At 40.7% G+C, this 144,179-nt stretch overlaps 1 protein-coding gene and 1 long non-coding RNA gene across 3 annotated transcripts in view; one reads left to right on the forward strand and one right to left on the reverse strand.

Moving 5' to 3' along the window:
• Nucleotides 1-7,171: 7,171 nt before the first annotated feature.
• LOC126356499 (uncharacterized) lies at nt 7,172-76,322 on the reverse strand. Its single transcript, XR_007565765.1, has 4 exons — nt 75,737-76,322; nt 71,350-71,388; nt 56,026-56,171; nt 7,172-8,171 (listed from the first exon to the last, which is right to left on the reverse strand). It is a non-coding gene; the product is annotated as an uncharacterized LOC126356499 (long non-coding RNA).
• A 21,960-nt stretch (nt 76,323-98,282) lies between these two features.
• The window catches only part of LOC126356473 (protein-L-isoaspartate O-methyltransferase domain-containing protein 1-like), a 61,076-nt gene continuing 15,179 nt past the window's right edge, over nt 98,283-144,179 (forward strand). The window contains exons 1-4 of one of the 2 annotated variants that reach the window (XM_050007376.1): nt 98,283-98,612; nt 98,785-99,138; nt 99,212-99,346; nt 135,215-135,318. In XM_050007376.1, the coding sequence (XP_049863333.1) occupies nt 98,832-99,138; nt 99,212-99,346; nt 135,215-135,318 (546 nt within the window). In that variant the 5' untranslated portion in view covers nt 98,283-98,612; nt 98,785-98,831. Of the gene's footprint in view, nt 98,646-98,784; nt 99,139-99,211; nt 99,347-135,214; nt 135,319-144,179 lie in introns of both variants that reach the window. The other variant, XM_050007375.1, reaches the window with a different exon arrangement.

The raw sequence follows: 144,179 nt of genomic DNA on the forward strand, positions 1-144,179 counted from the left end.
GAATTTCATTACGTAGATAGACAGTGTGCTCATAAGTGTTGAAATGTGGTTTGACAATGCAGGCATGACATGTAATTACAGAACATTTTTATTCATAATTCAGTGCATGAAGAATAACATAGAACTACTACCAATTCTATTGAAAATATTGCATAGCAACACCTATGGACACCAAAGATAGTGCATTGTAGTAAAATTTCAATCCCAACATGCTCCCTCAATGTTTGCAGACAGTTATAGATTGGTTCAAAATGGTTCAAATGGCTCTGAGCACTATGGGACTTAACATCTGTGGTCAACAGTCCCCTAGAACTTAGAACTACTTAAACCTAACTAACCTAAGGACATCACACACATCCATGCCCGAGGCAGGATTCAAACCTGCGACCGTAGCAGTCGCATGGTTCCGGACTGCGCGCCTAGAACCGCTAGACCACCGCGGCCGGCAGTTATAGATTAAGAACTGACTCTTCATATGTGGTCTTAAGATTAACCTTTCCTCAACCCAGCTCCTTTATGAATGTTGACAGTTGAATCGCTTCTTTTGCTGTTTTGGTGAGGCTCATGTACTCAGCTTCAGCTGATGAAAGAGCAGTGGCTCTCTGCTTGCGTGATCATCGTGAGACTGCTAATCTGGATAAAGTGAAGCTGTAGCCCATATATGACTTCCTATCAGCATTGGAACTTCACCAATCAGCACTGTGAAACAAAAGACTCCTTCCTTTTCCTTGATGTGGTTCCGTTTATTGTTTATGGTTTTTTTGAGGTACCTAAGTATTCAATTAGCTGCTTGCTAGTGAACAAAATTATGGCTGGCATTGTACTAGCTTAGCTTACTGACAGCATAGCATATGTTGGATTGAGTGCCAAAGGTAATAAATATATGGTAATGTTTGGAGCATTGACCTATATTCTCAACACTTATACGTCAATGGTCCAACCAGTTGTCTGAATGGATAATGAGTATTATGTTCTGTATCCATAGCTATTGCACTCAACTTGCTACAAATTGTCAATGGCAACCTCCCTAGCTTGTAGTCATCCATTCTGAACTGGTGTAAAACTTCTCTGATATAGCCACTTTGATATAAGGTAATTTTCTCAATCGATTGATTTACTTTGAAGTCCATATAACACCTTGTGGCATCAAGATCCTTGACAGCAAATCTGGCAGATAACTCATCCTTGATTTGTTTTGTCCTTTCTGGGTCCGCTGAATTATAATATCACCCACATAAACGTGTAGGAAGATTTGACATTCTTCTGAACTGTCTACAAAGGTGCATGAATCTGAATTTTTTGGTTGTATTTAGCTTGGTATATCATCATTGATCACCTTGGCTCAGCCCATAAATGGCTTCTCTAAGTTTACACTCTTTATCACTGTATTTCAATGGTTGGAGCATATCAATTGCCCTCTTGACTATATGTTTATCTTTCTCAACAGCTTTCATCATTTTTAAGAATTTGATCAGTGAATCTGGTTGTTCCATGAATATTTTTGTGTTAATTTCACTATTGAGAATTGGAGTGGTGATATCCAGTTGTGAGACATAAAAGTCAAATTTGACAAACAAAACCATGAGCAGTCTAAATGACTTGATTCTTGCAATTGGAGAGAATCTTCCCATTAAGTCAATTCCAGGCTGATAAATTCTTGTGCAACTATTTCTCCTTTTCTTCTCATTAAAGACCCATTACTTTTTGTATTTGTTCCTCACAACAGTCCTACAGTCAATGGCCCTTTCATTTGTTGGTCTGTCTACAATGTCTCAGGTATAATTATTGTACAAGTGACCTGATCTCATCATTTATGGCCTGAGACACTCTCAATGATCTGAACCACATAAAGCATAACTCGTCTTTACCTCTATTTCATTTGTAGTGATGTTAATAACACGAACTGAAACGTCTGTTGAGTCTACACTTGGCACAGACTGTTAAACAGATGTAACACTTGAAGAATTATTGGCTTCACCACATGACAAGTCATTGTTGGGGCTGAATTCTTGGCATGTATTGATTGGTAATTCATCTCCTTCAAACCCATAGAATGGTTCATCATCTGACAATGGCTCATCAATGTTCATATCACCATTTAAATCTCCTCCAGATGATGCATCTATTTGTTGATGCATCTATTTGTTGATAATTTGGTTCATATTCATATGTTGTTGTTATTGTGGTTTTCAGTTCAAAGAGTGGTTTAATGCAGCTGTCCATGCTACTCTATGTTTTGCTAGTCCCTTCATCTTCAAGTAACTACTGCAACCTAGATTCTCCCTTCCCCTCTAATACTAAACTGGTGATCCTTTGACATCTCAGAATGTGTCCTATCAACTGATCCCTTCTTCTAGTCAGATTGTAGCACAATTTTTTTTTTATCTCCATTTCTGTTCAGTGTCTCCTCATTAGCCACATGACCTACCCATCTTCTTCAGCATTCTACTATAGCACTACATTTCAAAAGCTCCTATTCTCTTTTTATCTTTACTGTTTATCAATCATATTTCACTTCCATACATGGCTACACTCCATACAAGTACTTTCAGAAAAGACTTCCTGACACTTAAATCTATACTTGATGTTAGCAAATTTCTCTTCTTCAGAAACACTTTTCTTACTATTGCCAGTCTGCACTTTATATCCTCCCTACTTCGGCCATCATCAGTTGTTTTACTGCCCAAGTAGCAAAACTCATTTACTGTATTACTTTAAATGTCTCATTTCCTATCTATTTTGCTGAACATCACCTCATTTAATTCAACTACATTCCATTATTCTTATTTTGCATTGTTGATGTTCATCTTATATGTTTCCTTCAAGACACTGTCCATTCCATTCAACTGCTCTTCCAATCCTTTGCTGTCTCTGATAGAATGACAGTGTCATCGACAAACCTCTTAGTTTTTTATTTATTCTCCCTGGACCTTAATTCCTACTCCAAACTTTTCCTTTGTTCCCTTTAATGCTTGTTCAATGAACAGATTGAATAACATCAGGGATAGACTACAACCCTGTCTTACTCTCTTCTCAATCTTTGCATACCTTTCATGTCCCTCATGTCAATGCTTATAATTGCCATCTCGTCTCTGTACAAGTTGTAAACAGCCTTTAACTCCTCATGTTTTACCTCTGCTACCCTCAGTGTTTCAAAGAGAGTATTCCAGTCTACATTGTCAAAACCTTTCTTTAAGTCTACAAATATTATAAACATACATTTGCCTTTCCTTAAACTATCTTCTATGAGAAGTCATAGTGTCAGTATTGCCTCATGTGTTCTTATATTTCTGCAGTTTGGTAATTTTCACATCCATCAGCACCTGCTTGCTTTCAGATTTGGATTATTATATTCTTCTTGAAGTCTGAGGGTATTTTGCCTGCCTGATACATCTTGCTCACAAGATGGAAGTATTTTGTTACAGCTGGCACACCCAAGACTGTTAACAGTTCTAACAGAATGTTGCCTACACCCAGGGCCTTGTTTTGATTTAGGTCTTTCAGTGCTCTATCAATTTCTTCATGCAGTATCTTATCTCCCATCCCATCTTCATCTATATCATCCTCCATTTCTATAATAATGTCCTCAGGTACATCTCCCTTGTGTATACCCTCTATACACTCCTTCTGCCTTTGAGCTTTCCATTCTTTGCCGAGGACTGATTTTCCACATGAACTCTTCATATTCATTCAGGTAGTTGTTTTTTCTCCAAAGGTCTCTTCAGTTTTCCTATATGTGGTGTCTATCTTTCCCCTGTATATGCTTCTAAGTCCTTATATTTGTCCTCTAGCCTTTACCACTTAGCCATTTTGCACTTCCTGTCAATCTCATTTTTTAGATTTTTGTATTCCCTTTCACCTGCTTCATTTACTGCATTTTTATATTTTCTCCTTTCATCAATTAAATTCAATATCTCTTGTGTTACCCATGGATTTCTGCTAGCCCACATCTTTTCACTTACTTGACCTTCTGCTGCCTTCACTATTTCCTCCCTCAAAGCTACCTTTATCTTCTACTGTATTCCTTTCCCATGTTCTTATCAATCATTCTCCAATACTCTTCCTGAAACTCTCAACAACCTCTGGCTTTTTCAGTTTATCCAAGTCTCATCTTCTTAAATTCTACCATTTTGCAATTTCTTTAGTTTAAATCTACATTTCATAACCAATAAATTGTGGTCAGAGCCCACATCTGCTCCTAGAAATACCTTACAATTTAAAATCAATTCCACAATTTCTGTCATACCATTACATAATCAATCTTAAAACTTCCAGTGCCTCCAGGTCTCTTCCAGGTATACAACCTGCTTTTATGATTCTTAAACCAAGTGTTAGTGCTGATTAAATCATGCTATGTGGAAAATTTTACCAGGAGGCTTCTGCTTTCATTCTTTTTGTCCAGTCTGTATTCACCTACTATTTTTCCTTATCTTCCTTTGCCTACTATTGAATTCCAGTCCCCATTACTATTGAATTTTCATCTCCATTAACTATCTGAATAATTTCTTTTATCTCATCACATATTTCTTCGATCTCTTCATGGTATGCAGAGTTACTTGGCACATAACCTTGTACTACAGTGATATATGTGGATTTCATGTCTACCTTGGCTACAATAATGCATTCACTAAGCTGTTCATAGTTGCTCATCCATGTTCCTGATTTCTTATTCATTATTAAACTTACTCCTCCATTACCCCCATTTCATTTTGTATTTATAACCCTTTATTCTTCTGACCAGAAGAGCTGTTAGTCCTGCCATCGAACTTCACAAATTTCTACCATATCTAACTTTAAATACCCATTTTCCTTTTAAAATTTTCTGATCTTTCTGCCTGACTAAGGGATCTGACAGTCCATAGTCTGATCTGTAGAACACCAGTTTTGTTTCTCTTGATAAAGACAACCTCCTGAGTAGTCCCCATCCAAACGTCCAAATGAGGGGCTACTTTACCTCCAGAATATTTTGCCCAAGAGGATACCATCATCATTTGACCATACAGTAAAGCTGCATGCCCTCAGGAAAAATTAAGGCTGTAGTTTCCCCTCGTTTTCAGCTGTTTGCAGTACCAGCACAGTAAGGCTGTTTTGATTGATGTTACAAGACCAGATCTGTCAATCGACCAGACTGTTGCCTGTGCAACTAGTAGAAAGGTTGCTGCCTCTCTTTAGGAACCACTCATTTGTCTGGTTTCTCAACAGATACTCCTCTGCTGCTGTTGCACCAATGGTGCAGCTACCTGTATCACTGAGGCACGTAAGCCTTCCCACCAACAGCTAGGTCCTTGGTTCATTCCGTGGGTGGGGATCTTCATATAAGTCCATAGTTTGTTTGGGCACAAAACTGTAGTGCTCAAGGAATTTCACATCTCTTGATATGAAACCTGTGATCACTTAATACTCACACATCATAGGCTTTTTAACAATCAGAATTACCTATAAAGATCCCTTGTTTGCCTTCAGGATCAAACTTTCCTTTGTTTAGCAATCTATACAAGATAACAGCTTTTTGACCAAATGTGTGAAGTTGATCTGGTTTTCTCTTCAACCACTTCTGATATGGAGTTCATCAAACATCCTTTAGATAAGCAACAATGTCAGATGTAGATAGCTGTATTGATGGCTTTGTCCTAAAATGATTATATTAGTCCTGACTTGAGCAGCATACAGTGAACCACATTGACCAACAAGTGGTTCTTTCATTCAGCAACACCATTCTGCTGTGGTGTGTATGAAACTGTTAGATGTTACTGTATTCTTCAGTTCTGCTGGTGGAGTCCCTTCTTTCAGTTCAGTTATACTTACCACGTCTGTGTGAAAAGACTTAATTTGATGACCAGTCTCATTTTCACTTAGGTTGTAGATTTCAACAGATTTGTCACGACTTCTTGTTTATGCTGAAGGAAAAAAGATTTGGTACTAACTGTTGTAGGTGTCTATAAAGGTCACAAAAAATCTCATAAGACCTTGAGATATTTCTCTCATTGGCACACAGACATCAGAGTGAATTGACTTCAGAAGTTCATTTGAGATCCCTTCTCATTTAATGAAGGTAGTGGATGTGATTTATACTGTGATTGTAGTGCATCTAGTCAGGTGAACATCACTGCATTTCAGACCTATCACATAGCGATTTCTGAGCATTTTGATCATATTTCATGATTTTAAGTGGCCTTATCAAGCATGCCAGATTTTCACATCACTTTTTATAACTTTCAGCTTGGCAATGAGAAATACCTTTGCACCATTTCCTTGTGAGTAAAACAAGTAACTGTATCTGTTTGCAGTCAGCTTAATTTTACCACTTGTATTTCATACAACTGCACAAGTTTTGTCAAATGTCACAATGTTGTTCTCAAACTTAGCCACTGAAATGAGAGGGGAAGTGTGCTAGGCCCATAACCTGGTGGAACTGATTTATGACATCAAGTCTGTGTTTGCTTTCTGTCTACTAGTGCATGCAGATTTTTCAACAGAGGGCACTTTACCTTCACTAGCCACTGTAGGTCTGTCTCAAAAAACATATCCTGAAGTGTTTTTTTTTAAAAAAAAAAATAAACAGTGCTATTAACTGTATTGACTGTGCGTCATAATTATAATATGACTGCATTTCCAGTCAAACTCTGTGTGCAGCAATCATATACACTATATTCATCATGTTAATGAATTTGGCATATTCTGCATTTTTAAGCTTATGAATTTAAGTTTTATATAATCAAAATATGTTGGATTTGACAATCGTGTAGACTGGGCCCATAACCTGATGGGACATGGTCTGGCAAAACAATCACAATTCCTAATTACAGAACAACTTTATTCATACTTCACTGCATGGAGAATAAACAGAACAACTAACAGTCAACTTTAAAACACATACCATGGTTTTGTAGACACCACAGATACTGCATGATGGTAGAACTTGAATCTCAACAATAATATTCAGTATAATTAACTGAGAAGTGATTACATGTCAAGATTTCAACACTTACTCCAGTCTGGATAGTTCTGATCAAAGGCACCTTGAGTTATTGATGTGGAGCTCTGCTTTGATCCCCACAGTAACTTTCCAAACAAGAACAGAAAGACAGTGCAACAGTAATAGATAATTTATTTCCAAATTCAACTTAAATAGATGTGAACCCTATAATAAAGGGCTTACCTGACCCTGAAGCTCAAATGACAGCTATAAAGCACCCTCAGCAGTACAGATTAACTCAGGAGGTAATTTTATGTTTATAATTTTACGTTTTAATACAACAAGTTGCTTTCATAGAACTGTAAATGCTGATTGTTACAATATTCAAGGAAAATTTACGGAATGAAAAATGGAAAGAATTTTATGCCAAACACATAGTGCATGAGAAATTTAATTATTTCCAAAAAATATTATTACAATGCTGTCATCCTTGTTTTTACCACTTCCATCCATCTTATTACCCAAAAATATGAATGTGACATCATTACAATAAGATGACGGGTTTTGTGATTTATGTCTTTTAACAAAGCAATATATTCTGACAGTGGAGATGGTATGTTAAATTATCAGTTTTAACTATACTCTAAATACTCATCTTTATGTGCAGAATGAACAGTTCTAGATTGTTCCCATATAAAAAGCATGGCACTTCTTTTTAATCATTCCATTTTACTTAAGTTATGTACAACATAAAATTATACAGTCTAGTTATCCACTGAGTCTACACAAAACAAATCATAGGCATACAACCCCACACATAATAATAATTAGTATGTATCATTATTGTAAAATTCTGGTAATATTAACCTCATCACTTTCTAAATTTTTTTTAAATATAACTTATTTAGCCTTTCTATTGTTAATTAACAACATTATAAATTATTGAGAAATTTACAAATTTTGTCACAATCATACAGCTCTTTTAGATTAATCATCACTATTCGATAGCCTGGACATCATGACAATCCCTTCCATCTACATATATGAAATATTTCTCTTCGAACAGAAAAACTCACATCTGTTTGAAGGAAATACATTCACACATGCCTATGAAACTAGACATAAATTGAAATACATGCTACCTTTTCACAGGCTCACATTATATGAAAATACTCCATATTAAATGGCTCTGAAGATCAGAAATAAGATAAGGTCAATATTCGCGAGATGCACATTGGAGACCATTGGCACATACCTGAAAAGCAAATGTTATTATAGTCTAGAAGAATTTCTAAATGAATAAAAAGTAAATGTTATAGTTTAGAAGAATTTATAAATAGGAATAGGGAGCAAGGATACAAGTACAAATGGTATACTTTCGAAGCCATATAGATACAAAGTATACACATTCACTGTATATTCATGTTTATATATAGAATTATAGTTTGAATGGTGGTTTGTATTCCGTTCAGTACTTCATATAGGTGTGTGAAGTCTATAGTAATGATTTGATGAGTTACGAAAAGATTTAATATATAATATTTTATTTTTATTATAGTAAGCAATGTATGTATTACATATTTCCTATAGTATATAAAATACAGTAACAACTTAGGTTAAAGACTGACGAGTCACCAAGGTTCTCAATCAAATGATTGTATAAAAACATGTTATGTGACAATAAAGTATCATGTCATAAAGTATCATATCATATCATATCATACCATGTTTGTTGTGATGCATTCCATGGCGTGTAAAACAGTTTCTTTCATAAGTATCAATATTTATACGCTTTATATTTACAAATTTGGCACAAAAACTTTTTAACTTATAATTCATTCATAGAATTTCTTTGTTAACACATGACCAGTCCGGAAGATCATACCTTTGTGGGAGTGTTGTTACAATTACGCTTGTGAAATGCAGGAACCGCAGCACTGTGATCAGCTTCTTAACAAAGGCTGTGGCTTCATTTCTGTAAACATTGTTTGCAGCTCCTATTGTCACCACATTGTATTTTTTTTGTGATTTCTGAGCAATCTTCGTGAACACTTTTAACCACATTGTCAAAACTGACACCAGGCTTTACATTGCCTGAGATCTGACATCACTATTTACACTGATGTCAAGAGTTCCCATATGTTCTGGCCGTGACTGTCGCCGAATATTTTCACCTTATTCTTCTGTTATGTTCTCTTTGTAGAATCGTTTTTACACGATACTGTGAAGACTTCTTTCGACGTTTCTTTATGCCCATAATCTTCCTTAATCGAAAAATCATCTTCTCTTACTGAGGTGGAGTCTGATTTGTTTACACCTGGTTCCTTGTATTGAAGATGTACCTCTGCACCACATATACACTTATTCTTCATAGTAGTATATTTGTTGTTTAGAGTAAGTAAATCACTTTGAAGTACTCTGATTTTTTCATCTTTTTCCTTGATGGTGTTTCAAAATTTGTTTTCCACAGCATCACTAACACACTTGAAACAAGTCCATATGTAGTCCTTGTTTACAAATTTTATGCTTAATTTTGCGCACTTCTCATGGAAGCAGTGGTGATAGCCTTTACACCAAATATCTTTAATCACTTTTTTGTTGCACATCTTACAATTGTTAACACTTTTATAGTCACATTTATTGGAGCCATCCTCATTTACTGTTTTACTGTGTGGCACCATCTTGACTAGTCTGGCTACAATGATTTTCAAAATATTAAAATCTTGTGTGGTCTTCGTACTAACCCTTTTAAGTTACTTTCGTAACCAGCTGATGAGTTAAGATATTATTCCTGAAAGACTGGTGTGCAATGTATAACTATTTATAACTGTTGTAGCAGTCTGAAGTAGTAGCCCATGTGCCGTGACCACACTGACCACACTGACTGCTACATGGGTGACTAATCAGCTTCCCCCAATGAAATCATCTTACGTTTACCTATTGCAGGCCTGGGAGGCTGCTAGGTCTCCTTCTTTCTGGCCTTGACTTGCAATGGACTGATCCTAAATCATGACATCCAAGAGACTGAAGTCTGCTATTATGCTCCCCTTATCTATAGCACCTGCACCCTTCTATGAATAAACTACTTGTGTGTTAAGGATGCCTTCTTATTATACCTAAATCCTTCGCTTATCCTAACTACCAATCACCTAGCTGAAGTAAGTTATGCAGTGCCAACACCCATTTATGAAAATAGAGATAAGCAACATGCCTTCAATTATACACTCAATTTCTGATTTACACCTTCTCAAATGTTCTGAATCAACTTTCAAAAATAACCCTTTAATAATTACTCAGTCCAGCTTCTGTAAAACCATCCCTATAGAAAATATATGTTCACGCACACTCAGTTCTGGTAGAACTAAACAAGAAAAATTACCCTATCATTATTTTATGTGGTCTTTCCAAATCCTTTGTGTGTGTAAAATATAAGCTTCTAATAGTCAACCTAAAATGGTATATACATTCCCTTTGCATGGATGGTGTCTTATCTTAAGAACAGAAACAGTGCATCACATCAGCAAATGGTATGGCAGAAATTGACAACTGACTAAAGTTAAAGTGAAAAAATATAAATATGTTGTACCTCAAACAGCAAATAATTTGCTGGATGTTGCAGCACGCCGTCTTATATGTGACAAAATTATTGAAATGCAAGGTTTACGTGATTCTACTGTTATCAACAAATAAGAATATATCTGTTACAAATGAATAGACAACCTTATAAATACGATTTTACAATGAAGGTGAGTAGCATGGTTTCTCAAGATGATGTGGTGTTAATCCTGAAAGACGATTATATCTGGTGGGATGAAGTTGAAAATTTTTCTGCAAATTCCTAAGATGTTTCATATTACTGTACTGCACAGATAATAATTCAACCTGTGTAATGGATTTATAGGTAAATTACGAGACAGAACTGCTGACCTGCACATTCAGGAGGTGAAAAGAGCTCTACTGCAAATAGACATACATAAAAAATGTGAGACTCTTCCAAGTTTTCAGAACTAATAGTTCATTCTTCAGAGAAGAGATATGAATAGGACGGTGAGGTTGAAAGGGAGGGAAGATAACTAAGAAACTAGCGTGAGAGGGACCCACCCATAGTGAGGAAGGCGGTTGACGAATATGTGTGTTTTGAGCAGTGCAAAACGTTTCACCACCAGAAGGTAGGCCTAAGTTCTGGCCAACAGTTCAGTCTCATAAGTTAATACTTTTATTAACCCTATTTACCTCAAAGTATCATAAAGTGAGTCGGAGAGTGACCCTTGACAGTAAAGTACCAAAAGGAAAACAAAATTGGTTATTGTGAGTATAGCTAATATAAGCTTGTTTTTGAGCTTCCATCAAATTGTGTGGAATGTACTGGGATCTCTTCACAGCTAAATATCCATGTAAAACCAGAATTCAATATGCCTCAATGCTTCTGTTTCATGGTAACTTAAACATAAATATTCTTCTATCATGCTGCACACAGTATCGACGTTTCTGGAACAACAGCCAATTTTGGTCACCTTTCACAAAACTCATTGCTAACGGAAAAACAGTCAAGACAAATTAGTTGCAAGCAGTCTTTTTTGAAGGTAACATATAACCCAAAAATAGAACAAAGCCATCTGGGGCCTTGTTCTTTAAATAGACCTTCACAAAAATTGTAAAAATATATCCAATGAAAACTCTTACATTAAACATTGTTTCCTTAAATTCTCACCATAAACAAATTGCTTAGTCAGTTTCTGAGTCGATATTACTTTAATGATAACAAATGACAAATTTCTGAACAATGACAATGTCCCTTTTCAGTAGTGGTTACTAGTGATTATATTAAAACTTTATAAAGCAGCATTCATATAATGGGCCCTAATAGTGTGTAAGAATACCCTTGGCCTGCTGCTGTTTCACTAATAATATTAAGTTGTGCCTGAAGGTCACTATAATGTAATAATAACAGTTGTGTCAAATGTATCCAATTGACTAATGAAGCCTGAAAAACTTTGCAATGATGCAAATCATTAAGACTTTTCGATGTTGGTACTGATGACCTCATATTTTTTGTGACCTGGGATGGTGACTAAGTTGCTATATTCAGAAATGTGTAATTGTAAGAAGCTGATTGCTCCATTGTTTTCCTTTTTTATCATGAGTGATGTGAGAGTTAATATGTCAGGTGCCATGGTTACTAAAAACACAATGAGAAAAGGTTTTTCCAAATGCTTGTACAGTACTAAAGATGAATCAGAAGCACACAATGAAAGTCTAATGAGATTCTGTTAGTAAATTCAGCTGACATTTAAAATTACATAACAAAACCTAAAGTACCGCTTGTAACAGTTAATAAGAAATCAATGTAAGTTGACATTAAATTCAGATTCCTGGGTCTGTGCCCGAAAGATAATATGAAATTGAATAAACATATTGATAAGTTAAAACCTAAAATCAGGAAATGTGGCTGCTATCCCCTTGGCACACTACAATAATGTACTTGTTTGACTAGAGTATGAAGTTAATACTATGAATACTACAAAACTGGAATAATCTATAATTGTTCTATTTCACAAGGAACAAAACAGACAAAGCATAAAAAGTAGATACTTACCAACTTTCTCTCCATAATGTACAAAATATTAACTAAAGTAAATCAACGGCATAGAAAAAAATCCGCAAAGAAAGAAACAGGCTTTAGGAGAGTATATAGCACTGTGGGCAATATTTAAACTGTGAAAAAAATGGAGATAACAACAATGAAATTGAATTATAAATCTTCTGGGATATATAAACATTAAGAAAGTTTTTGACATTATTTCAGTAACATCTGTATTAGCAGTTGTCAATAAAAGAGTAGGAAAGGACTCAAGCAATGTACATTTCAAAAATATGGCAATGCTACAGCCACAATTATACTTCATCAGAATAATGAGACTCATTCATTCACACATTGTGTCTCACTAATCCTACAGTGAAGTAGAGTTTTCAGGAATGTTGACCGAGTCATGTTATACATCAATAGTTAGAAGTGACTCTTGCAGGCTACTTCTACCAAGTATACTAACAATCAGTAACAAACTTTTTACTTTTTTATCTTCAGATCTCCCCTCTTTGATTTTTCCTCATCTCCTTTTCCACTTTCCTCCTAGTTCTTCATTGCACTAGTCATTCCATTTATCAATTCTCTACATCATCCTACATCTTTACCTCTTACTGTACACTTATTTCTTTTCGAATCTGAAGGTAACACATTGCTTATTATGTACTATTTTAGGCCTAGTACTCTCTCTGACATCCTCTCCTCTCCTTCATCTTTGTCTCTCCTTGTTGTCACAATAGTTGGGCCCTCTTTACCACTGTTTGACCTACACCTGTCTTCTAATTTTCCCAAACCTATCCTTCCTCCATGAGGAAGAGAGTATCTGTGGGATTTCTGTTGGGTTGTAGCCCAAGGAAACAAAGGAAACAAACTCATTTCTGTAGTACTAGGTATATTTCATACAGGCGTCCACATTACAATATATCATGCAGTGAACTGAACAAGCAAGATGGTGTGGGCCATTAGGTTATGAGTCAAAGAACTTGTGATGTGGAGATACATCATTCATATTTGTCAACACCACACAGACCCCCCTACCCTCCCTCAGCTGTGAAGGAGGTGAGGGAGACGGCAGTAATGTGATGGGGATGTCTATCTTTGGAGGTTGTTGCATCAAAGACTACACTGGGAGGTTGATGTGGAACTCCTGTAGATGGTGTGGGCGGACAAGGCATCAGTCGGTGCATGAAGATGGATTGGTGTGGGGAGCGGCTGTGTCCCCCACTTGATTGGCTGGCAGCCTCCCTCCCTAGGGGAGTTACCATAGCTCATAGGAGCATGTGATTGACCGCATGGAGGAGTGGGCAGGAGCCAGCGATTGACTGATGAACCAGGTCTGCAGTTGGGTGGGGTGAGTTGTCTTGCAGCAGGATGAAGATGTGGTTGTTGCCAATGAGGACAGTGATATCCTTCACATGTTTGGGTGGGATGTCAGTTTGCAGAACCACTAGAGGGGGTAGGGTGGAGGTGGTAGAGAGACAGGGTAAGAACTAGAGGAATGGAATTGATGGTGACATAGACGCATGCTCAGGTGAGGGCTGTGGCAGCACTGAAAGGTCATAGCTTGAGCACGAGTCCTCATTGCTGGGAGGCTGCATAACGTCGTCGAGTGAGAAAGGCACTGGGTTGACGTGTGCTGATTTCATGCAGTGGAGAGAAACAGTGAGTGGTAAACCTTTCACCTGGATGTGCATCATGTTAGTGGTGTGATTTATGACTCCATATTGGCCTGAATGCGCTGGGGCAATTGGGACCCAGATAGTGACATCAAGGAGAAAAATGATCCAGCTTACGAAGTCGAGAAAGTGGTTGGGATTGTCAGGGGAGGCACGATGTAACAGCCCCCCAGGGAGATCAGGTTTTTCACGGTAGATGAACTCACTCATGGTGCCCTCAATATCTGGTTTGTACGATGACCATAGGCTGAGGAGTACCCATGGGAGAGCCTCAGTCCAAAGGCTTGTGACACAGCAGTGCTGTCTTGAAAGCTCGATGCCACTGTTCTACCAGTCTGTTTGCTTGGGGATGGTAGGCAGTCATGTGACACTTGTTGATACCACACAGCTGGCAGAGTTGGGCAAAGAGTGCTGATTCAAACTGCCAGCCCTGGTCAATGAAGACAGTAGAGGGTCAGCCAAAGCGGGAAAAAACAAAAGCCTTAGCCATGGTTTCAGCAGTTATGTTGGTGAAAGGTACAACCTCTACCCACTACGATAAACAATTGATGAAAGAAACAACATAATAGAAATCCTCTCAGGGGTCCAGGTGTATGTGGCAAAAGTGGCCAGTTGGAATGTCTAATTTGCGGAGAAGTGGAACAGTGTGCCTGGTAGCTTTGTTGCACTAGCGGATGATGCAGTTCTGGACCCAGGTCTGACAATCGTGCTTCAGGTCTTGCCACCTGAATAGTTCTGACATGAGGCATATTGATGACTTAATTCTGGGGTTTGCTAGATAATGTAGTGTGTCAAACACTGAATGTGGAGGAGGGTGGGGATGAGGGGTTGGAGTGTGCCAGTACAGGAGTCACACCAGACTTCCTCTCAGATGCCAGAAAATTTTGCTTTGGTGAAAGACAGTGAAGTGGGGGTGCTGTTGAGAAGTTGCTGTCTATCCTCAGACTGGTTCTGTAGGGATGCGAGGTTGGAAAGGTTGACAACTGCTGAGATGGTGCTATTGAAGGAAAGGAAATCTGCAATTATGTTGTTGGCATCTTTGATGTGGCAGATGTCGGTAGAGAACTAAGAGATGAAATCGAAATGCCAGAATTGGACATATTGTTGCTGCAGTTGCAGTTTATCAGTGTTGATCTAGAATCCATATGACGAAAGAGTGTCCTTTACTATTGTGATGTGGCATTCATGATCTCAATTGGATATGCTGAAGATAAGCATATTGTCAAGATATACGAAACAGAAGTCAAACTGCAACAAGAGAGAGTCATTGCCACATCTGGGCGGCGTTTTTTTTTAACCAGAACGGCAAGAAATGGGACTCGTACAACCCGATGGGGGTGATAATCACCATTTTTTGAATGTCTTCAGGTGCTACTGGGATTTGGTGATAATCACGTTTGCAATCCGGTCTGCTGAAAATTGTACCACCTGCGATAAGGTGAGTGAAGTCGGAAATGTTCAGTATAGGATAATTGTCCATCACAGTTCTAGCATTCAAGCGTCTGTAATTGCCACACACACAATAAAAGCCATCCTGTTTAGGGATGAGGTATTACTATCAGAGGGCTGTAAAATTCCCACCTCAAGAACTTCCTTTATTTAATGGCGAGCCAAGTGTAACTTTGGTGGGTTAAGGTGGCGAGCCTTGCAGCAAATAGGTGAGTCCTCGGATGTTATGATGCAATGAGCAGTTCCATTTGTGACAGTGGAAACTTAATGTTCAATGACTACACGTTGGTGGGGCATGATGTCGATTGATTTCTTAGGGGTGCATGGCTTGGAAGCAGTGTAATTGTCTGCCCGATACAGGGATGGCAGCGAAAAATTTACATTTTTGCTATGTTTACGCCAGCACAGATGGCAGTTTGCAAGTGCTGAGCCTGAGGCAGATGTGAGCGGTGTGCGTAGGGGCTGTCTATTGTCTGTAGTGTGCGAGAGAGAGGTGTGCTCGATGGTGGCAGCGCTGCTGGCATCCGTGGAGCTATGGAGTAAGCCTTACAAGGAGGTGCGAGAGGAAGTGAATGTTTATCAACAAACTGGTCAGGCTAGCCCATGGTGGTGGGGACCGTGGTCAGAGCCTGGAGGGCTGGATTGTCATGAGGTGCACAAATGTCAGTTTTCAAAACAGGTGAGAGGGACGTTAAGTGGAACACACTTGATGGGGGTGTGGGGTAACACTGTGTGGTTGAAACTGGAGTCACATGAGATAGATGTGGCATTGCTAACCTGCTTACAGTTGTCAGCAGAGCTGTCAGGTGTGTCGGATGAAGGCTCAGGTGTCGGCACTGCCAACTGCACTGTGAAATTGATCACAGCAAGCTCGTCCTCGGCACGTGCAATGCGCGTTCTCACAGTAGAGGGCACATGTCTTGGCAGCACACAATTCACAGTTGCACAAGTCCTGCTTGCGAGAGCCACACACTGATGCACTAAACTGTTAACAGTATTTACACACAGAGCAGGTGGTGGAGCACGGTCACATGGGATGTGAGAGTTAGACAGAAGTGTGGTGAAACGGAGAACCTCAAATGATGTTTGGAGACACCTGGTGGTGTGATAAGAAGTCCATTCCCAGGAATGGTTTTGCGATGTCCACCATGTGGAAGATCCAGGGGAAGGTGAGGCCATTAGAGAGACAGAATTGAAGCAAGCTCACCGGAGCTGCAGGTCTGGAGTGTAGATGAGTTCATGGCTCACAGGAGACAGTGTGTGCATGTGAGGAGGTGTTTGACCATTGATTTAAGTATGACTGAGACATCAGCACTGGTGTCCACAAGGAAGAAGCGACTCAATGAATAGGCTTTGACATAAAGAAGGTCATTTGACGGGACAGAAGCATGGAAGGAATATAGCATGGGTTGGCGCTTATTGGACGATGGCTTTTTGGATGCTTACATGGGAGGTTACACTTTTTTGTGTCATCGCCGAATATAGTGTAGTACCAATAGTAAGGGTACATTGGGAGATGAGGTAGCTGATCGTCCTCTATGTCCTTAGGTTCATACACAAGGGTGGTTCATGCAGGCATGATATGCAGTGGCTGGGTGGGCAGAGAGTCCACGTCCTTGGTCCATGTCCTTGGTGCCATGTGACACAGCAGTAAGGGGGATGGAGCACAGCCTGCTCCTGCCTACGGCCGGGCGAGCTCCTGGCGAAGGACTGCCAACTTGTTGCATGAGCTCCTGCTGGTGGCGCTGGTGTGTGAGCAAATGGACCTGGTCGGCCATCCGCAGATGTGAACCAATAGATTCCAGGGCGTGGGGAAGGAGATGAACCTGGAGACCTGAAGGCAGTTTTGATAACCACACTGACCCCACGAGGCATAGCCAGCACAAACCTGGTATGGGGTGTGGTCGCCAAGATGTTCCTCATACAGTATTCACAGACTAACCTCTTGTGGGGGGCATGAGAGGCCCTCAATGATAGTCTGTTTTGCGAAATCGTACTTAGAAGTTAGCAGCGGCGTCAGAGGTAGGTTGCAGATCAGGTCTGTGTGCCTATGTGGTTGAGTCATGAGACACAGTAATTTTGAATTGTCGTCGGTGACATGGTACACTTCGAACAACGTTGCTGGCTTGTCCTCAGATAGTTGAGGTAGGTTCGGTAAGTGGCCTGGTTGTGGCTACGAAGGTGCAGCTAGGTTTTTATCTGAGTCCCTCGTATCACTCATATGATGTGGATGCTGGAACAGTGCGGTCAATGCAGATGGACTGTGAGTGATCAGTCTGTCAGAGTGGATGAGAGTGGCACTGAAGCACTAGGAAATGATGCTGTAGAACTGTCCGATGCAATGTACATGGCACAAAAGTCTGACACAGAAGCCTTGGCCAGCACCATGTGAAAAGCAAGTGAGGCTGAAGCAAAAACCCCTAGCAAATTTACTTGCAGTGGTGGGGTGTGGGAGGGGGAAGGGATGAAGAGTGGTAAAATGTCCCCACTGGGCTGTCAGCATGATGAGCTGGGGTATGTTCAGAGGGGCAGAAACCACAGTTAGTATCACTACACCGCACATTGTTCACATCAGGTGGGAGTCTGTAAAGTGCATTGAAGGGCCAAACGGTCATTGGGGGTGGAAACTGCTCTAGAAATGTTCATGATATACGCTGGGCATTGTCCACTTAGTAAAGTGATGAACCAGTAAAGCACTCGGGCATCACAGGAGCACAATTGGTACACATGGTCTGTCCTAACAAATGTGAGGTTGCACATGGCACTGTTGTAATGCTCACCGGTGTGGCCAGCATCTGACACATAGTTTGATCACAAAATGCAGAATCCATGTCAGCTTGATGAAATCCAGAAACTTTGCTCTTCTCGTTATTGTTTTCAAAATGCACATCTTGATGAACACCCACGGGAGAGGCAAAGCCTGAGTCTGTAGTCACATGTTGCACTGTCGAGTGGCGAAAGTGTTGAGACAATGAAACTGCAGGAAATATGTTGTAGAATCCAGGTGGTGGTGAAGTGATGAAACGTCCATTATAGGTGTAGGAGCCTCAATATCCACGTGCTGCACGGCAGGATACATGGCCAAATGGAACGAATGAAGGCATGAACAAAGCCGGCAGAATAGACACAAAAATATTTGCACTACGAGGAAACAGCGCATGAATTCTTAATCGTGGTCACCACTGTGGAATTAGATTAGAATAGTACTTGTTCCATGGATCATGAATACGACACTTTGTAATGATGTTGAATGTGTCAGGTTAATAAACGGTGTCTGTACAAGATTTTACATTACATAAAATATTACATGACACTTTTGAGGGGGGGGGGAGGGGGGGTTGGGAAATTACCCGCTTACTGTATCCAAAAATTCATCTAATGAGTAGAAGGAATTGCCATTAAGAAATTCCTTTAATTGACTTTTAAATGCTATATGGCTATCTGTCAGACTTTTGATGGCATTAGGTAAGTGACCAAAGACTTTTGTGGCAGCATAATTTACCCCCTTCTGAGCCAAAGTTAGATTTAACCTTGAGAAGTGAAGATCATCCTTTCTCCTAGTGTTGTAGCATTGTACACTGCTATTACTTTTGAATTCATTCGGATTGTTAATAACAGATTTCATATATATATTAAAAACAAAGATTCCAAGACCCAAGACTTACCAAGCAGGAAAGTGCCGGTAGATAGGCACAATGAATAAAACACACAAACACACACACAGAATTTTGAGCTTTCACAACCGGTGGCTGCTTCGTTAGGAAAGAGGGATGGAAAAGGAAAGATGAAAGGATGTGGGTTTTAAGGGAGAGGGTAAGGAGTCATTCCAATCCCGGGAGTGGAAAGACTTACCTTAGGGAGAAAAAAGGATAGGTATATACTCGCGCACACACACACACACACACACACACACACACACACACATATCCATCCATACATACACAGCGACAAGCAGACATATTTAAAGGCAAGGAGTAAGGGCAGAGATGTAAGTCGAGGCAGAAGTGTGGAGGCAAAGATGTTGTTAAAAGATAGGTGAGGTATGAGTGGCAGCAACTTGAAATTAGCGGAGATTGAGGCCTGGTGGATAACGAGAAGAGAGGATATATTGAAGGGCAAGTTCCCATCTCCGGAGTTTGGATAGGTTGGTGTTGGTAGGAAGTATCCAGATAACTCGGATGGTGTAACACTGTGCCAAGATGTGCTGGCCGTGCACCAAGGCATGTTTAGCCACAGGGTGATCCTCATTACCAACAAACACTGTCTGCCTGTGTCCATTCATGCCAATGGACAGTTTGTTGCTGGTCATTCCCACATAGAAAGTGTCACAGTGTAGGTAGGTCAGTTGGTAAATCACGTGGCTCTGCTTTTGATCGTGTACACCTTCCGGGTTACAGGACTGGAGTAGGTGGTGGTGAGAGGGTGCATGGGACAGGTTTTACACCGGGGGCGGTTGCAAGGGTAGGAGCCAGAAGGTAGGGAAGGTGGTTTGGGATTTCATAGGGGTGAACCAAGAGGTTACGAAGGTTAGGTGGACGGTGGAAAGACACTCTTGGTGGAGTGGGGAGGATTTCATGAAGGATGGATCTCATTTTGGGGCAGGATTTTAGGAAGTCGTATCCCTGTTGGAGAGCCACATTCAGAGTCTGATCCAGTCCCGGGAAGTATCCTGTCACAAGTGGGGCACTTTTGGGGTTCTTCTGTGAGAGGTTCTGGGTTTGAGGGGATGAGGAAGTGGCTCTCGTTATCTGCTTCTGTACCAGGTCGGGAGGGTAGTTGCGGGATGCGAAAGCTGTTTTCAGGTTGTTGGTGTAATGGTCCAGGGATTCAGGACTGGAGCAGATTCGTTTGCCACGAAGGCCTAGGCTGTAGGGAAGGGACTGTTTGATATGGAATGGGTGGCAGCTGTCATAATGGAGGTACTGTTGCTTGTTGGTGGGTTTGATGTGGACGGATGTGTGAAGCTGGCCACTGGACGGATGGAGGTCAACGTCAAGGAAAATGGCATGGGGTTTGGAGTAGGACCAGGTGAATCTGATGGAACCAAAGGAGTTGAGGTTGGAGAGGAAATTCTGGAGTTCTTCTTCACTGTGAGTCCAGATCATGAAGATGTCATCAATAAATCTGTACCAAACTTTGGGTTGGCAGGCTTGGGTAACCAAGAAGGCTTCCTCTAAGCGACCCATAAATAGGTTGGCATACGAGGGGGCCATCCTGGTACCCATGGCTGTTCCCTTTAATTGTTGGTATGTCTGGCCTTCAAAAGTGAAGTAGTTGTGGGTCAGGATGAAGCTGACTAAGGTGACGAGGAAAGAGGTTTTAGGTAGGGTGGCAGGTGATCAGCGTGAAAGGAAGTGCTCCATTGCAGCGAGGCCCTGGACGTGCGGGATATTTGTGTATAGGGAAGTGGCATCAATGGTTACCAGGATGGTTTCTGGGGGTAACAGACTGGGTACGGATTCCAGGCGTTCGAGAAAGTGGTTGGTGTCTTTGATGAAGGATGGGAGACTGCATGTAATGGGTTGAAGGTGTTGATCTACGTAGGCAGAAATACGTTCTGTGGGGGCTTGGTAACCAGCTACAATGGGGCGGCCAGGATGTTTGGGTTTGTGAATTTTAGGAAGTAGGTAGAAGGTAGGAGTGCGAGGTGTCGGTGGGGTCAGGAGTTTGATGGAGTCAGGTGAAAGGTTTTGTAGGGGGCCTAAGGTTCTGAGGATTCCTTGAAGCTCCGCCTGGACATCAGGAATGGGATTACCTTGGCAAACTTTGTATGTAGAGTCGTCTGAAAGCTGACGCAGTCCCTCAGCCACATACTCCAGATGATCAAGTACCACGGTCGTGGAACCCTTGTCAGCCGGAAGAATGATGATGGATCGGTCAGCTTTCAGATCACGGATAGCCTGAGCTTTGGCTGTGGTGATGTTGGGAGTAGGATTAAGGTTTTTCAAGAAAGAATGAGAGGCAAGGCTGGAACTGAGAAATTCCTGGAAGGTTTGGAGAGGGTGATTTTGAGGAAGAGGAGGTGGGTCCCGCTGTGGTGGGGGTTCCAGGCAGGGTTCAATTTGGATAGTGTCTTGGGGAGTTGGATCATTAGGAGCGGGATTAGGATTATTTTTCTTCGTGGCAAAGTGATATTTCCAGCAGAGACTACGAGTGTAGGACAGTAAATCTTTGACAAGGGCAGTTTGGTTGAACCTGGGAGTGGGGCTGAAGGTGAGGCCATTGGATAGGACAGAGGTTTCGGATTGGGAGAGGGGTTTGGAGGAAAGGTTAACTACTGAACTGGGGTGTTGTGGTTCCAGATTGTGTTGACTAGAATTTTGAGGTGTTGGGGGGAGTGGAGCTGGAAGTGGGAGATTGAGTAGAGGGGAGAGACCGGGTCTGTGTGCAATGAGAGGAGGTTGAGGTTTGTTAGAAAGGTTGTGGAGGGTGAGTGAGTTGCCTTTCCGGAGGTGGGAAACCAGAAGATTGGATAGTTTTTTGAGGTGGAGGGTGGCATGCTGTTCTAATTTGCGGTTGGCCTGTAGGAGGATGCTATGAACAGCCGGTGTGGATGTGGGAGAGGAAAGGTTGAGGACTTTGATTTGGGATAGGAGTTGACGGGTGTGTTCATTGGCCGAGTCGATGTATAGGTGAAGGATTAGGCGGGTGAGGGCTATTAATTGTGCTGTTTGGAACTGGTATAAGGACTGATGGAAAGAAGGATTGCAGCCAGAGATAGGAACTTTAAGTGTGACACCTTTGGGGGCAATGCCAAATATTGAAATATGTCTGCTTCTGTCTGTGTATGTATGGATGGATATGTGTGTGTGTGTGTGTGTGTGCGCGAGTATATACCTATCCTATTTTCCCCCTAAGGTAGGACCCGGGATTGGAATGACTCCTTACCCTCTCTCTTAAAACCCACATCCTTTCATCTTTCCTTCTCCTTCCCTCTTTCCTGACAAAGCAACCGCCGGTTGCGAAAGCTCAGAATTTTGTGTGTGTTTGTGTGTTATTTTATTGTGCCTGTCTACCGGCACTTTCCCGCTTGGTAAGTCTTGGAATCTTTGTTTTTAATATATTTTTCCCATATGGAAGTTTCTTTCTATTTTACTTACATCATATATATATATATACATACACTCCTGGAAATGGAAAAAAGAACACATTGACACCGGTGTGTCAGACCCACCATACTTGCTCCGGACACTGCGAGAGGGCTGTACAAGCAATGATCACACGCACGGCACAGCGGACACACCAGGAACCGCGGTGTTGGCCGTCGAATGGCGCTAGCTGCGCAGCATTTGTGCACCGCCACTGTCAGTGTCAGCCAGTTTGCCATGGCATACGGAGCTCCATCGCAGTCTTTAACACTGGTAGCATGCCGCGACAGCGTGGACGTGAACCGTATGTGCAGTTGACGGACTTTGAGGGAGGGCGTATAGTGGGCATGCAGGAGGCCGGGTGGACGTACCGCCGAATTGCTCAACACACGGGGCGTGAGGTCTCCACAGTACATCGATGTTGTCGCCAGTGGTCGGCGGAAGGTGCACGTGCCCGTCGACCTGGGACCGGACCGCAGCGACGCACGGATGCACGACAAGACCGTAGGATCCTACGCAGTGCCGTAGGGGACCGCACCGCCACTTCCCAGCAAATTAGGGACACTGTTGCTCCTGGGGTATCGGCGAGGACCATTCGCAACCGTCTCCATGAAGCTGGGCTACGGTCCCGCACACCGTTAGGCCGTCTTCCGCTCACGCCCCAACATCGTGCAGCCCGCCTCCAGTGGTGTCGCGACAGGCGTGAATGGAGGGACGAATGGAGACGTGTCGTCTTCAGAGATGAGAGTCGCTTCTGCCTTGGTGCCAATGATGGTCGTATGCGTGTTTGGCGCCGTGCAGGTGAGCGCCACAATCAGGACTGCATATGACCGAGGCACACAGGGCCAACACCCGGCATCATGGTGTGGGGAGCGATCTCCTACACTGGCCGTACACCTCTGGTGATCGTCGAGGGGACACTGAATAGTGCACGGTGCATCCAAACCGTCATCGAAACCATCATTCTACCATTCCTAGACAGGCAAGGGAACTTGCTGTTCCAACAGGACAATGCACGTCCGCATGTATCCTGTGCCACCCAACGTGCTCTAGACGGTGTAAGTCAACTACCCTGGCCAGCAAGATCTCCGGATCTGTCCCCCATTGAGCATGTTTGGGACTGGATGAAGCGTCGTCTCACTCGGTCTGCACGTCCAGCACCAACGCTGGTCCAACTGAGGCGCCAGGTGGAAATGGCATGGCAAGCCGTTCCACAGGACTACAACAAGCATCTCTACGATCGTCTCCAAGGGAGAATAGCAGCCTGCATTGCTACGAAAGGTGGATATACCCTGTACTAGTGCCGACATTGTGCATGCTCTGTTGCCTGTGTCTATGTGCCTGTGGTTCTGTCAGTGTGATCATGTGATGTATCTGACCCCAGGAATGTGTCAATAAAGTTTCCCCTTCCTGGGACAATGAATTCACGGTGTTCTTATTTCAATTTCCAGGAGTGTATATATAGACCTTATCTAGAAGTATTCCATGATTTAAACAATCAAAAGCCTTTGAAAGATCACAAAAAATCCCAACGGGTGACTTACGGTTGCTCAGAACATTTAATATTTCATTAGTGAAAGTATATATAGCATTTTCTATTGAAAACCCCTTCTTGAAACCAAACTGACATTTTGTTAAAACTTTATTTTTACAAAGGTGTGAAGATATTCTACAATACATTACTTTTTCAAGATTTTGGATAAGGCAGTCAGAAGAGAAATTGGGTGGTAGTTGGTGACATCAGACGGATCCCCTTTTTTATGCAGTAGTTTAACAATGGCATACTTCAGTATATCTGGAAAAATACCCTGCTTCAGAGATCTATTACTTATGTGGCTAAGAATCCCACTTCTTTCTTGGGAACAAGCTTATCTTGCTGGAAATGCCATCAGTTCCATGTGAGCTTTTATTCTTGAGAGAGTATATTATCTTCCTAATTTCAGAAGGAGAGGTGGGTGGAATTTCAATTGTATCAAATGGTGTGGGTAAGGCCTCTTCCAGTAACTGCCTTGCTTCTTTTAATGAACATTTAGATCCTATTTTCTCTACAACATCTAAAAAATGTTTATTCAAAATGTTTTCGACTTCCAGCTTGTTGTTTATCAAGATTCCATTCGCTTTGATGGTGACGCCGTCATTCTGTACTCTTGGTTGCCCTGTCTCCCTTGTAATAATATTCCAAATTGTTTTGATTTTGTTATCAGAGGTAATAATCTCAGATTTCTGTTGTGTTGGAGACCAAGAAAACACACTCATTTCTGTGATACACTGTATAATGCATACAGACGTCCACATTACAACAAATCATACAGCAAACTGAACAAGCAAGATAGTACGGGCTGTTAGGTAGCAAGTCAAAGAACTTAAGATGGTGGAGATACATCATTTGTACTTGTCAATGTCACATATCCATTCCTAAAATTAGGATAGTTGTTTCTCTTTTTATATTTGTCTAGAAGCAGTGCTAAAAGTTTTGCTTACTGCAGCTGAGTGCTGACAATCCATTCTCCCAGTAATTTTATATAAGAGTGGCAGTGTCTTTGAAAAAACTCCTATTGTTTCTTTTATAACGATCAGCTCCTTTTGTAACTACTACTTCATATCAAGAATTTATGGATTTTTAACAGTTTCTGACAACCAGAATAGTTAAAAACTGTTAACTATTAACAATAGTATTAACTTTTAGAATTATGCTAAGTTGTAGAAGTAGTAACATCATACTGTGTTGGAGAAGGATATTCCATATCAATGAAACCATTATCTGCAGCCCTAGACTAAGTAGTCAGGTCTTTAAACTGGAAAAATGAAGCTATTACAGATTACTCCTAAAGCATCTATAATTTGCTAAAGATAATCTATTATGGGCCTTAAGTACAAGTATATGTGAATAACAAACAGAAGAACTTAAAAAAGCTGATGTTAAATTAAAGCTGTAAATTAATTGTAATAGGATATAAATGATGCATTACTTGTGCATCAATTAGAAAACTGTTCAAATTAACATTTTTGCATGTAGAATAGTTGAAGACCATGGCTAGAGGTTCAGAAAAAAAATGAACAGAAGAGTACAAATGGTCTGGAGTCCTTCCAAAACTATACTGAATTGTGTTTAAAATGAAAACTGTACAATTAGTGTTTATTTCCATTTTTGTCTTGTGGCAGTGACACATAGGAACAAAAATGATATGGCACCCCAACAAAACAATATTATATCATTCTGTGAAAACAACATTGTGCCACCCCAACAGTGCAGCATGCAAGTGAATCTTTTAAAGCAATACCTAGAAGATGAACTGGTTCTCAAATATAACCAATAGAATAAACACAACAGCTCTGGGGCCAATGTATATGGAGTACAGTAGAATTTAAACTGAACTTCAGTGACACATTAAATATGACAGAAAAATACTAAACACAGAACAATCTGAAAATTCGTCCAATCGTTACTGAACATAAATAAAGAATTAAACATTCTGCTAACCAAAGAGTTCAATGATATCTCAGTTGTATGCCTTGCAGAGCTCTGCACTCATATAATGAAGTTAATTACACTGTTGAATTTTAAATTGTTTAAACACTACTACAGAACCAACAATAAACATGGTTTTGTAGCCATCTTCACAAAACAACATACTGAATCTAAACTACTGCCTGTTCTAAAAGGGACTGAGGCAAAAAATCTTTGAAAGTACACACATAAAGCACAAATCTAAATCTCATTATAGCTACAATTTATGATGTACCTTCAATTAAAGATAATGATATCCAATGCAAACAGTACCTGTTATAAGCAAACTAAGCCAGTGAATGGAACATGAAGTAAATTACATGTCATAAGTTTAGTGTTGTTTTTTTCACCCATTATAGAAACAGCAAGATATAAGTTAGTCTTGTAAAATCTCATAATCTATGAGGACTAGTAAATGAACCCACCAGAATAACAGCTACATCCAAGGCAGCCTCACACCAAATTTCTGCAGATACAGATAAACATAAGTCAATGCTACAAGTAAGTAATGCAGGATTCAGTCACCACCAAGCTCTCATACTAAATGTTGAGGTAAACCAAAGATACTTCAAGTCCAATGCCACCAGGTATTTCGGCCAGGATAGCTTAAACAAACTGATTGCCCTTGTAAGTACCGTAATGAAAAGAAAGAAAGAAAAGGGATTATGCAATCAATTCTATCAAGAAAAAATCTAACATATTTCTTGACTCAGTGGTCCATTACTTTGAGGAGATGTTTCCACAGAAAACATTAAGATCAAATAAAAGTAATCAAAAGAAGAATTAGATACACTACCTATAATTAAGCTCTGACAAAATAAGAGAATACATCATCAGTTGTGCAAACAAAGCAATGACTCTCATCAGTTTCTCATAATATATAGAAGTTCCTCTTGTATCCTAAAAATAGTAATAAGTCAGGATGAAAAAATACAGCCATGAGTGCACTGAAATCTATCAACAAAGCAAAAACAAGAGGAATTTATAAACATGGAAAGTGGATAAAATGAATCAACACAAGCAAGCATAGAACTTTTTTCAAAAACAAAAACAAAAAAAAAATTAAACTGAGGGGCCCAGTGAAAAAGGGGCACTTGCCAACACATAGTGCTATTGTGATTTTGGTACAGGTAGAAAGCCAATGCTATCTAGTATCGCAAATGGGAACTTCTAGCACAGCGGCACGTGCCCTTTTCTTTAAAGAGAGCATATTATATTTGCTGTTATTCAGGACTGACACATTCCCAGTGGGAAAGAGGTCAATGCCAATAGTACCTCTGTGTTTCATCAGTCGATTCATCTCACTGGTGTACATGCTTTCAGAAAGCCAATCAGAAAACATTTCTCGAACTTGGTTCATATGTTTCTAAGATGGTGGCAATAAGTGCTGCTATTAATGGTACTCATGAAGAAACTGCACCAATACATGTAAAAAGAAGAATTTGTAAAGAAAATGAGATAATGAAAGCAAGAGGTTAAGAAACAATGGGAAAGAATATAAATCGTGAAAAAAATAAGATTGTGCCCAAGAAAGTGTTTTGTATTGCCAGTGATCCATGCTGCAGAACTAGTTTATGCAAATATTCAACATTGAATGAAGAACACAATAAGGTGATATTTATTGAATTTCATCAGTTGGGAGATTATAATAAGCAAAATGCTTATTTATTTGCATTAGTGCAGCCTAATAAGTGCAAAAAACTGTATCCAAAGAAGAGGAAGGTTCAAACAGTAATCCAAATGAAGTTTCTTTCAGATATTTTATTTGTGACACTCCAGTTACTGAGTTTGAAGTGTGTATGACTGCATTTTTAGCTGCTCATGCCATTTCTGTTAAACGTTTGAGGACTGTCCATAGCAATGAAGAATGTGACACAGAGAGTCATGAATCTACAACATATGTGTCTGTACATACACCTAGACAGGATAGAAGAGGCAAGCATTCTAACAGACCTCATGCCATAGATAATGAGAGAAAAAATAAAGTTAGAAATCACATTGCAATGTTTCAAAGGTACACATCACACAGTAGAACACAGAATCCGAACATGTCCTACACAATCTCTGTTCACTTGATTGCTGGAATGTATCATTTGTACTGTGAAGATCTTAAAAATACAGATGTATCCCCAGTGTAACAACATGTGTATGAAACCATTTTCAACACGGAATATAATGTTGATTTTAAATTGCCATTGAGTGATACATGTCATATTTGTGATTCTGATAAGGCACATAATAACATCAAATCCACTTGCATCAAACAATGCCTTGAGAAAGCTAAAGCTGCATGTAGTGCACTGAAAAGTGACTCAGATGAGTCAAAACAGGATGGTTGTGATACACTCATTTTGTGTAAGGACTTGCAATAAGCATTGCCAACACCATTTATTTCGGCGGAATCATTTTTGTATAAGAGACAACTTTGGACACATAATTTCTGTATTCACCATTGTAGTGATGAGAAGGCACTGATGTTGCATCTAGAGGGGTCAATGGAGTAGATAGCCATGTTTTAAAGGCTTTAGACATGGTGAAGGAAGAATGTTATCGAAGGCCCATCGCCGCGCAGGTTTAGCTGAGTGGTCTGAGGCGCTACAGTCATGGACTGAGTGGCTGGTCCCGGCAGAGGTTCGAGACCTCCCTCGGGCATGGGTGTGTGTATTTGTCCTTAGGATAATTTTGGTTAAGTAGTGTGTAAGCTTAGGGACTGAGGACCTTAGAGGTTAAGTCCATAAGATTTCCCACATATTTTTTGAAGGCTCATCATCTTTACAGGATGGTCTTCACTAAATATCCAAAAGTATCTATATATGAAGGTCTGTATAAAGTTGGATAGTTTTCCATAAAATTTCCAGAGCTGGAAGTGTGCAAGGGTATTATGTTTACAAGTGGTAATGTAGGGCTCCTTAAGACATAAAGACACACCTGAGATATAGCTTGTGTTAGTACACTTGCATAGTAACCTCCAGCCAGTCAAGTCATCAATTTCTTATACACACATTGCAAAATCATTCAATATTTGTCTGGATTTGAGAACCAAAGGAAAATATAGTGTATGAGGTTATCTATCTGTAAACCCTTATTTTGCTCTTTGTATCTCACTGAAGAAATTCATTGAATTGCTGTAAAACTGATGTTACAAGGAATATGCCAATAATGTATGCCACACAATTTTAATTAATGCACATTTTGCTACATTTATTTTCATTGTAGGCAATACAATGACCACACTGGTTCAGAGTGTAGTATGAGCTGTGTCAGTGTAAGTTGTAGCAGTGCAAAGGGGATGATGGTACTCACAGTGGAGCATGAAATGTAACAGTCTAATAGAAATTTACTAAACACATAAATTTTAACTATAAACAGTAATTTCTGACTTAGAGGTGTATGGAAATATGTACTTGTGAAAAAGTTACGAAGAAAACAATTATGGAATCTCAATTACACTAATGTATAGAAGTCCATTAACTGGTAGGAACATTTTATATGATATGAATCCTCTGTAATTAGTAGATATAACAAGTGTATTGTTAACATTTGATACCTAAGCTTTTATACACGCTACAACTTATGTAGATATTAGAATTCACTCGTGTGTTTGATATATAAGAATATAGGTAATCATTGAAATATGTCATTTGTTTTAGGATGAGAGTTTTAATTGTTAATTAATGAAATAATAATTTTAAACAATGCCGAGGATTGTTCGGGATTGTTAAGAAAGTATAAATAGTTACAGCCATGTTGGCAAAGAAAGTCAGTATGGTTTTGAGTTTTGAGCAATGAGCATGTAGCTGCTCCTTTTGTATTGTAAGTATTGTTTGCCTTTGTAACAATACTTTTATTTTGTTTTGAAAGTATAATAAAAAAATGAATAAACTTAATACAAGATTAAAGTAAATCAACTCTCCAGTAGTTGTGTAACAGTGACTGTCAATGTACTCAGGACAACAGTTGCAGCAAGTTATGAGTAACTACGAATAACCTCATTATAAAGAGTAGTTAAGATAGGCTATAAGCAGCAGGTGTTTATTATGAAAAGTTACTTGACCATAAACTTGTGGAAATTGTGCAAACAGTTGTTTGCTGAGAAGTTTAATGGTGTCAAAGTGGCACCAAAGAGTCCCATGCAATGCTTAGTCTGAAAATGGTGTCAGACAGAATCTCCTCTGAACAAGTCAAAAAACACTCCGGTATGTACCTGTACACCAAAAAATGGAGTTTCAGATCACCATAAAATGCTTTAGTGTCCTCCCAGATTGGTCCAATGTCTGTTGCAAGAGACATGGATCACGCAGATAAATACTCCACCTGGACCTGCACTTGCATCCCTACAGATTGTCTGTTGTTCATGAATTAAAAACAGCAAACGCTACTCAGTGCCTCCAGTTTTGTGAGTGGCTATTTACTGAGACAGCAATGAATGGCTTGGACAAGGATCTGTTCCTTATGTCTGATGAATCTCACTGTCACCTGGGTGGCAATGTCAATTATCAGAATCACAGGTTTTGAGCAGCAGAGGATTTGCATAACTTCAACAAAACACTACATTGTTGGCCCCATCTTCTTTCATCAGATGCTGACTTCAGTGTGTTTCATTGCCAACATTTCGAAACCATCTGTGACAGAATTTGGGAGAAAGAAAAGACCTACAGTTACTTCCAGTAGGATGGAGCAACTACCTATACATCTGGCCAAACCTTGAAGCACATTTACACATCTTCATGCGTGACAGAGTTGTTAGTAGAGATCAGTCTGGTAGTGGCCCTAGCTGTCCACGCGGTTCACCTGATCTGTCAGTGTTTGATTATTTTGTGTGGGGAGCCATCATGTCTAAGGTGTACCAAACCCTCACAGTCTTCTAGAACTGCAGTAGAACATTTCATATAAGACTGCAACAATTCTAGCAGTCCAGCCTCTATCCACCTTCACTAGCTTGCTGACCAGGGCCTAAAAGTGCCAAGAGATGAATGATGGCCACATTCAACATCTCTTATAGTCAGATTAGTACTATATTTCCTATCCACTGCTGTGTGTGTTTGTACTCTGTAACTAATGCTCCATGTCACTTTTATTTGCCACACCTTGTAGTTATCTTATTGAAAATTATGATAATTATGCAAATTCTTAATGAATGGGTTAATTAGTGGAGGTTGTCATTAGAGCAACAAACCTACAGTGGCAGTAGCTGGCTAAATTTTCAATCAAAATGTTTATGAACTTTAATACCATATGAATTATCTGTAAGTTAATGAGTTTCAGGAAAATTGTAACATGCTACTGTAAATTCTGGATGCCAGTCTTTCTAATGAGTACTGCAATGTTTCTGATACTGTTAGCTCAATTCAAATTAACATGAGTAATAATTTCATTTCTCAGATACTTTTAATTAACATGGCTACCAGCAAAGGTAAATGCACTATTGGGATCAACATATTGGAAACTATAGTCTGTGTAGTAAATCTAATGAAGTGCAATCTGCTTAATGTTTGAAAACTTCAGGCACATGCTATTTATGCACTATGTAGACAATTAGACAAAAGATGAGAAATGAAAAGGAAAAGAATTCATAATTAATAGGAGCATAATAATAGCATGTGAAGTGGTTCCATTTTACTATGTTATAAGTGAAAGTGTTTCACCATCTTCAAGGTTTTTCCATCTCAACTTCTGAGGAGTATAGTACTCGTACAATATTATAACGTCCCAGCTATTATATCCTATTCTTTGCTGTCACATAGAGATCTTTTTCCCCCTTCTCTGAAAGCAAGATGTGGCCAATGTCGTCTCTCAGACTTTTTTAGCATGATAGGTTATGGTTTGCTTCCAGGTATACAGTCACAGCTGGTTCAAGAACATTTTTCCACCCAAATGATAATCATTTGGCAGCACTTACCAATAGCCCTGCCCCCCCCCCCCCCACCCACACCCACCCCCCCACCTTTTCCCTCATACATTTACGCCAATGTTAGTTTTTTTCTGCCAATTGCAATGTACAGTCTGTATATGAGCCTTGTATTTTGGTGCACCTCTCATCTCTGTATCCCATGGAACCACTGCTAATTGTGATACACTCTAAGACAAAAAAAAAGGCACACCACAAAGGAATTATCCAAAAGGGACAAAACTGGTAGACGTGTTTTACATGTACAGACAAAGAAATTATTTCAGTTTCAGAAAGAGCTTCACAAATTGAGCAAGTCAGTAAATACAGACAGTTATCTGGGTTGACACTGATTGATAGAATTGTTGGATTTCCTCCTAAGGGATTTTGTGCTAAATTCTGTCCAATTGGTGGTTTAGACCGCCAAAATCCCAAGCTGGTTGGAGGGCTCTACATGTATTTCTCCAAAAATTCTCAATTGGGAAAATATCAGGTAGCCTTTCTGACCAGGGTTGGGTTTGATAAGCCAAATACCAGCATTAGAAACTCTTACTGTAAGCAGGCAGGCATTATCTTGTTGAAATGAAAATCCAGGGGTCCTCCTATGAAAAGAAATGGCGCCCTAGTTCATCAGTCCTGGTTTCTGGGCCTTATGGTGAGTGACAGTTGGGTTTATATCTCAGCGCTGTCTGCAGCATCTCCAGATACGTCTTTACAGGTCATCACGGCTCAATTCGAAGTAGAACTTGCCACTGAAGAAAATTCTACTCCAGCCAATGAGATTACAGACCGAAGAGTGTCTGGAGATGCCCTGGTCAGCTGTGGGTGCTAAGTTCATGTCACACAACATATTGCTGTCTGACAACTGGGAGTGATGGTCTGGGGTCTCATTTCTTTTCATAGCACAATATCCCTCAGAAGCACACCCAACAACCCTGTCAATCAATGCCAAGTCGAATAACTAACTGCTTGCATAAGTACCAGAGGTGGACTAACACGTTACTACCTGACTCAGTTTTTGAATCTCTTTCTCTTGAATAAATCATCTTGTTTGTCTCTATCGTCTGTACATATATATCACATCTACTGATTTCCGTCCCATTCGGATAATTCCTGCGAAGTGCGTTTCTTTTTTTTTATGAGTGTACTTCCTGTATAGAATTGTAAGTACTGGCTTTTCTGACGCCCCTCTCAATTTGACGCCCCAAGCGGCTCGGTAAACTCTGTATACAGCCGAGTTTCTTTTTCCATTTTCCACACAACACTTCGATGAGCAGCCCAGTCGCCTTATTCAGGTGTTGAGAATTTTATTGTTGTGTGCATTCGCTGCCTGGATTCCAATCAGACTGTGAACTATTTTGGCCTGCGCCGCTATTTATGGCTGTTTGTGAATTCAACTCTCAACAAAGCTAAATCCCAAGTGACAAAATGCGTGAAGCGCATTCTCAGCAAATATTTGGAGAAATGCAAATACCAGATTAGTAACTCCACTCACTTAGTTCACCACCTCAGTCAATTTCGGCTCTTGAATATAGATATTGTGATAAGTTCTCATGTAATCTCACTCTTTATGAGAGTCTCACTAATTGAATCCTGGGAACTAACCATGGAAAAGCTCTCTGAGCGTTTCACTGGCGTGTTTGGGTACGTTCTGACGTCATCTTATTTCTTGTTGACGGTAAATATTATAAGTAAACAGGTAGTCTCTTATTGCCTGTTGTGACGAAACTGCATGTGCAACTCTTTGAAGCAAAGACACAAGAAAGCAACAAGGTCAGACAAATGTGTTTCTGAATATACGTGGAGGACATATTTGTTGTGTGGCTACATGGGACTAAAAGGCTTGGAGAGTTCCCAGAACGCTTAAATTCTATTCGTCCTAGTATAAAATTCATGATGGAACTTGAAAAAAAGAGGGAAAACCTTCTTCGGCGTGTTAATTAAGAGAAACTTGATTGAGTGCCAGTGTCACAGAGTGCACAGAGAACCTATGCACACTGACCTGTATCTCAACACCTCGAGCCAGTTTGGTGTTAAAAACTGTGCTCCATAGAGCTTGAACACTTTCAGACAAGAAGAGCCTCGCGAAAGAAACAGCACCTTTGAGTACTGTTCTGAAGGAATTGGTATTCTTATCATCAAATTGAAGGGGCGGTGCAATTAACATCAAGAATGCCTGAGGAAAAGGTTGAAGGTTGAGACTGAGGCCGAGGAAGAGAAAACACGAATCGCTTAACACTGGCCCAATATCCGAAAAGATTGGTAGACTCCTACAGAAACACAGCATCCAGTGTGTTTCGCTCCAGTCAAGAAAGACGATCTATGCCTCCAAAAACCATGTGTGTTCACATGAATGTGGCATGCCTTATAAGGGGTGGACTATCAGAGCAGTCAAGGAGAGACGCAAGGAATATCTGCGGCACAGCCTAAAACAACCAAGCAAATCAGCTATCGCCAAGCACTGCCTCAGATGTAATCAAGAAATAAAATACGATGAGACCAGTATCGTGCTGCCAAAGTCCACTTGCTGGGACAGCATAATTAAAGAGTCTGTCGAAATACAGGGTTATTCTAAATGATGGACCCATTTTCAAAACTTCATATTTATTAAAGTACAAATCCAAAATTAACAAGATTTATACCAATGAGAAGAGGAAGCTTCAAAGTTTTTTCCTAATGTTTGATATCAATTTAATAAATGTAATAATTTGTAATTAAATGGTTTTTAATAATTATTTAATAATTAGAAATGTGACAAACGTTATAAATGTTCGAAGTGCCCACCGTTGGCTGCATGACAAACATCGACACAACAGCCAAGCTCGTCCTACACACGCAAAAGCATATCTGCTATTACTGGGTGCATGGTAGCAATGATCCAGTTCTGGAAACCGTTCAGAGTGGCTGATAGAGGCGGGATGTAAACAGCTTCCTTCACACAACCCTATAAGAAACAGTCGCAGTGTGTGAGATCAGCAGATCTCAGTGGCCAGAAGTACAGAGCCAGGTCCTCAAGTCCTATGCGACCAATCTACCGCTGAGGATGGGAGCCATTCAAAAAGCCTTGTACATCGTGGTGCCAATGGTGCGGAGCTCCATACTGTTGGAAAATGAAGTCCTGGGATTCTTCCATTGTTCCAACATGTCCAAGTACATGTTCCCATTACCGTTCTTACTGCAAAGAAAAATGGTCCACAGACCTTTGTACAGGATACAGCACAGAACACGTTGACCTTCGATGAGTCTTTTTCATGTTGCAGTGGTGAGTGTGGATTTTCCAAACCCCATATACGAACATTGTGACTGTTGACTTTTCACTAAGGTGGAATGTCGCTTTATCACCAAAAATTACATGCTGTAGAATTGTGTCATCCTCAATCTTTGCTAGCACATAACCACAAAATGCGAGATGTTCCTCTTCGTCATTGGGGTTGAGAGCCTGCAGAAGTTGTAATCTGTAGGGCTTGTACAGCAAACGTCGTCTCAGAACTTTCCATATAGTTGGTTGGGATATTCCAAGTTCTCGACTGGCTTTATTGGTAGACTCACTGGGACTGCACACAAAACTTTCTTGAATCTGTCGGGCATCATCCTTTGACACACGCGGTCGGCCTGTGCTTTTTCCTTTGCACCCACTCCTACTCTATTTAAATTGTTTAAACCAATGGCTAATGCTATTGCGAGTTGGTGGGTGAATACCGAATTTGGAACTTTGCGATTCTCTTTTCGCGAACTCAAGAACGCAGAAAACCTTGTGCTCCATAGTCGCCATCTCACTCACAACTGACAGTGAAATGGAATGATGGCTCTATTGCCGGGCGAACTCTATTGGCCGCTTCTGAAACCATGACCGCCCGGCCGCCACCGCCCAACAAAAACTTTGAAACTTCCTCTTTTCATAGGTGTAAAGCTTGTTTATTTTGGATGTGTGCTTGGATAAATACGATTTTTTTGTAAATGGGTCCATCATTTAGAATAACCCTGTAAAGATGTCAGAAAACATAGTAAATAGGGACAGAGGTTTCGATTTAAACAAGGCTTGGGATCTGGCGCTCAGTTCACTGGGATCTCACTGGCCACCACATCCACTACAGCTGGAAAACGTGAGGCAATTTGTGTTTCACGGAATGTCAGTGCTGACTGTGAAAAGCGAAAAGAGCCTGAAAGGGCCTAGTGAGTGTCGGGAACCAAACACCACTATAAATAGCGGCATCAGAACAACAACAGTACACAGTCTGGAGCCTGTGCAGAGAGTACACTAACAGCAAAACTCGCAGCACCTGAAGAAAATGGTTCGGTCGGACCTAGCAATATTGTGCATAAAACGGAAACAACTCGGTGGGCCATCTGAAAGCATACCATTGAGACTCATAGCAATACCCCTTATAAGCTCTAAATGAGGAATGGCGTTCATCGAAGGTATTCTTAAGCTCCTCAGAGTGTTGGCGACCAGCTCTTAGGGGGCTGGGGGTCTCCGAATCAGTCACTTTGTATAGTTTATCAAGCAATATTAGTTTCATGCAAGTACTTGGCATGTTTCATTTTATCTTGTATTGGCCTTCCTCGTGTGTACAGATCTGGACGACACCAAGCAAGTCTATTCTGCCGTGGAGAACCACAGTGCCTGCTGCGCTGTGATTCTCGGCAGCTGTTGCCTATCTCCCCATTTGTTGTAGAGAAATTTTCTCGCTATTTTATTTCTTGCTGTGAGTTTATGATAGGACTTCTTGTGGTGATTTTAGTACATCAATGAACGTTATAGAACGACACTCAAATACGTCGTTTTATTTGTGTGTTCCAGGGTGATGTCATTCCAGGTTACATTCAGTTCTCGAATTTGTTGTTTTGGGCGACGATGGAAGGCTCTGACTTGTGCCTTCGAGAGGTGTGGTTTAAGAGAATTTTCGTGGTAGCTTTCTGACGCGATGCTAATGCACGTTACACATTTCCTTCTACCTCCTTAAAACTCTTTCCTTGACCTGTGATGGCCAGATCGTCGGTATACAGGATGTAGATCGTATAATTTGGTGATGGTTGGTCATTGATATATGGGTTGAACACAAGGGAAGAGGGGACAGCACGTGGGCGAGTTCTGTTTCTTTCTTTCTTTTTTTTCTTTGCCAGTCGCTCTTTCTGCTTTCCAAGCTTGACAGAACATTCCGTTTTGTAGCAGGGATTCAGTGATTTAGACAAGCTGATTATCTTTTATCCTTCCTTGTCCCTCTAATGGACAATATTTGACTGGTGCAATATTTTCCTGGTCTGAAACCGGCCTGTTGTGTGATGAGCTTTGTGTACGCAACGCTTGCTATACGGTTCATTTTACTTATTTACTCATTTATCAGGTTCCTCAGGAACATGCGAGTCACAGCTACTTGCTCACGGAATGAGTTACTACACTGTTTTCAGAATGTCGATTACAAAATTTATGAACAAAAAATGGTTCAAATGCCTCTGAGCACTATGGGACGTAACTTCTGAGGTCATCAGTCCCGTGGAACTTAGAACTACTTAAACCTAACTAACCTAAGGACATCACACACATCCATGCCCGAGGCAGGATTCGAACCTGCGACTGTAGCGCCTAGAACAGCTCGGCCACTCCGGCCGGCAACAAGTAACACATCACACAGAAAAGTTCTCAACTACTAGAAGATATTGCTATACAAAATAGAAGCAGTGCGCCACATGGGAACCTTTCAGCTTCAATTTAAGCTCTTGGGAATTATCGCTCCTCTTTTTCAGTTCTTCTGGAAGCCGACTTATAATGAAACCTGCTGGATAGCGCACACCGTTCTGTACTATGCTTGATGTATTGTTATCCAAGCACATATAGTTTTTCCGTCTAGTGTTCGCTAGATGAATTTTGCAGTTACTGCTGAGTGGGTCAATAATGTCAACAACAAAGCCCACAGTGGGATGTGACTGCAGAGTTAGAATCCCATGACATTAAAACAATGGTCTACAAAAAGTCTGCGAACTGACACCGCAGATCAGTTTTCCAGCCCTTTTCTGAGCTAAGAATATTCTTGATGAATGTAAAGAGATGTCCTGCAGTAGCATGCAGGATAATAAAGTGAAAGTAAGCAAAGTAAACAAGCCTTTGTGTTTCAGTGTGAAAGAATGTGCAGATCATTCTTATAGTGAAAGTAGCAGTATTCAGATATCCTCAAAAACTTCAATGTTACACTTCCAAAAAAGTCTGCTATCTATCTTCAGTCCTAATAATTTAATAGAATTGATTTCATTGACTTTTAGGTCAGCTTTGCACAACAAAATCTCTCTTTTTCAAGAGTTCTGTGTCAGAAAGCGTACACATTGCGTTTGGTTGCTGTTCGGCATTAATTTGTTCTCTTGAAAGACAAATGCTGATATTACTGACCACGCTATTAGCTACATCATTTATATTATGTTCCACATATTTCACAAAACACTTGCCTCATCTGAAAAGAGAATACTTTTTAAGTCCCTTGTCATGTTTAGTGGCACATCATTGGTGCATATCAAGAAAAGCAACAGATTCAGAACGGAACCTTGTGGCGCCCTCCGCCTTACCTGATCACAGTCGGATTTAAACCTCGTCCCTGTTTGTTGACACTAGAGGACAATATACTGCTCCCTACTTTCCGCATATGAAATGAACCACTGCTGAGCGTTTTCCTAATCCTGTAATGTCCCAGAAGTAATTTATGATCCACACAATCAAATGTTTTTGTTAAATAAATAAATTTAAAAAAACGTACTGTGCTCAGTCAATGGCTTAGCACTGACAGCGTCTCACGCAACAAAGAATAAAAAGCATTTTATATGGATACCACTTCCCTGACACCAAACTGCGTGTGTGACAGCAAATTACGTGTGCTAATATGTACCATTGCTTTCCTACATACTGCTTTCTCATATACGTTTGAAAGCATTTGTAGCAACAACAAGAAACCTGGATAGCTATTGTCTACATTCTCTCCCTCACACCTTTTTTATAAGGTGGTCTCTGCCAGGAACTTGACCACACCCGAAATACACATTGCACAGGTGATTAAGTCTGTACATAACTAACGTATGCTGCACTCATGTTCATAATCCTACATGAAATTTCGTCGTACCCGTGGGAATCTTTACTCTTTAATGATGATAAAATTGATTCAATTTCATCTTCGCTTATTTTTAGTAGCTGCATGTCATGCACTTGTCTGATAACACCAACTTTCAAGAATTCTACGTATTTTTCTGTAACAATGGAATTTTTATGTAACTTGCCGATTTTTGTCAAGAGCTGATTATCAAATATTTTGCACAGGTCGAGTGGATCACTAACATTTCCACTCTCATACGACAGAGGCGTAATATGTTGAGCACCCACATTCTACCCAGTATCATTCGTTCGTACAGTTTGGGCGGTGATATAAGGACGATATTGGACGATAGTTTTTCAGTGACTCTGGATCTTTCCTTGGCTTTAATAGCCCTGCCACTTTTACTCTTCTCTACACCTTTGCGATCTTGCGTGTTTTGAGGCAGTGATTCGTAAAGTCCAAGGCCGACTGTTTTGTTCCAGGGTCAAAGCATTTGATCTGTTTCACTCAACCGTCGCCAACTCATCTTGCTTTGCAATTTTCGTTGAGTTTACTCCTAGGTTGAGTTCTTTTGAGACAAATGACACAACGATATCCATATCGTATCGGCTAAAATGCTTCGGATTCGATGGTTTAGCTATCATTAGGAGTACAAATCACAACCAATTGAATTTAGCTCAACAAAGTGGGAGGGTTACAGTCCGATACCTCCAAATCTCGATGATGGCCGTATTATTTCGGGAACGCCCCTCCATACATACACAGAAAGCACGAATTAATATGACTTAGAGTACAAAGGTAATGTTTGAGAGCGCAGCTCTGAAACCCAAATAACGCACTTTCAATGGAAGCTGGAGAAATACTTCTCAGTATTTCAAACAATGACAAACAAGCGAAAGGCTAAACATACGACGTCCTTGAGCTAACCGAGAAAGCAAAAGCAAGCTACAAAACCATTAACGTGGTGTTGAATCAGGTCCCTACATGGAAAAACGGTAATAAAATGTAGACCAGTTGGCAAAGAAAACCACTGAGTTGGGAATTCCAGATTCATTCAGCTCCCCTACACAGACATTATTCAGCAAACAGTCGCTACTTTTTATCAACGACGGCTTTATCAAAAATGGTTCAAATGGCTCTGAGCACTATGGGACTTAACATCTGAGGTCATCAGTCCCCTAGAACTTAGAACTACCTAAACCTAACTAACCTAAGGACATCACTCATCCACGCCCGAGGCAGGATTCGAACATGCGGCCATAGCAGTCGCGCGGTTCCAGACGGAAGTGCCTAGAACCGCTCGGCCACCGCGGCCGGTGACGGTTTTATCACTGGCTCTCATATCATCATCAGGAAAAAGCAGACATTACGTTGCTAGCCAGCTATCAGTACCATAGTATACAGTAGTGTGCAAAACTTAAGAACGAAGACATTTTCACGTGATGTGTCAATACCAAGAGAAATTTGAGTTGTACATAGAGAAAACTGCTGTAGTATAGTACAGAAAGCAACTGAAAAAAATATGCAATGATACGAAGAGAAATGACACTTTTTATTCAAAGGCATTAATTACACTGAAATCATCGCGATTTATGATGATCCCATGGAGAGTACAAAAGGTGAGGCATGGATCTTAATAAGATGTGTGATCACCACAGACGGCAGTGCGTTCTCTGCAACGTACTACTATGCTGGCCGCTGGCTACAAGGTTGGTAAGGAATTCTTGAAGCAGGGCGTCCCATTCCCCATCCTATGCAGGTACAACTTCTGAATGGTCTTCAGTGTAAGTGGACATTATCGCGATGAGTCTCCGCAATGCACTCTACACGTGCCTGATGGGATAAAGTCAGGAGAATGGGCAAGCCAGCCCGTTCTACGAATATCCTCATTTTCCAAGAGCTCCTTCACCTGTCCTGCTTGATGCAATCGCACATTGTCATCCATAAAAATGAAGTCAAGGCAGGATGCACCCCTGAAATGACGCACGTGGGGAACGAGTAACAGTGTCACAATAACACTGAATGGTTAGTTATGGTGTTCAAAGATTTGGAGGTAAATATGTCTGTGTAACTTTATGTCCCCCCTCCCCTAACACCTGGACGACCAAAACGATCTCGTCCGATAACGTAGGACACGTCTTCATAAGGCGAGAGTTGGGAACTCCTAATGCACCCAGGAACATTTCTTAGGTCCAGGAGAATTATCACCTCCTTAAGTAGTGTGTGTAAACGATAACTGTTTACAATGTGCCACAAGGGTGCAGGGGAAGAGCAGACAAGCTATCTGATACAGGCACGGCCGGGTGTAGAACATCTTTCCACGCAATCGACATATCATTTGGCGCTCCCCTCCTTCCAATTCACAAACAAGCGACATATCATCTGCCGCCCCCCCTCTCACCCCTACACTCCCACCCTCACACATTAGTTGCCGCTCCTTGAGCTCTTGGTAACCCCTGTAAAATTTAATCTATATGTAGTGATCATGTAAGTACGTCGTTTTCGCTACTAATTACTACTACATGGATGTCTCTGGCGCCCCTCTCACTTGACGCCTCCGGCAATCACTTGTGTCGCTTGGGCCTCAAACTGGTCCCGGATAAAGGATACTTGCGATCTAGCATGCTGAGAGGACAACTAGGGGCGGTGGCAAGAGGGGGGCGGGTATGGGGGCTATAGCCTCCCCCCTCGCCCCCCCCCCCCCACAATGAAGGATCATATTACACGGGATAAAATTACTTCAGAAATCAGCGAGTATATTACTCCAACAGATTCAATCATTATTTTAATAATTATGTTGCAATGTAGGTTGCAATATATTTGAAACACATTTTAACAAAAGAATAATAGCAACAGATTACTATGTAAACCAATAAGCATCATTTAACTTAAAATGAGCGTCTTATTATTTATTAATACACATTTTTTACCATGAACTCTAAAACAGTTACCAAAAACTACTTTAAGCAAAACCAAAGTTTACCAATTTGTCTGTGGAGGAACCAAACTCTCTTTTTGTTCAGCAATATTCCATTTCCTTAATCCCCCATTAGAACTCCTCCCCCCCCCCCCCCCTCGCCCCTTAACAACCTCAAATTAGCCTTTAAAAGTCGCCTAAGCCACACAGCTCGTGCGCGGTGCTCGAAATTCTGAATATCCTCTCGTCCTCTTCGCCAGCAGCTTAGCCTGGTAGCGCCAGACATTTTTTTGCCGGTATTTGACTGCCATGTGTGCAGAGATAACGGTGTAAAGCTCGTTGTCACCAGACTATGAGCCAAAGTTCACCCTCCAAGTTCCATGTACAATAGCTTTTTCTCCTTCGTTCTGTCTCCCTTATCTTTCAAAAGAGGACTATCAGTTCTTAACGCCACAACATTTTCAAGTTTTTCTGCCATTTTTGGGCTTTGTATTGGTACCAAGTTTTCTCCCCTTCCCTTCTTTATCTCATCATTATCAACAACAGGAACATAGTACACTATACTCTATGTGTCTATGTGGACACATCACTATCAGGTACATTGAAACGTTGCTTATGAGACATCTGACCAAGGACCAAGGACATAGCCAAAGAGGGGGGGGAGGGGGGGAGGGCGGTCCAGGAAATACAGACCTGCCCCCCCCCCCCCCCATATCACCTAAATGAAATTATACACGATCTAGTTGCCGCATAATGAAACTGAAAGATTTTTTTATTTTCTATCATACAATGAAAAAGGGATACACAGTATCGATAATCAGCAAGGCCGAACCATTGATTTAAATTATCTATACATCCATACCACTATCAGCTTTCGCCAATCCCTATTTTAGCCAGATTTAATTGTTGATCTTGCTTGAGCTCAGTTGTTGTTTTGTTAATCAGTTCAGTTCTTGCTTGTAGTTGAATTTAATGTTAAGTGCTACCGCTTATTGATTTTGCGCGGTGTGCTACTGTTATAGTTTCTAATTATGGATAAGTTTTGTAACAAGAGAAGAGGAAAACCTATTTTGATTTGTCCACAATCATTATGGTAAGTTTACAATATGTAAGCACTACTATAGTGGTCTAATATCCTATCTGTAGCAGTTTAATGTCAACATTGGAATCGTTTTTTGAAGGCTAGGAGACCTTTGGGGGATGCAGTATTTCAGGATTTCATAAGGCAAATATCATTACAAATAACATTAAATTAAAATTAGAGCACAAAAGTACACCTGAATTTGTCTAAAGCGCCCAAAAATCTCGTTCATTGGCAAAAATATCGTACAAACGGAGATAGTTGCATTCATTAGAAGCCCAAATGGCAAAATATCGTCAATTTGGTCACCTGGGCGGTACTCAGTTATGAAAACCACTTCCAATACGAAACAATGGGAAGGGCTTTGTGGAGAGTACATGGGATATATAGCGACAGCACATACTATAGTTCGTTAGTTTCTAAAATATTTTTTTTTAGTGGGCTACTGGAATTCGTCGAAACCAACTGCTCTCTCCGCCTTTCGTTCAAAATCTATTTACGCTCTTCTAATATTATACTAACTGAAGCCAGTAATTCTATGCACAATTAAATAATAAAATATGTATGCATTCATGAACTATCAAATGACTGAACATGCACAATTAAAGGAAAAACATGCAAGGTCAGAATTGAATATTTTGCTGTGCTGTACTTTAAAGCAGTATACAACAACCAGTTCTCCATTGACTTGAGTAGTTTTCAGTGGATTCGCATTTTCGCATTTAAAGATGCAGCCCCTGCTTAAATGAAAAGAGCTGCCTCAAAGGTGAGCCGATCATCTCTTAGGAGATTCATGGCACTAAAAGCCATACGATAAATAAATAATAATCCAAATTCTCCTCATTTGTGGTCGTGCAGTTGTCAGCTGCGACATTCTTTAAAGCAGAAAATCATTTTTCTTACACAGCAAGAAGTGAGAGATGTCTATTCAAATGAGAAAATTTGAGATAGTGTAACGCTGAAAAATTCGAGATCCTTTGCGTTTTTACCATCAAAACTTGTTCTAGCTGCTCCATTGAACAGAGAGATCTTTATTCCAAAGCCGTGTTCATAATAACCGCGATGTTCCAAAAAATAAGCTCTCGTCCATTCCTGATCACTTCCTCAACTCAAATCCAGACTGAAAGAAGAATAATGTAAAATGACCTTGGGGAGTAAAGGGAGATTGGAGCATGACTGTTTCTTAACGGTTTGCCGACGTACAACTTTCCTGCATCACAAAATTATATCTCCACTTGGTGAAAACTCCGGTATCATTGTTGAATAAAATCGTTTATAGTTCTTTATTGAAATTTTCAGAATAAATGAAAAATATGAGTCTTTTTTAAGGTCCGTTTAAACAGGTAGGACCCTTCGCCCCCCTCCGTCTTTGAAAAAATCCTGGCTTCACCCTGGCCCTGACACACAAAGTGCCCCAGTGGCGCCAACTAAAAACGATTACACTGGGTTGTAATCAGAGGAAACAATAATAAATGAACGTTTAAAACCAGCTGCACTTTTTATCAAGATTGTCGGTCGCTGAAAAACGTGGCTGACGGGTGCGCAATCGCCAGAGCATGCGTGGGGACAGGGGTTAGTGGTTGTGGGCGGGCGCTGTACTATAAGTGCCGTTCTGGCCTTAAACATAGGCTCACATTTTCTGTAAATATTAAGTGTAGCCACTCCGCAGTCAGACTTGCATGGTGATGATTCAAAAATCTCTAGTGTCACCTCCGCTGTTTTTGTTACCTAAAATTTAGAGTGGAACCTACATTTGTCTAACTGTCACGGTAAAATATAAGTCTTTTGCCAAAACACAGAGGAGTTTACACAATGTCACCTCATTAAAATATTGTGCAGACGTAGTTGTGTAGAGAATCCTGAACAGTGGTTTATTGAGTGAAGAACTGAGAAAAAGTAAAGTCAGTAGCTAATGAAAAAGCACATCCTCAGTATAAAAAATACTATAATGTCTTCATTTGCGTTATTCCAAAACCCATAGCATTTCTTGTTTCACCAAATACCCATGGCATTTAAAAATTACATTCTTTTTTCGAAGAAGTATGTAGTTAGCGGCGTATGTCGGTAGACAATGAAGTTTTACATAATAACCATATGGCAAAACACTCTCTTCTTTTCATTCTATTGTTTACCAAAATCTCAATCCGATATCTGAATCCGTTTATGAAATATGAGGAATGCTGTGAATATTCATTCTGGCTTTATCGCTGGCACGCGCGGCCGCTAATCAATATACTACATCAAATCAATTTTCTCGAGACTGATGACGGAGAGAGAACTCTACTTACGTCTAAAGAAAACTTCAGTATATTAGCTAAGTTTAATTCACAGCAACATATTATATAGAATGCACTAAACGCAAAATATTAGCGACCGGTATTTTTCGTTGCAATCTTTCTCGAATTTCGCACAGTGTCCTAGATACGTGCGACCATCACAATAACTATAACCATTAGGGAAATAATGGGCACGATATCATGAAGCTGAAATATACAGCTATAAGTAACGCAAAATGATTTTTTGTTTTTCGGAGTGTTTCTGTGAAATCGTTTGAGAAAGACTGCAGGGCGTGCGCCTCGATTCTGACCGACCGAAAGAGGGCAAACAATGGCCTTTCCTTCGGAACGGATGAACTCGCCCAGCATTTTGGACGAAAATTGCTTACTGCGCATCGCCCATCGTACCCTATGCGGACTCTAAATTTCCTCGTTAGGTGCGGCTCTTCACGCTAATCTGTCCTGTGCAAGCCTCTTCTTCTCTGTATAACTATTGCAGTCTACATCCCCTTGCACCTGCTTGCGTAAAGTTTCTGATGGCAGTACATTGTGTCAATGTCTTGCATTAATTCCAATCGACTCAACAGTGTCTCAAGCAAAAACTAATATGCTTCAGCAGACGTGATTATAAGCTGCCTATACAAACAATACGGTTGCCCCAAGAGCCCCTCTTTATTGTTTCTGTGCAAGTGTTTAGCCTCATTAGCTATTACCGGTAACACCACTATAGGAGGACACATCAACATCTACATCGTCATGACTGTTCTGCAGTTCAAATTTATGTGATTGACTGAGTGTTTACAGAATCGCTTTCAGATTATTTCTCCCCTGTCACACTCTCGAAGAGCACGTGGAGAAACAAACACCAAAATTTTTTTACGTGCGAGCTCTGATTTCTCTTATTGGTTTACAATGATAACTTTTCCCTGCGTGACATGGCGGCAGTAAAATATTTCCGCGTTCAGAGGAGAAGGTTGGTAATTGTAATTTCGTGAAAACATCTCGCAGCAACGTAAAACGCCTTTATTTTAATGATTGCCACCACAACCCGCGCATCTATCTGTGACACTCCCCCCACTATTTCGCTATCATAAAAAACGAGCTGCCCTTCTTTGAACTTCTACACTCCTGGAAATGGAAAAAAGAACACATTGACACCGGTGTGTCAGACCCACCATACTTGCTCCGGACACTGCGAGAGGGCTGTACAAGCAATGATCACACGCACGGCACAGCGGACACACCACGAACCGCGGTGTTGGCCGTCGAATGGCGCTAGCTGCGCAGCATTTGTGCACCGCCGCCGTCAGTGTCAGCCAGTTTGCCGTGGCATACGGAGCTCCATCGCAGTCTTTAACACTGGTAGCATGCCGCAACAGCGTGGACGTGAACCGTATGTGCAGTTGACGGACTTTGAGCGAGGGCGTATAGTGGGCATGCGGGAGGACGTAGCGCCGAATTGCTCAACACGTGGGGCGTGAGGTCTCCACAGTACATCGATGTTGTCGCCAGTGGTCGGCGGAAGGTGCACGTGCCCGTCGACCTGGGACCGGACCGCAGCGACGCACGGATGCACGCCAAGACCGTAGGATCCTACGCAGTGCCGTAAGGGACCACACCGCCACTTCCCAGAAAATTAGGGACACTGTTGCTCCTGGGGTATCGGCGAGGACCATTCGCAAACGTCTCCATGAAACTGGGCTACGGTCCCGCACACCGTTAGGCCGTCTTCCGCTCACGCCCCAACATCGTGCAGCCCGCCTCCAGTGGTGTCGCGACAGGCGTGAATGGAGGGACGAATGGAGACGTGTCGTCTTCAGCGATGAGAGTCGCTTCTGCCTTGGTGCCAATGATGGTCGTATGCGTGTTTGGCGCCGTGCAGGTGAGCGCCACAATCAGGACTGCATACGACCGAGGCACACAGGGCCAACACCCGGCATCATGGTGTGGGGAGCGATCTCCTACACTGGCCGTACACCTCTGGTGATCGTCGAGGGGACACTGAATAGTGCACGGTACATCCAAACCGTCATGGAACCCATCGTTCTACCATTCCTAGACCGGCAAGGGAACTTGCTGTTCCAACAGGACAATGCACGTCCGCATGTATCCCGTGCCACCCAACGTGCTCTAGAAGGTGTAAGTCAACTACCCTGGCCAGCAAGATCTCCGGATCTGTCCCCCATTGAGCATGTTTGGGACTGGATGAAGTGTCGTCTCACACGGTCTGCACGTCCAGCACGAACGCTGGTCCAACTGAGGCGCCAGGTGGAAATGGCATGGCAAGCCGTTCCACAGGACTACATCCAGCATCTCTACGATCGTCTCCATGGGAGAATAGCAGCCTGCATTGCTGCGAAAGGTGGATATACACTGTACTAGTGCCGACATTGTGCATGCTCTGTTGCCTGTGTCTATGTGCCTGTGGTTCTGTCAGTGTGATCATGTGATGTATCTGACCCCAGGAGTGTGTCAATAGTTTCCCCTTCCTGGGACAATGAATTCACGGTGTTCTTATTTCAATTTCCAGGAGTGTATATCCTCCGTCAGTCCTACCTGGTAAGCATACGATACCGCACAGCATATTCTAGCAGTCGACGGACAAGCGGATTGTAAACAGTCTCTTTAGTAGACCTGTTGCATTTTCGAAGTGTTCTGTCAACAAAACGCACTAATTGGTTCGCCTTCTCACGACGTTTTCTGTATGATGGTTTCAATTTAAGTTGTTCGTAATTGTAACTGACAGGTATTTAATTGAATCGATTTATCGTGTAACCAAAATTTAACGGAACTTTTTTTGTTATTTATTGTTCAGCGTCATTTGCCGCTTTCCTCACGATGCAGATATTAAATCATTTTGTAGTTCGTATTGGACTTCTGATGATATTACTACAAGTCAAACGACAACATCATCGGCAAACAATTTAAGACGGCTAGTAGATCGTCTCCTCTATCGTTTATGCAGGATAAGAACAGCATAGGGCCTATGACTCTTCCTTGGGGAACCCTAAATATCACCTCGGTTTCAATCAAGGACTTCCGTCTGTTACTACAAACTGTCACCTTTCTAATGAAAAATCACGAATACAGTTGCACAACTGGGACGATACTAAGTAGGCGCGCTATTTGATGAGATTCAGCTTGTGAGGAAGGTGTCAAAAGCCTTCTGGGAATACAGGAATATAGAATGGACTCGAGCCCTGTTGAAAGCACTCATTACCTCGTGTAAATAAAGAGCCAGTTGAATTTCACAAGAATGTGGCTATGTGTCAACAGATGGTTCGCTATGATGTATTTCATAAGTTTCGAACGCAGTATATGATCCAAAATCTTACTGCAAATCGATGTCAGTGACATGGGCCTACATTTCATTGAATTACTTTTTCTTGTGTCATAGAGAGTAGGAGACAGCTACTCGCTATGCTTGTGTACTGCCGTGAGCTGGGCAGCTTTGCAGTCTTTAGGTGCAGATCTTTCATCGAGCGAGCGGTTGTAAGTGGCTGCTTAAAATGGAACTGTTTGATCGGCATACTCCGCATATACAGTGTGGACCGGAAGACTCGCCTGTATTGAGTGACTTAAGTTGCTTTATTACACTAAGAATCTACTTCTAAATCACTCAAGTTGGCAGCTGTTCCTGATTCGAATTTTGGAATCTTCACTTCATCGTCATTGGCGAAGGAATTTCGGAAAACCATGTTTAGTAATCGCACTTTAGTAGCACTATCATCGGTAACATCATCACTGCTATCACGTATTAAAGATATTAATTGCATCTTGTCGATGGTATACTACACACGAGACCAGAAATCTTAGGATTGTCTGCTAGAGTACGAGAGAGAGTTTCGTTGTGGAAATTATTGAAAGCATCTCGCACTGAAGTCAGCGCTTAATTTAGAGTTTCTGTAAAACATCGCTAGTCTTGAAGATTTTGCGTTCTTTTTAAATTTATCAAGCATTCTTCGTTGCTTCTACAACAGTGTTCTGGCCTGTTTTGTGTACCGTGCGGATCAGTACCATCTCTTATCATGTTACTTGGTATGAAACTGTCGATTGCCGTAAATACTGTTTCTTTGGATTCCTAACAGGGAGGTCAAAGTTAGTAGTAATTGACGCAAAGTCATCTAGTAAAACAGAAGTAACATCTGAGGTTTCCCAAGGAAGTGATATAGGCCAGCTGATGTTCATGATTTTACATGCCCTCTGCTGTTCCTGCCTACATAAACGGCATGAGACAATCTGAGCAGCCCTCTTAGATTATTTGCAGATGATGTTGTCATTTATCGTCTTGTAAAGTCATCAGATGATCAAAACCAACTGAAAAATGATTTAGTCAAGATATCTATATGGTGCTAAAAGTGGCAATTGACTCTTAATAATGAAAAGTGTGAAGTTATCCACATGAGTACTAACAGAAATCCGCTAAATTTCGGTTACACGACAACTCACACAAATCGAAAGACTGTAAACTTCAACTAAATGCTTAGGGATTTCGGTTACGAATAACTTCAGTCGGAACGATCTCTTAGATAATGTTTTGGGTCAAGACTGCGATTTATCGGTAGAACGCTTAGAAAATGCAACAGATCGACTAAAAAAACTGCGGGTAACACACTTTTCCGCCCTCTTCTGGAACATCACTGTGCGGTGTGAGATCCCCATAGATGGGACTGATGGAGGACATCACGAAATAGGGGAAAGAGTGCAATGGACATGATGCGTGAATTAGGTTGGCAGTCATTAAAACAACGGCGTTTTTCGTTGCATTAGAATCTTCTCGTGAAATTTCAATCACTAACCTTCTCCTCCGAATGCGAAAATATTCCCTTGACTACCTTCTACATAGCGAGAAATGATCGTCATGATAAAATAAGAGAAATCAGAGCTCGCAGAAAGTTTTATGTGCTCGTAGAGAAATAGCTTGAAGGTGGTTCGATGAACCCTCAGCCACACATTTAATTGTGAATTGTAGAGTAATTATGTAGATGTGGATGTAGAAGCCACATATGACCTACATTTACATAATTACTTTTTCCGCTTTTCTAAATAGGTAAACGAGTATTTTGTGTTTCGTTTTGGTGGGTTTCGATGTTACGGTATTCTGTTTCGCTATAACAGCCTTGGAGTCACTAATCTCTCCAATGAACAGAACGCTCGCTATTTACTTATCATTGTTTGTGGCTAAGAGGCCTAGTATATTAGCATTATCATTTACACTTCATATGAGTTCCTGAATTAACTGCTCAAAATTAAAATTATTTTTGGAGAACACATTTCGGATAACTTCGGACGACGTTTTATGACTAATGCCTACTTTAAACATATATTTTCAGCAATATATAGTGCGAAAATTGAAGTCACCACCAAATCTATAGCTGTATAAGTCGGGGGGAGGGTGGTAATCTGTTAAAGAAACCAGTTATTGATTTAGTCCGGTTGCGAGCATAACCTCTACCCATACTAACACACAGCAGGGGTCTACTTCAATTTCACTACAAGATAAGAATTACAAACACCAACTGATTTTAATCTGCTCTTTCTGAACACTGTTATATCCTAGGTAAGAATTTAAACTGAACTTATTTCCGGCTTCAGCTAACTTTTAGTACCTATAAAGTCTTCTGCTGCGGTGTTTTCCGTAGTGACTAGGTGCTCTGGTTCTTTACCAACATAACTACGGCCGTATTTAACAATGATACCAATGTCTCAGAAAGGCACTCTTTGAGACTGAAGCCCTGTCTGAATTTTTCCGAGACCTTCCAACCTAGAACAACGTTAAGTCCATTTCACACTGTCCTCACTACCCATGTAACCACCGCCTGTGTATAATGGACTGCTGATCTATTAGGCAGGTCCCGATACCACTCCATCATACGACACAAGTCAACGAATCTGCAGCCTACACGGTAGCAGAACCAACTGAGCCTCTGATTCAGAAACTTCGCTCAGCTGTGTGCCATACGTAATCGCCAGAAAACAGAGAATCTGCTTCGATCCAAAGTGACACACTCATTTCTACCGACATGAGCCAACAGCTGCAGTTAGCTGACTCAATTTTCTTCATGTCATTGGGAAGGATCTTTCCTCATCTGAAATGACTCCCCCACCATGTTCACGGAGTACACATTGGATTTCTTCCCCTCCTTGCAACCATGTCCCTAAGGGCTCCATCATGCACATAACATTGGGTACTTTCTACCATTAAACCCACCGCCTGCGAATGCTTGAATCTTGCAGGCTGAGAGGCATCCTCTGAAAGTAGGCAAGTGACTGCAGCCGCCTCAGGATCTGTATCAGACACAGATAATACGTGAAACCTGTTTGTAAAAAAAAAAAAAAAAAAAAAAAAAAAAAAAAAAAAAAACCCAGCAAGGACCTTCATTCTGTCCTCCAGAAAGTCTTTTGCTGTCTGCCACACCTACAAACAATAACCCACTCAATCACCCAAGGTAATCTCCTTTTCAGTAGCAACAGAGCTAAGCGAACCAATGGACCAATCGTGGCACAAGTGGGATGTGCTGGATGTCCCTTAGATCCTCATGGCCAGCCTTTCACCAATGATGCCCAGGGGCAGCAGTCTCATACCATGTGACTGGATCTATCAATCCCTTGAGCTATGAGAAGTATTAGTTTTATATGACCTGCAGATATATATCCAAGGCATGAAATCAATCCTCATACAGTGAAAACACAATAAACGGCTATTGTGGGGACTTTCAATCAATTTAATCTAGACCATTTTACGATCTCTGATTTTAAATTGTTTCATTGTTCTTCACATTATGTGTGATCAACGTGCCTCCAACTTATCTTGCATATGAGTATAGCAATGACAGTCCCTACCAGTCCTAAAGACAGTGGAAATTTACACTACTGAAACATGTGAGAAATTTAAGATTAAACTACAAAGACACACAGACAAAGCTAAGCAATTAACAAACATCTAGTTAGAAGCTCGTAATATAATACACAAAAAAATTGTCTATTCTCTTGGTGCTGCTAGAATGGAGGCTGGGACCTCCCTGAGATGTGTACAACTTTCGCTGGTTGTTCAAAACAAACTACAGTACAAGGAGGAGCACTCCTCAGGCTGTTAGGAGGCACTGTAAGCCATACTAGAAATATCTCTTCAAACATAGAAAAAGGAGCTATTTACAGCTTGAAGAAGGATGACTATTACCATATTCAAAATATCATGGTAGGGCAACAAACTGCAAACAAGTAAGTATATGTAGTAGCTTTTTTAATTACACGTGGAACACATTTGACATCGTATTTCTCTGACACAAATGCCGTGGTGATGCAGGAAAAGAAAGAAAAACTACAGTTTCTTCCTAAACACACACACAAAAAAATGTTACAGCATTTGAATCCCTCAAGAGGGTTGACCCATTTGCTGAAGAGCCACAGTCCATTTACCACGTTCTTGCATCGAATCATAACGAAAGAAAGAAACGAGTGTGCTTATAGGGAACACTTTTGCATCTGGACACAGCTGGTGCTGGACGACAACAGTTCACTTGGAATGGAACATTAAATGTTGAGTAGATATTCCACCACGAGTCAGGCTGGGTGTCCATAGGCTATACTGCTAACGCAGACCTGAGTTACAAGGTATTTTTGGACCAATATATACATTACTTCGACCATACTTATCCAAGTGTCTGCAATCTATCTTCGTGCAATTGACAGAGGAGTCCTTAAGGAAGAGGAGTCCTTCTGAAAGTTTATTTCGATTATAGTACTTAATGCTTAGTAAATGGTTCAGAAACGTTTGGAGATGTCCAAATGGGAATTGTGGAAGTAACAGGTTTCTGGTATATAACTCAATGATAAGACTAATATATATGACTTGCTGCGTGAATGTGCTAAAGTAGTGTCATAAACAAAACATCTAAAATAGGTCTAAGAGGTCTTCGACTACTTTACCAGTCATTCTGCGACATTTTCACCCTGTGAATCACTTCTCCAGAAAGAAATGGCCATCACCTTTGTTCTATCAAGTGGGGTTGCATAAAACGACATCGGTAAGGACAGCTGAATCAATTTGTATAGCAGCGTTTAGTTCAATACGATAAGGACAAAATCTGTAGGAATACTATGGGGCTTCTGGCACACAGTCCACGTTCCACCACTATTCAATACTGCAGACATGTGATGTCATCAAGATGGAGTTGGTGGTGTATTAAAAAATTTCAAATGGTGACTGTCAGATAATTTGAGAATTTAAGATGGTGGCTGGGGAAAAATTTAAAAATTAAACACATATAATTTTTAAAAAATCAAGTTAGTGGAACTAGCCTTGTTGTGCTTTGTAACACTCCCTCCCTTACCTTCCCCTCTCTTCCGGTCAGAAAACAATACCTTAAGATCACTAAAACGAACCAGCCAGTCACAATGTAGCTATCTTGATGCTGAAAAGTATCTATAAAATCTGAATTTTTTGCAATATGCAAAAGAATTTATCAAAAAAATTACTTTCTGTACTTTTGATTATGCTGAAAAATATCTGAAAACTGTGAATTCTTTTTTTGCATCTTGTTGAAGAGTACTTTTCCCAAAACTTACGTGAAGTATGCAACTTTCAGTATTTCCATACGTAAAAGTACTTTGCAGGCCATTAAAATGAAACAAACAATCACAATGCAGCCATCTTGACAATGCTCGAAGGTACCCAAACACTCTGAATTTCTTTTCGTGTCATGTTCAACAGTAGTTAACCAATAAATTACTTGCAGTATTTTTACCGTGCTCAAAAGTATCTGAATGCTCTATTTGTTGTCTGAATGCTATATTTTTTATCTGAATGCTCTATTTTTTTTGCACCAAATTCAAAGGTAGGCCTTCAGTTACAGTGAAAAACAAATTTTAAAAATTGGCAATATCATATTATCCAACACTTGTTCTAAGACAAGTGAAACATGGTGATCTAAAATATGGAAACCATTTGTCCCTACCACCCACCTTTTTTTGGATATGCTCCTTCAACCGTTTATATTTCACGAGAACAATTATTGTTACACAGAGTACTAATTAACATGGCGTTAGGTAAGGAAACGACGAGATTTAGTCACATCGCACATGTGCTATACAGTACTATCTAGTTCAGGATATGATACACACATAAAAATCGATACTGATTGAAAATACACCATTAATCTATGGAGGGTTTGCTTTGAATTTCTTGGCTGTAGATTCCCGTTTGTGCTGAGCATTTTTGCATGTCACACTGATCTGTACAGTAGTCAGCCAACATTTCTTCACTCCACTGGCACTGAGACTGTAACTCCATCACTGAGATGTCCGGATGAAAACGTTCACCTTGTTTGTCACTGACAGAACCTAGATTTTTGAGGGAGAAGTGTAAATTAGAGTGAAGGAGATGAATTTTGAGGGCGTGTTGACATTCAGCTGTCTGTACGCACTTCTTCACAACATTTACAATCAACGGACTCACAATTTCGATGAAAATTGGCTACAACTGATTTTAATGCCAACCCTGCATTTGTTTCAGTATTATTCAGTAAGTCTTGGAAGTGGGTGTCAGCAATTACCTTCCTTATTTGTGGACGTATGGACACACTTTCTTTTACTTTCGCAAATCTCAACTTTGGAAATTTGGTGCATAGGTACCGAGAAACATCTGAGTCGTTGTGTAGTGCCTACACGAAATTCTTCATGAGGACCAGCGGTAGCATGATAACTTTATCGTGGTCAATCAATGGCACATGGAGAAGATTATTTCCTGGTTACAGTCTGTTCTTAATTGTCCCATTTTCTTTATGTAGTTTTGCTTTCCATATCTATTGTGCCACCCACTGACAAAACAGCAGTACTGCCTGAATTCCCATGATAATGGTAACAACTTTTAAATTATGTAGTATTTTTTCAAGAAGTAGCATCATAGATCCATATGTCCCTTTTAGATTGGTAGGATGACGAACTGGTACTGATGCATAAATGTTTCCATTGTATAATAATAAATACTGCTTTCTGATTTATTTCCAGTGAGTCACTGAACAATCACCATGCTTCAGTGTTTCGTTAAACTCTGAGATTTGACGTGAGACCTCAAACGTCCTTACAGCAGCAAACAGTGTCACTCATTGAAGATAATTTCTTATGTTCTTTGCAATGCAAATGTGAAGTTATTCTACCAAGCGCAAGCAAATAAAATTCCTCTAAGGAATGAACTGAGGAGTTCAGCTTGTTTTGTTAGTGCCAGGTCTGATATGAGGTCACAAAGATCAGCACCGCACAGTAGATGAATACCTTCTCCAGACTAGTATTCAGGGTGTGATATGCTGCTTGGAGGTGAAAGATAACTTTCTTCTTGCGTTTCTTCATCAAATGTATATTGTGAATATGCTATCTATATTGGACAAGCGACGGTATCATGTGGAAATGATTTAGAAACTGAAGGAACGTCTGGATACTTTGTAGAAACACGAGTTTTGTAGGAAAATCCGGTGCCAGATGATTATTCTGTTTCGCCTTCCTTATCCAACTGCGGAAGCTGCGTGCACACGTCAAACATGAACGATGTTGCCCATGATTTGCTAGTACTTACATTTCAATCGAAGTGTTGTTCATATGCCTTCTTCAGAAATGATGTAAAAGACCTACGATGGGCTTAGTCTCTTAGGCAACCGCACACATAGCGAAACAAGTCTCGTGTATTTGTGCAACCTCTGGACGTCATAATATCGCCTTAAACTGAAAATAATAAAGAAACACATGAACGATTAGTAACACGATATCGAAAATTTTTGTCGTATTATCTCAAAAAAAATATTTTCAAAGATGACGAAAACATTGTACAGCGTTAGATGAAAAATTACTAAGAACGCTTGGGCAAAAAAATTAATGAACCGTATTCCACGAAAATTAATTTTTATCGGTATATTCAAAACCTGATGTGTCAGACCAAAACGGTTTTCAGATCTGAAAGCAGAGTAAAACACTACATTAGAAAAAGGAAGCACCATGTCAGATATCTGTAGCTTGTCCATCAGCGTTACTTGCCGTAGTTTTAGTCCTGATCACGAGTATCAAAACGCATTGAAGTTCTTTATGCCATGTTGAAAAGAATTCATTCAAAAAAAAATAATAATAATAAGTTGAAGAGTGTAACTACCATTACCCCGAGCGCATAGTGGATACTATTGAAGTAATGATCATCAGTTCACGTGGTGACTGGTGACTGGCTTTCCCCTATTACCCATTTGCCAGTTACTGTGTACAGTTTCCCATTGTACCATTACCTACATATCTTTATCTGTTTACTGTTTACCATTTAACCTTCATTATTTACCGTTACCCATTACCTGTTACCAACTACCTGCTTGCACTGGAAAATACCCACAGTAGTTGACACCTACAATAGCTGACACCTCCCAATAGCCGACACCCCTTAGCAAGTGCTAATAAGCATGTGGCACTTGTTGTTGTTGTTGTTGTGGTCTTCAGTCCTGAGACTGGTTTGATGCAGCTCTCCATGCTACTCTATCCTGTGCAAGCTTCTTCATCTCCCAGTACCTACTGCAACCTACATCCTTCTGAATCTGCTTAGTGTACTCATCTCTCGGTCTCCCTCTACGATTTTTACCCTCCACACTGCCCTCCAATGCTAAATTTGTGATCCCTTGATGCCTCAAAACATGTCCTACCAACCGATCCCTTCTTCTAGTCAAGTTGTGCCACAAACTTCTCTTCTCCCCAATCCTATTCAATACCTCCTCATTAGTTACGTGATCTATCCACCTTATCTTCAGTATTCTTCTGTAGCACCACATTTCGAAAGCTTCTATTCTCTTCTTGTCCAAACTAGTTATCGTCCATGTTTCACTTCCATACATGGCTACACTCCAAACAAATATTTTCAGAAATGACTTCCTGACACTTAAATCTATATTCGATGTTAACAAATTTCTCTTCTTCAGAAACGTTTTCCTTGCCATTGCCAGTCTACATTTTATATCCTCTCTACTTCGACCATCATCAGTTATTTTACTTCCTAAATAGCAAAACTCCTTTACTACTTTAAGTGTCTCATTTCCTAATCTAATTCCCTCAGCATCACCCGATTTAATTGGACTACATTCCATTATCCTCGTTTTGCTTTTGTTGATGTTCATCTTATATCCTCCTTTCAAGACACTGTCCATTCCGTTCAACTGCTCTTCCAAGTCCTTTGCCGTCTCTGACAGAATTACAATGTCATCGGCGAACCTCAAAGTTTTTACTTCGTCTCCATGAATTTTAATACCTACTCCAAATTTTTCTTTTGTTTCCTTTACTGCTTGCTCAATATACAGATTGAATAACATCGGGGAGAGGCTACAACCCTGTCTCACTCCTTTCCCAACCACTGCTTCCCTTTCATGCCCCTCGACTCTTATGACTGCCATCTGGTTTCTGTACAAATTGTAAATAGCCTTTCGCTCCCTGTATTTTACCCCTGCCACCTTTAGAATTTGAAAAAGAGTATTCCAGTCAACATTGTCAAAAGCTTTCTCTAAGTCTACAAATGCTAGAAACGTAGGTTTCCCTTTTCTTAATCTTTCTTCTAAGATAAGTCGTAAGGTCAGTATTGCCTCACGTGTTCCAACATTTCGACGGAATCCAAACTGATCCTCCCCGAGGTCCGCATCTACCAGTTTTTCCATTCGTCTGTAAAGAATTCGCGTTAGTATTTTGCAGCTGTGACTTATTAAACTTATTGTTCGGTAATTTTCACATCTGTCAGCACCTGCTTTCTTTGGGATTGGAATTATTATATTCTTCTTGAAGTCTGAGGGTATTTCGCCTGTCTCATACATCTTGCTCACCAGCTGGTAGAGTTTTGTCATGACTGGCTCTCCCAAGGCCGTCAGTAGTTCTAATGGAATGTTGTCTACTCCGGGGGCCTTGTTTCGACTCAGGTCTTTCAGTGCTCTGTCAAACTCTTCACGCAGTATCGTATCTCCCATTTCGTCTTCATCTACATCCTCTTCCATTTCCATAATATTGTCCTCAAGTACATCACCCTTGTATAAACCTTCTATATACTCCTTCCACCTTTCTGCCTTCCCTTCTTTGCTTAGAACTGGGTTGCCATCTGAGCTCTTGATATTCATACACGTGGTTCTCTTCTCTCCAAAGGTCTCTTTAATTTTCCTGTAGGCAGTATCTATCTTACCCCTAGTGAGATAAGCCTCTACATCCTTACATTTGTCCTCTAGCCATCCCTGTTTAGCCATTTTGCACTTCCTGTCGATCTCATTTTTGAGACGTTTGTATTCCTTTTTGCCTGCTTCATTTACTGCATTTTTATATTTTCTCCTTTCATCAATTAAATTCAATATTTCTTCTGTTACCCAAGGATTTCTAGCAGCCCTCGTCTTTTTACCTACTTTATCCTCTGCTGCCTTCACTACTTCATCCCTCAGAGCTACCCATTCTTCTTCTACTGTATTTCTTTCCCCTATTCCTGTCAATTGTTCCCTTATGCTCTCCCTGAAACTCTGTACAACCTCTGGTTCTTTCAGTTTATCCAGGTCCCATCTCCTTAATTTCCCACATTTTTGCAGTTTCTTCAGTTTTAATCTACAGGTCATAACCAATAGATTGTGGTCAGAGTCCACATCTGCCCCTGGAAATGTCTTACAACTTAAAACCTGGTTCCTAAATCTCTGTCTTACGATTATATAATCTATCTGATACCTTTTAGTATCTCCAGGGTTCTTCCACGTATACAACCTTCTTTCATGATTCTTAAACCAAGTGTTACCTATGACTAAGTTGTGCTCTGTACAAAATTCTACTAGGCGGCTTCCTCTTTCATTTCTTAGCCCCAATCCATATCCACCTACTATGTTTCCTTCTCTCCCTTTTCCTACACTCGAATTCCAGTCACCCATTACTATTAAATTTTCGTCTCCCTTCACTATCTGAATAATTTCTTTTATTTCATCGTACATTTCTTCAATTTCTTCGTCATCTGCAGAGCTAGTTGGCATATAAACTTGTACTACTGTAGTAGGTGTGGGCTTCGTATCTATCTTGGCCACAATAATGCGTTCACTATGCTGTTTGTAGTAGCTTACCCGCATTCCTATTTTCCTATTCATTATTAAACCTACTCCTGCATTACCCCTATTTGATTTTGTGTTTATAACCCTGTAATCACCTGACCAGATGTCTTGTTCCTCCTGCCACCGAACTTCACTAATTCCCACTATATCTAACTTTAACCTATCCATTTCCCTTTTTAAATTTTCTAACCTACCTGCCCGATTAAGGGATCTGACATTCCACGCTCCGATCCGTAGAACGCCAGTTTTCTTTCTCCTGATAACGACATCCTCCTGAGTAGTCCCCGCCCGGAGATCCGAATGGGGGACTATTTTACCTCCGGAATATTTTACCCAAGAGGATGCCATCATCATTTAATCATACAGTAAAGCTGCATGTCCTCGGGAAAAATTACGGCTGTAGTTTCCCCTTGCTTTCAGCCGTTCGCAGTACCAGCACAGCAACGCCGTTTTGGTTAATGTTGCAAGGCCAGATCAGTCAATCATCCAGACTGTTGCCCCTGCAACTACTGAAAAGGCTGCTGCCCCTCTTCAGGAACCACACGTTTGTCTGGCCTCTCAACAGATACCCCTCCGTTGTGGTTGCACCTACGGTACGGCCATCTGTATCGCTGAGGCACGCAAGCCTCCCCACCAACGGCAAGGTCCATGGTTCATGGGGGGGGGGGGGGGGGTGGCACTTATTGATCACCAAAATCGGGTGTCGACGTAACATGGTATCTTTGAACCATCAAAATCTTTGACTTTTCAAATTTCTACTGCCAACATGGTTTTATCCTCCAGTCTTATTCTTGCATTTGCCATGTGATGGTGTACTGTATACTCTGTCCATAATACTCGTAAATAGCGAGTTTCATATAAAGTGGTGATCAGGTTATTAATACGATGACTATAAGACCTTTTCCCTGTAGTGGTGACTGCAGAATTCATCGATACGATTGCACACCTGGTTTTGCTACACTCGTTTCGCATTACTCATGTGCCACAAAATACTAATGAACTGCCACATTTGTGATTGGAAAGTGGCCGTGAGTTTGCCTACAGTCTCTTTCACTGACGAACGGCCCGCAGTTCAAGCTTTGATGTTTCTGACTGCATTTTCACTCCCACGTGTTCCAATTAAAGCACAACCTAACCTAACCAGGATTGTCCATGAGCGGTGGTGCACACAGATTGCACCATGTCTACAAGTGTGGCAGTTCCTGGAGGATTTTGTATCACAGCTGAAACAAGAACTACCTTAGCCGCAGTACCCCGCAACATTAGAAGAGAATACATTTCCTGTCAGACTGATACACAAGCTTGTACTTCCACCTGACTTGCATGTCATTATGTTCTCGCATCAAGAACCTGTGACCGCATTCGCAGCCACTGCGATGCTCGTGCCTCCCACGCCTTGTGTGTCATGTGGACAGGTGCTTACTTGTGCTGCATCATAGACATCCAATCATATACAGGTTTCTGGATACCCACAATCCCCTCACTGCCATCTTCCAAAGATACCACAGAAGTCATCTGTCGGGCAGTTTCTGAAACATCCACAACTGCGAAACGAAAACCCCACAACATCGTTTCTGCTGGTTGATAATATCCTGGACATCCATGGCTTTTGGGATATGACACATGCTTCATCTGCTTGGTGAGCCATCTACACGATAAGCCAGACCTGGTCAGCCATCTATTGCTCACAGAGCCGGCACAAATACGCAACTGCAAGAACCCACATCATCAAGCGCTTAACGCGTCCTCCTGCAGAAGCCATCCACTCTATTATTCATGAAGTGTCTTTAGGGGACTGTACACACATTCTTAACTTTGGCGCCACTTATGAGCTCAGGTCAGCATACACAAACTCCCCTACCTCGTACTGTGGCCGTTGTGGCTCGTGAAATTACCGTCAGATCTTCAGCTACATCTTTTGGTTAACAAAAACGCCACACTGGAATAAAAGTTGCATCTGGCAACCAGGCATACAACGTCATCAAGCACTGCCAGCTAAAATCCTCCTGTCTTTCTGGTACGCCTAAAGCTGGTAGCAGTGTGCCATGCCTGATTCCTGAGCACCATCAGCCAGCCAGCAGAGGTCGGGTGGGCAGCAAGCAGCACTAGCCAAAGATGCCATCTGGCAGCCAGACCACCATTCCTAATGCCATTCCCCGTCCAGCTATCCAACCCACCTCTACACAACAGCAGAACGCCCCACCCCACGCCGCCAGCTCTTTGGCTCAGGCGCCACACACAGCATACCCATTATGATGGTACCACGTTACGTTTGGGGATGCCACACATACTTGTCGCGCTCCATACAACTACCCAAACACGAAGCATGATCTTGATAGGCCCAAAAGTTCACACCGACACTTCAGAGCGCCGATCACGTCATTGGCCAAGCACACTCATTGCCCATCATGCTGGCAGACTGTACATCTATAATAGGATCGTTGTTGTTGTTGTGGTCTTCAGTCCTGAGACTGGTTTGATGCAGCTCTCCATGCTACTCTATCCTGTGCAAGCTTCTTCATCTCCCAATACCTACTGCAACCTACATCCATCTGAATCTGCTGTATTCATCTCTTGGTCTCCCTCTACGATGTTTACCCTCCACGCTGCCCTCCAATACTAAATTGGTGATCCCTTGAAGCCTCAGAATATGCCCTACCAACTGATCCCTTCTTCTAGTCAAGTTGTGCCACAAATTTCTCTTCTCTCCAATGCTATTCAATACCTCCTCATTAGTTATGTGATCTACCCATCTAATCTTCAGCATTCTTCTGTAGCACCACATTTCGAAAGCTTCTATTCTCTTGTTGTCCAAACTATTTATCGTCCATGATTCACTTCCATACATGGCTACACTCCATACAGATACTTTCAGAAATGACTTCCTGACACTTAAATCTATACTCGATGTTAACAAATTTCTCTTCTTCAGAAACGCTTTCCTTGCCATTTCCAGTCTACATTTTATATCCTCTCTACTTCGACCATCATCAGTTATTTTGCTCCCTAAATAGCAAAACTCATTTACTACTTTAAACCTCTCATTACCTAATCTAAGTCCTTCAGTATCACCCTATTTAATTCGACTACATTCCATTATCCTCGTTTTGATTCTGTTAATGTTCATCTTATATCCTCCTTTCAAGACACTGTCCTACGCGTTCAGCTGCTCTTCCAGGTCCTATGCTGTCTCTGACAGAATTACAATGTCATCGCCGAGCCTCAAAGTTTTTGTTTCATCTCCATGGGTTTTGATACCTACTTCGAATTTTTCTTTTGTTTCCTTTACTGCTTGCTCAATGTACAGATTGAATAACATCAGGGTTAGGCTACAAACCTGTCACACTCCCTTCTCAACCACTGCTTCCCTTTCATGCCATCTGGTTTCTGTACAAATTGTAAATAGCCTTTCGCTCCCTGTATTTTACCCCTGCCACCTTCAGAATTTGAAAGAGAGATTCCAATCAACATTGCCAAAGCTTTATGTAAGTCTACAAATACTAGAAACATAGGTTTGCCTTTCCTTAATCTTTCTTCTAAGATAAGTCGTAGGGTCAGTATTGCATCACGTGTTCCAGTATTTCTACGGAATCCAAACTGATCTTCCCCAAGGTTGACTTCTACTAGTTTTTCCATTCGTCTGTAAAGAATTCATGTTAGTATTTTTGTCCATGACTTATTAAACTGATAGTTCGATAATTTTCACATCTGTCAACACCTACTTTCTTTGTGATTGGAATTATTATATTCTTCTTGAAGTCTGAGGGTATTTCGCCTGTCTCATACATCTTGCTCACTAGATGGTAGAGTTATGTTAGGCCTGGCTCTCCCAAGACTGTCATTAGTTCTAATGGAATGTTGTCTACTCCCAGGGTCTTGTTTCGACTTAGGTCTTTCAGTGCTCTGTCAAACTCTTCACGCAGTATCATATCTCCCATTTCATCTTCATCTACATTCTCTTCCATTTCTATAATATTGTTCTCAAGAACATCCCCCTTGCATAGACCTCCTATATACTCCTTTCACCTTTCTGCTTTACCTTCTTTTCTTATTACTGGATTTCCATCTGAGCTCTTGATATTTATCAAGTCGTTCTCTTTTCTCCAAAGATCTCTTAAATTTTCCTGTAGGCAGTATCTATCTTACCCCCAGTGATATGCGCCTCTACATCCTTACATTTGTCCTCTAGCCATCCCTGCTTAGCCATTTTGTACTTCCTGTCAATCTCATTTTTGAGACGTCTTTATTCTTTATTGCCTGCTTCATTTACTGCATTTTTGTATTTTCTCCTTTCATCAATTAAATTCGATATCTCTTCTGTTACCCAAGGATTTCTATTAGCCCTCGTCTTTTTACCTACTTGGTCCTCTGCTACCTTCACTATTTCGTCTCTCAAATCTAATCATTCTTCTTCTACCGTAATTCTTTCCCCCCTTCTTGTCAGTCGTTCCCTAATGCTCTCCCTAAAGCTCTCTACAACCTCTGGTTCTTTCAGTTTATCCAGGTCCCATCTCCTCAATTTACCGTCTTTTTTTGCAGGTTCTTCAGTTTTAATCTACAGTTCATAACCAATTGATTGTGGTCAAATTCCACATCTGCCCCTGGAAATGTCTTACAATTTAAAACCTGGTTCCCGAATCTTTGTCTTACCACTATATAATTAATCTGACACCTTCCAGTATCTACAGGCTTCTTCCATGTATACAACCTTCTTCCATGACTCTTGAACCAAGTGTTAGCTACGATTAAGTTATGCTCTGTGCAAAATTCTACCAGGCGGCTTCCTCTTTCATTCCTTACTCCCATTCCATATTCACTTACTACGTTTCCTTCTCTTCCTTTTCCTACTGTCGAGTTCCAGTCACCCACGACTATTAAATTTTCGTGTCCCTTCACTATCTGAATAATTTCTTTTATCTCATCATAAATTTCATCAATTTCTCTATCATTTGCAGAGCTAGTTGGCATATAAACTTGTACTATTGTGGTAGGCGTGGGCTTCGTAACTATCTTGGCCACAATAATGCGTTCACCATGCTGTTTGTAGTAGCTTACCCGCATTCCTATTATTTTTTATCCATTATTAAACCTACTCCTGCATTACTCCTATATGATTTTGTATTTATAACCCTGTATTCACCTGATCAAAACTCTTGTTCCACCTGCCACCGAACTTCACTAATTCCCACTATATCTAACTTTAAGCTATCCATTTCCCTTTTTAAATTTTCTAACCTACCTGCCCGATTAAGGGATCTGACATTCCACGCTCCGATCCGTAGAACGCCAGTTTTCTTTCTCCTGATAACAACGTTCTCCTGAGTAGTCCCCGCCCGGAGATCCGAATGGGGGACTATTTTACCTGCGTAATATTTTACCCAAGAGGACGCCATCATCATTTATCCATACAGTAAAGCTGCATGCCCTCGGGAAAAATTACGGCCGTAGTTTCCCCTTGCTTTCAGCCGTCGCAGCACCAGCACAGCAAGGCTGTTTTGGTTAGTGTTACAAGGCCAGATCAGTTATGATCAGCAAACTCTATTTCCTCATAGACACATGCGTCGACACTAGTGTCAATCTCAAGTCGAGTTCTCTGCCTGCAGTCTTGCCATCTTCTATATGACTCCAGACAGCCAGCAACACCACAATTCATATCCAAGGCTCAGTCGAACTTAGCTGCATCTCTCATGCATCTTACGCTCACCTGGGCATTTTGCGTCATGGATCTCAACTGCCCCATTATTGGCATGAATTTCTTAGGCAATTTCGGATTCTCACTAGTTGGGGAAGCAGCAGCCATCCTGCACCATGCTACTGGCATCTGGATAAAAGGGGCATTTGCTACCACCCCACTGCCTTCCACCACACACTATGATGCCCTGTCTGATGCCACAACCGAACGAATCCATCTCATTGCAGAGCTCACCACCAGAGTCTTGCCTAACAACTCAGCGCCACACGATTACCCACCTTCGCACTGAGAACACTCGCCTACAATAGCTGATCCCCGCCATGTCAGCTGACCTGACACATGCATTCGAGGCAGCAGAAGACCCAGTCACGCCGTGGGGGCATCATCACACCAATACCTCTATGGTGCAGACGTTACAGACTCCCTCTCAGTGACGCCTGTTCCCACAACTCAGTGATGTTCTTGCTTCAAGTATCACCAGTGTTCCCCCTCTACCCCCACTGTTGTTGTTTGGGGAACACCGTTTGCCGTACGCGTGATTATTAATGGGAACTTGGCACTAATTGAACACCACGGGAGGCCCTCCAGTACGCTACGAGGCTCAACGCCTTAGCCCACGAAATTGCAGCACACAAAAACCACAGTACAGGAACAACTAGACTCGAGTATTGTCCACCTGTCCAACGGCAATTGGTCTTCACCAGTCCACTTAGTTCCTAAGGAGGATGATTATTTCTGTTTGTGTGGCGACTACTGACAACTGAATGCCCAGACAATCTTAGATAATTATCCTGTACTACACATACAGGATTTCGCTCAACAACTCTCTGGTGAGCGGATTTTCAGTGTGATAGATTGCCAGAAAGTGTAGCACCAGATACCAATGCATAACGACAACATCCCTAAGACCGGATAATCATCCCTTTCGGACTCTATGAGTACTGATACATACCATATGTCCTAAAAAATGCTGCACAGAGTTGGCAGCACTCCCATACTGTTATGCATGTCTAGATGATATTCTTATTTCGTCAACCACCTCCAAGGAACACGAACATCATCTATCAAGAATTCTTAATGTACTTGATGAGAATGGATCGCAACCAACAACATTAAATCGCAGTTGCCAGCTGTTGGTGTGACATCCCTGGGTTATACTGTGTCCGAGGAAGGGATCAGCCCCACATCAGATTGGGTTAAATTTATCCGTGACCTTCCTCTTCCTGAGACTTATGTGAGTGACACAGCCATCAGTATTGTGTTTCTTCAGCATGTCGAGGGTTCTAAGCAACCACTTTGGTTCTTGTCGCGAAAGTCGTCCGCCTCCCAACGTAAATAGTCCACTTTCGACCAAGAACTTTTTGCTATTTATGAAGCAGTCTGGCATTTCCACAATGACATAGAGGATAGGTCAGTGACTATATATGTGGACCACAAGCCATTGGCTGAAGCAGTGCATAACCCCACAGCCAACCTCCCTCCTCGACACTTCCGACATATGGAATTAATATATCAATTCGCCACCGATGTCCATTACATCAAGGACACAGATAATTTCGTCGCCGACTACAAGTCACAAGTTGGTACAATCTTGTTCTCTTGAGACTTCAACGAACTAGCGGCTCAGCAACAAAAGATGATGACGCACTGCAGTTGCCACACAGTGAGTCTACCTCACTCTCAATTGAGTCTCACCAAATTCTAGGTTCTTCCCTATCGGTCCTTTGGGACGTGTCCACAGGCAAGGTGAGTCCCGAATTCCAGCTATCTTGCACCGTAACATATTTGCCGCTATCCATGACCTCGCTAATCCTAGTAGTGAGGCGACCAAGAGCTGAATAATGCCACATTCCGTATGGACAGGGGCTAGGGCAAACTGCAAAAACTGAACCTTTGTGTGCATGTCCTACCATCGCTCCAAGGTGGGTCGCCATGCATACCAACCATTGGGCTCATTTGACACACCTAAAGGCAGGTTCCATCATGAACATCTCGACCTCATCTGCACAGTACCTCCTTCAGAGGGTTCTTGATACATCCCATCTATCATCAGCTATGTTAGTAAGTGGATCGAGGCCATTCCCCTCGCTGATATAATGGCCAACTCGGTCTCACAGGCCTTTATTGTCTCCTGATCATGTGGTCAGCTGCTTGTCTTCAGTCATGATGGAACAGGGACTACAATTTGAGACTGTTCTTTTATCTAGTATAGATACAACAACCTACCACTCACAGAGCAACGGGTTGGTCGAGCACTGGTACTGCGCTCTAAAGGCCGTTGTGATGTCCCACAATTCTTGGTCAGAGGCTCTCCCCTGGATCCTGCTTGGCATCCGTACAGCCTGTAAAGAGGACTTACTAGCTGGCTTATTATATGGGGAACCTCTCGCCCTTCCAGTGCAATTCGTTGAGGACTCCAACTCTCCCATGCAGTCCAAACTTCTGACGTTAGTACAACATGTTCTACACTCTTCTTCAATTAGAAGAAAAATGCTTTTGACATTAGGTTGGTAGCTGAACCTGAATCTAAAATTAACTGTGTCAATATTAAATATTTTCACCTGAATGATTGCTTGTATTTGTTCTTCCCGGATTTTGTCTATTATATCTACCTCATGCTGATAGTAATCATCCTTCTGTCACTTTGTTTGTCAAATGTTATAAAACATGTTTGTAGCTATGCTTTGCACTCCACTCCCAGAGAGCTCAATAGCCTGGTTGGTGTTTTCCGACGGCGTAGTGTCACTTAATTCATTACCTGGAGTAATTTCAATTAGTTGCACTGTGCGGTACTTTGACAATCAGTGTCGTTGGCTGCTGTGCCGTTGTTTTGCTGCCCAAAAGTCGGTTACAGTACAGCCTAAATCAGGGCATTGTTGCCGCGCGTCGGCCACTGCTACGGCTGATTGTTTCTGTTCAAGTTCGGAATAGGGCATCGTGTTGGTGGATTGTAATTAGCTCGTGCACTGAAATTATTCCTGTTGTTTTCAAAATTTCTTTTAAATCGTTTGTTTTTTCCGTTCCCGTTACCGTACTCGTTTCCTCTGGGTATGTAATTTTGTTGTATGTAGCATCCTTGCTATGTGTTTAGATCACGTTTTACTGTCTGATTTACATAACTATGTTGATGTTATGCGTAATTTTCTGTTGCTCTATTGGCTACAGGTCTTTCCTCATAGATTAAGTCGATAGAGTCAAGCACTGACAGAAAATATTCAGTGTCGTACTGTGGCGTTGCGAATAATTTTTCTCTAATGTGAGATGGTAATCGACTTTGAAATTTTTAACATCTCTACTTGTGATATTGAGTTCTTCCAGTAGCGTTCTTGTTCAGGTATTTTTCAAAGTATCCACTTAGGCTATCGTATTTACCGTTGAATGGAGCGGGTTTGGAAACCTCGCGTCTTTCTTGCACTGCCTCAAACCAGTATTTGTCCAGGAAAGCTCGTCCAAATTCGATATAAGTGCTGCAACGTTCGGCCACTTCAGTTAACCATAAAAGAAGGCCACCTTGCGTATATCCCACGACAAATTTGAATTTCTGTACTTCCGTCCGTTTGCGTGGAGATACGTGACGAAAAGCACTGATAAATACTACTGGATTCATTCTTTTACTTTCGCTAGTGAATGAAGAAAACTGTCGATGCTTCAGCAAAAATAGTTGATAGAGACGTGGCGTTTTCGGTCGTATTTATGATGTTATTGTAGTTACCTGTAATTCGAGTTGGTAATTGTTAGGTATTGGAGTTTTGGGTATGTTTACATTTTCGACTCTACAACTGTGCCGGCCGTGGTGGCCGAGCGGTTCTAGGCGCTAGAGTCTGGAACCGCGCGACCGCTACGATCGCAGGTTCGAATCGTGCCTGGGGCATGGATGTGTGTGATGTCCTTAGGTTAGTTAGGTTTAAGTAGTTCTAGGCGACTGATGACCTCAGAAGTTAAGTCCCATAGTGCTCAGAGCCATTTGAATTCCACAACTGTCACTGCTACCTGCTGTGGGACTCGTGACAATTAGTGGATAAACATCGACAGGTTGTTGTTTGTTCACTGTGGCCTATGTATTATTTACATGCATATTTCGAGATCCTATCTTCCGCGGCTTGTAGGTTAATGTTTCCTTGCTCAAGACTTCATTTTCTTTTTTCTGAATAGCCATTTCTACTACATCTGTGTGTAACTTACAATCTGTTACTAACTTCTCTGCAGTGGTATTACCCGTATCTAACGTACCTGTTTCAGCTTGACTAATGATATCACTCAGATTTTCATTTATCTTCTCTCTCACCTTCTTAGCACATGCGAGTCAACTTATAATGTTATTATCCTTAAAGTAAGCTCTTCTACAGCTAGAGGTACACCTTCATAGCCTTTATTTAGTTTGTTAACTACAGTGGTTATCTTTTTTTACTGTCGAACACAACTGGTTTTGTGTCTCTTCAATGTTTGTGATCGCGTCTGTGATTTTCTTTATCTGTTGCTCTACTAGATAATGATGGTCGTTAAAAGAATTTACCTTCTGTCTTAACTCCGTAGTATTACCGTTAACTTCAGAAAGTACTTCAGGCTTTACTTGTTTTTTCATATCATGCAATTTATCGTCGATTTCAGTGCGAAAATTTTGGGCTTAGTCATTGAATTTCTGTGAAATTCCTTGAATATTGTTTTTGTTCTTGTTACATTTTATTTAGGTCTTGCGTGGCGGTGTTCAGTTTGTGTATCAATTTTTATATTCATATCTTGCTTCATATCACTGAAATTGGTGTTGATGCTACCTAATTTCGTGTTTATGTGAGATAATAACTGCCATAGCAGTGCGTCAGTTGGATTACTGTGGTTGCTGTCAGCTGCCCCCTCCCCCTCCCCATGAACCATGGACCTTGCCGTTGGTGGGGAGGCTTGCGTGCCTCAACGACACAGATAGCCGTACCGTAGGTGCAACCACAACGGAGGGGTATCTGTTGAGAGGCCAGACAAATGTGAGGTTCTTGAAGAGGGGCAGCAGCCTTTTCAGTAGTTGCAGGGGCAACAGTCTGGATGATTGACTGATCTGGCCCTGTAACACTAACTAAAACGGCCTTGCTGTTTTGGTACTGTGAACGGCTGAAAGCAAGGGGAAACTACAGCCGTAATTTTTCCCGAGGGCATGCAGCTTTACTGTATGATTAAATGATGATGGCGTCCTCTTGGGTAAAATATTCCGGAGGTAAAATAGTCCCCCATTCGGATCTCCGGGCGGGGACTACTCAGGAGGACGTCGTTATCAGGAGAAAGAAAACTGGCATTCTTCGGATCGGAGCGTGGAATGTCGGATCCTTTAATCGGGCAGGTAGGTTAGAAAATTTATTCAGAAGGATGTACGTTGCAGTAGGTACTGGGAGATGAAGAAGCTTGCGCAGGATAGATTAGCATGGAGAGCTGCATAAAACCAGTCTCAGGACTGAAGACCACCACATCAACAACAACAACTGTGAGCTGTTGCTTTCAAGTTAATACTTGTGTTGTGACCAAGTGGTGTTTGTAATGTGTTGTCAACACATATTGGAATCGCTCTCCAATGCTTCATTCTCTCGTCAATTGTAAACATTGTGTCGTCAAGGCTATTTTGCTGTGGAGCGTCGCTATCATTCGTCTGAGGTGCGACACTCATCTCTGATCTACTTAAACTTTCTGCAGGCATGCATGGCGTCTGAGCTTCAATTGTTCGATCTTGCAGTTCTACGCCATCTTGGCTGATTGCGTTTTCGCTATCGCTGTCAATAAAGGGCTAATATTTTTCGGCCATATTATATGAATACTCAAAAAAAATAACTTAAATACGCTAATTATTACACTTGACAATTGAAAATTAAGCGATGTCCAAGCCTGTTTTACGTCTATTATGATGTGCAAGCTATTGTGTCACAATTCTTCATGTTTTACTGACAATGTGTATCACAATGAATAATTCCTGTAAGCTTTTCACAATAAAATTAAAGGAAAGGAATAATGAAGAAAAGATTTCTATCTACATCAAAAGAGGCGCTACCATGCAAGCAACTTCCATAGGCTTCCTACCTTTGCCCCGCCGAACAAAACAGCTTACTGTGGAAAATTTTAGGAGAGCATGCGTCCAATTCTTATTACTTACCAAAATTTCTCCTCAGTTTTTGCCTTTTTGCTTTACTTGCTTCCCGTCATGATTCATGCAAACAGAAAATACACACAATTAGTTTTTATGATGCCTAATAATGTCGTAGAAATTTCTTGCTCTAACAATAGTTAACAAACCCTACTCACAACCGGTGCCCTGAATTCTTGGCACACGGGTCGACAGTAATGTTATAATAAAAAAAATTAAATACATATGCATATGAAAAACATTTAAAGGGAGATACAACTGCGTTATTAGAGATGTTCCCTGTTGTACGAATTTTAGGCTATCAGACTTCTCTTACATTTCAGTTGTAGATACAGGCAGCGGACTTCAAGTACACCAGTGCGTGTCATAAATAAGAAAATCCTCCATACTTGTTTTTCATTTCACTTGAATGAAAAGTACTTAATACTGGTATCACTTTTTTTCCTTATGTCGAAACATGTATGATAGAAAGCACTCGTAGCCCGTTATCCTCTGAACGGCACTTCTTAACAGAACTTCTACGTAAAAGAGAGTATCAGAAACAAAATCATGTACAAAAACTAAGTGATTTTTTCTATTTGTCTGTGCCTTACCGCGCATTCATAATAATTAACGTCTTTGCGAACGCTTATGGTTGATGATGAATCTTTTTTCTTTTAATCAATTTTAACTATACGATATCCTGGGTGTCTTTCATTATGTACCTACACGTTCTCCTGAACTACTTGTTTTAAAACGATATATTTCTGCAGGCTCATTAAGTGATATATGTACTTACAGCCTGCAAACTATGTTGCGAATAGAGTGGGTATTTAAGATGCAATAAATTAAAATGTTGTGTATGATGCTGAAGTTTGACTGCATGAACAGCGAATATGTAGTAAGTGATTTTTTTTTTTCCTTTCATCATTTTGAAGGAGGTATCAGCAAGAAGAACTTTTGTACAGATTTGAAATTAAATTTAAAGTTTGCTGCAGTTCACTAAGTGCTTTCATTTTCAAATACTGGACAAATCGAAGACCAGTATTTGCGCGTCGTCAGTTATCCTGCCTGAAGACAAACACACAGTTTCTAACTGTAATACTTGTCTTGTTGTGTAAATTTTTAACATGAGTACACCTCTTAATGACTAGATTATGATAACATTTTAAATTTTTAAATTCCCTCAATAATCACGGAAAATGTTACAAATCAAAATTTTGTTGCTCTTGGAAGCCAGTAGACGGGCGACTTGCAATTGATAACGGGTTCCGGGTTCCTGGGTAATCGCTTAGTACGAGGAGTGTTCAGTAAACAACACAACACATCTTTCTTTCTTCCTTTTTTTTTGTCTGCCAGATTCGATTGAAAAAAGTTCTCGAGGTTCCGATAGGTGGCGGCGCTATGTCTTGTCTTCAAAATGACGTCTGTAACGATGGTGGTGGTGTAGCAGAAAGTTGTCATTGTGTTTCTTTTGAAGAAAACCAGAGTATCTTGTGAAGTGTCTACGGAGATCTGACAGTAAACAAAGTCGATGGGCGAGGTGTGTGTCATCACCCCAACGAGGACGCGTAGATCCGTCCGATCCCCGCCTGCCGGCCGGCCGCACTCAGTTGTGACTCCTCGAATTTTGGAACGTACAGAAATTTTCATTCTAGGTGACTGGCGGATCACAATCAAACACCTGTCTGCTCAACTGTATGTCGCTGTGACATTGCAGACAAACTCGTCCACCAGCCGTGGTACTCAAATGTGTGCCCACTGGGTTCCTTACCACCTAACGTAAGTCCATAAAGAGCAACGAGGACCACCAATGCGAAATTGCTTGTGCGGTCCGAGGCTGATCGTGAGTATATATATACACAGGGCAGTCCATTGATCGTGATCGGGCCAAATATCTCACGAAATAAGAGTCAAAAGAAAAAACTACAAAGAACGAAACTTGTCTAGCTTGAAGAGGTGAACCAAATGGCGTTATGGTTGGCCCGCTAGATGGCACTGCTATAGGTCAAATGGATATCAACTGCGTTTTTTAAAAAAATAGGAATCCCCATTTTTATTACATATTCGTGTAGTACGCAAAGAAATGAGAATGTTTTAGTTGAACCACTTTTTTCACTTTGTGATAGTTGGCGCTGTAATTGTCACAAACATACGGCTTACAATTTTAGTCGAATAGTTGGTAGCAGGTAGGTTTTTTAAATTAAAATACAGAACGTAGGTACGTTTGAACATTTTATTCCGGTTGTTCCAATGTGATACATGTACCTTTGTGAACTTATCATTTCTGAGAACGCATGCTGTTACAGGGTGATTACCTGTAAATACCACATTAATGCAATAAATGCTCAAAATAATGTCCGTCAACCTCAATGCATTTGACAATACGTGTAACGACATTCCTCTCAACAGGGAGTTGTTCGTCTTCCGCAATGTTTACACATACATTGACAATACGCTGACGCATGTTGTCAGGCATTGTCGGTGTGTCAGAATAGCAAATATCCTTCAACTTTCCTCACAGAAAGAAATCCGGGGACGTCAGATCCGGTGAACGTACTGGCTATGGTATGGTTCTTCGACGACCAATCCATCTGTGATGAAATATGCTATTCAATACCGCTTCAACCGCACGCGAGGTATGTGCCGGACATCCATCATGTTGGAAGTACATAGCCATTCTGTCATGCAATGAAACATCTTGTAGTAACATTACATAGGAAATCAGCATACACTGCACCATTTAGACTGTCACCGATAAAATGGGGGCCAATTATCCTTCCTCCCATAATGCCGCACCATACATTAACCCGCCAAGGGCCCTCATGTTCCAATTGTCGCAGCCATCGTGGATTTTCCGTTGCCCAATAGTGCATATATGTCGCTTTACGTTACCGCTGTGGGTGAATGACGCTTCGTCGCTAAATAGAACGCGTGCCAAAAATCTGTCGTCGTCCCGTAATTTCTTTTGTGCCCAGTGGCAGAACTGTAAACGGCCTTCAGAGTCGTCGCCATGCAATTCCTGGTGCATAGAAATATGGTACGGGTGCAATCGATGTTGATGTAGCATTCTCAACACCTACGTTTTTGAGATTCCCGATTCTCGCGGAATTTGTCTGCTACTGATGTGCGGATTAGCCGCGACAGCAGCTGAAACACCTACTTGGGCATCATCATTTGTTGCAGGTTGTGGTTAACGTTTCACATGTGGCTGAACACTTCCTGTTTCCTTCAATAACGTAACTATGCGGCGAACGGTCCGGACACTTGGATGATGTCGTCCAGAATACCGAGCAGCATACATAGCACACGCCCGCTGGGCATTTTGATCATAACAGCCATCCATCAACACGATGTCGATCGTTTCCGCAATTGGTAATCGGTCCATTTTTAACACGGGTAATGTATCACGAAGCAAATACCGTCTGCACTGGCGGAATGTTACGTGATCACGTACTTACACGTTTGTGACTATTAAGCGCCATCTATCACAAAGCGAAAAAAGTGGTCCAACTAAAACATTCATATTTCTTTACGTACTTCACGAATATGTAAGAAAAAATGGGGGTTCCTATTTTTAAAAAAAAGTTGTTGATATCCGTTTGACCAATGGCAGCGCCATCTAGCAGGTCAATCATATCGCCATCTGGTTTCCCCTTTCAAGCTAGACGAGTTTCGTTCTTTGTAGTTTCTTTCTTTGATGCTTATTTCGCGAGATATTTGGCACGGTCACTATCAATGGACCACCCTGTATATATACATATATCACTTTGAACCAGAAACTAAATGGCAATCGAAATGGCGCCAGACCACCTCTCTCCTCCAAAGAAAAAGTTCAAAGCCGCACCGCATCCGATGAAACTGCGGCCGTGGTCTTCTGGGAATCTGACTGGGGCTATTCTGTTCTCCCGCAAGGAGCAATGATCAGCGCTGAAGTGTATTGTGCTACTCTCACGAAATTGAAGTAACACCATCAGCGTGTTCATCGCCACAAATATCCAAACTCACTTCTCCTTGTCTTTAACAACGCAAGGCCTCGCAACAAGTCTGGGCACCTAAGAGAGGCTCTCAAAACTACACTGGACTTTTCTTCCTCATCCGTCCTTCAGCCTGGATCTCGTACCTACCGACTTCCATCTGTTTGGCACAGTGAAGGATGCAGTGCATACAATGTGGGGAGGTTGTTATTGATGCAGGAAGACGGTTCCCACGTCGATCAGCACAGTGGTGCCATGCCGGCATATAGCCCTCCCCCCCCCCCCCCCCCCCAAGTAAGCTGGCACTAGGCCGTCGCATTGAACGAAAATTATGTTGAAAAATAGGGCTTTGTAGTCAAGAGAGTCAGGAATAATATAGCGTACTGAAATCCTGGATGAAACCAATCTGCTTTTAGAAAAAAACGTGTTTTATTACTTACCGAACGCCCTTCGTAAAACAGATTATTAACGCAAATGGCCGTAATCTAAAAAATGTGGTTGAATACAGAAGGGGAAGCAGCGTGTTGCGAAAAGTGGACGTTTGAAACTAAGCTGTAACGTATGAAACGCCGACAGGAGCCAGCTCACACAGAAGTACAAATGCTTCGAAGATACAGGCACTTCAGACAACACGGCGAGAAAACGCTGGAGACAACAAACGTCACGCAGGAGACAATGGAAGTGACGTTATGAAATGTACCAGGATTGTCAGGAAAACTGACTATAATTGGTACGACAAAAGTGTAAATATCGTAAAAATCCAACGAGCCATATAAGACTGGTGACAGCCACAGCTGAGATAAGGTCACACAGAAATGGAAAAGAAGTTTATCAGTACTGAGAAACTCGCGGAAGCTGCAGCGGACAGAAAGGCCGCCATCCCCGGTTCCAACACAACGTCTGACGGTCAGCTGATTAATGTGACCACGCCTGATAACCTCCGATGTCGCGCTGTTATGCTACAAGCAGCATTAATGCCAAACAGCAGATCAGCTTCTTTCCAGTTGCACAAAATCAGCCCAATAATAGCAGACTTAAGATTTGTGTTTACATAAATATTAAACATTAAAATTGTTTTACGATGTTTATCAGCAAATGAAAGAAACGAAGCTTATAACATAATTCTGAAACTGTATATATCCATATAAACGTCCCTTGATGTACTTTTCCTTATCATCATTGTCAACTATCGTACGTTTTTAAAAAGCTGGGCGTCGAATGAGATTTTTATTGCATCACAGTAGAAGAAAGGGAGTGGGCAGATCAAAATTTAGAGTTGTTCCGGCTGCTCTTTCAACTACTTTATCAACATCTATTTAACTTAATAGTAATCTTCGGAAGTCAAAACAGATTTATCTTTATTTGTGAAAACAATAAAGGTTGTACGAAAGATGCGTGGTGAAAATTTACTGCCCAAAGTACTGCAGTTTATTCTGTGTGTGCCACGTCCAGTGTACGTATAGCAGGATATAGCACACAAATACCCCGCCATAGAATTCATCGTCATTGTTCTCAAAACAACGATGCAATTTTTGTAACTTATTATAGCAACCTATACATAGGTTCGATAGTGTGTACACGAAGCAAGAAGTCGGCAGCAAATGATAATTTTCCATTGCATCAACAAATGTGTACCATGATGCTTCCGGATGACGTTGTAGCCCTGAACTTTTATGCTACACGTTTGTGGCTTCGAGCCACTCATTCTCATGTAGCTTTGTGAGGAGAAAATGAAGTTTAAACATCGCAGTGGAGAAAATAATAATCTTTCGTCACTGGCAGACTTCGCAATACGTGCTTTCACAGCAAAACACTGCTCTATGTCGCTTTCAAAACGCAAAATGGAAGTTTAGTAACGGAAAACTCGAGAACAGTGGCACAGATACTGAAACATAAAAATTGGTTCCTTACTTACAATCAAATAACTAATGTGCCGAGATACCACATTGTACATCATGATGACAAGCATAATAAATAGGACCTCTCGTGCTTCAAACTGAGCGAGACGCCACAGGCTTACTTCACATCTACCCGGCAGCCGACAAGCTGGCATTCCGCCAGCAATTGCTTTCAGGCGATAAATGGAGCCCAGTTATTAGCGTGGCTTTCTTGTACAGACGTTTGAAGAGAAGAAGAAGAAGAAGGTTTCATTGGCTTCATCCACTCAATGTGAGAAGAGACGAAGTGGGTGCATTCTTTGTTCTTTTTGAGGAATTAAGGGGAAATGAAGACAAGTTTTATTTTCGGATGAGTTTACGAACTTTTGACGATCTACAAGATCGAATGAAGAGTTCCATTCACCGCCGCAACACGTCCTTCCGAGAATGTATCCAGCCTAAATAAATGTTGGCAATTGCAATCAGGTTAGTGGGATAAACAATAGTTAAATTTTTAAAAAGTTTATTATTCTGAAGGATCTACATTTTTGTAATCATAACTTAAAAATTGAAAGACCCAGCACATGAATTTTCAGAGGTTTGTGATGGCATATGGCGTAGAGGATCTTGAACATGTCCTTGACAATTGCTCCACTTCTTGTTGGTAACACTGTGTGTCGGTTGTGGGTCGTTGCCTATTGACTTCTGCATTTGTAATTAGTTGTACCTCCTAAAGGCGTAAACAGGTATATTCACGTGATGTATTAGGATGAGCGGCAGTATTATTTTTATCCCACGACTTTTTACGCTGTTTAATTTCAGAAACTAATTGCATAGCTCTTAACTGAAACTCTACTGCCTCATCGTCGTCAAATGTTTCCAGCGTTGGAACTATCCCGATGAAAAAAGACATATGGCGATTGGATTTTCTGTGCAGTGCATTGATCAGCTCTACCTCTACAGGGTCAAGCTTCCTCTTCTTGTTACAGTGTGATTTCGGTATGTCCGAATTACGTACTTCCTCTGTGAATGTCTAATTACAATCAGTTTCTGGATCCTGAGTGTCGTCAGTGAAGCAAAAAGTGTCACCAGGAACTGGTCTTTCCGTGGTCGCATTTTCAGTCAGCGAGAAACTGTCGGCAGTCGGACGTGCTTCCGTTGTTTTCTTCAAAAATTGAAGCTGTTGGCTGTGTATGTACGTTCTGGGTAGTTGCCTCTCACTCCCAGATTTTAGAGATGACTTATACATTCTCTCGCTTCTTTGGAAAGAATCGCGAATATTCGCCCACTTCTTCATAACCAATTAGCCTGAAACAAAAATGCTAGCTCAAGAGGTACATCACACTACTGTCCTTCCAAAAATAAGTTTAATGGTTTTCAACCTGTCTGATATAAAAGCGTCATGAAAGCCGGAAAAATTAAAGTGTCTAGTGGTCTAGAAATTAACGTTTTTAGAAAACCAGTGTTGCCCACAATATAAAAAGTATTGGAAAGCTGCGGGAGAATGAAATTTTGCATTGTAAAAGCGTATGTTGATAAGTTATTACACACGAAGTTTAATGTTTATCGTGTAATCTCTCGACATATGAAAATCCTGACTTCACACTTCTTTCAAGCGACTATTTATTCGTCAGCCTTCTTTTCAAATCGCCTTTATGAAAATTATCATGCAGTTTTTTTGTTATTTCACGTAAGAAGGCCAAAACATTGTACACTACGTCGTAGATTTGTTTCTTTCACAAATATATTGCCAGAGATATATCTCAACGTTGTCGAAAGTTAGGGGCGGACCGTTGAAAGGTGCACGATAGGGCCAAATATTTCCAGAAGTATTTAATTGGTTAACGTTAAACATTGCCATTGATCATTGAGGATATGTGTCAATGTTCATACAAAATTTAATCAAACTCCGTGATGTTCATGCAGGAATACTTTCCGATTTTAGATCACTGTGCATGGATTGGCCCTAATGTAGGATAGTTCATTTTATTGCTTACGTTACAGCACATGCTATATTCAGTTTACTTTTCCAGAAAGCTACACAGACATTCTACAATACTGAAACTTTCTTTTCACATATCTGGCCAGTGGTTGTTTCACAGATCTTCGTTATAGTTACAAAGTTGGCATTTCCACTATCAGTAAAATAGTCAGATGTGTGTGTCAAGGTATTTGGTTTCTACGTTGTGAATATATGCCTCTACCCACCAAAGAAGACTTCGAAAACATTGCTGCCAAATTTGAGCAAAGAACAAATTTCCTCACTGCATGCGGGCTGTAGATGGAAAGCATGTTCGTATCGTCCATCCATCCAACTCAATGTATTACAATTACAAATGATATTCATCAATAGTGCTGATGGCTGTGGCAGACTCAGATTATAATTTTATCTACGCAAAAATGGTTCAAATGGCTCTGAGCACTATGGGACTTAACATGCATGGTCATCAGTCCCCTAGAACTTAGAACTACTTAAACCTAACTAACCTAAGGACATCACACAACACCCAATCATCACCAGGCATTATCTACGCACATATTGGCAGTTATGGCAAAGATACTATATACTATATATAAAGAATGTTCTTTGTGGAAAGCACTGATGGAAAAGAAGCTGGTAATTCATGAAGACAGATGCCTTCCTGGTACAGTATCTCCAAAGGTACCTTTTTTTGTTGGTGGTGAAGTGTTTGGACTCCATCAACATCTTCTACGACCGTTCTCTGGACACCAATTAGCAGTTGCTAAAAGAATCTTCAATTATCGCCTGTCAAGAGCCCGGAGGTATGTAGAGTGTTCATTTGGGATATTGACTAATAAAGGAGGATTTTCCACAAGGCTACAAATTTAAAACCCGACTTTGCTCTTAACATTGTTAAGGCATGTGTTGTTTTGCACAATTTTGTTCTTAAAAAGGAAGGCTACAACTCCGAGGGTACTCTGTTCATAACAGGACTTGAAAGTATAACAAGAAGTGAAACGTGGGGGAATTTCTGCCAACAATGTACGAAAAATCATGACAGACTATTTTATGACACCTGAAGGATCTGTGACATGGCAATTATCTAAAATTTTATGTGCCACTGATTATAAAAGATGTTGTGGATGAAGGATCTGTGAAATGGCGACTATCTAAAATTTAATGTACCACTGATTATAAAAAATGTTGTGGATTTAACATACAAAATAAAGATATGTCTTACCATAGTTGTCTCTATCCTTGTCACAAATCCGTTCAAAACCTTCGTTCAATTCTTTGCAGACTTTGATCCATGCATTCTTGGTTTGTATTCTGTCTATATAACTACTTAAACTCTTGTCCCATACAACTGGTCGATCCTGCACTAATATTATCAGAATTTCGACATCGATTTCTCCATGGCACACTAGAAATCTTCAGAGCAGGCTGAACCACCAGAACAAAGCAAAACGCAACTGATCGGCAGACGACAGTAGATGTGAAGCCCTCTGCTGCCTGCCCCACTACACGCGCCGGGTGTTCCCCACGACAGCCGGCACCGGGGCCGACACAGTGGGGGCCTCCGGCATCCCACGGCATCGGCCCGGCTGTCGGCTGTCGACCAGCCGGCCACGTCGTCTGTCGGGTAGGCGAGAAACGTCCCGTAAGCTCTTCACCCCCACAAACGGGTAGCCGGTGTCGGCTGCCGGGTAGATATGAAACAAGCCATAGTGGTAAAATACTGCACTCGCAGTCGGCAGGACCAGATTTCAAATCGTAATCTGGCGTCTAGATTTGGGTTCTACGCTGTTTCCCTAAAACACTTAAGGAAAATGTCGGGTTCGTTCAGGTGAAAGAAAAAAAATTAAAACGGTCGAATTCCTTTCCCCATTTTTTTCCTGGCATAAGCTTTTACTGTTTCTAATGACTTTATTGTTGACAGGTATAATCTGCTAGTTTTCGTTTCGTGCTTCAAAAGGCAATATGAAACAAGTATCACATTAGTAATGCAACTGAGAGGCTTCCTCACTGTAAGTATAATTGGAAGCTGGCTTTCATCAACGAAAGAGGTTACTTAAGGAATAGTCATACAGTCAATATCGAAATGTGATCCGGTGGCTCAGTGGTCCTTTGTCACCAATAAACAAGATGCTAATGACCGAAACGATTTTGTTATGTTACCCAGCACAAGAAAGTGCAAGATACGCTAACCACAAAGAAATGTACGGATTCGCATTACATATAGTATGCTCAAGAACAGGGGTTGAGAGTTGGGACTAAGATGAGATAAAGGAGCCTCAACTAACTCTTGTAGTACCAGAGGTTTCTGCCTGAAACCACTAATTTATTAATTTTTATTTTTGAAGTGCCAGTGTCGTTTGCATTAAACCAGCAGTGATATTGCAAGATAGACATCTAGTGGAACACTGAAGTACTTCTACAAATGGAGCGCATTGTAGCAGTCATCATGTGCAAAGCAACAGACGGCACAGAGGTTCCAAAGTGAAACGAAAACTTTAAAACAATTGGTTGTTTACGTTTTGCCGATTTCTTCTTGTATTCGTTGCTTGCTGTGGTAATAAATATTAATTTTGTGAAAAATTTAAACATTATATTCCAAAGTTGAACCACATCCTTAACAATTATTGATTGTTTACTTTTTGCCAATTTGTTCTTGTATTCGTTGCTTACTATAATGGCAAAAATCAATTTTGTGAGAAATTTTAATTTTTTTAGATTGTTGATTAAAGACACTAAACACTGAATAAACTAGCCTCTCAAGGAAAACGCACCTTGAACCATAAAGTTGTAGTTCCGATAATAGATCAAATTAGTTGATTCGAATATAACGTTTCAATAGGAAGGATTAAGCTTAATTTCATTTGAAAAGTATACATACATTAAGAAAAAGAAGGGCTTCTGCTACCTAGGAAAAATAAAAATCGTTTATTCACTTACTTGTTTTCTGTAATTGAGACTGTTGATTTAAGATGCAAGAGGGTAGATCGCTTACCATGAAGCATCAATAAGGGCATGAATAGGTCCATAATTCCATAAAGAAAAGAAAGAAGAAAATAATGAGAAAAGCTGTAGGAAAGAAATGGCGGAGGAAAAAGACAGATAGTATTTCAGTTACTAAATTTCGTAGACAGATCGTTAAAAAAGATTTAAGACTATAGTTACATTCTCATAAAACTTACTTTTCAAGCGGTGGCAATTAATACATGTTGAATTCACCTAAAGTAAACAAAAGTAACTGTCTGGGCAAGTGAGCTCAAATGTCGGCGGAAAGCAGCGGCATGTCGCTTTCAACGGGACTATGTCCAGTAGATCGGTATTAAAACCTACCTTTTGGTTCATGACAGCTTGTTCAGCATGACATGCTAACCCTCTGTGATCATGTTCCTTGAGACAAACACCTCGGGAAACAGATACGCAACGTAGAATACAAAGTGATTTTTGAGGAGTCTGAGAGCTACACTCGCATTATTCAAGGATAAATTACAAACCTTGTGCGACAACCAAACCAAGATTGCTATACAAGCAAACGTACAAGACATAACGTAATCACGCAGTAAGCCTTTACTAAACCAGCCGTTTTGCAACTTATAGAAAAGGGAAGTTAGTGTTTAACGTTCAGTCTACAATGAAGTCGTTGGAGACGAAGCGGAAGCTCGGATTGTGGTAAAGATGGAAATCAGTCGCGCCTGTTTAAAGGAACCATCCCGACATTAGCCTGAACGATTTAGGGAAATAACGGAAAACGGTAATCTCGGTGGCGTACTCGCATTTGAACCATCGTATTTCAGAATACGAGTGCAGTGTGATGACCTCTGCGCCACCTCGCTCAGAGCACCTTTTCGCGCCATGAAATTGCTTAAAACTTTGCAGTCGTAGCCTTGAAGCAAGGATTTGTTAGAAAGCAGCAAGCAAAAATCAATAAAAAAATATCGCCTCAGTAAAAAGCGATCATCCTCATCGTTAGCGCAGAAATCACATTTGTTAGGCGGAAACGAACAAATGGTTCAAATGGCTCTGAGCACTATGGGACTTAACATCTATAGTCAACAGTTCCCTAGAACTTAGAACTACTTAAACCTAACTAACCTAAGGACATCACACAACACCCAGTCATCACGAGGCAGAGAAAATCCCTGACTCCGCCGGGAATCGAACCCGCGCGTGGGAAGCGAAAACGCTACCGCAAGATCACGAGCTGCGGAAACGAACATGTCTGAGAGGTAGACAGCCCACAGTACCGTATTACACGTGTAAACCGATATGCTGACAATTTAGACCATTCAGCTAGATCTGGAGGTTAGTACGCCCATGCAATATTAAAAGTATTCCTCCTCACACCATAACTGCTGGACCACAAAAACGACCATGTTTGACAATGTTCCTGGTTGCACTACGTGTTCCTTAACCCTTTGTTGAGCATTAAAGTATTTTCGAAACGATTGCCTGTGTACTAATAGTATTTGCTTTATCGTAAGCTGTTTCTAATTTATGATTGATAACAGATTTGAAGTCACTACCTCTCAGGTGTCTACATCTTTCAAAAATCACTTTAGACATTAAAAACCTTCGTGGCATGGGTGAGATAAATCTACTGCCTGAGTACATATGCTGGGTTGCCTCCTGGAAGCACAGTCGTCACGTAACGAGACGAAGCTGACTAAAAACATCATAATTACCTACATTAATATCCATATACTGACGTTCAAAACTTAAGGACAAAAGTGACTATCGCATGCCAAATAACACAGCTCGATGAAACTTGGACCATACATACAAAGAACTGCTACAGTATAGCACAGAAGGTGATTGACAGAAATACGCAAGGAGACGAACAGAAATGACACGTTTATTCAAAGACAACAATTAAACTGAAGTCAACGTAATTTTAGACGGTCCCCTCGGCATTACAGGGGGTGGGACGTGGCTCTTAATATGGTGAGTCAGTGCATGCATGTCCTGCAACGTCTTTCCACACTGGCCACAAGGTTGGTTAGGAGTATTTGCGGCAGGGCGTTCTATTCCTCCATCAGCACAGTTGACTCGTGCAGGGGGGTCGTTGGTGCATGTGGAACTGCTGCAATACGTCTACCCAAGGCATCCCACACTCCTCCACCTGATCTGTTCGATACAGTCGCGCATTGTCATCCATAAAAATGAGGTCAGGTCTGAATGTACCCCTGAAAACACACACATGATGAAGGAATACAGCTTCACATTAACGTTGACTGGTGAGTATAACATGTTCAAAGACGTGGAAGGCAGCACTTTTGCAGCATTACGAATATGCCTCCCCACACCATAATAGCTGGACCCCAGTGACGATCAAGTTCGACATTGTTCCTGGATACATTACATTTTCCCAACTCTCGCCATATGAGGGTACAGCCAGAATCGCCGGTCACACTGAATCTGTGCTCATCCGAGAAGAGCGCACATCCCCACTCCTCATACATCCAGTCCCTATCCCTAATACAAATCTTGTGAGAAGCCGAAACCCTGAGAGTGAATTCATGTCAAGGTGAGTGGGACAACTGTGATTTGTTTTTTCCTTTATTGTAATTTCGTGTCTCGTACGAGGCAGGCCGGCAGCAGCCTACATACGCCGCCCTTCGGCCAATAGATACAACAGATAGACATAGAAGACATAAAACATAAAAAGCATCGTAATACTTGATGATGAACATTACATGATAGATTAGAAGCCGTTCGACAGAAGGCACTGTGTATACAAAGGTGGCCAACAGGAGAACGGACAAAGACATCCAATTGGAAACACGAATGTAGGAGGAGACTGACGAAAACACTGTAGCACAAAACAAAGAAACACTGATGCACGGAAACACTGGTGACGATCATCGGCGAAGCACTTACAAACACAATGATGAAGCGGGAGGGGGGGGGAGGGGGGCTGCGTCTGGGTGGAAGGGAAAGTAGGAGGGCGGGAAGGAGGGGGGATGGAGCCAGTGGGAGAAAGAACGGAGAGTAGGGGGAGTAGGGGGAGTGAGGGGGGAGGGGTTGGAAGCCCAGGGAGGGGGGAGGAATTGGGAGATGTAGGAGAGAGGAGGGAAGGGAGAACAGAAGGTGAGGAGGGAGCCGTGGGGGGAAAGGAGGGGAATTGGAGATGAGAGTCAGATCTGGTGACAACTGTGAAAAGGCATGTAGGGATATATGCATTCTTCCCCAACACCAGGAAGCGAGTGAAACATGTTAATCCCAGTTGGGACATGGTTCATTTCTTAACCAGCGGTGGGTCATACCCCTTTCATTTGCTGCATGTAAATTTCGGTCAGGAGGCTGACTGTCCAGTGGGAGAGAGAGAGAGATCCCAGAACACATACTTTTGTACTGTGACCATTGGTCGTAGAGAAGACGACTAGCGAACTCACGTGACGAAATAACACAGTCACTTAGAGATCAGACCTTGTCGGCTGATCATAACGTCTGTGCATACAATATCTAGAGCGCTGCGTCAAGAGTACTTGCAGCAATGGGAGTACAACAACAACAGGCTTAGGCAAAAAATGATTCGCAGACAACGCTAGCGAGACAGATGGCAGTAGTAGCGGCAGTATAGTCACTAAAGTGTCACGAAACGAAGTGCTCGTAAGACATTAAAACTATATTGTCAGACAAATGTACAAAAAGAAGGCAGCACATGCTGCTGTGTAAACAATGTAACGTAGATGTATAATCACGTCACCTCAGGGCGAGAGGTTCTAAGTATTGTTGAGGTTCTCGTCCTCAGATAGCGAGTAGTAGTAGATCGGGCAGGAGCTGCCCAGTAGGGGGATTCTGAGTGTCGTTCTGAGGGCGCTCCTTACTGGACAGTGTCGGTGACGGTATTTTATAAATAATAAATATTTGCTGATGTTTTCAGTTTACAAGTATTTAAAACTGCAAAATTGTTAAACTTAGTTAAAATAAGAAGAAACCAAATGTTCTATATGTCCTGTAAATATACAATTTAATTTTGTGGAAACTCGACCTGTGGAGCATAAGATTGCGCGTCTTAGAGTCCCATCAAATGTGCTCGCAATTGCACTTGCTGTTTGACATGGGTTCCCTCTTGTCTGTCGCACAATGTAGCGATCATATGCTGATGTTTATGACCATGACTGACCACCTCCTTTCCTCTGGGTAGCAAGCTTGTGGTCTGGAAAGTTCCCCACAACTGCGAAACAATGCTATGAGCAATACCACACCTGGCCTACACTCACTACTCTTTGTCCTTCTCCCATTTCCCGCTGATTTTTCCCGATGTGAAGCAATCTAACTGTTGTCTCAAGACCACACTCTGAAGCACACAACCACAAAGCATCATAACTGCTTGCTAATTGACACACACTATCTTTTCCTGTTCCATCAACTGTCTCGTGTTGCTGAGCCAGTGCCTAATGCTGACCACACGCCATGTTATGTCCAGCTTCCTGTGGACAACTACAGAACTTGTCACAACACGCTCCTGCACTTTCGTTAATTTCAACCAGTTTATTAATATGTTACTTAATCTGTCTTATTAGATACATAAGGATTTATTAAGTAAAAATTACTAATATCTTTTCCACACCCTTAGCACGGTATTACAAATGTCAGAAAGTTTAAAACGTTTCTAGTTAGAGCTTGTACAAATGTTGCATGACTGTAGCAGGAATATAAATGTGGTCATTGGTTCCAACAACACTACCTACTAACAAGGTGGCGTACCACTCTGCCTATACGTCATATCTTTAATAAGAAGTGAATGCCACCAAGTTACTGGTAAAAGTGTTCTTCACCCTCTTATCTTGGAATGGCTGTGCTGAGGTGCTAGCAGCTGAGTGGCTGGAAATCCTGTGTGGTCAATGGAAGGCTAAATTTTCACTTTATTTGCTCTTAATAAGGACTGTGGACTCTGGGTCCTTTAGCCCTTATGATGTGTTGATTTTTAAAGTCCGATGGTATTGTAGAACTTCTAAGATGGCCGTTGGTGCTCTGACCTGTTTCCAGTGTCTGGGTGCTACTGATCCTGTACACTGTCTAGCTGTAGGTCTCAGGGCGTCAATTTTGTCCAATAGCTTCTGCATCATCTGGATGATAGCTCCCAGGCTGCTGGTTGTTGTAGTTCTGGGTATAAATCCAGAATCCTTGCCCACCTGGGGCACCGAAAATAAGACATAGGCACCTGTTTTTCAATGTCTGGATCGGCACTAGGATACAATGGCAGCATCTGGAACCTTCTTGGGAGGGCCTGAGTGATGCAAGCGTGGAAGGCAAGTTGGTCAGCTCCTAGCAGCTCTGTGCCCATGCAGAACTGTGGCCAGCAAGATATATGGACCCAGCAGCGTGCATCACAGTACTTGTATGAAATTTCACATGTTATGACTGCCAGCAGCCGTCTCCAGTGGGAAGAGAGCTACTGCTTCAGATAGTTTCAATAATTCTTAACTGCCTGTTTAGATACATGCTAGCTCTTGATAACAGCTGACATAGTTAACAGCCTTAGTGGGTACATCTCTCTAGCTAACTGATTTCCCGAAGCCCTACATGGAGCCTAGCATTCATGGTGTGTAGTGGGCAAGACCACTAGTGAGACATTATAAGTTCATTGTGGGCCCATTTCTTGTGAGCGCCGCAGAGAACCGACTGATATCAGATGGCGCAAGGGCTAGTGCAATGTTTGAAACTGCAGTTCCCATGGCCTTACAAGCATCAAGTAGCCATCTTTGCTTTTGCTCAATGTCCAAAGCTCACCTCCATTCCTAGCTAAGTGTGTACCCTTGGTCTTTTTTTAAATTGTTGCTTTTTATTCTAATTTCGCCGCTACTTGTGTAGCACAATCCAAATGTGATGGTGTTTCAGCTAAAACCTTCATCTTTTCAAATCGTATTTTGTGCCCGTTTTCTAGGCAATTTCAGCCATGGACATCTTCTCAAGTTCCCTTAGTTTAACACATAATGTGTGCAATGCAGAATGTTCAGGATCAGTGTGAATGGTTAGACCTACATAACTGCTACCCCATTCACAGGGGACTCCATAACCATGAAGACCTTGAAGACCTGTTTTGTCTTAGACGTGGGCCACAACACAAGTCTCAGTCCATGTCTCTTCAGCACGCTAGTAGCGGCTCCACAGTATGGAAGGAATGCTGCCTGCTTAGCCTCTTCCACTGATTCATGGTACGTGTTTCATCATTGACACCTGAAAGACTTTGCAATTTCCCCCTTCTTGTAACCATTTTATCTGAAGTTCAAACTATTTGCGCTATTGCACAGCATTCACGACATATTATGCAAAGGGAACTTGAGAAGCCGACAATGGCTGAACATTGCCTAGGAAGCAGGCATAAAATACAATTTGAAATGACGAGGGTTTTGACTCAGACATCATTATATTGGGATTCTGGTATAAAAGAAGTGCTGGAAATTAGAATAAACAGCAACATCACTCTGGCCTTCTCTGGAAGATTCTAGACATCTCTTACAAGCTAAACACCATTCCAGCCCTGGTAGTCCGAAATTTTAAGCCTTGATAACAATGGCATTGACAGCTATCGAAAGCTCGAGTGTTTGAATAAGTCATGCAGCTTGAAAACCGATAAGAGTTTATTGACACAAGGTATGAATATGTGAACACTACCACATGAATATCGAAAAAATGATACGAAACGAATTTCAGTCTAAGGCAGGTTCACTGCGATCATGGATGGGTGTGGGTAACGTGTGTGGTATTAGTAGGTTCGTCAGAATATCTTGTCATCGATCAGTCTTCCTCCTTTCAGGGGAAAATTGGTCCTGGCTAGGTCAACGTCAGAGTAACAGTGCATGGTGGCTTTTGTCAAGGTGGACACAAGCCACAGGCTTCCTCTTCTCAACATATGTGCATCTAATGAGAGTTTCTTCAATGTTCATGAAGAGAGCAAGTGTTTATTTTCTATCAGTTCTGTATGGTCTAGCAAACTGAATGCTGGAATTTAAATTCTGAGGTGTGCTTCTTCTCTGCACTGACAACAGCGAGATGCAAAAGAGTCTCTTGACAGACAAAAGGAAAGAATTGTCTGTGGAGTAATACTACCATACATGGTATTGCTATCCAAGAGTAGCTTTTGATTCAGGAAAGACTTTCACAGTGCTTGTGTATGTGTCACAGCTAGTGAAAATTCTCTTGAGGAGAAAAACATGTGTAAGTGTTTATGGTAAGTGCTGCCAAGTATCGCAGACTGGCCAATATCGTTGCCAGAAAAAGAAAGATGTGTGATCTTTGTGGGTCACCAATGTGGATTTTATCCAGGGAAAGGACAAAGACAATGACTAATAATGGCATGGTTGCAGATAAAATGCGTTTTATTACTTACAGCAGTACAACCAAATTAACATCCATACAGCTGTAAAGCTCACACCACACTACGCTCCTCTCTGGATACTCCACTCACAACCGCTGTTGTGCTGGAGAGAGAGTCGTGCCACCTCCCAACATCTAATTTTTTTTTTCATTGTACAATGGCTTTTATATTTCTCTGCCTCATCAACCATGAACAAAGGGGTGTATAGCTCACTGACCACTGCTGGTACTGAGATCTTATCTGTTGTTGAAAAGAAAAAAAACTACAAGCAAATTATGTGTCCTGTAAATCATCACAGGTCTGTGTCCATAACCTAATAAAACATTCAGCAACATATTAATAAGATAAAAGAAATCAAATGACATGGAATCCAGGTATTAATAACAACAGAATAAAAATATAATGCATTACAGATTCGCCATCGAAAAGGAAAGGCAAACTGAAAAAAATTAAGCTGAAAGATTTTAATAGCAACGCTCACAATTTCTGTTCATCCGTGGGCAATATAAATTGTGCGGATGATGTCGAAATACACATCTTTTATATGTACAGTTTATGTCATCGTTCTTTTGTATAGTGGATTTTTCATAACAAGTAAAATTCTAAGATGACGTTCATTCAGACTGGTATTTGTATAGGTAATCAATATTTCTTACGAAATATGGGTAAATGATTTTACATAAGATGCAGAATGATTCATTGTGCTTTTTACCACTAACCGTAAAGTATCTGACATTTTCATACCATACTCTGCAGGAATGCACAAATGCAGGAATGCACAAATGATCAAACAGTTTGTCAAAGTGTACTCTGTTTGCCAAATATTTGACTATGTACAACTTTCTTGATGTGTTTTTCAAAGATAGAGTGCATCTGGAATGTTAGAGATAAAAATTTTGATTGACAGAAGATTTGACAAGTTGGTGGACGTTTCTGATGTCGCTGTGCAAGATGTAGCTTCTTTCCCAGCTATATATTATGCAGTATGAGGTCAGAAAATATCAGCATTCTGTGCACAACATACAAGCAGGAGTACAGTAAGAAAAAACGAAGTTCTTCAATTCTTCAACAGATAATGTAACCTACTGTATTTTCCTATTTAATGTTTGAATGAGCTGTCATTAGAGGCCCAAGTAGAACAGAAACATTTTTTGCATACTGGTCTCTTTTTCAATGTTGGGGTGAAGTAACTCTGGAAATGGAAATGAAGTTCCATGCTTCTTCACAGAGTATAGGGGAACGATGAGGGTGACCCGCACCACCGTACTAGGCAAGGTCCTAATGGAGGTGGTTTTCCGTTGCCTTCCTCTGACCGTAATGGGGATCAATGATGATGAAGACGACACAACAATATGCAGTCATCTTGGGGCAGGTGAAAATCCCTGACCCCTCTGGGAATCGAACCCGCGACCCCATGCTCAGGAAGCGAGAATGCTACCATGAGACCACAAGCGGTGGATGAAGTAACTCTAAACAAATTATTAAAAGTTTCTCTGTCAGTTCATAGGTAGTTGATGTAATCATATTCTAAATATAACATTTTCTTTAACAGATCCTCATGTGCACATTTGTCAATTGTTTTAAACCGTTCCCTAGAACAGTGTCTTAGTTTCCACTCCTTCTTTGAACATAGTGCCAGAATCAGTGTAGAAATGTTTTATTTGCCCTTGTAGCCATTCCCACTAGTGTCTAAATATAGCATACACAAACAACATCTGCTTCAAAAGTGATGCTAAACTGACAAACTTTGTTGATGTGTGAACAAGCGTGTTACGCAAGTGCATTGCTGTGTAACAGAGAATTTGACAGATCCGATTGATCATTAAAAAGGGCCTAAAGATCAAACTATTTATCAATTGCTAATATGTTTGCCAAATATGCGGCCATGCTGTTTGATATGCTTGTCTGTTCTGGAGTGTGGCTGTTATATTTGCCAGAAATTTTGAGTGGGGGAAAATTTGCAAGATGCCAGACATTGTCCGATTCAATGTTTCACTGCATGTGTTTAGTGAAAAACAGTTTTATTAAAATTTATCTCCATTTTTAGTGAGTTTCCACTACTCTGGAAGCTATAATCAATGACAAAAAAAACTACCAGTAGCAACTACCTAAATGGTTGCAACGTTGCATCTTTCCCAGCCACACATCACACAGGATGAATTTAAGAAGAAAATAAAAATTTTGTGCACATCAAGTGGGAGTGCGAAGAAACTAAAAAAGATTAAAGTTCCCCAGTTTTTCCACTGATGATGTAGGCTATATGTTCCCCCGTTGTGGTATTTTAATGAAATGTCATTAGTATGTTTACAATATCACTCTGGGTCCAACCAAGGACACATTTCTGACATAATTTAAAAGTCTCAACAGTTTACTGAAACAATGAACTTTATGAATTCAGTTCTACTTTTTACTGGACATGACTTCTTTCAGAAATGGTATTGTAGAATGTGCATTGAACAACCAGTTCTAAAACAGATCTGGAAAATCATTTTGAACTTACCTGGACACATTTTCATTCCCTGTTCTCCTCGCACTACTGTAATTACTGTCAATGTTATCAGCTGTATAACTTTTCTTGAAGTTTGTATTTTTTTCATACACTGCAAAAGTTTCAATTGACGCTTCATCGAAATTTAACAGTTTGTCATGAATTCCCTCCTGCGGACTGAAATACCTTACAACAATCGTAACACGTTTTACTTCACATCTCTTTGGAGTATCCATCATTTCTGTTATATAGAGTGTAACAAAACTGTACAGCACAAATTGCAGGACACATTCCTCATATGCAGACCAAGACATTATGTTATATGAATTTTGTGAATTCTTTGTATCCATGTGACAACTCATTTTCTCCAACTCATTAATCATGAGAAACACACAAGAACAGAACATTAGCATCAAGTCACCATGCACTCTTGAAGATGTCTGGTTACATTGTGTACTTCCAGTGTTTTGTTTTATGTGTCCCTGTTGCCATGTGGCGTACATTATTGCTTGTTTACAGTTAACATCAACTGTTCCAGCGATCAGTAAGCCTGTTGCAAGCACATGGGTTACCAACGGGTTACCGTGTAGAGCTAATCACAAAATTCACTCATGCAATGGCAGTGTACATGAATGGACACATGGCAGATGCCCATTTGATGTATGGGTTAGCTGATGGTAATGGCGCTCACTCTCAGTTTTCGTACTAGGAGAGATTTCCAGAATGAAAAGGCACCAACACCAAAACCGAGGGAGGCCAAGATGGATGACGACACTTCAATGGAAGGTGTAAGTTTCATGCTGTTGATGACAATCCTAGTGTCAGTACAAAATGTAGATAGGTAAAGATGAACCAATGCCCTGGCCTGCACACTCTTCAGACCTAGTCCACAGGACTTTTATTTGTGAAGGCATTTGAAAGCTCTTGCGTATGGAAGCTCAGTACAAGCTGTTCAGAGTCTCTGTGCCTGTATTATGAATGGCTGTGTTACCATATGCAATACTTCAGGTATACATAAATGCATCCGAGATTCACTTTGACAGTGGGTTGATTCATTTATCAATGCCTATCGAGGGCATATTGAACATCTCCTATGAGAAAGATTTGCACATACTATGCTGGTGTCTTCTATTCATGTGTGTTTCCAATGATTTAAGAGTTGGAGAAAATGAGTTATAACAAAGAAACAAACTGTTACCAGACCCATGTGCACATAAAATAATTTTTTCGTCTATGTGTCCTGAAATTTGTGCTGTACATTTTTGTTGCATCCTTTATAGTTAATGTTTTCCAAAGAAGTCAGACAGTACCAAATACTTTATAAATGGCGGAAAAATTTTAACAATAATTGCCTCAATTTTGGTTCTAGCATGTGAAAATTTTGGATCTTTTAAACTTTTAACCAGTTTAGATCTACAGTCTGATCTTTTGAAACTGAATTCATGTGTAGCAGTGTGGTATGAAAATGACACCTCTTTAGCTGACACTCAAGCTCACAACTCCCTGAAAAAATATCTTACGTTTAGTGAAGCAGCAGTATTAAGGTGCATCCACATGATGCCTTTTTTCTTTTCACCTTTGCACATGCACATGTATTTCCAGCAGCGCAATTATGTATGCATGTTTGTTCATGCACAATTTCCTCGAAATGGAGGCTGTGCGTTAAGCATTTTACTTTCCAGCTTCAGTGGGAATGTTTATGCTCTTTGGCAGAAAACTGGCAGCTGGGGCCCACGTGTGTTTCATTTTCTAGTGTGTTGAGACTATGCTGAGAAATGGTTTATGTACACAAATGTCAGCTGAGTCCAAAGGAAGGACTTTGAAATGTGCAATTGATCATAGGACAAAGAAACGCAATAAATAATGCCACTTCTAAAGAGTATTTAAATAAATTGAGATATGATGCTCAGCGTCTCTGATCACATTGCTGTAAAGAATAAGATACCGTAAATTTCGAAGTAGGAAAACAGAAAAGAATGATCTTAAAATTTATGAGAAGTATATGAAAACTCGAACAAATTTCATGCAAATGGCGACTTACATCACAGCTACTGTGGAGCCAGGTATCTGAAGAAAAGAAATGCTAGAGTATGTGTAGCTTCTCAAGAAGCTACAAGAAAATAGAAATGAAGGACACTAATGATGCTAAAAATGCAAATTGGACATCACATCATCTGTGCTACTGGATTTTCGAGTCTATGAAATTCCCAGAATTGTCGTGTCAAGGGTATTAATCTACATATACTCATTCAAAAATTAAAGCTGTGTAAATAACTTTTTTATAAATTAAAGTACAAATAACACATTGAAAGATAATTAAACTTCACATAACAACTAAAAATCTCCCTGAAGTATTTCACAGTTTCAGAAATGATCACTGAAATGCTTTGTTCTGAAATGTGAAATAAGTAGTTCAAACTGGTGTATAAGAAAATCTCGCTGTGTCCTCCTGTAACTTGCAATCAAAACTTTGTTGTCACTTTGTATTTCTCGTACCTTTGTTATTTAGATAATTATTTATCTGTAGTCGCTTTTGCATTTTCTTCTTCTGTAGTCTTTTCAACACAATAAACGCAGCTCAAGATCCCAAGCAAAGAAGGGGCCCATAACAGAAGATGTGGACACAAGAATGCTCATACGTACATGTGTACTTTCCACAATTTTTTTTCACGTGCTCTTTAATGCCTATGCATCTGCAATTGCACATGGGGAAAGAGGCTTCATGTAGTCACACCTTTATTGGTCCTTAATATCACACTTTCCTTCAAGTGTAACAGAAGATACATAGTACACAATAAACACGTTGTTGTTACTGTCATTACACAATTTAAAAAATTTGTATTCCTGTTGCATTAAACATATAACTGTGTACGGTGCTGTTCCATGTATTTGACAAACATGGATTGTGTCTGGCATGTTTGCGAGAAGTTCTGATTGATGGGAAGTTTGACATCATGATAGACATTGTTTGTTCCTATATTTCGTCGCAAATGTTTAGTGAAAAATAGTTTTATTACAATTTGTCTCACTGTATCGTGAATTCCACAACTATTGAAACTACAATCAAGGATAAAAAACAGCATTGGCAGTTATCAAAATGGTAGCGTCTCTCCTAGTCATAATTGCCAGTAAGTGGGAAGAGGTTAAGAACAAAATCAATATTGTACCCATAATATACAAGCATGGTCGTTTCTACCATTTGTGCAAGACTCGGCGACCGCCAAGGGCGGTAAATTTTAGAAACAGCAAAGGATGGACAAAATTAATTTCAAACCAAACAGCAAAAGAACTGATCAATGAAAAACAGCACAAGACCGAATTGTTTTCAAAACCATAGTGATACTTACTTGATAAGTCTTTACTTACTTCAACGAAAGTAAACACATTGTCTCTATAAACTTCAAAACTAAAGCAGCCACTACTGAGTACGAAACGGTAGCAAACATGATTTTTATTAATGTCTGTCTAGCGCTGGAGTGGAGCACGTGCTCTGTCTTGCTGTTATCTTATGACTTGATACCACACCTCTCTCAGTCCCTCGCTTTAGTTTAATTATTAAAAGTATAACATGATATTTGAAGTGTTGTGTCGTCGGATACTGTTGGAGATGGTGGAGGGGGGTGGGGTATCGAGGAGACCGATGCTAGTTTTTTGGAGTGGCGTCAATTTTCAATCCTCACCTAGCACGGCGAAACACCAGTGACCCTGTACATGTGCAATGGAATAAAAAGTATCTAAGTCATCCACTTCTTTTACGAACAATGTGGGCTACATGTTTCCCATTGTGGTATTTTAATGAACTTTCGATAGAGTACCAAGTAGAAGAGAACAAGTTTTCATATACTTGCATCTTCCTCTTTCGGTGTGAGGGCGAAGTACCATAACTACAAACGAGTTTCACTGTCTTTACTCAGAAAGTTGATGTAGTCACCATGTTCTGAGTGTAACATTTCTTTAACAGGCTTTTTGTGTGTACATTTGATAATACCTAGCATTATTGTTTGAACTAATTCTTATATTATTATGAATACTTATGTAATATAACTTAACTGAGATATCCACTATAAGAAACAACGTTGTATCTATATATGTCCTCATACCATTTGTTCAACATGTTCTACACCATATTTGTGTGTACATTTCTCTCTCATTTTAAACCATTCCCATATTGAATAGAAGAAATAGCGCTATTTTCTCGCAAAAATGATTTTAGTGTGGCAGCAATTGCAAATTCAATTATTTTCTAAATATAGACAGTGCTGCAACTGAATGGTAGTTGCAAGGATCTTCTTTAGATCCTTTATATATATATGAATATGACTTTTGCTATTTTAAGATTCCTTGGGAATATTGTATATGAAAATAAAGTATTTATTACATGAGGCAACGGCTTATTAATACGTTTGCTGCATCTATGGGGAAGGAAGCAGGGGATCATGTCTTCTGTGCTGAAATATTTTTCTTTATTTTTACTACTAATTATCTTTTATATCACTGTTCTCAATGTTGGTGATAAAAAAATTGTATTGTTGAAGGCCCCATATTTAGGATTGATTGAGAGGGCAACTATCTTTTATTTTTTAAATATCTGCGCTACCTCCTCTTGGTGAGTAATCAATTTGCATTTACTTTTGAAGTTAAATGTCACTTAAACTGTTCTTATTCCTGCCTGATTTTTCATTAATTGTTTGCCACATGCATTTGCTTTTATTACATGAATATTTCAGAAGGATGTTATTTTGTATGTTTTTCTTGCAGTATTAGCCACATTTTTTAATATTCTGTAGTATGCAGTTAAGTTCTTAAATTTTTCACTTTTGCCTAGATTTGTCTTGCTGCGCGAGAAAATCTCTCTCTCCCTATTTTCCACTTTGCTGAGATATACGTGATGTGATCCCATTGGAGGATGTCCTCTTGTTATTTAGTTTTTTTCGTTTTTAAAGAGAATTGGTGGTTAAATAGTAATAGAAAATGTTTGAAAAAGTGTCAGATGTTTTATATACTGTTTTCTCTCTGCATGTGGGACAAAAAGCTAAGGACATTGCTTTGACGAAAACTTCTGATTTGTATTCTCTTTTTTTTGTTGGTGTTTACTTTTAAAAAAGACTTACTGTATAATCAGTGCACTATCGTCAGGAAATTCCAATTTTACAGACCAGAAAGAACAATGCAAGATATTAAGTACTTGGCAAGAGCGCTGAAGTTTTGGTTGGTTTTGCCCAACATTAGCCACTGACCTGGAGGAAAATTTATATTAAAATCACACAGATTATGCCCCTAGATGGTTTTCTTTTTGTCAGTTTTTCTGTATAAGGTGCAAAAGCTGGCCAAAGGAGGTCTATAAACTGATATTACGTAAACATCGATATCTATTATGCCCAACAATACTATGTCTTTTTCAATAAGTGACAGCTGCATGTGTCCAGCATTGAAACCACAAATCTGCCTTTTACAAATACGCAGCTTCTCCACCTTTGAAGACTTTCTGTGAAAAGTCGATTAGTCTTTCCCTCCTACATACTCCATATATTTTCCAAGCACAACATACAACCGGGAGCCCAATAAAATAATATCGAAGCTCTTCTATGCTTCCATGAACGATGTATGTATTGTCATGTGGTGGTACAGTATGTTAATGAACTGTAGAGGATCAGATAGAAGAAAGTAAATTTTCACGTACTTGCTTCCTCTTTTTCAGTGTGGATCTTAAGTAACACAATAATTAAAAGTTTAACTCTCCATTTGGAAAAAAAAAATTGTCTAATCATCAGGCTCTTAGTGTGATATTTCTTTTAGCAGATTTTCACGGTTATGTTATTCTCTAAATTGCAATCGTTCTCTGGACCAGCGCTGTTTTCTTTTTCTTCTTTATACACAGTACTATACAATGCAAAAAAACCGCTTTGTCTTCATTGGTAGATATTCTCACTAGAGTCAAAATACTTCACCACACGAACAACGCCTTATTCAAAAGTGAGTTGAATTGACAAGATAAGTCTCGTTGGTACACTTACGCCTACGAACTTATTTGACAAACTCATGGATCGAACTAGAAAGGGACGAATTTGACAACAGGCTTGACCCTGTAAGACAACTTTACGTAGCATATTAACATTTAGCCACGAGAGTATATGCGATTTGTATGATCGATACTCACCATTATTTTTTAAAGTTTTTTATGTTCGTGATATTTCAGTATTGTGTTTAAGCAGAAATTGGAAATATAACCACAATATGAATAATTATTTAATTTACTGGAGCTGTTTCCGTGTGTGTGAATAAGCGCACAATTTTTTTTTGTTTATATTTTTCCCACTCCGCGCAGTTAGTGCCTTAAGAACTCTCAAAGGCGGTGGGATAATTGTCAAGACTGGCGTCTGAAAGTTTTGTGTTGTTGTGTATCTGTTTACTTTTGGGTTGAAATAGTTTATTCTATTCTGGGATCTGTCGCAGTAATTTAAGTGCGTTTATGTTTATTAGAAAGAACCTTGCCTAGGAAAAATAGTATTTTTAAATGACGCGTTGAAGATCTTGGTCTTTGACGTTTTTTAAACTCAACCAGCTGATCGACCTTGAACTCATCCCCTCAGCTTGTACATACTACATATATTCAGCTGTTATGAAGATTCAGTACATTGGCAGTTAACACTGTGTAGGTTTCACGTCAACAGTATAAAAACATTTAGTGAGTAAATAGGATTTGTTGTCAGATTTCGATTATATCGTAGCGAATCATACAACATGGAGTAACAAAGAATAATACGTACAGATACGACATAATGAAGAATGGAACATAGCTTTTAAAGAGAGTGTTTATTTTACAGTCCATTGATAGTGAGGGAGATACACGGATTGTGTACGACAGTTCACCATGGGAGGTGCTGTAAGTGCTGGAGAAGACAATGATGATTTAATAGATAACTTGCTAGAAGCTGACTACATCAAAAGTTCAATTGTCGAACGAGTTTTTCGAGCCGTTGATCGTGCACATTACTTCACACCAGATTTTCAGGACACAGCATACAAAGATGTTGCTTGGAAAAAAGGAAATCTACATTTGTCTGCTCCCTGCATATACAGCGAAGTGATGGAAAGTTTGCGTCTTGCCCCCGGTTTGAGTTTCCTTAATCTTGGTTCGGGAACTGGCTATTTAAGCACAATGGCAGGCTTGATTTTAGGTATGAACTACTATAACTTGCTTCAATTGCCACAGTAAGTTCAAATATTTTAAGTTACGATTTATATTTTCAGGGCCGTATGGTGTAAATCATGGAATAGAAATTCATGAGGATGTATTGGCGTATGCTTGTGTGAAATTGGAAGAATTTAAAAGAATTTCTCCTGCACTTGATGAATACGAATTTTGTGAACCAAAGTTCGTGAATGGTAAGCCGTAGCCTAAAACAGTTTGGCTTTTATCTGTAGGGTTGAGATGTATAGTGAGCAACACTGTCGTGTAAAATATCACATATCATCCTGTTGTCTGTATACTTTTTTGTTGAGACATCCTTTTACAAATCGTAAATAAACTCACTGTATCACCATATGTTTGGAGAAGAAACATTTACACAAATCTTATCACTGGAGGAAAATGTATCTCCAAAATTATCCTCAATAATAGAATTGTTGAATTCCTAGATTTCATAGCGTTATACTGTATTGGTACCAGGTATATTAGATGTGTAACAACAAAATTAAATTACATGCAACTTGAAAAGTACTTGGCCAGGACAAAGTCAAACATTGCTTCCTCAAGACATATGACACTATAAAATATTGGAGAAAAATTATTTGAAAACTTGGCACTTGTGATTGCAAGTTACACTATATCATGCAGCTGCCAAGACTAATTAAATTCAAATCCCTACTAAACAGGATTGACTGGTGTGCTTGTGTTACAAGAATTGTATGTACCTGAATTCCATCAGTGGATGGAAGTTGTTTTATGGATTCAAAGACTGTGTTAATTCATAATTCACAAGTGAATTTTACCTGTGACCTCTCACATGGTAGCGCAATGAATGCCAGAAATGGGTCCCAGTTTGATCCTTCAACTATTTACCTTGTTTCTGTCAGAAAATTGGTCTATGATGGAACTATCCATTGTCAGATCTGGAACTAGCTCTCCTGCTTATCATCTTGTTGGATTTAGTGAAGAATGGCATAGCCACAATGTGAGTGGGTCGCATAATGAATTATTAGATCTTCACAGAATGTAGCATAGCAGTGTCACTTACTGATAAGTGGATAAGTATAAATTATATGCCAAATTGTGTATCCTGTCAGAGAAATAATTTCTGTGGCAATTGCTTTATTACTTAAGCTCTGGTGCAAAATCAAATACTCATTCTGCAGTTCGTAGAAGTTAGGGGTGTGACTAAGTCCTTCCACCACCCAACACATACTAATGTTACTCTTATTGTGCAAATGGTTAGACCACCTTGGTTTGAAAATGTAAAATTGAAGATGATTTAGACAGAACAAAGTTTAATTTTTATTGTTGAAAACACAGAAATCAGCTGCAAAAATGTGGTACTTATGAAGTTTAATTACCAGTTGTAGTACAGAAATCACACCTGCACAAGGAAAGCTAGAAAATAACCCTGACAATATTTATTTTGCTTCTACATTATTTTTTGGAATGTAGGTTGAGTCTGCTTAGATTAGTTTGAAATAGGGCATTTTGGTTATAAGTGAATTTGGCAAAGGTGTTGTAATGACAATAGCAGTAAAATTTTACTGCATGTATTTTATGCATGTAAGGTTTTTGGAGAATGATTTATGTATGTCATTTTGATGATGACATTAAGCATTAAAACAGATAGGTGGGATTCCCTCACAGATGAAGGGGGGGGGGGGGGGGGTGATGGTTGGAACAAATTAAGCTAAACATTGCTTGGGTGCCGTGCTGTGTTGTGTGACATCATCGGGCTGCGGTGTGTTTGTTTTGGAATAGAAGTGAAATGTAGTTGAGGCAGTGTGCTCTTGTGGTTTGATTATGTGGTGTGTTTGTGAGGTATGTTGTCATTTAGTGTGCGACAGTCATCATAAAGTGGACTGCACAAAATTACAATGTGGCAAAATAGATTATAGTGTATGGAATATTCTCATGTTAGAGAGAATATTTAATAATTTTTTTAAGTAATTACTGGAGTAGGTTGGTAGATCAGTGTTTATTAATATATCGAATGTGTGATTCTGTTATTAATAAGCATTGATAGCAATGCTTTGTCCCATGAATTAATTAAAAAAACATTGATCCACTTACCGACATTTATCAAAAACTATTTTCTCACTTATTTTATTGTCTTGTCCTATCTGACTCATTCTATCTCATGTTCATTTACCATGCATGAAGTTACCAGTTGCAACATGCAACAGAAAAGCCACATACACCATAAGTGCACATTTATTCTAGGTTAACTCAAGATTGTGATACCAGCATTTGGAGGGTGTGTGTGTGTGTGTGTGTGTGTGTGTGTGTGTGTGTGTGTGTGTGTGTGTGTGTGTGTGTGTGTGTGTAAGGGGGGGGGGGGGTATTAGTATCCTGGTATACCAGCATTTGGAGGGTGTGTGTGTGTGTGTGTGTGTGTGTGTGTGTGTGTGTGTGTGTGTGTGTGTGTAAGGGGGGGGGTATTAGTATCCTGGTCTAGAGTTGAGTTGTTTAGGTGAACTGGAGATCAGGATATGGCTTTCGTTTTTGTAGTAGTGAGCAGGGGTTTATTGGTGTACTGTACTGGTCTAGGATTGGGCTATGTAGGTGAACTGGAGATAGCGATTCCAGCTCTTGTAGTTTGGTGGAGGGGGGGGGGGGGAGTTTACTGATATGATATCCTGGTCTTGGAAATGATGATGTTTGGTTTGTGGGGCACTCAACTGTGTGGAAATCAGTGCCCATACAAAGTCGCAGTTTTTACACAGCCCCATTTTTGTACCCAGTACAATGTATCCACTGTCACGGATGATGATGATACGAACACCTGGTCCCTGGGCATAGAAGATCTCCAACCCGGCCGGGAATTGAACTGGGACCCTGTGCTCCAGAGGCAGCAACACTAGCACTAGACCACAAGCTGTGGATCCTGGTCTTGGGTTGAGCTGTATAGGCTAACTGGAGATGGGGTACATTATCTTTTGGTGTGTTTTATATGATTTGTCAGATTTTATTGTTTTGGCAGTTTTGAGAGTTTTGTGTTTTCAAAGTTTTGTATTTTTAACGCAGTCATTTTTATTATTGAATTTTTAGTTTGTCTCTGTCCAAAACACCTTTTTCATGAGTTGTCCTGCTAATTTCATTGAGTTTAGTCAGTGAATTGGTTTACATGGTATATGTATTTTTGTGGGTGTTGCGATCACTGTATTGCTCGCCATGTTGGATATATACAAAATAGGAGTTTTCGGCATGGGATGATGTTATTGGTCAAAGCAGCTTGGTGTTATCCCAGTCTCTGGTAAGCCCCATGAGTTTGTTCATACAAAGAACACTTTGAAGATCAATTAACTGAAGCCTGTGGTTCCACTTCGCGAACTTACAAGAAAACTGTCATCTTTCAACCTAACCTATATCTCTGGCTATGCTATGGATCAATCTGACAATGCAAACAACATATGAAAAAAGTAATACTGACACAAAAAATATTGAGAGTGTTTGGGTCTCTTCGTGTTTGTGCTTGTATGGTGCCACACACAACAGCATTTGTGTCTCGGCACAAAGTTGTTCAGTTGGACCTCCACAGCTGGCCTTCACTTTTTCGGCGATGTCTACCCCCGGCCATCTTTCTCCCTTGATCTAGGACTTTTTCCATGTGATGTTCATGTCTCCTAAATGTCACAAAGGTGTGCTTCACTGTAGGAATAAAAAATGTTAGTCAGATTAAGATGCTTTAGATAAAACAGACATTGCCAAGGAGACCTGTTCCCCCCCCCCCCCCCCCACACACACACTTGTAATTCCCCACTGTTCTTCTAATGAACTAAGGTTCTTAATTCTTACTCATTTTCCAACACTTTTGCTCCTTAATGGTTTTTGTTGCTGATTATAAAAATCAGTTTTGGCTGACTGTGGTTTACAGAATTTCAGTAAAGCACAAACATATTTTTCATGTAGATTTTGCCTCCTCGTGTAACATTCAGAATGGAGATATATATACTGTTAGTATGGTATTAAACAAGCTGCTGTCTAGTGTAAAACAAGAAATTAGCAATCACTACCAAACCAAAAGAAAATTTTAAAAATACCTCATTACCTAATGTGTGTTCAAATTATCAGAATTCGCAGATTCGGGATTGGAAAATTTTGTTAGCTCCCGTCCACATCCCTCCATGTCCCTGATCCTTCCACCCCTCCACCCATTCCCCTCCCTCTCCCTCTCTTTTGGAGTATGTTTTGTGTCTACATCCAGAGACGAACGCTTGTGACTGTAAGATGTGGTTTCTCTTCTTTTCTCTCTATAGTGGAAAGTATCCGTCCTCCCTTAGTCCTTCTCTTTTCCTCGATTCTTCTCTTTACCTTCTCTGCTGCGGCATTTGAGACCTCTTCTCTTCTTTCCTTTTATCTGTTCCTCCCTCTCTCTTTCTTTCATCCCTGTGTGTGTCTGAAGGCCTACCTACGCGTAGCCGGTGACAGGGTAATGCATAACTCCTTGCCCCGGGTAGGCAAGGAGGACACATATGTACTCCCTGGTAAAGTCCAGGCCTAGGGAGAGTGATTACCCAAGCTGGTATCTTCTGAACTTGCCGATCAGTCCCTCCATCCCTTTCTTAGGAGATGTGACCAAGGTCTGGACAATCATCTAAGGCGGTAGTGCCCTCAGAGAGGGCTCCTGCTAGGAAGGAGCATGCCATCGGAGACGTCAGTAATCATGGGGGATAATTCCACAATGGTTTCCTCTACTTCTACAACTTCTGCCCACAAGAGAAAGCTAGATGCGTCTCAGCCACGGACAATTCTTCCATCAGTGCCAAAGTTTGTAGTTGTTTCTCCATCTGACGGAGGTCAAGGCTTCTTTACAGTCAACCCTTTCATTATTCAAAAAGCTGTCGCTGCAATTACAGGCCCTGTAAAGTCTTGTTCCCGGTTATGAAATGGCACCGTGTTGTTAGAAATAGACAGTGCCCACCAGCCACATAAGCTGCTTCGAACTACACTGCCACACACCATCCCTGTCCAGGTGGAAGCACACCGTACTTTAACTCATCGCATGGGGTGGTTGTACAAGATCACTCAGTGGATTATCAAATGAGAAAATTCAGAATTACCTGTCTGACCAGGAGGTAACGGATGTACATAGTCATGAAAAGGGTTGACAAGGAGTTGGTACTGACCTGCACTTTCATCTTGACATTTGACAGAATTCAACTTCCATTGAACATTAAAGTGGGATTTAAGATCGTTTCAGTTCGCCCTTGCATCCCCAACCCTATCTGTTGCTATCAGTGTCAGCAGTTTACTTATACCAGCGTCATGTTCTAATGGGGTCAAATGTGTTACATGTGGCAGGGATGCTCATGAGGGTGTTTGTTCACCTCCATCTAGTCGTTGCATGAACTGTATGGGCAACCACACTGTTTCCTCTAGCGATTGCCCTGCTCCCAGTGGGTAAATATAGCACTGTCCTTGCCTCTACTCGACCTACTAAGGAGGTAGCCACACAGACTTGCGATCACACCTTTAGCGCTATGGTCGTCAGATTGGCCAGCCTAAAGATTGCCCGTTCAACCTCCCCACAATCACCTGCTCACTCTAATGCTCAAACTTCATCAGCTTCTGCTAAGTCACAGGCCCCAGAATCAGATGCCCGGACTTAAAGATAGAGCCTACTTGCGAATATTTTTTATGCACCCAGACCTCACAACCATAGACTCCTCCTTCATCTCAACAACCTGCTTCCAAGAAGGTGCAAAAGGCACAAGGTTCCTCTACTTCTCCGCTATGGCGTGTGTCTTCTACAGCACAACCCCGCAGTAGCCACCCTCGCCCCATCTTCTGTGTCGCCGAGACACACCGATGGCGGCCAATCAACCAGCCAGTGACTGGTGGCAGGAGCTGCCCCCAAACACCCTAAGGATCAGGATCTTCTGCCTTCGGCTGAGTGCTGTTCCATGCCGTCGGCCCCCGGCTCTCAGTGGTTGTTGAGTTGACCGCCATGGTGAGATTTTTCCCTTTCCTGTCCACCCTATGTCAATTATCCATTGGAATTTGCTCCATTTGGGATAAATTGTTGATCCTTGTATGATCCTACTCCCCGATCATCTTCTGTCTTCAGGAAACAAAGCTACGTCCCCAAAATCGCTTTGTCCTTCCCTCATTTCCAATCAGTCCAGTTTGATCTCCCCTCTGTTGATGTCGCTCCAGCACATGGAACGTACGATTCTTCTTGATGATACTATCCATTATTACCCAATCCCCTTAAACAGTTCCTTCCAAACTGTCGCTGTACGTCTATCCCTTTCTGCTTGTCTCTTTGTAGTGTATACATTCCATGGTGCACACCAATGGCAAGAGCTGATCTCCTTGGTGAGGCCCCCCCCCCCCCCCACCCCACCCCTATTTGCTGGTTGGGTTTTCAACACCCACCACCCGATTTGGGGATCTCCACGTCCTTGTCCGAGAGGCTCCCTATTCTGTGATCTCTTGCACAAGCGGAACTTGTTTGGCTCAACCTACATTTTTCTTTGCCTCCATGTCAACCTTTTCTCATTTGGTCCTTTCGGTTGGTACTGTTCAGCTAGCTCGGCACTTTGAATATTTTGCTCTTGATAATACACACTTGAGTGACACATTTTCCATGTGTCCTTAGATCAGCCACAAATGCCATCTATGCACCAAAGACGCTGGAAGTTTTCCCAAGTGATTGGACACACATCTCCTCTAGACCGAGCGAGGTGGCGCAGTGGTTAGCACACTGGACTCGCATTCGGGAGGACGACGGTTCAATCCCGTCTCCAGCCATCCTGATTTAGGTTTTCCGTGATTTCCCTAAATTGTTTCAGGCAAATGCTGGGATGGTTGCTTTGAAAGGGCACGGCCAATTTCCTTCCCTAACCTGAGCTTGCTCTCCGTCTCTAATGACCTCGTTGTCGACGGGACGTTAAACACTAACAACCACCACCACCACCACAAATCTCCTCTCTAGCAACATTTGATGACAGGCAATTTCTTAGCATAAATGATCAGGTTACTCATGTTACGGAAGTTATTCCTACAGCCGCAGAATGTTCAATACCTCATTTCTCCCCTTTGCCCCAGGGCCCCCAGTTCTTTGGTGGAACTAGGCATGCCATAACACAATATGTGAGCAGAGACGTGCTCTTTGTGTTTTCCGCCACCATCATACATTGGCTGACTGTATCCGCTATAAGCAGTTAAGTCCATGATGCCGTCGCATCATCCACGATAGCAAGAGGGCAAGCTGGGACTTCTTTACCAGCTCCTTTAATCTGTAGTTAGGAGTAGAATTCATTGACTATCCAGCGTGTCTAGTGTCTCCCTGATCTCTGGGCTAACTGTCGCACAAGTTACCTTAGTAGTCCCAGTCACAATTTGTATCTCATTGGGTCAATACTTTGCTGAGATTTTGAGGTCTCCAGCCTTTCTCCCGAAGAAACACCAGTTGAATTGTGACCTCTTGCTTTCTCCTCTCAAAATCGTGAAAGCTATAATACCGTTTTTCTGTGCAGGAACTCCAACCTACACACTCTTCCTCTCGCTCTTCCACCCCAGGACCTCCCTGCTGCCATTGGATAAACAGCTGCAGCAGCAAATTGTATACTCCTAGCTCACTCGTTTGTTACATAGTTTAATTCTTACTTTCTTTATGTGTTTTTTGTACTTGCATTGTTTAATTCATAAATTTCGGGTGTATTATAGTATTGGAGAGTTGTAGCATCGCATTTTAGTACCTGAATAGTGCGAAATCGCGTAGTCTCCTTCAGCCGCCGAGCAGTGTGTCAGCAGTGCACAAGTAGCAGCATTACTGCATTTACTAGGCAATCTTGTATTTTAATAACCGTTTAAATTTTGTGTCGATTTGTTTGCGCTCTCTGTAGATTAGTTCAGACTTTCTCTGCACAACAGTTTTTAGCATGGACAGGGACTGCAACTGCTGTATTCGGATGCAGGCGGAGTTGGCATCCCTTCGCTCCCAGCTTCAGGCAGTGTTGGCTTTGGTCACACAGCTTGAGGCTGTTGCCAATGGGCATCACTGTGGGGGTCCGGATGGGGGTTTGTAGGGGATGGCCAGCTCGTCCCACGCATCCCCCGATCGGACTAAGACTGTGGTTGCCCGGGATACTGCCCGCATTGAGGCTGATCCCTCACCTGTGGTAGAGTGGGAGGTTGTCTCAAGGTGTGGCAGGGGGAGAAAGACATTCCGGAGGGCTGAACGGAAGGCCTCTCCAGTTTGTCTGGAACCGGTTTCAGGCTCTGTCTCAGGCTGATACTGATCTTCGGCCTGACATGACTGCTTGTCCTGTTCCAGAGGTTTCCCCTCAGTCTGCAAGATCCGGGCGGTCGCTGAGGGTGGGCTTACTGGTAGTTAGGAGCTCCAATGTCAGGCAGGTAATGGGGCCACTTAAGGATATGGCAGCAAGAGAGGGGAAGAAAACCAATGTGCACTCCGTGTGCATACCGGGGGGAGTCATTTCAGATGTGGAAAAGGTCCTTCCGGATGCCATGAAGGGTACAGGGTGCACTCATCTGCAGGTGGTCGCTCAAGTCGGCACCAATGATGTGTGTCGCTATGGTTCGGAGGAAATCCTCTCTGGCTTCCGGCGGCTATCTGATTTGGTGAAGACTGCCAGTCTCGCTAGTGGGATGAAAGCAGAGCTCACCATCTGCAGCATCGTCGACTGGACTGACTGCGGACCTTTGGTACAGAGCCGAGTGGAGGGTCTGAATTAGAGGCTGAGACGGTTCTGCGACCATGTGGGCTGCAGATTCCTCGACTTGCGCCATAGGGTGGTGGGGTTTCGGGTTCTGCTGGATAGGTCAGGAGTCCACTACATGCAACAAGCGGCTACACAGGTAGCAGGGGTTGTGTGGCGTGGGCTCGGCGGTTTTTTAGGTTAGATGGCCTTGGGCAAGTACAGAAAGGGCAACGGCCTCAACGGGTGCGAGGCAAAGTCAGGACATGGGGGGACCAAGCAGCAATCGGTATTGTAATTGTAAACTGTCGAAGCTGCGTTGGTAAAGTACCGGAACTTCAAGTGCTGATAGAAAGCACCGAAGCTGAAATCGTTATAGGTACAGAAAGCTGGCTGAAGCCAGAGATAAATTCTGCCAAAATTTTTACAAAGGTACAGACGTTGTTTAGAAAGGATAGATTGCATGCAACCGGTGGTGGATTGTTCATCGCTGTTAGTAGTAGTTTATCCTGTAGTGAAGTAGAAGTGGATAGTTCCTGTGAATTATTATGGGTGGAGGTTACACTCAACAACCGATCTAGGTTAATAATTGGCTCCTTTTACCGACCTCCCGACTCGGCAGCATTAGTGGCAGAACAACTGAGAGAAAATTTGGAATACATTTCACATAAATTTTCTCACCATATTATAGTCTTAGGTGCAGATTTCAATTTACCAGTTAAAGACTGAGGCACTCAGATGTTTAGGATGGGTGGTAGGGCCAGAGCATCGAGTGACGGATATACTGAGTGCTCTATCCAAAAATTACCTCGAGCAATTAAACAGAGAACCAACTTGTGGAAATAACATCTTGGACCTACTGATAACAAATAGACCCGAACTTTTCGACTCTGTATGTGCAGAACAGGGAATCAGTGATCATAAGGCCGTTACAACATCCCTGAATATGGAAGTTAATAGGAATATAAAAAAGGGAGGAAGGTTTATCTGTTTAGCAAGAGTAATAGAAGGCAGATTTCAGACTACCTAACAGATCAAAACGAAAATTACTGTTCCGACACTGACAATGTTGAGTGTTTACGGAAAAAGTTTAAGGCAATTCTAAAATGCGTTTTAGACAGGTACGTGCCGAGTAAAACTGTGAGGGACGAGAAAAACCCACTGTGGTTGAACAACAAAGTTAGGAAACTACTGCGAAAGCAAAGAGAGCTTCACTGCAAGTTTAAACACAGCCAAAACCTCTCAGACGAACAGAACCTAAACAATGTCAAAGTTAGCGTAAGGAGGGCTATGCGTGAAGCGTTCAGTGAATTCTAAAGTAAAATTCTACAGACTTGACAGAAAATCCTAGGAAGTTGTGGTCTTACGTTAAATCGGTAAGTGGCTCGAAACAGCATATCCAGACACACCGGGATGATGATGGCATTGAAAGAGAGGATGAAACGTGTAAAGGTGAAATACTAAACACCTTTTTCCAAAGCTGTTTCACAGAGGAAGACCATAGTGCAGTTCCTTCTCTAAATCCTCCACAAACGAAAAAATGGCTGACATCTAAATAAGTGTCCAAGAAATAGAAAAGCAACTGGAATCACTCAACAGAGGAAAGTCCACTGGACCTGACGGGATACCAATTCAATTCTACACAGAGTACGCGAAAGAACTTGCCCCCCTTCTAACAGCCGTGTACCGCAAGTCTCTAGAGGAACGGAAGGTTCCAAATGATTGGAAAAGAGCACAGGTAGCCCCAGCCTTCAAGAAAGGTCGTTGAGCAGATGCGCAAAACTATAGACCTATATCTCTGACGTCGATTTGTTGTAGAATTTTAGAACATGTTTTTTGCTCGAGTATCATGTCGTTTTTGGACACCCAGAATCTACTCTGTAGGAATCAACATGGATTCCAGAAACAGCGATCTTGTGAGACCCAACTCGCTTTATTTGTTCATGAGACCCAGAAAATATTAGATACAGGCTCCCAGGTAGATGCTATTCTTCTTGACTTCCGGAAGGCGTTCGATACAGTTCCGCACTGTCGCCTGATAAACAAAGTAAGAGCCTACGGCATATCAGACCAGCTGTGTGGCTGTATTGAAGAGTTTTTAGCAAACAGAACACAGCATGTTGTTATCAATGGAGACACGTCTACAGACATTAAAGTAACCTCTGGCGTGCCACAGGGGAGTGTTATGGGACCATTGCTTTTCACAATATATATAAATGACCTCGTAGATAGTGTCGGAAGTTCCAGCAGCTTTTCGCAGATGATGCTGTGGTATACAGAGAAGTTGCAGCATTAGAAAATTGTAGCGAAATGCAGGAAGATCTGCAACGGATAGGCACTTGGTGCAGGGAGTGGCAACTGACCCTTAACATAGACAAATGTAATGTATTGCGAATACATTGGAAGAAGGATCCTTTGTTGTATGATTATATGATAGCGGAACAAACACTGGTAGCAGTTACTTCTGTAAAATATCTGAGAGTATGCGTGCGGAACGATTTGAGGTGGAATGATCATATAAAAATAATTGTTGGAAGGCGGGTACCAGGTTGAGATTCATTGGGAGAGTCCTTCAGAAATGTAGTCCATCAACAAAGGAGGTGGCTTATAAAACACTCGTTCGACCTATACTTGAGTATTGCTCATCAGTGTGGGATCCGTACCAGATCAGGTTGACGGAGAAGATAGAGAAGATCCAAAGAAGAGCGGCGCGTTTCGTCACAGGGTTATTTGGTAACCGTGATAGCGTTACGCAGATCTTTAACAAACTCAATTGGCAGACTCTGCAAGAGAGGTGCTCTGCATCGCGGTGTAGCTTGCTCTCCAGGTTTCGAGAGGGTGTGTTTCTGGATGAGGTATCGAATATGTTGCTTCCCCCTACTTATACCTCCCGTGGAGATCACGAATGTAAAATTAGACACATTCGAGCGCGCACGGAGGCTTTCGGACAGTCGTTCTTCCCGCGAACCATACGCGACTGGAACATGAAAGGGAGGTAATAACAGTGGCACGTAAAGTGCCCTCTGCCACACACCGTTGGGTGGCCTGCGGAGTATAAATGTAGATGTAGAATAGCATCCTTGTCCAAATGTTGCTGCTTTTATCATACCATAGTCTGCATTATCTCCTCCTCCTTTATAATCGAATTTGTCAGACAGCACCTTTCCCTGAAGATGGCGGGAAGCTGTTGTCATTCTTGTTCCAAAACGTGGTAAGGACAAACATCTCCCCTCTTGCTATCACCCCATTTCTCTCACGAGTAGTATATTTAAGGTTTTGGAGCGTATGGTAAATTGCCATTTAGGCAGGTGGCTGGAGTCCTGAAACCTTTTAACACCTGCCCAATGCAGTTTCTGAAAGGATCGTTCCACAGTTGACCATCTTGTTGCTCTCTCCACTTGTATCATGAAAAATTTTCTCAGGAAACGCCAGACGGTAGCAACATTTTTTGATCTGGAGAGGGCATACAATACCTGTTGGAGGACAGATATCCCCCAGACACTATTCTCTTGTGGCTTTCAAGGCCAGCTACCCCTTTTCATTCTGAATTTATGACAGAACACACATTTAAGGTGCGGATGAACACTACTCTCTCCTGTACTTTCTCCCAAGAAAACAAGGTGCTCCGTGCTAAGTGTTGCACTGTTTGCCATTGCCATAAATCAAATTATCGACTTTCTCCTTCCCAATGTCTCGAGTTCACTCTTTGTTGATGATTATAGCTCTCAACGGACCAGCCTTCTTGAACGACGTCTTCAAGGATGTCTCGATCGCCTCCATTCATGGGGCACCGAAACTGACTTTAGATTTTTCTCTCAGTAAGACCGTCTGTAAATTTTTGAGATTGTGTGGAGTTTTATCTGCCATTCTTACGTCTCGGCCCTATCATCCTTCCGTTCGCAAACATTGCCAAATTCTTGGGATTTCTGTTTGTCAAAAAACTGTACTGGTCTTTCCACATTTCATATCTTTCGGCTCATTGTCTGCGATCCCTCAACACCCTCCGTGTTCAGAGTGGTACATCCTGGGAAGCAGACCGCCCTAGTGTGCTCACAATTGGACTATGGAAGCATAGTTTACTCCCCTGAACAGCTGTCTATTCCTCAACATCTTGACTCTGTCCACCATCATGGATTGCTTTTAGCATTTGAAGCTTTTTAACCAGCCCTGGTGAGAGCCTTTCCACTGAGACTGCTGAACCTACGCTGTCCAATTGGTGAGCTGTCCTGAGTCGTTACACTAGTCATCTTGTCTTCCACGCCTGCTCATCTGACCCATGCCCTTTCTTTCGATGCCTCCTTGGATTTAGGGTCTGAAGGCCGCCCTTCCTCTTTACTGCCACCGGGAGTCCGTTTCTGTCAACTGCTACATTCCATTCCCTTCCCTTCCAATTCCCTAAAACTTTCTTGACAAATGGGGGTACGGCGCCACCTTGGCTTCACGCCCAGACCTGCCTTATCTGTGACCTTTGCTAGCTTCCCAAGGATAGCACCACCCCTATAGTTTGTCGGGCATCTGCTGCTCTATGCACACAAATGGAGGATGCCACATTTATTTACACTGACGACTCAAGGACCACATTTGGTGCTGGGAGTGCCTATGTTGTTGGTGACACCCCTATTAGATTTCGGCTTCCTGACCAGTGTTCAGTTTTTACTGCAGAGCTTTGCGCTGTTCTCCAGGCTGTCCAATACATCTGTCGCCATAAGCGGATACAGTATATTATATGCTCAGATTCGCTCAGCTCTTTTCTCAACCTCCAAGCTCTTTATCCCTACCATCCTCTGGTCCACGGGATTCAAAACTGCTTCCACATGCTCCAGTTGGAGGGTGTCTTTGTGACATTCCTCTGGATCCCAGGGCATGTTGGTATCCATGGAAACGAGGCAGCCAATATAGTGGCAAAGACTGCAGTCTCTCTTTCTTGGCCCACTGTTCGCATGGTTCCCTTTGCTGATCTACAGAGCGTTTTGTCATCGTGGTTGCCCTTTTATGGCACACACATTGATCTGCATTTCTCAATAATAAATTACGGGATGTAAAACCTCTTCCCTGTGCTTGGACCTCTTCCTCCCTGCCTCGTCGTCGGGAGGAGGTAATTTTAAATAGACTCCGGATAGGGCAATGTCTGTTTATCCATTGACATGTTTTATGTGGCAATCTTTCCTCGCTTTGTCCCCACTGCTCTCATCTGTGTACGGTGAGACACCTTTTATTTCAGTGCCCCTATTTTAATCCACTACTCGCTCTTTTACAGCTGTTGCCTGATATATCTTCCCTTTTAGCAGATGACACGCACTCAGCCGATTGCGTCCTTGAGTTTATCAGTGTCAGGAGGCGACATCGGTCATTTGTAGCTTTTTTTCGGTGGAAACAACCCCTCTTCAATAGCAGATTTCTAAGATTTCCTTCCGTTTTTTGTTTCCCTCCTTCTTTAGTTTCGCTCCCATTGCTGCTGACTTAAAATTCGGTTTTTTACCCTTCCTAAGCCACAGAATGGGCACCAACATAGCAGTTTTGTGCCCCAAAACAATAAAAGAAAAATGTACAAGTTTGTGCTTGTGAATTAATGCTCAAAAACAGTTCACTTTTAATTGTAACAGTATATAGAGCCACAATAGGAAATTTTCAATTATTTATGAGGAACATAGATTCCTTACTGTGCTATCTGTCAGACATTAGCAAGCAGTTAATAGTCTGTGGTGACTTCAGTGTAGATTTTCTACAGGATTCTGATAGGAAAAATGATCTTGAAACCTTATTTGGATCCTGCAGTTTGCTCTCAGCAGTTAACTTTCCAACACAGGTGGATAAAGACTGTAGGTCCCTAATTGATAATGTTTTCTTTGATGAGGCAAAAAGCAAGAAAATAACTGTTTATCCAGCAACAAATGCTCTCTCTGATCTTGATGCACAGTTAGTCAGGTAAATGACATAGTGCCTTACAGCATGGACACACCTCAGTGGAAGTCAGTTCGAATCATTATAGACTACAGGGTAAGTCTGGGGCACTGTCCTCTCACACATAGCTTTTTATTACGGCGGGAGGATCCTCCGTTTTGTGATGCTTGTGGTGTGCACATCTCTGTCTGGCACATTTCAACAGACGGCATTTTATTCCGTGATGCACGGGCAGAAGCTCAAGTTGATGGGCATCTGCCTTCTGTTTTGGCTAATGATAAGACGTGTGTGTCTAGGGTTTTCAAGTTTTGTGATGTGTCTGGACTCTGGCCTAAACTTTTAGGCTGGAGGTTTTAGTGTATTGCAGAGTGGCTGACTCCTCCCCTTTTTTCCTTGCAGTCAGCCAGCCACTTCCATCTGCTACATTGTCTTAGCTCCCTCTATCATTTTCTTCCTGTGTTGTCCATGTTTTACTGCTGACGCTCTGCTTCATCCCACGCTTTGGTGTGGGTGAGCACATGTTTTTCAATGATTGTTAGCCATGTTTTCTGTTTCGTTTTATATTCCTGTTCTGGGATTTTTCTTGACACCCGTCTCACTATGTTACTGAACGGGCACTGAAGACCTTGCTGTCGTGCGCCCAAAACCCCTCTAACTCTACCTCTTTTAAGAGTAGTTTACAAGGAACAACCTGAGATGGAATTTTTAATAATAAAATTTAATCTATTCCATGATAAATTCATATCAGTATTTGAAATTAGCTTTCCGCACAAGTCAATCAGAAGGGACATTAAACAGCCATGTAAAAAAATCATGGATTACTAGAGGATTGAAGTATCTTGTGAAATGAAAAGGGAAATGTATGAGACCCTGCAGTAGTTGTGCGTTACAAAAACTCCTCAAAATTACTAAGAACATGCACATACTGTCAAAACCCAGTACGTGCGACAGCAGAGTTATGGCATTATGGAATATAGTGAAGAAAGAGACAGGACAGCCAACCACAGAAGAGCATAACATTACTATTGAATTGAATGGAAGGGTTATAAATAACAAGTCACAGGTAGCAAATGTATTTAATAATCATTTCTTAAACATAGTAGAAAGCATAGGGATCAACAGTTAAAGAGAAAGATAACAGCAATATGTTGAAGAAGTAACTCTCATAAAATTATATCATATGAATGTACCACCAACTTCTACTTCTGACATTAAGAGGATCATACATTCTCTCAAGAATACAAGCTCTTCTGGTTCTTATGGTGTCTCCAATACAGTACTAAAGATTTGTTCCCATATAATAAGTACACATATAATAAGTACAGTATTGTCCAAAATACGTAATACTCAAGACATTTTTCCAGAGAGACTAAAATATGCCATTGTTAAACGCCTCTTTAAGAAAGGTGATTCGAGAGATGTCGGTAACTACCAACCTATTTCACTACCGACATCATTTTCCAAAACTTTTGAGGAGGCGATGTATTATAGAATAGTATCTCACCTTGGCAACAATATCATCCTCAGCAAATCACAGTTTGGGTTTCAGAAGAGTTGCTCGACTGAGAATGCCATCTACATGCTCACACACCAGATTTACAAGCATTAAATAAGTAATAGCACCAGTAGGTATTTTCTGTGACCTATCCAAGGTATTTGATTGTGCAAATCATATACTTGTAGATAAATCAAAGTTAATGGGATTAACAACCAATGGATCGTATCATATCTAACCAAAAGAATGCAGAAAGTTGTGCTTGGTAGTAATTCAACCAACAGAATACAGGGAGATAATTCTGACTGGGGAGAAACCGCGTGTGTAATTCCCCAGTGCTCAATCTTGAGTCCACTACTGTTTCTCATATACGAGGGTTGGAACTTTAATAGTGGCGACTATTTATTTACAGCTTGTACAAAATAGTTGTGTGTTTCAAAGTTTTACTGGCCTTCAAAGTAGTCACCAGCATTGTGTATAACCCATCGCGAGCAATGTGGAAGTAGTAGGATACTCTTAGCAGTGCCAGTTGTGTTGACAGTTTGACCAACGCGGTCTATTGCCCGACGAATTTGTAGCAGTTCTGAAGCGAGTGCAGTGAAGTGTTTCCTTCAGTTTACAGATAGAGTTGAACTCACACCGGCTAAGTTAGGGGAATGCATTAGGTAGTATAGCACTTAGCAGCCCCATCACTCAAACAAATCAGTAACTGTACATGCTGGAGCATTGTCCTGCAAGATGATGATTAGGTCCTGCAGAAAGTGTCATCACTTCTGTCTCTATGCTGTTCAGTTTTGGAACTCAACCTACAACCATCTTAGAGGCAGAAGTGATGACACTTTTTGCAGGACCTAATCATCATCTTGCAGGACGGTGCTCAAGCATGTACTGTGCAAGCTGTTACTGATTTGTTTGACTGATGGGTCTGCTATACTACCTACTGCACTCTACTGACTTAAGTCCTCGAGAGTTCAACTCAATTTCTAAACTGAAAGAAACACTTCATGGCATTTGCTGCAGAACTGCCACAAATTCATCAGGCAATAGACTGTGCCACTCGAACTGTCAACACAAGTGGCACTGCTAAGAGTAGCCTACGGCTTCCACATTGCTGGCAATGGGTTATAAACAATGCTGGTGACTACTTTGAAGGTCAGTAAAACTTTGAAACACGTGTCTATTTTGTACGAGCTATAAATAAATAGTTGCCACTATTAAAATCCCAAGCCTCGTATGTAAATGATCTACTGTCTAATGTACAACAAGCAGAATTAGTTCTTTTTGCAGATGACACCAGTATTGTAATCACTCCCAGCATACATATAGAAATGGTGAATGAAGTTCTCAAAAATGGTTTCCTGCGAATGGTCTCACCTTGAATTTCACAGACACATCATATTCAGTTCTGCACCCCAAGGGTTACTGCACCAGTATACGTGTAACACGTGATGATGAAATAATACATAGGGTGGAAACTTCAAAATTCTTAGGTGTCCATATTGATGTGAATTTAAATTGGAAAAAATGCATTTTGGAACTCCTAAAACAACTTAGTTCAGCCCTATTTCCATCTACAATCATAGCAAATTTTGGGGAGAGGGAAATCAATGTTGTCGTTGTTGTCTTCAGTCCTGAGGCTGGTTTGATGCAGCTTTCCATGATACTCTATCTTGTGCTAGCTTCTTCATCTCCCAGTACCGATTGCAACCTACATCCTTCTGAATCTGTTTAGTGTATTCATCTCTTGGTCTCCCTCTAAGATTTTTACCCTCCATACTGCCCTCCAGTACTAAATTGGTGATCCCTCGATGCCTCATAACATGTCCTGCCAACTGATCCCTTCTTCTAGTCAAGTTGTGTCAAAACTCCTTCTCCCCAATTCTATTCAGTACCTCCCCATTAGTTATGTGATCTACCCATCTAATCTTCAGCATTCTTCTGTAGCATCACACTTCGAAAGCTTCTATTCTCTTCTTGTCGTGAAATCAATAAGTTGATATATTCTGGTTATTTTCATTATTCAATAATGTCATGTGGAGTAATGTTCTGGGGTAGCTCATCTTTAAGAAAGAAGGTCTTCATTGCCCAAAAACATGCTGCAAGAATAATATGTGGTGCTCGCACACTATCATCTTGTAGACATCTGTTTAAGGAGTTGGGCATTCTGACTACTGCTTCACAGTATATTTATTCTCTCATGAAGGTTTGTTATAAATAATCCACTACAGTTCAAAAGTATTAATGAGGTACATAATTACAATACTAGAAGAAAAAATGGCATGCATTACTCAACATCAAGGTTGTCTTTAGCATGCCATGAAGGGTCACACAGTGCTGCAAAAAAATTTTTTTGACCTCTTACCCAGTGATATAAAATGTCTGACGGACAGCAAGGTAAAATTTGAAAATAAATTGGAAAAATTTCCTCCTTGACAACTCTTATTCTGTAGAATAATTTCTGTGTTTGTAATGTGTAAAAGTGGTGGGTAGGAACTGCTAACTCAATCTGTATATATTCTTTCTTTCTTTTTTTTTTCTTTTTCTTTTTTTTTTTTTTTTTTTTTTTGGGCGGAGTGGGGGTTGAGGGGGGGATAATTACATGGTGATGTTTAGAGTACATATAGATGTACAAATTAATATGTAAAATTACTCGTTCCATGTCATGACAATTTATTGTGCAAAACAATCCATGGAACACGAAAGTAACTACCTTACTTACCCACCTGGCCTTAATGTACGTCAATTTCTTCCGTCTCGGCATTTCCTCACTGCAACTACCCTTTGATTCATCCCATTTTAGTTTTTTACATCTTTCATTGTCTTACCAGTCTGTTTTTCACTCCCTCCCCCCCCCCCCCCCCCCTTCCACCAACTCTGTTACGTACAATGCACTTAGCTTTTCACTCTTATTGACTCATGCATGACACTCTTAACTCATACATGATGTTTAAGCAGTAATCTCTGTCTGAATATTACCCTGTCTTCACCTTTAAGTCCTCAGGTTTTCAAACCTCATCCGATGAAGTCCCCGATAGTCAGTCTTTCTTTCTCACCCTGTATGGTAAGTCTGCCCTGACACACAGTTCTGGACGACTTTCCTGAAATTTACCCCTTTTCCTTCACCCCTCTTCCTTCCTCTTCAACCCTTCTGCCTGAAGGAGGAGCCACTGACTCTGTAAGCTTGTCAATTACAACTGTCTTTTATGTGTGTTTTGCTGCTGCTTGGTGAGTACAAAATATTGTTTGGTTCATGTGTTAGTAGTCAGTGCAAACACAGTGGGCAATATTTTTCCGTGTCAAGTGTTAAATTTTTTTCGATATTCTGCATATTTCACATAACTTGGATTTCTAGTGTAAAATATGCATTTTGGCAACACTGTTTCCAGTGTTCTTCTCTTCTGTTTATAACAAAGGAATGACTACCATTCTGCATAGAGTTTTGAGTTCAGTTTAACTTTTTGTTAGATACAATTTCAGTGAGGAAATGCAGTAGTGGAAATGTGAGGCGAAAAAAGATACAAGAAGGTGGTCTTTAAGAAAAGTGAAAAACACTTCACAGTTGTTGGAAATCTGGCAGAGGTATTACAGAAATATCTTGGTTCTCAAGTAACGGTATTACCATCACATCCATTGTGCAGGAGTTGCTACACTCACTACAAGAAGAAATTTTGTGACAACCCACCAGAAGGATCATCACCTGAATGTGAAACTGAAGAAGACCGTAAAGATGTTTATATTCCTGGGCGTGAAGTATTTGATGCATCGAATGTTATCGTTTCTGCTGTGGCCTACTATATCCCCCGTAAATGTACAGGAAAAGGAAGAAGCACAAGGGGAAAAAAAACAGTATGTGAAAAGAAAAGTGGAAGAAATTGAAATAAGGTTTACACACGCAGCATCTTCAAAATTTTGTTAAGTGTATAATATAGATGCACTTGGTGCAGAACCTGAAGATAGTGATATATGCCCAAAATGTGACGTGTAGTTTCAAAACCTATATACTGCTGTCTTAGCAGCCACCTAGTCTGAGAAGATACAGTTACTGACTCTGATATCAGGTAGCTATTCTAAGTAGCAAATACATAAATACATACCAACTCTCTCATCATTTGGTTTCAAAAGCTCGTAAAAATATGAGAGAGGCATTTCGATGTGCCCAGATTCTTACTGTGGGCATCCATTGCAAGATGATATGCTTACTATTGCTCTGTAATATTAACTAAATGATGACAAAAATTGCAGCTGGCAAAGTACTAACCAGATGGTTGATATCTCTGTTAGAGAAAATGGTGAAAAGGGTAAAATGATATATGAAAAGGCCAATAAAAGAAGCAATCTCATAATGAAAAAGGAGAATCCTAATTTAAAAATTGATGCATTGTGAGAGGGAGGATAGCTGAAAAAGACAGGTAAGTGAGAAAAGTTTGTTACAGAGGTTAAACATTGGATCATGAATGTAATAGCTCACCATCATATCCAGAGGATTCAGAGGCAGGTCATAGCAGAAGTAAAATCAGCCTTATCTCAGAATACAGACACATTAGTTCATTTCGACTGTGCGGAGAACTGTTCTGTCCCTTTGCAGAACGAAATTCAAAGCTACCACTGGCACACATCACAGGTATTGATATTCACAGGGGTTGCTCACTGCCTCGGAGCATCACATTGTTTTGCTATTGACAATGGTGATCCCATTCACGACAGTGCATGTGCATGCTATGCTGTCGCCATGATAATTATGTCATAGCATCTAGAGGGCATGCATTTCCTATCATGTGTATGTAAATGATGGTGAAGCTTCTCATTTCAAAAATCGCTTTCAGCTTTGAGCTTGGTCAACACTTCAGTACAGGAATAAAGCTGCAAACCAAAAAAAGGGGGGGGGGGGTTGATTTTGGACACTGGGGCGAATTTGGACAGTGTGGCTTATTTGCTCTTTGCCACTGCATAGAAACAAAGAGTTATAAAAGTCCGTGCGCCAGTTATTTTAAACGCAAGATTGCATTTATCGCTTTCCACAACTTTTATTTTGCATCATTTGTTTCCCTAGGTGAGTAATTGACAAACAGTCTCAATGTTAAAAATCCATGCATTATCATAAAGTGGAAACTTTCTATTGTTGCGCCGAGCAGGAAGTTATTGTAGCCGTAATTGTTGATGTGCTCAGTAGCTAACAGCATTGAGACAATTTATGTAAAAGTTTGTTGAGTTTCTTGTGTAAAGTTATGAAATAACAATCGTTTTTGTGAAACTGTGTACTGTGTGAGATGATTTCGGACAATGCCAAGAACGTATAAGAGCAGGAGAGGTGCTACAGTAGGGTGTAATTATGACACAGAACTTTTAGATAGAGCTGTTCTTGATATTCAGAGTGGTAAATTATCGCACAGAAAAGCGTATGATATGTATGGTATACCTAAATCAACCCTACAAAATAAAGTGCAGAAAGCACATTTAAAAAAAATGGGAGTACAGCCAGTGCTAAATAAAGAAGAAGAATAAATGTTGGAGCGAGGTATCTTGAGGGCTGCACATTGGGGATTTCCCTTCACTAAACTGGATATTAGATATCTAGTTAAAGGCTACCTTGATAAATCTAGCTCAAAAGAGAAGAAATTTCGTAATAATTTGCCAGGGGAAGAATGGGTGTATTTATTCCTCAAATGACAGCCAGAAGATCTTTGTTCGCTTAAGCAAAAATATTAAACAAGCTCGTACGGACCTTATCTGTAATATATCAAATTCATTATATCATTCCATATCATTTATTCATAACAAAGGGCTACCTTAAAATGTGTAAACTGTCACCAAAATCATATAAAAAGCACATAGAATTAATTAAAAAACAAGGCAGTAACTGTCCGAATTTGCCCTCTATATACTGTAACTTCGGACAGAGATTTAAAAAACACATGTGTCCGAAATCACCCCAATCCATGGACTTCGGACACTTTATTTAACTGCCTCAAATAAATCTACCTACACACACACTTTCTGGTTCTGGGATATTGTATTCGTTATACATATACCCTACCATTTCCGTGTGTGTGTGTGTGTGTGTGTGTGTGTGTGTGTGTGTGTGTGTGTTTTCCCCACAACAGAACATGGAAATAGTGCATGTGATGGGGTAGGAGGTCTCTGTAATCTCCAACATAAAGCTGTTGATGCTGTAAGAGATGCTACTGGGTTTGTACACACTGTATCAACATTAGTCACAAATGTGACACTCTTAATTCTAAATGAAATTACATTAGGGGAATTCCATTTAAAAAAGAGTTTTCTGCTATGAAGCCTGTGGTAGGAATTCAATCAAGTCACTGCCGGTTTGCATCCCAGAGTGGCACATACATTGCAAGAATAGTTCTCCATGAAGTGCAGCTTGTTACTGTCTGGGAAATGCAGAGACTACAGTATACATAAGATTTTGTAGTGAGCCACTTCATTTCTTGTGTGTATCACAATCAGTGGTGGTTGGGACAGATAATAAAGTGTCTCTCATGAGCTGCAAAATATAACCATCTCCTTTATGACCCCTCATGGCCGTGCTAATGCTTTTAGAAGGCAATCGTCAAAAGATCAGTGTGAAGCTTCCATTTCCCAAGTACTGCTTTTGTTAGATCATCGTGGTCCGTGTACAAATTCAGCTCGGCTATAAAAGTTCAGTGAGAAGCACATAAAAAAAATGAACTCTTTCAACAGTACAGTGTTGATTGTTACATTGTAGTCACTTATAATTAATGAAAAGTCATGAAGTAGTAAAAGCATGACAGAAGACAATAAAAATTTGGTGAACAATATCACAAAAAGAAAAATGGGTATAAATATTCTATATCTCATTTTCGTTTTAAAATGCTTTTGAACAAAATTATGAATTGTTTTCCCACTCACTTATAATGTTATAAATTAATTATTTCGATACAGAAATACCATTTTTGCATGACATTTACTTAAAATCAGTGATCAGTTTAAATAGTTAAGTGTCCATGATTTTTTGACCTTGAGAGGAGAGTTAGGTCTATCTTAAAAATTGTCGCATATTTTGAACAGACAAGTATTGCCTACTCTGGGTGTACATTCCCTAAGTGCAGTGACCAGCTAATGTATCATGAAATTTTAGAACATGTAGGATGAGGGTTTTGGTGAAAATAATTTCTAAATAACCAAAAAATTTCTGATTCTTTTATGTTTATGTACAAATATTTTGACAGTTTGAGAATTTCATGCGTTAGTGTCATAGCTTACTATTAGCAGTCCTTCCATTTATCATTTTTTCCAAGACAGTTAACATCCTGTGATTATTCATATTTTCAAAACATAATTTTGAAATTCATAAAAAGTTACCAGTTTTCACATTTATTTTTCCAAAAAAATGAAAAAGCTCAGTGTATGTGTATTAGCTATGTTTTATAGTATTGGGAGCAAATTATTTATTAAGAATAAATTCAGATGTCTATCACTTTTGGTTTCTTTATTACAATTTTTCAATTTCCCCTTTTGTTCTGGCATTTTCATAACTACTCTCATTTAGAGAGGTCTGCAGCATTATAACAAATCATCATAAAATCAAAATATTGGAGTTTTTGAGAGGTATCATGTGGAATTTCAAGATATATTTTTTCAGCAAACTCTGAAATAGTGATGTGACACATTCACTCTTGACCTGTATGACTTGAGATGAAATCGCTCAGTAGTGTCATCATTATTGCCTCTAGAGCATGGAGTTGTGGATTTGATTCCTGGATGGGTCAGAGATTTTATTTGCTCTAGGCTAGGGGTTTGTGTTGTCCTAATATTTTCATCTCGTCCCCCAGTTGCCAAAGTGACATAGAGAAAGGCTTGCACAAGTCAGCTGAACTGTCGCAGATTGGTTGTCTTGGGCGATAATGCCATACGATCATTTCATTTTCATTATATAATTGTAGAAGAGGAGCAGATATAGCCAAAATGTCAAGAATGTTTAGCTGTTTCTAGGGAAATTGTAACAGCTGGGCTTTCTATTTAGCAAAAAACGACATTACTTGGGTAATAGACCAGATGTCTGGTTTAAAAATGTCAGGTTCTTCAACAGGCATAGGAGACTCTCAAAATCCAGACATCTCAGCTAACTTCAGTACTTTTGAAATTTAGTTGTCAACATAGGGCATTGAGTTAGGACTGCAAGAAAGTATAAAGATGACCAAGATGGTGATAATTAGGTACAGTATACAAGAAGAGTGGTGCAGAATTCCTATATTATTAACATCAGGTAACAGACACTTTTAAGCAAAATGTAGGGCTCTCCCACGTTACCAGATTTCAATTCTCCAATGGATAAACCTTGAGAGGGATGGTCATATTATTAATGGGGTGCCAGACAGTGGTTCAGATCACATCTGTGATTATGCAGCCAAGTGTTTCAGCTTACGTATGACTGGAAATTATAGTCACATTATTATAAAGATTGTTGCTCTTTGATATACTGGTGTGAAACAAGCTGTGGATCAATCATTCCAGTAACTTTTTACACAGAGACAGAAGACTCATTCATGAGCACACGGGTGTGTCTAATAAGAAGTATGAAAATTTAATATAAATATAGATGAGTGGAAGAATAAACATAATTTCAGCACGTTTTCTAAATGTATCATGTCATCACATTGACAATTGTGAAAGTTAAATGAGAACTGTATGGTGGTAGGAGAGCAGGTAGGCTACTACAAACAGCATAGTAAACGCATTATTGTGGCCAAGATAGACATGAAGCCCACACCTACTACAATAGTACAGGTTTATTTGCCAACTAGCTCTGCAGATGATGAAGAAATTGATGAAATGTATGCTGAGATAAAAGAAATTATTCAGGTAGTGAAGGGAGACGAAAATTTAATAGTCATGGGTGACTGGAATTTGAGAGTAGGAAAAGGGAGAGAAGGAAACACAGTAGGTGAATATGGATTGGGGGTAAGCAATGAAAGAGGAAGCCATCTGGTAGAATTTTGCACAGAGCATAACTTAATCATAGCTAACACCTGGTTCAAGAATCATAAAAGAAGGTTGTTACACATTGAAGATCCTGGAAATACTAGAAGGTATCAAATAGATTATGTAATGGTAAGACAGAGATTTAGGAACCAGGTATTAAATTGTAAGACATTCCCAGGGGCAGATGTGGACTCTAACCACAATCTATTAAAACTGAAGAAACTGCAAAAATGTGGGAAATTAAGGAGATGGGACCTGGATAAACTGAAAGAACCAGAGGTTGTACAGAGTTTCAGGGAGAGCATAAGGGAACAATTGACAGGAATAGGGGAAAGAAATACAGTAGAAGAAGAATGGGTAGCTCTGAGGGATGAAGTAGTGAAGGCAGCAGAGGATAAAGTAGGTAAAAAGACGAGGGCTGCTAGAAATCCTTGGGTAACAGAAGAAATATTGAATTTAATTGATGAAAGGAGAAAATATAAAAATGCAGTAAATGAAGCAGGCAAAAAGGAATACAAACGTCTCAAAAATGAGATTGACAGGAAGTGCAAAATGGCTAAGCAGGGATAGCTAGAGGACAAATGTAAGGATGTAGAGGCTTATCTCACTAGGGGTGAGATAGATACTGCTTACAGGAAAGTTAAACAGACCTTTGGAGATAAGAGAACCACTAGTATGAATATCAAGAGCTCAGATGGAAACCCAGTTCTAAGCAAAGAAGGGAAAGCAGAAAGGTGGAAGGAGTATATAGAGGGCCTATACAAGCGCGACGTACTTGAGGACAATATTCTGGTAATGGAAGAGAATGTAGATGAAGATGAAATGAGAGATACAATGCTGCGTGAAGAGTTTGACAGAGCACTGAAAGCCCTGAGTCGAAACAAGACCCCGGGAGTCGACAACATTCCATTAGAACTACTGACAGCCATGGGAGAGCCAGTCCTGACAAAACTCTACCATCTGGTGAGCAAGACGTATGAGACAGGCTAAATACACTCAGACTTGAAGAAGAATATAATATTTCCAGTCCCAAAGAAAGCAGGAGTTGACAGATGTGAAAATTACTGAACGATCAGTTTAGTAAGCCACAGCTGCAAAATACTAATGCGAATTCTTTACAGACGAATGGAAAAACTACTAGAAGCCGACCTGGGGGAAGATCAGTTTGGATTCCGTAGAAATACTGGAACACGTGATGCAATACTGACCCTACGACTTATCTTAGAAGAAAGATTAAGGAAAGGCAAACCTATGTTTCTAGTATTTGTAGACTTACATAAAGCTTTTGACATTGTTGATTGGAATCTCTCTTTCAAATTCTGAAGGTGGCAGGGGTAAAATACATGGAGCGAAAGGCTATTTACAATTTGTACAGAAACCAAATGGCAGTTGTAAGAGTCGAGGGGCATGAAAGGGAAGCAGTGGTTGCGAAGGGAGTGAGACAGGATTGTAGCATCTCCCCGATGTTGTTCAATCTGTATATTGCGCAAGCAGTAAAGGAAACAAAAGAAAAATTCGGAGTAAGTATTAAAATCCATGGAGAAGAAATAAAAACTTTGAGGCTCGGCGATGATATTGTAATTCTGTCAGACGGCAAAGGACTTGGAAGAGCAGTTGAATGGAATGGACAGTGTATTGAAAGGAGGATATAAGATGAACATTAACAGAAGCAAAACAAGGATAATGGAATGTAGTCGAATTAAGTCGGGTGATGCTGAGGGAATTAGATTAGGAAATGAGACACTTAAAGTAGTAAAGGAGTTTTGCTATTTGGGGGGCAAAATAACTGATGATGGTCGAAGTAGAGAGGATATAAAATGTAGACTGGCAATGGCAAGGAAACGTTTCTGAAGAAGAGAAATTTGTTAACATCGAGTATAGATTTAAGTGTCAGGAAGTCGTTTCTGAAAGTATTTGTATGGAGTGTAGCCATGTATGGAAGTGAAACATGGACAATAAATAGTTTGGACAAGAAGTGAATAGAAGCTTTTGAAATGTGGGGCTACAGAAGAATGCTGAATATTAGATGGGTAGATCACATAACTAGTGAGGAGGTATTGAATAGAATTTGGGATAAGAGGAGTTTGTGACACAACTTGACAAGAAGAAGGGACCGGTTGGTAGGACATGTTCTGAGGCATCAGGGGATGACAAATTTAACATTGGAGGGCAGTGTGGAGGCTAAAAATCATAGAGGGAGACCAAGAGATGAATACACTAAGCAGATTCAGAAGGATGTAGGTTGCAGTAAGTACTGGGAGATGAAGCAGCTTGCACAGGATTGAGTAGCAGTCTCAGGACTGAAGACCACAACAACATGGTGGTAGCTAACATATTATTGAAGAATTAGTAAAAGAAGAGAGTAAGTTGTTATGTGTGTATGGAAAAAAGAGATTGAAGCCCGAAGTCTTAATTCAGGATGTACTGTGTTGAACACCTAATTTTACACTGTCCACAGTAATGGAAATTAAAAAAAAGAAGCAGGCCAGCAGTGCTGACAACATATTTTGTACCAACAGTACATAATTTAAATTCTATCACACAGAATATTCATAAGATTCTCTAGAATTTAATAGGGAATAATTTTAGGGAGTTTGATACTGATAATCTGTTAAACAGTGCATATGGAACACTAACAGTGTTGACCATGAACAGTTACAACCACAACCTCATAAAGATTAAAAACATGGTTTGTCAATGATAAGTTTTCATATCCAACAGCATACAGTGATTTGGATGTAGAAAGTATTTATAAATGGTTTGCCTAGCCATGTAATTATTAACGAAACCCACTGTTCACTTGGGTTTAAATATTAAAAGAACACAAGACACAACAGGACCATTTAGCCAGAATATTTAGGTATAATTTGCAGGTAGAAGTATGGCAAGAGATTAACCAAGCAGATATGAGAGATACGAATTTTTAACTCCCTTTTTAATTACATTTGTACAGCAGTATCTATTGTGTCATCGATTAAGACAGTCACTAAAATTTAATAGAAACATTATTAAAGGCTGTATAATCGATTAAATTTAGAATCTTCTGCCAGGAAGATAGAGCTCCATTTCTAAAGACTGGCTCTAATCAAAAAATGAAACACCTATTCATACAATCCTCCAAAAAAAAATTGCACTGAACACAATAAGTATTACACAAATAACTAACTGAAACTAGTCAACTATAAGCATAGCGAAGAAACAGCTAAAGCAGTAACACAGAATAGATTTATTTCCTAGATGACAACTGTGTCAAGTTACCAAATTGGAAGTTTGTCACTAAATGCCAAGACCTCTTCCTAACAATGACAGGGGATGTAGAAATTGGCAATACATAATCATTATTTTCGCTCATCGACCCTATAGTCATGACCAATTTCAAACAATAGAAAGTTCAGGTTGGAATATCAACAATATTATGAAAAGTATTGACGGCAACTCACCGTAAAGATAATGCATTGAGTTGCAGACAGTCACAACAAAAGACTGCTACACGCTGAGCTTTCAGCCAAAGCCTTTGTCATAAAAAGAAAAAGAAAACATACACACATTCACAAAAGCGAGCACACCTCACATACATAACGGCTCACTTGGCTGCAGCAAATGGAGACAGCATTCGTGTATCCAATAATGACTGGATCATATTGCCGACTGGATCATATTGCCAATGTGGTTTACTGAGTCACCTGTACCTTCATGCCAAAGTGTTACAGACAGCTCCATGTAGCGGCAAGTAGCACTCTGCAATCAGAGACAGGAGTGCTTATGCATGAAGGTTGAAGTGCATACCAGCTACTGAGAGCCTTGTAGACTTTTGAGTGGTAAAGTAGAACGTCATCAGGAGATTAACGTGAACAGGAAGAAATCTGGTTGTAATTCATTCCAGAAAAATCATTGACTACAGTGGTGTACATCACAATAATCTCAAAGAGCATTGAGATATGTCCCATTAAAGTTATAACAAGGAATGCTTATTCATGCGAATAAAGCAAGCATTGCCCAGAGCACAGCAGAGTAATTCTTCTAGATTGCCACCAATACCCCCCCCCCCCCTTCCCCCCAGAAGCCACCTTTCTTCTGCTATCAAGCAGCTGCAAAGGGTATTGGTTGGAACTTCTCTTGTATTGGCAACAAAGGTTGTAGCTGCCCTTTATCTACACGGAACAGGACACGGTATTGTCTGTGGCATGTTATGTTTCAGTGGCTGGCAGCCTGCAGTTCACAGCCAGTCCCTCAAAACTTACCTTATGCATCCTGCAAAACTATCATTATTTTGGTCTGATACATAAGACAAAACTACCAGAGGTTTCATATGTTTTTATACAAAAATATACATTTTAAAACAACCAGTCAGCACTGGAGCCAGTAGGTTCAATGAAGTCAGTGTGCTTCACTGTTAACAATGACACCACATTTATATTTTTGGTCGCAGACTAATGTGGGACCATCAACAGCGACATGATTACAAAAGTAAACTTGGGTATTACATTTTTTAATGTTTGTCATGCAGCAAAAGAGATTTATTACAAAGAAATGTATAGAAGTGTTTCTTCTTCAGGTTGTAGTGCCATTTTCACCAACTGCAGTGCACTGTAGTTAGTCAACACTTTTATGGATGCACTTCAAATGTTGCAATAGCAATACAGGTATAATGAAAAGGATAGTTTCTGCTTACTATACAGAGGAGATGCTGAGGCACAACAAAAAGATTGTCAGAATGTTAGCTTTTGGCCGTCAAGACCTTTGTCAAAAACAAGCAAAAAAAACACACACACACAAACACACACACCTCCCAAAGTCCCACCATACGACCACAGAGGAGCATGCCTCTCGCAACTCAGTACCACCCAGAACTGGAGCAACTGAATTGCATTCTCCAACAGGGTTTTGACTAACTCTTGTCGTGCCCTGAAATGAGAAATGTCCTACCTACTACCCTTTCCACCCCTCCCACAGTGGTATTCTGCCGCCCACAGAACCTGCACAATATCCTCATCCATCCCTGCACAACCCCTGCTCCCAACCCCTTGCCTCATGGCTCATATTCCTGTAATAGACCTAGATGCAAGACATTTCCCATACATCGTCCCATCACCTGCTCCAGTCCAGTTACAAACATCTTGTACATATCAAAGGCAGGGCAACCTGTGAAATAAGTCACGTGATCTACTAGCTAAGCTACAACCACTGTGCTGCATTCTATGTGGTCATGACAACAATAAGCTATCTGTCAGCATGAATGGCCACAGACAAATTTGGGCCAAGAAACAACTGGACTACCCTGTTGCTGAGTCTCTCTTGAAATATACAGAGGGCCTCTCAGAGGCCTTTACTGATTGTAATTACCCTCCCAACCTTGTACAAAAACAGATCTCTGGCTGATCATGCTGCCCAACACATCATCCTCCATTTCAATAACTGCTTCACAGCCTGCGCCATCTGGATCCTTCCCATCAACACCAGCTTTTCTGAATTGCACAGGTGGGAACTCTCCCTGCAATGCATCCTACATTCCCACAACCCTCCTGACCTCAACCTTTGTTTGTCATTATCCTTACCCATCTAGCCCCTTCCCTGTTCCCATTGTAGCACTTTACAGCCCTCTATTTCCTCAATTCCACCCAGTCCTTTACTTCTCTTCTTTTCCGCTTCCCCGCCCTATGTCTAACCTCCCAACTGCACCTAGCTGCCCAACTGTCCACCTTGCCCTGCATGCTCCCTGAGCACTTTACCATCTACCACCCCTCCCTCTTTCCGCCCCAGCCTCCTATTCCATACCACAACCGGATGACTCTTCTATAATGCACTGCTGCTACAATTTTCGTGTGATAGCCCTTCCTGAGTATTCACTGCCCCCCCTCCCGCCCAAATCAGTCTTTGACCAGTTTGATGCAGCCCACTATGGGTTTCTCTTCTGTGCCAACCTCTTCATTTCAGAGTAGCACTTGCAACCTGTTTATCTTGCATCTCCTGCGGCGGTATTACCAGCAGCCTGAAAGCAGTGGATCCCAGGGGACACAATATGCCTTCCCCCCTTAGAAAGAGGCAGCTCAAAGGCAGAGCAGCTGTCGCTGGGATGAAGCGGTCTGGGACAATTGAACCAGCAGTGGCCTTGACAGGCATTGGTGGCCCATGACAAGGCAACACTTGATCAGCGACAGTAGTCAGATGTGACAATACCGGCAGGCCAGCAAGGCATCCGATGTGGCATTGGTGCTGCTGACAGGAAAAGGCTGCCATGCCAGGGACCTGAGCATGTTCATCATGAAGGAAGGCAAGCCAGCTGCCGGAAGGCACTGACACTTGATGAGACCAGGTGCTGCTCGGGTTTGCGTTGAAACTTCCATAAGCACCCCACCACGTGCCGGAGGAGGAGGAGGAGGAGAAGTAATGAGATGGTTGTCTCAACCAAGGCAAATGTGGCAGGAGGCAGCAATGTAGGAGCAGAATAATGAAATGATAGCAAGGGGATGGGGGAGGGGAGTGCGCCAGTTACTTTGGGGTCAGTGTAGAAGGAAGCATCTCCACAGGCACCTTATTCAACACCACTGTAGCAACAAGGGTGGCTGCCAAGGAGCCTGTGGTGACAAGGCTAGATGCAGCAGGGTGCATAGTGGCAGCGGTGGCCAGAGACGCATTTGAAACCAATGTTGTTAGAAGCAGCAGACGACAGAGCAACTCTGCAGGTGTTTGCTCAAACACCACTGCAGTGACAAGGGTGGCTGCAAAGGAGCTGGTGGTGGCAAGGAACACAGCAGTGGGATGTCAATTAATGTGCCCAAGGTAGCTAGAATAAATAAACCTCATGTATTCTTAAAACTGAATACAACAAAAGTCATTTGGACGTGAATCTGCACTGATGTAGCACTGGAAACTTCTTAAAAGGGCAATGTCAGTGCATCCCTATCAGTGAGGAACAGTAGAGCTCGACAATAGTCCAGGAGACACATTCTGGTGAGGTTAAAGCTCGTAAATAGTTGGAGGTAACGTGGTTGCCATAGAGAGATGGGCACCATCACACAGACCACACATGTGTTATCCAGGAGTGATGGCAAGTTGTGCACTGATGGGCCATGGGTGCAGCTATTGTCAGCACCAGTGTGGAGAATTCGCACAAGGTGCAGGTTGTACTGGCACATGTATAACATGCAAATTGGTTCTTTCCTTTCATGTGTAACAGTATATTTTGCTTCCAAGAAAATTATTTTTGTTAAGACTGCATTGTATTTTGAACACTCTTTTGTAAGTAATCTAGACATAAAGTGAATTAGTTTAGTATGAACTCCAGTAGTTTTGTTTACACTGCTGCAGAGCAACAGAGTAAAGGAGGAGGAAAGTAACTTCCGCATGATGTTTTTTTGCCAAGTAATATAACTTGATGCTACTCGGAACATACATAGAAAGAACTGCTACAGTATAATGCAGAGTGTAACTGAAAGAAATATACAGAAATGACACTTTTATTCAAAGACAATAATTACTCTGAATTTCCCATGATTCATGATGGACTACTGGAAAATATGAACAGTGGGAGATGGTGCTTAATAGGGTTGTGTTTGATCTCATGGGCGACAATGCTAGATGGACCATCATATGGTGACAGGTCGGAACACACAATGCATCCAGGAAATTGTCGAACATGATTGCTTTGGTGGTCCAGATGTTTTGGTGTGAGGAGGCATAATGTTGCTTGGGGTTAAAGACTTACTAATCTTGGAACACAGTACCCTCGCCAGCCAACATTTTTGTGACCCTGTACTCCTTCCCCATGCATGTCTTTTCATGAGTACATTCATCCCTGGCTTTATCTTTATGGCATTGAACTGCACAGAGTGCAGGTGGTGGAGCTCTTGGAATGAGAGAATATTATGCGAATGGACTGGCCTACCTATTCCCTCAACTTAAATCCCATGAAGCACATGTGGGGTGCATTGAGTGACATATTCCAGTAGTTCTCAACTGCTCTGGTAGAAAAAAACCTCAAGAAATCTTTACCAACCTTGTGATTGGTATGGGAGTACACTTCAGAACATGTATTGCCATCTGTGGTGATCACACACCATATTATGAACCATGTCTTGCCTTTTGTGTATATGGGGCCACCATCATGAATTGCGGTGACTGCAGTGTAATTATTGCCTTTGTATAAAATGGTAATCTCTGTTCATATTGTTGCATATTTCTTTGTTATCTTCTGCGTTACACTATAGCAGTTCTTTCTATGTATCACCCTTAAAGTTACTTTCAACTGTGTATTTTTCTGAATGCTCTTCTAACTGTTGAGAGATAAAGAAAACACTCTCATAGTGAAATACTTTTTTTCATGGTAAAGTGCTTCTTAATTAATTATCTGAAAATCCAATAATCTCACAGTTGAGCAATGTTATGTGTCAGTAAAAGGAAGGTGGGAAGAATAGGGTTTAACATCTTGTCAGTGACAAGATGATCAGAGATGGAATACAAGCTCAAATTGGGCAAGGATGAGAAGGAACTAAACTGTGCACTTCCAAAAACACCATCCTGGAATATGCCTTAAGCAATTTTGGGAAATCGCAGTAAATGTAAATCTGCATTGCTGGATTTGATCCACCTTTCTCTCAAATATGAGTCCTGTGTCTTACCACAGTGGTATCTCACTTGCTTGTGTGTCAGTAAAGGCTGTCTACCCTCATTACAATCTCAAGTTAGTTAACTAGAAAGAATAGGCAAAAGAAATATGTAGGTAGTAATTTTTATTGTAGCAGCAAAACTTTTTCAACTGTCTATTTTCTCATAGTGATAAGTCTTGACAAGATGTTACAGAAGTTTGGAAAAGAGGATATAGTAAGAGAGAAAGATAACAAGTGAAATTAAAAAAGAAAAAGTGATCTAAAAGACCTTTTGTGTTATGTAGACAATTTGTTTTCTCTGCCATTTTTTTCCCTCTCTTTCCTTTTCAACTTATTACACAAACCCGATTCATCTCGCCATGTGTCTTAACACTCTAACAAAGGGAGTTGATTATGATACTGGACCCATATTCATGTGGTCTGGGATTCATTTCCTGGTCTGGCAATACAGGTTTCAGTTTTCTGTGGTTTCTGTGAACCACATGAAGCATATGCTAGGATGGTTCCCGTGAAAATAACACACTGTTTTTTTCCCAACCTTCTCCACACGGAGTTTGTGCTCAGTCTCTAATGACCACCTCATCAGCATGACATTAAACATAAAGCAGCCTTTTTTAATCCTCCTTTTTCCACACTCTGTGTATCAGCTAATCTTTTGTTTGCTTTATACACTAGATTTCTACTACAGTCCCTCAATTGTTACTCCACTACCCCTTTTGAAACTGAATGTATTTTCCAATACGTATAATTGGAAATGGCTTCTGAACTGGCACATTTTTGCTCATTAAGTTAAGATTGAAATAACATTCTGTTTTTCTTAAAGTGGCTTTGTGTGTCATTATACAACCATCTGACGTAATGGAAGCATTTTCCTATTTTGCAGTCATTCTTTCATTTTGATGTTTATCTATACAGTTATACGTATTTACTGAACCTACCCAAGAATTACCCACTATCTTGTAACTACAATACATTGAGGTGACAAAAGTTGTGGGATATCTCGTAATAGCCGGCCGGAGTGGCCGAGCAGTTCTAGGCGCTTCAGGCCAGAATCGCGCTGCTGCTACGGTCACAGGTTTGAATCCTGCCTCGGGCATGGATGTGTGTGATGTCCTTAGGTTAGGTTTAAGTAGTTTGAAGTTCCAGGGGACTGATGACCCCAGATGTTTAGTCCCATAGTACTCGGAGCCATTTGAACCATTTTTATCTCGTAATATCTTGTCTGACCTCAACTTGATTTGGCATGGACTCAACAAGTAGTTGGAAGTCCCCTGCAGAAATATTGAGCCCCACTGCCTCTATAGCTGCCCATACTTGTAAAAGTGTTGCCGATGGAGGATTTTGTGCACAAACTGACCTCTCAATTGTCTCCTATAAATGTTAGTTGAGATTCATGGTGGGCAATCTGGCCAAATCATTCACACAAATTGTCCTGGGTATTCTTCAAACCAGTTGTGAACAATTTTGGCCCAATGACAAGGCTCATTGTCATCCATAAAAATTCCATATTTGTTTGGGAACATGACATCCATGAATGGCTGCAAATGGTCCCCAAGTAGCTGAATATAACCATTTTTAGTCAATGATTGGTCAGTTGGACCAGAGGACCCAGTCCATTCCATATAAACGCAGCCCACACCATTATGGGGCCACCACAGGCTTGCACAGTGCCTTGATGACAACCTGGGTCCATGACATTATAGGGTCTGCACAACACTCGAACCTTACCATCAGCTCTTACCAACTGAGATCATGAATATCTGACCAGGCCACAGTTTTCCAGTTGTCTAGTTTCCAACTGATATGGTGTTGAGCCCAGGAGAGGCACTGCTGGTGTTGTCGTGCTGTTAGTAAAGGCACTCGCCTGAGTCGTCTGCTGCCATAGCCCATTAATGCTAAATTTTGCTGCCCTGTCCTAATGGATATGTTTGTCATTCATCCCACATTGATTTCTGCAGTTATTTCACACAGTTTTGCTTGTCTGTTAGCACTGACAACCCTATGCAAACACCGCTACTCTGGGGTGCTAAATGAAGGCTATTGGCCACTGCATTGTCTGTGGTGAGAAGTAGTGCCTGGAATTGGTATTTTCAGCACACTCTTGACTATGTGGATCTCGAAATATTGAATTCCCTAATGATTTCTGAAGTGGAATGTCCTAAGCGTCTAGCTCCAACTACCATTCTACATTCAAAATCTGTTAATTCCCATTGTGTAGCCATAATCACGTAAAAAATCTTTTCACATTAATCACCTGAGTGCAAATGACAACTTTGTCAATACACTGCCCTTTTATACCTAGCGTATGCAATACTGCTGACACTTGTATATGTGCATATCTCAGTGTAACTTTATAGTTCGTTTTGATATTACCACTAATATCAGTTTTGGTTATCATCATCATAGTTTTCATTGCTTTCTTTTCAGGAAACTGTCTGAATCTGGGTTCAGATGTGCGGCAGTATGACAGGGTTTACTGTGGAGCAGGATGCCCAGAAAACCATGAGAATTACATGAAGAACCTCATTAAGGTAATTTGTCTTTCCGTAGTTTCAGAAGTTAAAGTTTAAAGCAACTTCAGAAACTCATGGTACTAATGATGTAACATACTAAAATAATTAAGAAGAGAATCACCCTTGATACATGACTGATAAGGAAGACTATGGCTGTTTTGGATAACAAAAGTGATTATACACTATTAGGTTTATATTATCTTGTGCAGCTCTCTGTACATGGGTAAGAGCAACAAGATAAGATGTAATAGGGACTGAAAAGCATATTATGGAGGTCAGATGGAGCAGTACTGCAATCCATAGTGGCACTGTGCAAGAACACTTGTACTGAACTACATCAACCTACCTGAGCTGATTGAGAAGATTTGCTTGCAGGCTCTCCCCTATGACTCATTCAGAGATGTAAAGGTATTCACAATATTGCTGGTGTATTTTTATCTGACCAGATAAGCTTTCATTAAGTTTAAAATTGTGAGGCACAGAATGCTGAAAATGAAAATCATTGTAATAGTATAAGTGAAAACTCATCTAACTTTTGAGTAGTTTGTTGAAAGCAGATGGATGTTACTATAAAACAGAGAAATCCACCTCAAAGAAAAATAGCATTAAATTAGCAGAAAGACCACATCAACTCACTTTCAAATCATGTCACCTTACCATGTACCTTATACTCATGTAAGTGGCCCTTTCATCAAATGTTACCTACATAGGTGCTACATACTCCAACTTCATTGCTGGCAAAGGATAAATTACCTAGGGATTATGGCTCACTATGAGGGACATGATTGTCTGAAATATATAGTCTTAAGCATTGCTAAGTTGTCAGTCAGATTGAATGACAAAGCTCTATTTTGCTGCTTGGTTCTCATAGATCCTCCCTCCCTGCACTAGCACTTCCGAACATCAGAAATGGGTGTCCCAAGCACATGCTTGACTCTCACCATCTGTGTAGCATTAATTTATGGGAGTCCTTTAACTTTTGTTTGTGTTCCTTTCTTTAGACTTCCCTCCTTCCTCACCTTTTCTGTTCCCATTCTCAATTGTCATTTACTTGTGTTCCTCTGCAAAGTTAAACTCCTTTCCTTTTATAATTTTATTTATCTTTCCCATGTTTGCCACTTCTTCTTTTTCTGAATTTAATTTCCATTTCTGCTTTATTGTTCCTTTAGGCTTAATGCTCGTCTTTGACTTTCTGGCTATCAGTCTGTTACTTGTTCTGGAATATGAATGTTACCTATTAAAGTCTGAATCTTTTCTATATACTCTGTCTCACCTGGCTCATAGTGTGAGCTACAACACCTATATGCTTATTTTTTCCATTTGGCACTCAGCATATTTCTCATAAGGATTCTAAAAATTCTGAAGTTACTTATCACTCATGTTTCAAACGTGTATATGTCAGCTTCAATCCAATTGCTCCTCTAAAGACAGCTCGGGAGTAGACACTCCTCTTCTGTCACAAATATGAGTTTGTTTATTTGTTTATTTATATATCATAGCCAACTTTATTGAATCTTATAAGTGCTGCACTACTGTCATATACATCATCAAATCTGTTACGTATTTATACAAGATATTTGGAATAAATATTGTGTATGTAATACAGATTGACAGACATTCTGGATGAAATGTATGTGAATTTAAACTAATATAAATGTGTGTAAACAGTTACATTACACATGCATACTTCATAAACAGAAAGTAATACAGAATGTATTTTTACGGATTTTGTAGGCTTTTCAGCTATTTTCAGTAGTAGAAATAATTATTTAAAAAAATGTTCTATGTCTATGGTAGAATGTGAAAATAAAGCTTTAGTGTTTGGTGCTAAGTGATAAATATTGACATTTATTGTAATGAGTAGTTTTGTAATGAGTAGTTTTCAATGACTTACATAGAATTCTGCTTGAGATTCTGACATTTGGTCAGATACCTTGCTACCTAAATATTCTTGGTCTCTCCTTTAATACTGTCATTCATAATTAATTTACTGTGTCAGACCTGGAACTTCTGTTTCCCATACTTTTATTTGAAGTATGAGAACCAAACCAGATGAATTGATAAATAATGGTGGTTTAAATAATACTTTCAAGTAATCTGTATTATTTGAATCTCTGCAACCATAATTTGTGAAGTTTACTGACTGTGGACAAATTTTACACAAATGTGATAGGCACAAGAGAGGGAATGTATGGATGATACATTATGTCATGAGTTTTTTGTTTAGAAATACCATTTGAATGTTGTTTCTTTGTGAGAATGTCATGTTATGCTTCGTGTAAGAAGGAGAAAAGCCTACCAATATGTGTTCTGATTCAACAGCAGGGAGAGCATTGCCTATTGGGTTTGCACTGTTTCACAGTATTGCTACCAACAATGTTTGGGATCCACTAAATTTCATGCAGATATGGAATGGATGGGTTCATTAGGACCATAGTCAGCACTATGCAAAAGCTTGATGATCCTGCAAGACCAGTGCTCAAGAGAACAGAATTATTGTTTGCTCAGCCATTCAATGTTGCACATCAAGCACCTTCAGTAAGGAAGTGGGCTTGGTTGCAGCAAGAAAATTGGCAGCTTTAAGGATAATGAACATTGCCATATCACATTTTTATTTATCATATGGCCATGATGATATGGGATGATCACGTCTGATAATTTTTGACAGCAGCCGTTACGTGTGGTGGCAGTGTCCTACCCTTGAGGCCTCTGTGACATTATCTTTTAGCAAGATAGTGCCATGGTCAGCACTTTGTCCAGATGTCTAATCTGTTGAAAACATCTGGTCACTTCCAAACAGTATGGGATAATGTACCTGTACATACCAGGCAAACTCAATTCACCTCTCTGCCTACCTGGATTAGAGCTGTTTCACCAGGGGTGGCAACTATGTGTACTAAATTTTGCCCCCTGAATGCTGCAGATCATCTACAAATTTGTTTATTCTTCATACTATACTGATATGCAAAATATGTAAAATTTCATTACTTGCTATCCATTCTGGTGTTGATATTTTGATGTACAACGATGGACAAGAGCAACAATTTGAGGAATGAAAAGAGGCTGAAACAAGAACCATACATTGTTGTGTGTTGGGACAAAGATCCACACAAATGTTATCTTAGTTTGGACAGACCATTGAATCAAGGCATAAAATCTGTACAAAAACTGTGATCTTCAGATGAACAACTCTAATTTATTGCAAATCATATCCAAAAGGGGGTGAAAAGTTGAATAAGGAGAGCTGCTGTATGTAGTGTAAGTGATTTCACTTCTTTTCCCTCACAATGGAAGAAGCAAAGAGAAATATTGGCTGGTTTTTTCTTATTTATTTATTTTTTATGAGAGATGATGGGAAGGACTCTTTAAAAGTGCTGTGATAGTTATATTGAACAACACAGATCTGGCAGACACTCGCTACATGACACACTGTCAGAGAGTTAAAATGATCGTACAAGGCTGCAAATGAATTATTTCTTTGTCGAATCACACTGCTGTTAGACAAGTCATCTGAAAGGTATCGTGATTCAAGCTTTCACGTATCAGTAATGTACAACTACTATGTACTAAAATCATAAGAGGTAGATTGCAAGGCAGCTTTGCTTCCAAATTACAGACAAATATTCTAAGAGTACAGTACAATGTGTGTCAAAAAAGTGTCATCTAACTTGGCACTTCTATATTTCTGACACTAATAAACATATCCAATGAATTTTGTTTTTTGATGGATGTGAAACTCCAAAAGTTTTTCATACATGTTCAGTATGCCCCCCTTGAGATGCACCGCACAGTTCAATGTGCTATTCAAATTGTTCCCACACTGCAGCAAGCATGTCTTGAGTTACAGCTTCCACAGCTGTGTTATGTGATGTCTCAATTCATTCAATATTGTTGGTAATGGAGGCACATAAACAGAGCCTTTCATAAACCCCCACAAGAAATAATTACATATAGTCAGGTCCAGTGACCTCGGAGACCAGTAATGTACGGCTGAATCATTTGGTCCAGTGCGACCGATCCATCTCTCAGTAATTCTTTGATTTAAAAATTCCCGCACTTCCAGATGCCAGTGTGGCGGTGCAACCATCCTGTCAGTAAATGAAGTCATTTGATTCACACTCCAACTGTGGGGAAAGAAAGTTCTTAAGCATATCGAGAGATGTGCTTCCTGTAACAATGTTCTTGCAAAAGAAAAATGGGCCGTACACATTTTCCTGTGAAACTGCACAAAACAGATTAAATTTTGGAAAGTCCCTCTAATGTTGAACAGCTTCATGTGGTTGTCTCGTACCCCTTTTCTCGCACTGACATTTCAGCTTTCTATTTAAATGGAATGTTGTTTCTATTTAAATGGAATGTTGCCTAACCACTAAACACAAAGCGTGGAAGAAAACTGTCATCCCCCATCTTGCCAAGAACAAAATTACGTAACACCAAATGTTGTTGTTTTCGTGAATAGCTTGCAGTATAGCTGAATTTTGTATGTAAACATTGACACAACACGTACCTGACACAACACGTACCTGACACAACACGTACCTGACACAACACGTACCTGACACAACACGTACCTGACACAACACGTACCTGACACAACACGTACCTGACACAACACGTACCTGACACAACACGTACCTGACACAACACGTACCTGACACAACACGTACCTGACACAACACGTACCTGACACAACACGTACCTGACACAACACGTACCTGACACAACACGTACCTGACACAACACGTACCTGACACAACACGTACCTGACACAACACGTACCTGACACAACACGTACCTGACACAACACGTACCTGACACAACACGTACCTGACACAACACGTACCTGACACAACACGTACCTGACACAACACGTACCTGACACAACACGTACCTGACACAACACGTACCTGACACAACACGTACCTGACACAACACGTACCAGATGGATATCAGGGACATGTTTAGCTGCATGGTGAATGGATTTCTGCTGTCTCCATGTGAAACTATGCAGATGCGTTCAGCATCTGTGTCAATCAGGGATGGCCCAGCAATTTGCCTTGACACAAACAACATGTTTCTTGAAGTTGTTCATGCCATCGTCTAATGCTGTGTACTGTAGGAGGAGCCACACCATACCTAGTATGAAGGCCATGCTGAACAGTTTACTGATCCTCACTGTGCAAAACGTAGAACACAAAACACTTCCTGTTGTCCAGACACCATTTTTAGTAGAACTGAAGTGGTCGCACACTGCTGCTACTTAGCGGGAACCATGTAAAACTCGAGTGTTTGCTCTTTCCAACAGTGTGTTGTTCATGCACATATCTCAAATAACATAATAGTTACGATTTTTAATCGGTTATTCTTTTTGATACATCCTTTATATAGGAACATTTAGATTGAAAAAAAAATGTCATAAATGTTATGCATTCAATTTTATAAGAGGAGTAGGAGAAGCTGTTGAAATAATATGAAGTGATAGGCGTTTACAAAGAAGAGACCGGACTTCAAAGAAGCACAGTGAAGGAAAAATGCAAGCAAATCACAAGTTAAGCATTTTGCCAGTAAATTCCAATCTATTAGCTGTGTTGAAAACACTCCAAAGGACCTGTTGATCCACTGGGCAAATGACAGTGTATAATTTGACCACATACTAAATCAAGACAGCAGTTACAGCATTTGTTGTATGTGGGATGACTTACAGCCAGTAAACCATGGCCAGTGGCAATTGATGAAATGTGTGGATCAGTAAAAGACCTCTAACTTTGTTTCTATGTGTATTCTGCTGTGCAAGAACCATCCAAAGTTGTAGTCTACTTATCATACATTATTTGAAGTAGTACAGAAATGGAGTAAAACTTCATCCATTGCAGGAGAAAGAGGAAAAGTATGTGTTAGTATACCATCCTGAAATATGGACACAAATCATCTGAGGTTTCATGAAGAATATTCATCCTTTCATTATCACCATTGTTCTGTGTGGCAGTTTTCACAACTTTAAATGTGACAAGAAAGATGTCCACAAAATTCAGTGCACTGTGTTTGTTCAATCCACTGTAGTCTCGACCTTTGGCACATGTTTGCTCCCCCCTTCATGTTACAACTCCAAAATTTAAAGATTTTTTGAGAGTTGTGAGAAACAGATGCTTCCGAGGGAATTCCATGAACGTTATGCGATTCGTTGAGTGATGAAACTGTGAGTAATGCATTGCCTAAACAAAACTGTAAATAGTACTCTTATGCAAATTAAAGGGTTGCACAAATTTTTTGGTGAGAGTTTGATTATTGACTAAATCATTTGTTTGTTGTATCCCTTAATTTTTCACACTGTAAAAGTTATTTTTGAAGCAATAAAATTGAAATTAGCCGCTAGTATGTGTTGTTAATTTTTAGTGCCTATGTGAAAATCGAATAATGGATATGAATCTCATAACTTAGTATTTGTAGTTTCCTAACAATAAGTCAGCTGTAAAACAATTCCTTGAACTCCCATTGTTGATATCTATTGTGCTGTGAACAATTGCCATATGTGTTTCAAAACTAGTGAAATGCACATCCATTTTTTTGACATAAATGGGATGATATGATACTGTTGTGTGGACCAAAATTAATACTAAATGTTGTTACATTTTGTCATTAGCAATGATTGGGCTTTTATTTCCCATTGTTATCACAGTGAATAGATGATGAGAGAATAGGATGCACAAAATAACTTGGCACCTTTTGGGGATGCTGGAAATGTAAGCCTCCTCTTAGTACATTTGATAGTATGGGGAGGGGAGAGGTGTGGGGGAAACAAGTCTTTACCCTCTCCTCACAGGGCATGCAGCACACAATTATATATAGCTACAGCATACTGCATCTGTATTACTAAATGGCTATCCCAGAATTCATGGCACTGTACCCAGACCCATTTGCAGTTGCCTGTTTAAAGACTTCTAGAGGCGACAAAAATTTTGTTTCCAATATTTCGTGCAGTTATTGACCAAATTAAAAAATTTGGCATGATCTTATGTTAAAAGTTTAACACAATAAGACAAGTATTGCAGTTATAAACTGTGTCTTTGTCTTGAGATAAAAAAAAAAAAAAACTGGTAGCCTGCAAATGCATTGACTATATTCATCCAGTATTTGAGAATGAGAAGACTTAGTGACTTCCAGTGAACTTCATATGTAATTTCAAAACTTTATCTCACTGACACCACCACAAAATGATGAAAGAAAGAAAGTTTATTGCTTACTACATCCGCCATTCATTCAATAAAACTGCAGCATCAACATGACATTTTAATTTATTATATCTCCATGTAAACATTGCAAACCACTGTGAGGTGTATGGCAGTGTGTATGTCCCATTGTACCAGTTATTAGGATTTTTTCCTATCCCAGTCACGTATGGAGCAGGAGAAGAATGACTGCTTTAATGTCTCCATGCGTGCTGTAAGTAATTCTGATCTTGTCATCGCATTCCCTATGGGAATGACATGTAGGGAATTGTAGTATATTTCAAGAGTCATCTTTCAAAGCTGGTTCCCGAAACCTTGTAAGCAGTCTTTCTCAGAATATTTAAGTCTGTTTCAAGACTGTGCCAGTTCAGTTTTTTCAGCATCTCTGACACACTCGCAGGGGTCATACAAACCTGTGACCATTTCTGCTGCACTTCTCTGTATGCATTCAATATCCCCTGTATGTCCTAGCTGATGTGGGTCCCACAACCTTGAGCAGTATTCAAGGAGTGGCACATAAGTGATTTGTAAGCAGTCTCATTTGTAGACCGCCTACATTTCACCATTATTCTGCCAAGTAATTGAAGACCACCACCTGCTTTGCCTATGACAGAGCCTATGTGATCGTTCTATTTCATATCGGTATAAAGTGTTACACCCAGGTATTTGTATGAGTTGACAGATTTCAGTTGTGCCTCACTGATACTACCATCATAGGATACTACATTCTACCTTTTTTTTAAAAAAAAAAATCTGGCTGAATGTTCATGCAGCTTGTTTCAGACAGATCTTCATTATAGATAACTGCATCATCTGCAAAAAGTCAGAGGTTACTATTAATATTGTCCATAAGGTCGTCAATATACAATATGAACAGCAAGAATCTCAACATACTTCTCTGGGGCAAACTCAAGTTTACCTCTACACATGTCAGTGATTCTCTATCCAAGGTAACTTGCTGTGTCCTCCCTACCAGAAAACCCTCAATCCAGCCACAAGTTTTGCTTGATACCCCATACTGTTGTAGTTTTGATAATAATGATAGATGTGGTACTGAGTCAAATGTTTTTTTGAAATTGAGAAATACTGCATCTACTTCACTGGCTTGATCCAAGACTTTCAATATGCTATGTGTGAGAAGACCGAGCTGAGTTTTCGGTATCCATGCTTTAAGGCTTGGAGAAGGTCATAGGACAAGGTCATTCTATTTGAGATGCTTCTTCATGTTCGAATTCAGAATATGTTCTAAGATTCTACAACAAATCACTGTCATGGATGCTGGGCTGTAGTTTTGGGAATCACTTCTGTTATCCTTCTTGTAGATGTGTGTGACCTGTACTTACTTTCAATTACTGGGCATGGTTTTTTGTTTGAGGGGTCAGCGATAGATTATAGTAAAAGAGGGTCCAACTCTGCTGCAAATTCATTATAAAATCTGACGGGGATTCCACCAGACCCTGGAGTTTTGTGCAGTATTAAGGATTTCAGCTGTTTCTTAATGCCACTCATTCTAATACTTATTTCAGTCATAATTTCAGTAGAACGAGGATTAAATTAGGACAGTTTTCTGGGTTTTCCTTTGTAAAAGAACATTTGAAAATGAAGTTAAGTATTTATGCTTTTGCTTAGCCAATGTCAATTTCAGTTCCTATT

The sequence above is a fragment of the Schistocerca gregaria genome, chromosome 1 (assembly GCF_023897955.1).
Source record: "Schistocerca gregaria isolate iqSchGreg1 chromosome 1, iqSchGreg1.2, whole genome shotgun sequence".
NCBI classification, from domain to species: Eukaryota; Metazoa; Arthropoda; class Insecta; order Orthoptera; family Acrididae; genus Schistocerca; species Schistocerca gregaria.